Source organism: Hemiscyllium ocellatum, chromosome 4 (genome assembly GCF_020745735.1).
Source record: "Hemiscyllium ocellatum isolate sHemOce1 chromosome 4, sHemOce1.pat.X.cur, whole genome shotgun sequence".
Classification (NCBI taxonomy): domain Eukaryota; kingdom Metazoa; phylum Chordata; class Chondrichthyes; order Orectolobiformes; family Hemiscylliidae; genus Hemiscyllium; species Hemiscyllium ocellatum.
Genome location: NC_083404.1, coordinates 86,715,906 through 86,826,806, shown reverse-complemented (window position 1 = coordinate 86,826,806; position 110,901 = coordinate 86,715,906). Strand labels below are relative to the sequence as shown.

Here is a 110,901-nt window from a genome sequence, read left to right as displayed (position 1 = left end):
CCTTTTAAGTTGAAATTATTAACAAAATAATTTCACTTTTTGTCGCCACATATGTACATGTGCAGATATACACATGCATAGTTACAATTCATTCAGATTTTCATTCTAATTGTAGAGATGGGTAAATCAAATGCTGATGGCTCATCTCAGTGGCCGAATTAGAAGTCATTAATCTGACGTGGGGTAGCTTTCTTCCCCATTGGAATTTCCATTGAGGGGATGAGGTTACTGAAAGCATTTTTGCAATTTTAGCATAGTGGATCTTGATGTTTTCCAGACTTAACTTGAGACACGCCATCTGCTTCCAGTTTTGTTAGCTTTAGCTAGAATGTCGATGCAATCGATTCACAAGCTTTTGAAAATACAATTGTGATCAGGCTCGTCTGGTTTATCCAGCAAGATGGTCCATTTAAAAAATTTTAAAATGACATTTTAGTCGTATTTAGATGTATACTTGCAGTAGCAAAAAATACAAAACTGAGTCAAGTGCTGAAAAATGTGGTTTTGGTGGCTTTTGGTCAGCATGGATGTGATGGGCAGAAGAGCCGTGTTCTGTATATGTATGATTCTATACAAAATATGGAAAAGAATACCAGTTTCTTTGGGATTTAACTTGATGCTCTGTGTATAATAACTTTATGAACTCAAATTAAACTCCAAACCAAAATGTAGGATTGTTGATAGCAACTCAGTCAAATTCCAGCTGTAAGTTGAGCTCATGGGAATTATTGAATGATTGATTATTTATTTGCTTTTAGCCTAACAACATTATACTACTAATGCTGATTTCCTTCAGTTCCTCCTCACTAGACCTTATGCTCCAAGGTTTTTTGGAACATTTTTTAAATGTCTTCATAAAGGAACACACAAACAATGTCTAATAATACCATGAAACTGTTGTCAGGAAAAACCTGTCTGGTTCACTAATGTCTTCTAGGGAAAGAAACGGTCATCCTTAGGTGGATCTGGAGTCACATGTAAGCCAGACCAGCTCTGGGGAAATTAGGGATGGGTGTTAAATGCTGGCCTAATCAGAGACGTTCATAGCCTGTGAATAAATAAAGTAGGATCATCTAAAGAACATTCCTCTATTTAGAATTATATGGAAGCATGGGGAAGCCTTCAGTTTCTTGTCATTTTCTTCATGACAATGCCTGAGCTATAGTCAATCTGCTAAACAATCAGCAACTTTTCTCTTACAGTATAAGTTGTCATGATCATTTGAAACTCAAGATCCTTGCATTTGTCCTAATAAATGGAAGATGAATACCTTCAGCAATACAAGTTTTCAGCAGTATTTAGAAGGCATTTCAACTTGGAAAGAACAATAAGTGGATAAAGGAAGCAAAGAAAATGTGTTTGGATAATGGAGTTAAAAGATGGCATGACTGGGATAAAGATAAGAGAACAAGAGCTGATGAGTAGCTATAACAGGTGATTAATGTCATGGTCTTCTAATTGATGTTACAGCTAAAGTATTCGTACAGATAGACACTTACGTAAACCTGACTGTGATCTCAGTAAGGCAAAGGAAATAAATTTAGGACAAAATGGATCAGAAAGCATAGAAATAATTTAATATTTCTACAGTTATTTTCAGGATATTCCAAAACTTTAATTCTTTAACTATTTTTCTTTTGTGGTCACTTTGAAACTCTGTCAGCATAACAGTTAGGTCCCACCATGCTCATTAACCCCATTAATTTCCAAAACAAAACCAAATGATAAAACTGACCTATCTGCCATGAGTCAGCAATAGTTCATTAATTTTACTTTTACTTCTGCTAAAGCAATGATATAGTTGAGACCAAGATCATGAGATGTTTGGACAAGAAGAGAATCAGAAAATATGGATCTGGACTAGATCAACCATGATTTAATTGAATATAGAGCAGCAGTCTTGGCCTAGTTTTGTTTCTCTTTCTTACTAGAACAAAGCAGACTTATTAAAGCTAGAAGGTGATGTGCTTTCTTAAAAAGGAGCAAGAATTAGTCTCCTGCTTCCTGGAAAATATATATTTGGAAATTAAACTTCAGTTTAAATAAAATTTGCTTACAATTCAGTCAAATAGGAAATGCATCACTGCATTGCTAAGCACTTTTACCAGCATATGATTTCATATAATGGCTCTCAAAAGAGTAATCTTTGGTGAAATCTGGAAACAAAGCTACATGGAGAAAATGAATCAAGACACAGGTCGGCTATGTAAAGAAAGAACTTTCTACAAAGGAAGTAATTGAATGTGGAGCTTAGAATAAATAAAAGGCAAAATAACTTTTCTGAGCAACTCTCCATATGGTATGTTGATTATGGTTCCAGAACCAGATAAAATACTTTTTACACAACATAAATTTGATTGGAATCATTTATTAAACAATCACATGCAATCCAAAAATGTGTAGAAATTGTCAGTGTACTGACGCAACATGTTAAGTCAGGTTTCACATTTGCAATCTTAAAATGCTGGGATTCTCTCAGTTGTGGTGCCATGAAGAACACTAAAATACATGCGTCTATATAACAATGGAACAAGAGATGACAAAACAAAATCAGTCTACTAATGTGGTCTTTTTGGTAAGTTGTTAATGAATGGAACAGAATGACGTCATCTATCCCTTTTAGCTGGGAATGATGTATGGCATATAGAAACTCAAAACATTGGCATTAATGTAAGAAAACTAAGATGGTATTTCATAATAGTGAATGGAGGCCCAAGGAAAATTTGAAGAGCGAGAAAATTCAACAGTAGAGATTAAAAGTTGAATTTCTTCAAAAATTATAGCTTTTATAATTAAATTTCCAAACTGGACCAGTTTGGCTCAAAGTAACTTTTGTTCATAAATTGACAAAGATTGTTTGGCCTTATTTATGCATAAATATTGCAAGAATATTAAATGACTCCTATTTACATGCTGTTATTTCAACATTAGAGGGTAGTAACCACTGATCATGACATCTGCCCACTAATCAAATGTCTGGCAAATTTAGTTATTGAGGTTACACTAAAACATGGCAGTGAACCACTCTGAACTTTAATAAAGCAATCTCGTTATCAAAATCACCTATAATTGTAAGCATGATCACCATGCCAAGTTTTGATCATCAACATAAACCTCTTTTGTAAAATATATGGCTCGCAACTGCTGGAAGGAGAATAAACTAATATATCCCAATATCAAAAAATGGATTCATAAAAAAGTTATTGTAAAATTAACCACCTTTAAAGTAGGACAGTAAAATAAAAAAAAACTTGGTCAATTTGTACACTTTTTTTGTCCAGTAATTGATTAGCTTAGACTATCAGCCTCATTTGTCAGGATTTCTGCAAGTTCAGTTAAACCAGCATCAATCAATGCAGACAAAAAATTCTCCACTGTAGCTTGCAGTCCCTCCCGATCATGCCATGCAACCAACAGCAGTTTAGCACGCATCTTCACATCCTCACTATCAGATTCAATTCCACGGATGTCAGACTCCTTCATTTCAAAGTGTGGTGCCAATACTTTCCACTGTTCTCCAAGCTTGTTAGCGAGTATGTCTATCTGTTCACCTGTTACAAGCTTAGTCTGCATATCAGGGCCTGAAAAAAAATTATTAAATGTCAGTTTAATAATTTGCATCAAGCAAAGCACTTATCAAATACTATAGTTTATGCACAAGAACTAAAAACCACATCTACTGGTTAGATCTGAATAAACTTCAAAAGAAAACCACCATTAAAAATAAACACTTTGTTATTACCTTTACCCATTCCTTTGTTTGACAAACTGTTTTTGTCTGTCTAGGCTCCATCTCCACATCTTTATTGTATTCAGAACCCTTTTCTTAACTACCATCAATTCTAAAGAAGGGTCACCAGACGAGAAACACTAACTCTACTTTCTCTCCACAGATACTGCCAGAACTGCTGAGTTTTCACAGTGATTTGTTTTTGTTTCTGATAATATTCTACAACTACAATTATGCATGCAACCCAATTATACTTTTCATACTCCTGTGCGAAAAAAATTGTCTGGGCACCCTTTTAGAAATTTTGCCATTGAGGGAGAAAGGTCATTCATTGATTTTTTTTGTGTGGTCTATTTTCCTTTGTTAATTTGCCTTTATTACACACCCTCAATGCAAATCCAAAAACACTTTATTTCAGGATAGAATAAAATTAAAATGAACTTGTTAGACTCATTTTATCAGAATGGTTTACATAAAGAAAAGGTTTGCCCTTTAATTTCACAACATTGGGATACTCTAAAGTCCTTTACAGTCGATGAAGTACTTTTAAAATGCACTCTGTGAAATGCCTGAATTTTACTTCATCTAGCTTCAAGTTTTAAGAGTAAAACTTAATTCTGTTTGTCAATTTTGGCATTACATTAAAATGAAAAGAGTAAGCACAGTCAGTTTTAGATCATAATTTGGCAATTTTAACACCGGGCACAGTGGTTAGCACTGCTGTCTCACAGCGCCTGTAGACCCGGGTTCAATTCCCGACTCAGGCGACTGACTGTGTGGAGTTTGCACGTTCTCCCCGTGTCTGCGTGGGTTTCCTCCGGGTGCTCCGGTTTCCTCCCACAGTCACAAAGATGTGCGGGTCAGGTGAATTGGCCAAGCTAAATTGCCCGTAGTGTTAGGTAAGGGGTAAATGTAGGGGTATGGGTGGGTTGTGCTTCGGCGGGTCGGTGTGGACTTGTTGGGCCGAAGGGCCTGTTTCCACACTGTAAGTCTAATCTAATCTAACCTCTTGGATTGATCAGAAATTCAACACTTTATGCAAATGCATACTCAACCTTAGAAATTGCTGGATAAACTCAGTATGTTTAGCAGCTCTATGGAGAGAAAGTAGAGTTAATGTTTCGAGTCAGACCTGACAGCTAGGGAAAAGTGGTTTATGTGAAGTCTTTGGGGGGTTGGTTGTAAGCAATATGTAGAGATAGAGCCCAGAGGCAGAGATCTACGGTTAGACAAACAAAGTGATGGATAATAGTAAACTAGGGATAAAGAAAAGCTGTGCACAACCAATCAATCTTCACTCACTTATGGTCCCCAATATTGGCTTTTCGCTCACTCTCTCTTTCTGGGTTCCAACACCATCTATTGCTCACTCTTTTATCCTCCCACTCTTTGTCTTCAGCATATATACTGCTTTTTCCTGGTTACTTAGAGTTCTGAAGAAAGGTCACTGAACCCAAAACATTAACTCTACTTTCGCTCTATAAATGTTGCCAAACCTGCTGAGTTTCCCCAGCAAGTTTTGTTTTTGTTTCACGTTTTCAGCATCCACAATTCTTGTTGTGATTTCAGAAAGGATTTGTTTAGTGAACAGTTTTGAATAAAGACAATAACAGTATAATATCACACTACAATCAAAACTAGAAGGCAGACCTTGTAGTAATTTAAGCTAGGTCTCTACTGCTGCCCCTTTAACATTTATTGGTAAAATGTACAACCTAAGTTGCCCAGGCACCTTTTTTGTTAAGCACCTCCTGTCAGCTGGTTTTGCTGTGAATGGAAATTCAAGGTACAAAGCCGTGTGTTATAATTCTCTGGCAGCACAAGATGAAGCTGTGATGCATATGCTACCATGTTATCAGACAACACTGAATCTTACATAATGATAGAAATCTGATGAGAGATCAATGGTCTGAAAACTTAACCATTTCTCTCTATACAGATGCTGCCTGAACTACTGAGTATCTCCAGCATTTTCTATTTTCACTGGATTTCCAACATCAGCAAAGCAATGAATAGTGAGGTGGTAGCTAGGATGACAGTCATTCCACTGTCCTTACATATTTTTTGACTGACCTAAAGGAAGGACTTGATACACATTAACATAATGAACAGATTCACTAAAGAGATAACAGTTATTAGATTAGATTAGATTACTTACAGTGTGGAAACAGGCCCTTCGGCCCAACAAGTCCACACCGACCTGCCGAAGCGCAACCCACCCATACCCCTACATATACCCCATACCTAACACTACAGGCAATTTAGCATGGCCAATTCACCTGACCCGCACATCTTTGGACTGTGGGAGGAAATCGGAGCACCCAGAGGAAACCCACGCAGACACGGGGAGAATGTGCAAACTCCACACAGTCAGTCGCCTGAGGCAGGAATTGAACCCAGGTCCCTGGCGCTGTGAGGCAGCAGTGCTAACCACTATATCTACAGCTGCGTCTTAGCAACTGACAATTAAATGTTTCATAAATCCAAGTTTCACTAAGAGATTTTTCTCTCGGAGTCAATCAGTAGATATGATAAAGGTTGTCAATGATGCAAGCCAAATGGTGGTCTGAACATCAAGCTAAAGAGGATACCAAGACAAGAACTAGCAGCAGGACATACCATGTCCTCACCAATCCTCATCAGCTTTCAGAACATCTTTGCATCTGGATTTTGGCCACTTCCGACCTCCTTTCTGAACACCTTGCATTTCCATACACCCTACAAAATCATGACCAACCCCTATTCTATCATCATCCAGTCATGATAAAAATTCTCCTCCATCTCAAAGTAAAAGTGAACTTACATTTAAATAGCACCTTAAGTAACTTCAGAATATCCCAAATACTTCAGAACCAATAAAATGTAGTTAGTTATCTGTTATACTATGGGGAAATACAGCATAGAAGATTACAGCACAGTACAGACCCTTCCTTCAGCCCTCAATGTTGTGCCGCCCTGTGAAACCAATCTGAACCCCATCTAACTTGCACTATTCCATTCTCGTCCACATGTCTATCCAATGACCATTTAAATTCCCGTAAAGTTGGCAAGTCTACAACCCCAAGTTCCACGCCCCTACTATTCTCTAAGAAACTACCTCTGACATCTGTTCTATGTCTATCGCCCCTCAATTTGAAGCCATGCCCCCTCATGCCATCATCACCATCCTAGGAAAAAGGCACTCACTGTCCACCCAATCTAACCCTCTGATCATCTTATATGTCTCAATTAAGTCACCTCTCAACCTTCTAACAATAACAGCTTCAAGTGCCTCAACCTTTCCTCGTCAGACTTTCCCTCCATACCAGTCAACATCTTAGTAAATCTCCTCTGAACCCTTTCCAAAGCTTCCACATCCTTCCTATAATGTGGTGACCAGAACTGCACGCAATACTCCAACTGCGTTTTGTATAGCTGTAGCAACACACCGCATGCTTTCTTAACAGCCCTATGAACGTGGGTGGCAACTTTCAGGGATCAATGTACATGGACACAGATCTCTCTCTGTTCATCTACACTACCAAGAAACTTATAATTTGCCCAGTACTCTACATTCTTGTTACTCTTTCCAAAGTGAATCACCTCACATTTTTCTGCATTAAAGTCCATTTGCCACCTCTCAGTCCAGTTCTGCAGTTTATCTATGTCCCTCTGTAACCTATAACATCCTTCGGCACTATCAGCAACTGCAGCGACCTTAGTGTCATTCGTAAATTTACTAACCCATCCTTCTACGTCCTCATCCAGGTTGTTTATGAAAATGACAAACTGCAGTCGACTCATACCAGATCCTTGTGGTACACCACTAGTAACTGAACTCTAGAATGAACAGTTCTCATCAACCATCACCCTCTGTCTTCTTTCAGCTAACCAATTGCTGATCCAAACTGCTGAATCGTCCTCAATCCAATGCCTCCGTATTTTGTGCAGTAGCCTACCATGGGAAACCTTATCAAATGCCTTACTGAAATCCATACACACCACATCAACGGCCTTACCCTCATCCAACTGTTTGGTCACCTTCTCAAAGAACTCAATAAGGTTTGTGAGGCACGATATACCCTTCACAAGACTGTTGACTATCACTAATCAACTTATTCCTATCGCGATGATTATAAATCCTACCTCTTATAACCTTTTTCAACACTTTATCCACAACTGAAGTAAGGCTCACTGGTCTATAATTACCAGGGTTGTCTCTACTCCCCTTCTTGAACAAGGGAACATTTGCTATCCTACAGTCTTCTGGTATTATTCCTGTAGACAACGATGACATAAAAATCAAAGCCAAAGCCTCGACAATCTCTTCCCTGGCTTCCTAGAGAATCCAAGGGTAAATCCCATCCAGCCTGGGGGTTTATCTATTTTCACACTTTACTAGAATCTCTAACATCACCTCGTGAACCTCAATCCCATCTAGACTACTAGCTTGTTTCTCAGTATTCCCCTCGACAATAGTGCGAATACTGATGAAAAATATTCATTCAGCGTTTCCCCAGCTCCTCTGACTCCATGCAGAACTTCGCAATACTGTCCTTGATTGGCCCTAATCTTACACTAGTCATTCTTTTATCCCTTATATACCTATAAAAGGCTTTAGGATTTTCCCTGATTCTATCCGCCAACAACTACTCATGGCCCCTCCTTGCTCCTCTTAGCTCTCTCTTTAGGTCTTTCCTAGCTACCCTGTAATTCTCAATCACCCTAACTGAGCCATCACATCCTGTAACGTAAGCTGGCTTCTTCCTCTTGACAAGAGATTAAACTTCCTTAGTAAACCACGGTTCTTGTGCTCGACAACCTCTTCCCTGCTTGACAGGTACATACTTACCAAAGACACACAGTAGCTGTTCCTTGAATAAGCTCCACACTTCTTTAGTGCCTATCCCCTGCAATTTCCTTTCCCATCCTATGGGTCCTAAATCTTGTCTAATTGCCTTTCCCCCAGCTGTAGCTCTTGCCCTCCTATCACTTTCCATCGTTAAAGTAAACGTAACTCAATTGTGGTCACTATCACCAAAGTGCTCACCAACCTCCAATTTTAACACCTGGCACGGTTCATTACCCAGTACCAAATCTAATGTGGCCTCGCCCCTTATTGACCTGTCTGCATACTGTGTCAGAAAACCCTCCTACACAATGGATAAAAATGAATCCATCTAAAATACTTGAAATCTTGTATTCCCAATCAACATTTGGGAAATTGAAATCCCCCAACAACTACCCTCTCACTCCTATCGAGAATCATATTTGCTATCCTCTAAATCTCTGCAACGATTCGGAGGCCTACAGAAATCTCCCAACAGGGTGATCTCTCCTTTCCAGTTTCTAATCTCAGCCCATACTACCTCAGTTGACGTCCTCAAACATCCCTTCTGCAGCTGTAATACTGTCCTTGATGAACAATGCCACACTCCCACCTCTTTTCCCATCTTCTCTGTTCTAACTGAAACATCTAAATCCCCAAACCTGCAACAACCATTCCTGTCCCTGCTCTACCATGTCTCTGAAATGGCCACAACATTGAAATTACAGGTACCAACCCATGCTGCAAGTTCACCCACCTTATTCCGGATGCTCCTGACATAGAAATAGACATACTTCAAACCAACCTTTTGCTTGCCGGTGCCCTCTTGTAACCTTGAAACCTTATTTTGGGCCTCCCTATTCTTAATCTCCTCAATCAAATGATTAGGGGTTTAGATAGGGTTGACCATGAGAACCTTTTTCCACGTATGGAGTCAGATATTACGAGGGGACATAGCTTTAAATTAAGGGGTGATAGGTATAGGACTGATGTTAGGGGTAGATTCTTTACTCAGCAAGTCATGAGTTCATGGAATGCCCTGCCAATAACAGTGGTGGACTCTCCCTCTTTATGGGCATTTAAACGGGCATTGGATAGGCATATGGAGGAAAGTGGGCTAATGTAGGTTAGGTGGGCTTGGACCGACGCAACATCGAGGGTCGAAGGGCCTGTACTGCGCTGTATTTTTCTATGTTCTATGTTCTACACTCCAACTACAATTTAGGTTCCCATTCCCCTGCTGAATTAGTACAAACAGCATTAGCAAATATTCCCTCCCAGAGAGAGGTACCACCTACCACAGAAAAAGGCCCACTTATCTAGGAATCCAAAACCCTCCCTCCTGCACCAAACACTGTAGTCACGTGTTCAACTCCTCTCTCTCCCTATGTTCCAGCACATGGCACGGGCAATAAACCAGACATAACTACTCTTGTTTGTCCTAACTCTAAGCATCCACCCTAGCTCCCTGAATTTCTGCCTTAAGTCCCCAACTCTCTTCCTACCTAGTCATTGGTGCCTACATGGATCATGACTTGGGGCTGCTCCTCTTCCTCTGCAAGGATCCCAAAAACACGATCAGAGTCACAACAAACTCTGGCGCCTGGGAGGTAACGCACCAACCGCGAGTCTCCCTCGTTCCCACAGAACCTCCCGCCTGTCCTCCTAACTATGAAGTCCCTAATTCTGCTCCTCTTCCCCCTTCCCTTCTGAGCATCGGGATAGATCTCTGTCCCATTGCTTACCCCTGGAAAGTCGTTCCCCACCAACAGTATCCAAAACGGTATACTTGTTATGGAGGGGATTCCTGCACTGCCTGCCCCTTCCCTCTCCATCTCCCAATGGTAACCCATCTATCTTCTACCCAGCAGCCAGTTTGAACACAGGTCCCCCAAACAGCTATGAGATACGGGACTAGATAATTTTTGAGATGTTGATTGAAGGATAAATTATTCGTTTGGACACCAAGGAGAAAACTGGCCTGCATTTATTTTAGTTCCTTGGTATCTTTAGTGTCCACCTGCGAGAACAGATGGGGCCTTGGTTTAATGACTTGGACTGGCTTTGAACTCAAGATTGAGAGTGCTATCAGTGACTCAATACTGATGCCAAATTTGTATTAACTAAATTCTCTTGCTTTTCCCCTCAAACATTGATATATCTTTGCTGTTCTCAAAACATCAGTTACCCAGTCCTGTCTCACCTGGGTACAATGCAGTAGCCAGAACTGTGCAAAAATTATTATCCAGCTGATTATTAGTTCAGTCATTAAACAACATGTCTGATTTGTCAGTGTTCATTTCTATAACCAAAACCACCAAGACCAGAATCAATCGTTCTGCAACCTCTCTAAGATTAGTTGCCTCCTTCAATCTTTCTACTGTTGTCCTGCATTTCTATCTCAAAACAGGTCTTAACCTTGGAGAGAACGCATGGAGCTACCTTCTCTGATCTTCTTAACATCGAACCAGTCAGTTTCTTTCTAATTTTGTCATTTGCACTCATCAAGATTATCACTCTCATACTAACCCTCTTTTACCCCCTCAACTCAAAACCTATTGATTCCCATGTCCGTGTATATCAACGAGATAATTTCCTCAGGCACTCTGTCCCATCTGCCAAACTCAAATTAGTTCCACTTCCCAAAAACTTCAACTCAACCCAATCATTTTCCACAACTAACACATAATCTCAGCCTGCCTCTTCCTTTCCAAGGTTCTCACATTGTTGCCTTCCAGTGTGTTCCATCCACATCTCATGAACGTCTTTGAATCTTGATGATACTTTTGAAACAACTCGAAACAAAATAACAAATTATATCTTCAATGACCATGAAACATTATCCTGTTTCTGCACATTTGATAAAGTTTGGTCTGCCTTCCTCCCCAATCCTCTGTTTGCTATGCCTTGCTCTCAGCGAGATCCATGCAATTGCATGACATGGAGCCATTCCTTCTTACCTGAAAACAGTGGGTACATCTTCAGCAACAGACTTCTTCCCTTACAGCATACTATCATTTCCAGATCTATCTTTATACCACCTCTTCATTTTATACATATTGCCTTTCAGCATCATCATACACAAGGGTCAGCTTTCCCACGTGTATTGATAATGAGGAACTCTAATTGTATCCAAACGGCTTGTTTCAATCGACTGCCTCTCACTAGGAAATAAGGCAAATGGCCTCAGAAATGTCACAAATTTTCCCATTTCCTATCTACTGGCTCCAATTCCAGCCAGAAACTCTATTCCCTTATCACCTACTCAAATCTCATTCCCACTGACTACTTTCGCTGACAGAACATACCATTGGCATCCTATTCCTCTTTGAGCTGAACTTCAAAACCTACAAAATGAAAGACCCAATTACTACAGATGCTGGAACCCGAACTGAAAACAACGAATGCTGGAAATCACAACAGGTCAGACAGCATCCACAAAGAGAGAGCAAGTTAACATTCAAATCTAGATGACTCTTCGAAATGTTAGCCTGCTCTCCCCATGGATGCTGTCTGACCTGCTGTGATCACCAGCATTTATTGTTTTCAGTTCAAAATTTACTACCTATTTTGCAATGTCTATTGTCAGATTCTGCTCCATCTTCGCCTCTCCATTGGTGACAAAGCTTTCAGCTGTTCCAGTACTGTTGTGAAATTCTTTCCATAACCTGAAACATTAAGGGGGAGTAATTGAGTTACTCCTCCAAAACACAATTCTTCAAACAAGATTTCAAGCATGTACTTGGTCTCTAATCCAAACTTTTTTTTGAACACTGATTTGTGTTCCTGGTAGAAGGTTACCCAGGGCAATTCACTCTGACAATTATATTGATGGTCGTAAACATTGCTAAAAGGAGTCAAGTATTTGAAATGTTTTGTCTTGCACTCATCAGAACCATGATGCCAGAAACAGATCTGAACAAGGTAGGAGAAGAATGTGCAGATTGTTTGATTATTACATGTCAATTTTAATTCTCAGGTATATTCTTTCAATAATGCTAGCTTATTCGTCAACATACGTCAACATAGCACTTTAAAAAAGCCACTGACATTTGGACTCTACTATATCATGGCAATCCAGATATACCACCTGTGTCAGAACCTGTTCAATAAACTCAAACTTAGCAATTTATGCAGTTAAGTTTCAATGATTCTATATATCCTCAAATAGAAGGCGAACTCATTGTTAAGATCTTTTTTGGGTTCCCATGAGAAGCACATCTTCAATGAAAAGGCCACAAACCCCATATCCCTTGCCTATTTCTAAAATATAGGTAACGCATTTGTGATATTTGAATCTACAGCAGCAAAGAATTATTTTTTACACAGCTTAAGAAACTCTATCCTGCACTCAAATTTATTACTGAAATGGAGCAGTCAAATAGGTTCTCTTTCCTCAATGTATCAGTTGAGAACTCTTACAATGGGTTCTGAACTACTATCTAACAAAAGCTTACATTTAGTGGTCAACATACACATTGGGATTACTACACTCCCATGCAATACAAGGTCAATATTATTGGCAACATTGTGAATAGATCCTGGCCATCTGCTCACCACTGTCGTAGGGGGCATTTCAAAACCATCCTGCATAAATACTGGCACCTTGATCAAATCATTCACATATAACGTTAACTCAAGAAAATGCCTACACCCAGTACTTTTGGCCCTGAGCAATGCTCAGTCTACCTCAGATTATGCTGGAAGTGGAAAATGAATCAAAAATCTGAATAACAGGTAAAGCGAGCTGTCTCTCACTGCTACGATGCAATAATTGCAAGAGTGGTTCTCTCCACTAATGTTCAGCCAAAAAAGACATATTTGCCACACTAATGCGTCACACTGATTATGAGTTCAAATGCTGATGTGATATGCCCGGTATGAAAGGCAGATCTTACCAAATAACATGTTCTGTTGACCATCCGCAGTGGGCCGCATGCTCAACCAACACATGTTTACAAGTCTCAGAAAAGTATATCCGTCATTAGATATGATTCTGCTATTGGAAATCATTTATTCAATAATCCAGACTGTGTTAAAGAATACACAGGAAGCTAACTTAAGGTCATCAGTAGGCTCACAGTATAATGCACTAATACATGCTAAAGCTAAAGGTATAAGGACACAGAAATCTGCATCACATAGGCAGAAGTAGTTTGTACATGCATTGCACCTTTTAAAAAAAGGGACTTGTGGACAGCCAGTCTCTACTGCAACCCATGCCAACACCATGGCCAATCAGAATGTACCTTGCCCAGTCCAAAAATTAAGATTGACATTTAATTGTTCTTGCTGTATATCCATACCAATGACAGGACAACCAATCATCCTCCTCTTCTCATGCTGTATAAAATGGTGTCTCTTTATTCAATTCCGTTTCTTGGCACAGTAGTTCTGATAAGTGCAAGATGAGACAAAAGCTTCAACTTCTCGCCTTCTTTTAGCAATGTTTAAATTCTGTACTACCAAGCTATTATTTACAATTTTAGAATGGCTGGGGACAAGGTAGATGAAACTACATTGGAAGTCTTTCATTCTTCTGCGGCTAAATTCATCACCATTAAAAAAAGTGAACTATATGTTGATAGTTAGTACGTCATTTACAAAGCATGACTCCTGACAGCATATTCCTCCATTTCCATAGAAACAATTCATGATTAAACATCAGATTCAACATAAATTACATTGAAAGAAACTACCTACAGTAGTACTCGTGTCTTCTACTGCATTCACTAATATAAAGGAGCCAACTTTGGATATGCAATGATGCCTGAAATCTAAATTTTAACAAAACTTAGGAAATGCCATCAAAACTTTCCTTACAATTAAAGACATGAAGGAAGATTTCCTCCCATTTACCAACAGGATTTGCTAGTGTTCAGCTTCTAATGGGTTCTAAATAAATTGGGCAATGTGGCACATAAAGGTCACAGTCTCTATTTGAATGCAGTTTCCTGAGACCTCTATCTAACAATGTAAAAGTGCCTTCAAAGTGGATACTTCTACCTACCTGATAGCAACCATTAACTGCTTGGGAGAGGTCGTTAGCAGCCATTTGTCACCAGACGATGATGTCAGGTAGCCTGCTGTTGTTGGCTGAAATACATGGGAAACTAGAAATGTCAACATTGGAGGCTTTCTTCAAAAATTAAGATTTCATACTGTATTTTTATAGTTCTTATTAAATAGAAGAGGAATATCTGTTTCCATACATTTGCGATTTCAAGAATGAATGTCATGGATTTTTCCTAATGTTTCCTAGCCTTTAGTATGATTCTTGAATGAATCAGTGTAAATAACGTTCATCAAGCTGCTACTCCCTTCCTCAATCTCATTATTGCTATGAATGGATACGTGCTATTATCGTATTGCTCAGCATAAATTAAACCTACAGATGTCAAATGGAACCAAATCTTGTAAACATCAAACACTTTCTGGATTTTTCATAGTCAAATTTGATCTGAATATAACCAGAACATCTGTCCCAGTCCAGAACAAACATGTAACAATAGTTCGGAGCAACAATGGTTCTGAATTTGGTGCCAATGCTATGATGCCTTTAATCTGTGGCATTATATAAGACAAAATTGCAGCCAGTTCACATATTTTTCCTTCATAGGGAGCCTGTCAAAGCAAAAAATTCCTATAACTGTTCAACATCGAGATTTGCATATTTATTTTTATCTCAGCAGAGCCCAGAGCAGTCATTAATACACAGAAAACAGATCAGAAAAATGTATTTTCAAACTCTGCCAGTAGTGAGTTTTTTTTTTGCCTGGAATACACAGCAGGCTCCAGTTAGACTTGTCAATGGCAACAATTTTCCCACTGACGAATTAAATGGTGAGTATTTCACGATTCAGTAGTTGCCCTGGAGTTTACTGAGGGAATTAACATTGACAAAATCACTCAAATTTAGGTTCCCATGTATTTTTCAGCCAGTGGCAGAATACCTAACATTTGTCATCATGCAATGACAAACTTTTGCTAATAGTGTTCTCCAAGCAGTTAGTGGCTACTATGAAATTGACTGAAATATTTACAATTAAATAACCAATGCTTTCTTTGAATGCTTTCTAGAAACAAGCGTCATAGATGAAGGATGATGTTTTGAACTTGGAAGATTTCCATTAAAGTTCTGATTATTCTGATCTTTGAATACCACCCTAAAAAAACTAAGTCTTTTTTCCATCGATCAGTTTATTTTTTTCTGAACACAGTAATAGGAAAGACTGGCTTCTCATGCCTTTTCCTTGATGGAGGTATGGTGCTGGGTGGATTGGGAGAAAGTGAAGTTTGAAAATTATATCATTAGGTCACAGATCTGTTATCATTGTTGAGAAGTTAGGGGTTACAAGTAGGTAGCAAAGAATCTTCAATATATTTCACATAAAAACTGCATTTCAAACTTACTTTCATTGCTTTCCTTTAGCAATGCATCATCATTGTCTTCTTCTTCATCCTCATCCTCTGCTGTCTTTATCTCTTCAGAGGGCGGCTGCAAATAATGACAGAAGCGATGAATGATCTTGCAGCAAAACATCCCTTTAACACAACCAGATTAACTATTACATTTTATTTATCATACCTAGCTAATTGCAACCACGATAGTCACATGCCTGGAGTGGAAATTTTAAAAAAAGAAAAAAAATTGGACCATTTAAATTTCACATAAGGTGAGAAGAAAATCAACACCCATAATGAGAGTAAAGTTTTGTATTTTCTGTGGACTAGACACTGCATATGAAATGACTTTAGAAAAAGAATAAGAGTTATTCTAGGATGGTATGATCGGAATCTATCAAAACTATACAGCCCTGCTTACCCAAAAAAGACGCCGAGAAGGAAAACTTTGTAGTTGGGAATGGGAAAAAATATGTATTTAAAAACCTCCTGTCCTGTCATCATTACCAAGAAAATAGAATTTCGGGAAAAGTGACATGCAGCTGTTCGACAGTGGGGAGGGTGACTGTGCATAAACTTCAGAGGAATTGTTATAATATTTTATGGTAATTTCAGATGCATTTGTGACATCAGAAATAATAAGCAAGTTGATAGTCTTGCGACTATTTTATTCCATAATCTGTATATATGAGGGATTCTTAGGTTGGATAGCAGTAAAACTAAGTAATTTGAAAACACCTGAATGAGAACTTGATAAACAGCAATAAACTAGCTGATATGCAAATAAATTCGGGGTATGTAAATTGTCTATTAAATAAGATTACAATTAAATGTGAAATAATTTCAAAGCGAATGGCCCATTTTTGAGCTTTTGAGATGACAAAGTTTACAGCTATTGAAATGAGAAATAGATTATTCATGCAGATTCAAAAGAAATTAGAAGCACCCTTTTTAAACTATGAAACCAGGAGTTCTCCTGATAGCTGTTAATGCTATTTGAAATATAATTTATTTATGGCTTCCAGAATTAAAGAGGCTATTTTGAAGATAACGAACAGTAAGTTTACATTCCAGTTGGAACATTCAAAGTGTGCCATATTGCCAGGCAAATAGGCAATGGAAGGTTAGGAAAGTTTTCCCTGTCTTTCCATGGTTTTGTTCATTGAAAGAAAAGGACAAATCAAAACTGGCCAATTGCCACACAGCCTTTGATCATCAGCAAAGTGATGGTAAGACCGGTTGACAGTACTGTCAAATGACACTTACTCAGAAGTACCCTGTTCACTATTGTTCAGTTTGGGTTCTGCAGGTCCTCTTATTCCCATCATTACAGTCTTGCTCCAAACAAAGACAAAAGAACTGATCTCCAGAGACAAGGCAAGAGTGATTACCCTTGACATTAAGGGAACATTTGTCGGAGGATAACATCAAGGTATGCAAGCAAAACTGGAGTCAATGGGAATCGAAAGGAAAGCTATCCACTGGTTGAAGTTATACCTGGCACAAAGGATGATGATGTGGCTGTTGGAGGTTAATCATTTCAGTCCAAGGGCACCACTGGAGGACTTCCTCAAATCAGCATCCAAGGTCCAAAAATCTTCAGCTGCTTCATCATTGACTTTCTCGCCATCATAAAATCAGAAGTGCGGATGTTCACTGATAACTGCACAATATTCAGCACCATTCACAACTCAAATACAGAAGATGTGTCCATATGCAGCAGGACTTGGATAACACCAAAGCTGGGGCTGATAAGTGGCAAGGATCATTTATGCCACGTAAATGCTAGGCAATTGCTATAGCCAATAAGAGAGAATCTAATCATCCCCCCCATGACATCCAGTGGGATTATCACCATAAAGTATACCTTCAACAATATCCTGACCAGATATTGTACTAGAATATAAACAGTGTGGCTGACACCAGGCCAGAGGCTAGGAATTATGTGGCCAGTAACTCACCACATGGCTCCCCAACGCCTGTCCACAATCCACAAGGCATAAGAGGAGTGTGAAGGGAATAGTCTCCACCTGCTTGGATGAATTAGGTGCCAAAAACATTCAAGAAACACAACAACATCTCAGATAAAACAGCTTGCTTAATTGGCACCACACCCAACACCTTCTTCCACTAACAAACAATGGCAATACAAAACACACTGCAGAAAATCATCACAGTTCTGTGAAACTGCAACCTCTACCACATAGAAGGACAAGAGTAGATATATGAGACTACTGCCATTTGCACGCTTCTCTTCAAGCTATATAATACCCTGACATGGAAATATATCACTGCTGTTTCATTGCTGCTGGGTCAAAATCCTTGAACTTCCTTCCCAACAGCACTACAAGTGTATCTATCAATTGAGCCTCCATCCATCTAGTTGCACAGCTTCCCTACTGGAACAGGTGAAGATAACTCACCATTATCTTCTCAAGGACAATTAACGATAAGTAATATAAGTTGGCTTAGCCCATGATGGCTACAGCACATGATCAACTTTTTAAAAAATAAAACAGCAGTTGACTTTAAAATCAAAGACAGCTAAATCTCTGCATTTCAAGGGAGCAAGAGAGATAAATGTTTGCCAGGCCTCTAGTTGAAGCAGTGAAAACACTAACCTTAATGCAGTTTTAAGACAGAACTGAAGGAGGAATGAAAGACAGGGGGAATATGGCTAACTTGGAGATAGGAGAAAGTGAGGACTGCAGATACTGGAGATCAGAGCTGAAACAGGTGCTGCTGGAAGAGCGCAGGAAGAAGGGCTTATGCCCGAAACGCGATTCTCCTGCTCCTTGGATGCTGCCTGACCCGCTGCGCTTTTCCAGCAACATATCTTTTAACTTGGAGATGGAGGGACAAATGTGTAATAACCATGAGAGTGACAAGCTGCTGAGGAAACAAGGGGCGGGGGGGGAGGGGGAGAGAGAGAGAGAGAGAAACAGGGGCAGGTAAGAACGAGGGATATTTCTGAGGTTGAGCCATTAAAGGAAGTGAGTGCAATGATGTCCAAGCTTGAACTGGTGGCTAGTCATAAGGTGCTTAAGAAGCAGAGAAGCTTACTTAGCTGAAGACCATTGGAAGGACAGCAAATACATTTAGGAGGATCCAAATGAAATTGACAGCTGCAGCAGTTTGAGATGATCTCACAAAGTGAAGGAACCTTCAAAAGTCCAATAAGTGGCCAATGGTTTCACGTGAATGGGGAGGTCAAAGTGGGGTTCAGTTGAGGATGCCCCCAGTTTTAAAGTGTAAGCGATTGTAGTTTTTTTTATTCTACGGAATAATTTATATTCTAAATTAGTTTAATTAGTAGTGTTTGTTAGTAAAGTAAAATTATTTGTTTAATCTGTATAATCCTATTGCTTCATTCTCTCAGTAAATAATGAGGAATTTTTGAATTTGTCTTCAATGTTGACAGTCTCAATGGAGATCATTATGCTGGGGTTAATTTTTTATAGACTCTCCTAGTCCATAATCTAAACTTTATATCTCTCTCTTCTATCTTGCTCCAATGCTGTTAGTACAGATGCAGCAGGCAACTGACCTATTGTAATATTAATTGAGATGTCAATGGATATGTTTTTTAATCAAATTTTCTCACTACTCCATGATCATTTTGAAGGGTAAAGGCATCACATTTTTGTTCTTAAAGATTCCTTCACTGACTCTGTTCCTCTCAAGAACACGAAATTCAGGATTACATAAGACATTTTGCCTGTCCATAATTGCAACCATACATTCAATTCCTCAGCTGTCTTCTCCATTTTATTCCATCCAACAACTATCTCCACACTCTTGCTTCTACTCTACATTACTTTTTTCTCCCTCATTGCCTCCAAGCACATAATGAGATCATGCGACATCATTTTGCTCTTTTTTGACACATTACTGCAATCTCCATCACTGGATAACTTCACTCTATCCACCCAGCTCACTATTATTAAACATTTGTCTCAAAAACCTTTCATCTTTCATTCTAAAAATACTCTTTAAATTCTCTGAACAAGCTACTGAGATCCAGTTCTATTTTAGCACGGCAGCATAGTGGTTAGCACTGCTGCCTCACAGTGCCAGAGACCCGGGTTCAATTCCCACCTCAGACGACTGTGTGGAGTTTGCACTTTCTTCCTGTCTGCTTGGGTTTCCTCCAGGTGCTCCGGTTTCCTCCCACAGTCCAAACATGTGCAGGTTAGGTGAATTAGCCATTCTAAATTGCCTGTAGCGTTAGGTGAAGGGTAAATGTAGGGGAGGGCTGGAGCAATCTATAGTGGGCATTGTGGGCAGCACGGTGGCACAGTGGTTAGCACTGCTGACTCACAGCACCAGAGACCTGGGTTCAACTCCCACCTCAGGCGACTGTCTGTGAGGAGTTTGCACTTTCTCCCCGTGTCTGCGTGGGTTTCCTCCGGGTGCTTCGGTTTCCTCCCACAGTCCAAAAACGTGCAGGTTAGGTGAATTGGCCGTGCTAAATTGCTGAAAATGTGTTGCTGGTCAAAGCACAGCAGGCCAGGCAGCATCTCAGGAATAGGAAATTCGACGTTTCGAGCATGAGCCTTCCTGATGAAGGGCTCATGCTCGAAACGTCGAATTTCCTATTCCTGAGATGCTGCCTGGCCTGCTGTGCTTTGACCAGCAACACATCTTCAGCTGTGATCTCCAGCATCTGCAGACCTTATTTTTTACATGCTAAATTGCCCATAGTGTTAGGTTAAGGGGTAAATGTAGGGGAATGGGTCTGGGTGGGTTGCGCTTCTGAGGTTCGGTGCGGACTTGTTGATATGTAGAAAAAGCCTGTTTCCACACTGTAAGTAATGTAATGTAAATGTAAATCAAAGCATAAAAGCAAATTATTGCGGATGCTGGAATCTGAAACCAAAAGAGAAAATGCTGGAAAATCTCAGCAGGTCTGGCAGCATCTGTAAGGAGAGAAAGAGCTGACGTTTCAAGTCTAACTGACCCTTGTGAAAGCGAAAAAAAAGGAGAAATAACTAGGCTGAGAGAAGGCGAGTCATGGCTCCAGAAGCAAAGGTAGCAATAAAGAGGTGATAATGACAGTACATAGAGAGATTATAGGGAGATTAGGAGCTGGGAATGACCAAGGCTGAAGCCAGTACTATGTGACAAAATATGTGGGGATGGGTGAAGCAGAGGCTAAATGGAAAACAGGTGAGAAGGGTAGCAAAGGGGGGAAGAGGAGAGAAAAAGGTGATGAGAGAGTGGGGAGCGAGAGAAAGAGAGACAATCAAGAAATAAGAGGTACAGAACAGTGAAAAAAGATATTTAAATAAAATAAATAAAATTATGGAGCAGAATGAAAACAGAGAGGTCGAGATAGGATAAAGTTGTTGAATTATCCCATCTCGATCCCTCTTTTTTCATTCTTCATAGTTACATCCTCAAACATTTCCAGAAGATTAGTCAAGCACAATTTCCCCTTCATAAATCCATGCCGCATCTGCCCTATCCTGTTACTGCTATCCAAATGAGTCATAATTTCATCTTTTATAATTGACTCCAGCATCTTTCCCACCACTGACATCAGGCTAACCAATCTATATTCCCTGTTTTCTCTCTCCTTCCCTTCTTGAAAAGTGGGACAACCTTAGCCACCCTCCAATCCGCAGGAACTGATCCTGAATCTATAGAACATAGGAAAATGATCACCAATGCGTCCACAGTTTCTAGAGCCACCTCCTTAAGTACCCTGGGATGCAGACCATCAGGTCCCGGGAATTTATCAGCCTTCATACTTCACAGTCTAACACTATTACTTGCTGAATATAAATTCCCTTCAGTTCATCCATTACCCTAGGTCCTTCAGCCACTATTACATCTGGGAGATTGCTTGTGTCTTCTCCAGTGAAGACAGATCCAAAGTACCTATTAACTCTTCTGCCATTTCCTTGTTCTCCGTAATAAATTCACCCGTTTCTGTTTTCAAGGGCCCAATTTTAGTCTTAACCACTTTTTTTCTTTTCACATACCTAAAAAAGCTTTGATTATCCTCCTTTTGATTGCCAGTTTTGGCCAGATAGTGGTAACATATAGATTATCAATTTTCAACTTCATCTGATTTTTAATACCTAGGACGTATCATGAACTAAAAAGTTCAAAAAAGCCAAATATTGACCTAAAATGGCCACTATGATCTCATTAGCATGAACTGAGATAAGTACAGGAAGCCAATATAGAATAAACAAAACTGTTTGAACTACAATTACCATTTTACTTTGAAGAGTTACCATGTCTGGCTTCAAGAAATTAACACCACCTGTTTCAATTTTCACATGCCTGATAAGGGGCATACACTGGACATGGAATGTTGCCTACAGAAAACATGTTCCTACAGCTTTGAGGAACAATGAGACTAAATTTGGATAAACATAATGAACACTATTTTAGCAGCTGCCTCTGAGCAGAAAAGACAAAGAACTATGGATTGATAGCAACAAGAATTCAAGACCTCTCTTTTTCTCTTCCCTCCCTCGTTTGCCTCAGCATGTCAGAAGACAATACTTCATGAAAAAGCAAATTGGGAAACCACCATTCATCGAAATCACAAAGGTATTTTCTAATTTTGCCACTGTTGAGGATACAATTCTCAGGTTAAAAATCTAACACCTCACAAACCATAAGGACTTTTGGTATTACGCCTGTGCTGACAGTTGATAGCTTCAGGCTCAAACTAAAAATAATTCGTTGTGATCAATTGGGCGAGGGTGGGGGGTTTAAAAATGCTGATTCATCCTTTCTCATTATGATATGCTGTACTAACTAGCCTGTTTTGACCGTCCTGTGGCATTTAACTACTCCTTCTTTCTTCACTTTGTTGCATGGCATGGTTTCACGCCCCCTCCTCCCCCCACCTTAACACAGCCAGAACATGAGGTAGACATCATATTCTTTGCAAGTTTAGTTCCAAAAGATGCATTCACAGTTGTTTCTTGTCAGTATTCAGTGCCTTGAGAATATTACTCATAAGCATGGGGTCAACATTTACATGTATAATGGCAAAGCCCAATTTAATCCGTTTTGATGCCATTCTTGTCTTCTCCTCCCAATAGAAGTATGGCTGATCTAATCATGGCTTCAACTTCATTTTGCTGCCTGCCCCTGTAACTGTCAACTTCTTTTTAGATTTTTCCAACTATATATTCTGGTCATCATGAAGACCTCAAATTTCCACCTCCCTAATGTTACTAGTTTCTTGCCAAAGTCCTGAGTACTTACATCCTTCAGAATACACAACTCATCCAAAACAGTTTTAGCTGCATACACTATTAAAAAGTGCCTTGATTTCTACATTTCCCAATTAATTGAATTTCTATCCAATTGTACATTAATTTCCCACATTTTTGGATATTTGCCTGTAAATCTATTCTTTACCTCGCTCCTCCCTATTTCAACAATTATGTTCATTCCGATGGGAAAGTCTGCATAGTGGTACTGTTACAGAACTCATAATTCAAAGGACCACACTAATCCTTCCACAACATTGTCATCACTGCTGACGAGTGATGTCTAATTTCTCTTGAAAAGCTGAGTTGCCTCACTGAACTTCTGCCGTCCATGCAGTGGGCTTTGTAGATATGAGCTCAAATTATATCATGGCAGCATCAATTCCATTTAAAAATCTAGAATAGAATGTTAGCTGCTTTAATTATGATGAAGAAACTTCTGGATCGTAGTTCACAAATAACCTTTAGAGGATGATTTGATCATCTTTACAAGTTCTACAGAAATCAGAAGAAAGTGATGACTGTAGATGCTGGAAATCAGAATCAAAAAGTGTGGCATTGGAAAAGCCCAGCAGGTCAGGCAGCATTCAAGGAGAGTCAGTCTACATGTGACTCCAGATCCAGAGCAATGGATCTCTGCCTCTGAAATAGCAGCAAGCTAATTGTTTGTATAAAATCATTACAGAAAATAAAATAGCACTGTGGGTGCACCTGCACTACACAGCAAGTTTAAGAAGGTGCCACACTGCCACCTTTTCAAGGACAATTAGGGATAGGTAACGTTTGATTGTCTTGCCAAAATGGTCAAATTAAAGGAACAAATTAAAAATAGTGCTCCTGACTCCACCTCTGCTCTTCCGATTGTAATCCAATTTGAATTCTTTTCAGCAGTGTTTCTAGTGGTTTTGAACATTCTTCAAAGACTCCTCTGCCTTAAAATATCAGCACATCCTCACACTCTTTTCAATTTACTGCCTCTTCTAAACCTACTTGCTAGATTTCATGGTTTGGTTTGTGAAAATCTTTGGTACATTTTTGTTATGGGTTTCATATTAAAGTCAGTTTTTCTCACAATCTGCGATGAATCATACAATTGAGATATAGTGAGCTCAGGCTTGTCATTCTGCCTGTTTTAATACAACTAAACAGTGTTCAGTGGTAGCTATAACGTAGACTCTTGCTCTTTACAGTTATGGTACACAAGCAAGTCAGGATATCACAATAGATATTTCATAAGATGGCACTGCACTTTTATGCTTCATGAACACAAAATTTGAAAGATACTCACAGGTAGTTCCTTGGCCAATTTGATAACCATGTTGTCTAGGTACTCAGGCAAGCTTTTGAACTGCTGATTAGTTGGTTGAAAGAAATGTGGGCTTCGTCGTGCCAGCAGCCTCAAGGCCCTCCAGCCATAATTGGAATTGTTAACCACTCTGTGAAGTAAAAAGTGCTGTCAGAATATGAACAGATTATAATAATACTTTGTAGGAAAGTTAACAGATTTACACCTTTAAGTTTGTGAACTAGCAACAACTTACTTGTACTCTTCTTCAACCATGTTTTCTGGATCAGCTTGCTCAATAGCTTCTTCAAAAAACTCTTCCAAAGTGGGCATAAATTCCCTGCAAAACAGATAACTCACATCAAGGTAAAGATAAAAACATGGTAGTGTAATGCAAAATAGCCTTTGCAAAACCTAACAGCCTTATCAAGGAACATACTTGATGCCTGAACCCCAGTAACCTACTAAATGTAAGGTAAACATAGTTAAATTGCAACCAATTAGACATTTGCAGATCATCTGATATTTCTGATCTACCTAGAAGCTAGTCAGACCAGATGTTGGAGCTCCACAGAAAGCTCACAGCTGTCACGAGTAGGCAATGAAGTTCAAGGATGTACTTTATTAAAATTAGAAAATATAGTCAGGCTGAAAAACATGGTGGTGGCAATGAAGGTGCTACTGACTGGGATACAGAGGGATGAAATTAGGAAAAGTTAGAGTGAACATTCTCAACACAAAGCCTAGATAATTCATTAAGCAGCTTTTTACGACCAAAGGCAAACAATTTTGTGGAGCTGTTAACGGAGTTGCTTAAAGTTACCTTTCAAAAACTAGTTTATCACTTTAAACCAAGTATTTTTCATATTAGGTCATTAGTGTCAAATTCTGACCACAAGGACAGATAAAATGCAATTTCAGCATACTGAGATAATGTTAATTTCAGAATGCATCAAGGAGTGATGTCAATATCCTTGTTCAACTTTCAACATGATCATTCGTATTTCACATTTTCCAATTTGAATTGGACATTCATTCAGCAGGAAATTTCAAATTCAGGATAGATTTTCAATGCTTCATGTGGCAATACATAAATGCATTAACACCTTTACCACTGATTCACAAAGACTCAATGTCAAGATACATCTCTTACCTGCTTTCAGATTTACAGGCTTCCATGTTATCAGGGCACAGATTCCAAAGCCGTGTCAATTCTTCACTGCAGGAAACCAAAAATGATTTTAGTTATATGCAGTATGATAATACAAAGATTTACACAAAGCTGTCTTAATTTTATAAGTTTAAGTACCACTAAAACAGATTAATTCTTTAAACTGGTGTCACAACCAGTTAGCTAATCAAACTATTACACAGATTATGCAGGCAGTGAGATGCAAAACATGTTGACTTCATTAATACATGTGTAAAACCTGGAAGTTATGAAAATCTTGATGAAGTTGTGAGCCTTAATGTAGATTTGACAGTATTTAACTCAATTTTTTTTAAAAGAATTGTCTTTAAAACAGCAAAATTAAACTTCTAATATAGCATTGAAGAGTTACAGTCACATTGTTCAAAATTATGGATATTTTAGAAATTTCAAGAAGTGAATTATATGGCACAGAAAGCCATCAACTATTTATCCATCACTTGAACCTAAGCAGAATCTGATTTGGAATAAAAGGTTGGATGGTCTTAGTCTGTCAGCTATAAAAGGTCCTACATTAAGTGTGTTTGGACATATTCAAATCAATCCTGAATGTGCATGACTAAAAGGACTAGAAGATTCTTTCTGGCTTTCTACTTCAGAAAAGCTTTGAGTGTCTGCTGTGGAGAGTGGAGCATTGCACACCAGTCTAGCAGATAAGTTGAGGCTCATTGTGGGGTCAGAGTGTTTGGCAATAGGCCTGAGTGCTAAAAATGGATAACCTGGAGTCCCAAGCTCAATGACTAGTACCAAATAGAATACAATATATTTATACGGGAAGAGAACACCAGTTAGATGATGCCAAACAGTTGACTACAAGTTTTATTTAAATTTAAAACCTGACTCCAATTGATCAAATCAGTGCCTTGAGAAGTGAAGGAGAGAAGGGTTAGTTTACATTTCTTGAGATGAAATAGATGCAATGTGTGCATAAGTTCTTTCTGTCCACAAAGAACAGAGCTCATGTTCTGAGTATGTGTAGCTCAGTACAAGTGACACAAGTGCACCATTACTAAAAGCCCTCACACTACAGGGCACAAAAGGTATTTCAAATATTTTAAAATGTAATTTATTGAAAAAGAGGCAGGAATGTTTTAAAGATGTATTACGATATTTTGTTTCATTGGTTTAGTCTATTAACAGTGTCCTTCACCACTGAGGGATCAAAGATGAAATCAAGAGGTTAAAAATTAAACTACCCCTTTCCTTGAATACCCATCTCTGACATACTGCTCTGAGATAACTGTCGAACTGTCTGAAGTTCGTTTTGAGGTTTGTGACTAAAATTAGATATCATCTAGAAATTGGAGTATCAAACATGCAAGAAAAGGAAGGAGCTAAAAAAAGGTGAAGAGAAAGACTTACTTTCCCATCAAGACCTTCTTGCCTGGCCCTTTTCCAAAGAAATCCTCAGGAGCAGGTCGTTTTTTTGCAGGCTTTGGAAATTTGGATTCAAGTGATCTTTAAAAAACCAAACATAATTGACCAAAGGGAATTTATGATTTTCAGTGCATCTGTGCATGTGGAGATGAGATTTCACACACATGTGCCAGTGGATTTGTCTGGGGTATTCATACTATACCTGCCATGTATGTCATATAGTGTCCATGGTATATGAGAGATATAGTGTATGGGAGAGATCTGGTGTGACAAGTGCACTGTGTACACGTGTATGACATGTGCATATGGTGTGAGGAGAGGCAGAGATGGGGGGAGGGGAAGCGAGGGAGGGGGGGGAGAGAGAGAGAGAGAGAGAGAAAGCGCGTGCAGAGTAGAGAAAGGGGGGCAACAGAGAAGAAAGATGGAGGGGGAAGGGGAGAGAAAGAAAGGGGAAAGAGAGCAAGAAACAGAGTTGTGTTGAGAGAGATGTGGCGCACGCAGGCATGAGAGAGGAGTTGTGCGCATGGGTGACGTGTGTTACAGGAATGCATACTCATGAGGCATGATGACTGTGTATAATGTGGGTGAGGGAGATGTAATGTATGTGCAAACTGTATGCTGGATGTGTGCATGAGTGCCAGTAGAGTGTGGTGTCTGGTTGTCTGCTGGTGCTTGGTTGTGGAAGGACGAATTGAATGTGTAGGTGTACAGGCTTGATGGGCAGAGGTGAATGACGTATAGTGTCTTTTAGTCTGGAAGAAGCATGCGCAGGGGCCTGATGGTTGTGGCAGGGGGTGAACACAGTATGGGCCTAGTCAGCAGAGGGCAAGTGCTTGCTTGCACGCACAAGCCTACTGGAGAGGGAGAAGTACATGCACAGACCTATGCATGAGTGCGTGAACATATATATTGTGTGTGAGAGTGAGTAATAAAGTGTAAAGTGCGCACATGCGTGGCATGTAGAAGTATGTACCTGTAAATGCCAGTGAGAGTGTGTGCAACTGTCTGTATGAGCCTGATGTGCATATGTTCACATACCTGTACACGCCTGACATACCTATGCCCTTAATGTGGGGGAATACGCGCACATGGTGGAAATATCCATGTATATTGGGGAGGTGTCTGCATAGGCACATGGTGGGAGAGTATGCATGCATTCACTGTTTGATAACGTCTACACATGCGTGATGAGAATACAAGTTTTCATGGGCAAATACTGAGCTTGTGTCTTTCTTCATGCACCTGGTGGGAGTGCATGTGCACGCACATGTATGTACATGCCAAACTTGGTGGAAATATACATATATACATATTTAGACACACCTTGTATTGGGCAATGCACCCAACTTCCATGTGGGTAGCTGGATGCACGTGCCTCATGAGGGTGTGTGTGTGTTGCACATACCTAGTGTGTACATGTAAGAGTCTTGTGCGAATGACTGTGCAAATTTGTGAAAATGTGTGCGCTAAGCATTCATGTGAGAAGGGTAGTGTGTGTCTACATCTGCACTTGTGCGCACATGCACATTCCAAGTGTGTGTCTCCACGTGAGCACGTGCTTCCACATGCATCATGTCTGGGGAGGGAACAATGCATGCTCATAGCATGTGATGAGAGCAACACACACATTTGCATGCGTACGTGTATGGTGTTAGGACTGCATGTGCGCATGCATGTGTGGTGGGAGAATGAGGCAGTACTACACTTGTGTGGCATGGGAACTGGCTGTCTGACAGAAGGCAGAGAGAGACTTGGAATAAAAGGTTCTTTTTTGGAATGGCAGCCAGTGGCAAGTGGTGTCCTGCAGGGCTCAGTACTGGGGCCACAGCTGTTCACTTTATATATGAATGATCTGGATGAAAGGACTGGGAACATTCTAGCGAAGTTTGCTGATGATATGAAGTTAGTGGGCAGGTAGGTAGTACTGAGGAGGTGGGGAGGCTGCAGAAAGATTTAGACAGTTTAGAAAAGTGGTCCAGGAAATGGCTGATGAAATTCAACATGAGCAAATGTGAAGTCTTGCACTTTGAAAAAAATAGAATACAGGCTTGGACTATTTTCTAAACAGTGAGAAAATTCATAAAGCCAAAGTACAAAGGGAAAGAGTTTACGTGTGCACAGCATGCAGCAGTCTGATGAATGTGTATAAATAGAGCTGGTGGGTGTGCCTGGTATGAACATACTTCCATTTGCTTTGTGGTTGTACATATGGGCCTAGTGGGAAGGACTGCATGCATGCACTGGGATGTATGTGATTGGTGGAAGAATGTGCTCACGTACATACTGAGATTGAGAGTACGTATGTATATCACGTGCACACTTCTGGTGAGAGAATATGTGTGTGCCTGCCCATGTATATGTGATAATAAAGCCAATTCAATTTAATTCAGCTTAACATGTTTGGTGGGATAACGTGTACGCTCGTTCAAGCATTGGCTGATATGTGCATGTGCATATATATGTTGGGAATAGGCATGTGCACGTGTGGTGGGAGGTGTGTCTGTAGTTTGTGCAACGGTGTAGGAGGACGTGAGAGAAAAAAAACACTCGTCATTTCAAACATACAGCAACTTTCCAGACTTCCATTTTTGACATTTGATTTAACACTGCAATCCATCAATGATCAAGCCAGAAATCACCCCTCAATTTTCTACACTCCAGGGTAAAAAGTCCCAGCCTATCCCGACAGCTCAAACACTTTAATACACCACTATCCTACTGTCATTATATACTACCATTGCATCAAACTCCTGAAACTTCCAGATTGACAGAGACTGGGGAGCAGTTTCACCGGATGGACTGCAGCGGCTAATAAAGAATGCCCACCATCTTTGTGGGGGCAAATATGGTCTATAATTGCAAGCCTCACTAATCACAGAGAGATCCCAAGAATAAATTGAAAATGTCTCGCGTTTAATTTGTGCATAGGAACAGGTTTACATTATATCAATGTAATTTGACACATTTTTCAACATAATACAAATGCAACCTTGCATGAAACCAGAAAATAACAGTTACTTTATTTGTACTGCATTATTTGATAAGAATTGCCTGCTTGAAATTTCTTCAATTAAAATCAAATCTTCATGACAAGACAAATTGCAATCTTATAAGAATAAAATAGAAGAAATCTGACAGAAGTCAGCTGGCATAGCATATTGGTTTACCGGTTATGCTATGGAATATTACGAAGAAAGTGAGTCGCACTGGACAGATGCCTGTTCATCCTTAAAGTATATACATGGTTGAAGAGAAAAGAATGCTAAAAATAATATTAAGTTTTAAAAGATATACCTCTCTTTAACAAAGCTTGGACAACCTTCATTTTTCCATGCAATCCAATTTTCCTCACTGTGTAGTATATGCTGCAATCAAATAAAAATGAATTAATTCTTACTTCATGTTAAAACAAATCAGTGTGCTTTCACCTCTTCATAAATTTGCTGCATCAGCAATTTAGTGAGTAAATGCAATTGATATATTAATGAGTTGTGCTGAAATGGAACAAAATCTTCTTCAATTTACAGTTCTTTCTGACAAGGTCATATTTAAATTCATAAATACAGAAACAGACCCTTTGGTCCAATGCATCTATGCCAATCAGGTTTCCCAAACTAGCCCCCTTTGCCTGCATTAGACCCATATCCTTCTAAATCTTTTCTATTCATGTGTCAAATACTTTTAAATGTTATAATTGTACCTGCATCAACCACTTCCACTGGCAGTTCATTCCATACATGGTCCATCTTCTGTATTAAAATGTTGCTCCTCAGATCCATTTTAAATCTTTCCCCTCTCACCTTAAACCTCTGCCCTCTTGTTTTGGGCTCCACTAACATGGGGAATAGATATATCCTCTCATAATGTTATAAACCTCTATAAAGGTCAGCCCTCAACTTTCTACGCACCAGGGAAAAAAGTCCCAGCCTATAGCTCAAACATTCTAGTTCATCACTGTCCTACTGTCATTATGTACTACCATTGCATCAAAATCCTGAAACTTCCAGATTGACAGAGACTGGGGAGCAGTTTCACCAGATGGACTGCAATGGTTAAAAAAGAATGCCCACCATCTTTGTGGGGCAATTATGGCCCATAACTGCTAACCTCACTAACCACAGAGAGATCCAAAGAATAAATTGAAAATGTCTCATGTTCAGTTTGTATCTAGGAACAGATGTAGGCCAGTCAGCCCCTTGCTATCTTGACAGATTTGTGGCCTAATTCTGCATACCTGGCCCATATCCCTTAATACCTTTCCTTAATGTATCTGTCTCAGATTTAAATCTAACAACTGGTGTAGCATCAGTTGCTATTTGTGGGAATCTTAAGATCCCTTTGGTGCCAACATCTCTCCTGAACAATCTGTTCCTAACTTCAAATTGTTACCTCATTCTAAAATCCCCAAACAATGGAAATAGTTTATCTTTATCTACCCTATCTTTTTATATCAATATCTTGAAGACCACTTAAAACTTTCTAAATTTTAGAGAAAACAGGCCTAATAATCTGTCTTCCTAGCTTAACCCCTAAAACACATGCATCATTCTTGTAAACTTATGTTGTACTCCCTTCAGGGTCAATATAACCTTCCTAAGGTTTACTGTTATTCGTTGACTTTGGCTACAGAAGGAACATGGTATTACAATTGCTCGAAACGTCGAATTCTCTATTCCTGAGATGCTGCCTAACCTGCTGTGCTTTGACCAGCAACACATTTGCAGCTGTGATCTCCAGCATCTGCAGACCTCATTTTTTACTCACTGGCCTTGGACAAGGTAAGGAGCAAAGAAGGGTCAAAGTGAGGAAAATAAGTTAGCTAAAAGCAATCTTGATCACTGATCACTATGCTTTCAGAAAAACATGCGTGCACTCAAGTATTTTTAGTTTTCCTTTTGTCAATTAACTCCTAACTGAAATCAATAGATTGAATTCAGAAATTCAAAATCATTTGACATACCTCTACCATGCTAGAAAACTTTTCTCCATCAGGTGGTGTCTCTTTGAATAACTAGAAAAGTTATCAAGGAACCAAAGTGTTAGTGACATTTATGTTGACATAATTCTATGATTTGGATGACAATTGATTAATCTAATTAATCTAATATGGATAAACATAGCATTTCCATTGAAATAACCTGAACATGAAATTAACTTTTACAAGAACAGACTACAATTTAGTTTAGTTAAATAGTCACGTCAGTGTTTCAGTTCAAACTCTACCTGGGAACAATCAAAAATAGTATTCATTGCTGTGTACATGTAAACAACAAAATTCAGGTTAATACTGCAGCATATTTTCTCAACGTTCTATGTTTTTATGAAGGATACATGACACAGAAATAGGCCATTCTGTCCAAATGATCTACTTTCGTAATCTTTTATCTCCTATTCCATCATATGCTTATTCAGCTTTCCAAGTTCATTTAAATAATTTATTCCACACACTTACAGTGGTAGCTTGCTCTACATTTTCACCACTTTGGTTCAATAAGCTTCTTTTGAATTCCTGATAGAATTTCTTAGTCACCAGCTTATATCGATGACCTCTACTTTTGCTCTTCCTTACCAAAAGAAATATTACCTCAGTATTCACCGTATCATAAGTCTTTAAAAGAAAAGTTAAGTCACCGCTTATGTTTTCTCTCTCATATTTCTGGTTCATGCTTGAAAATTGTTACGACATGGGGTAAAGCCCTCTGCTAATTTAAACCCGACACACAGAGAAACTCAACTCGTGCAATAAGCTGTTAAAATTTGAGGGGCAAAAAACTATCCCAAAGGTCACTATTTGAAGTAAATATTAACAACTTTATCCTTTAAGTCCAACAGAGAATATTAAAATCAACAACTACTTACACTCCTTTCTCTTAAACTATCTTTTACCTCCCACTCTACAATACTAGTCCAATAATCCCGATTAAGATTTACAAAAAAAAAATCACATTTCAAAACCAGTCAGATATGCCGATTCTCCTTTGTATGTTTTCCTTTGTAGATTCTCTCCAGGTCAGCCTCGAAATTCTGCTGTGCAAATTCTCCACAGACAGGTATCTTTCAGAGAGCTCTTCAGCTCCCAGTCAACATTAGTTGGTCTTTGGCAGTTCTCCCCCAACTGTTCAAAATGTCTGGTTTTATACCCAAAACATCAGATTGTTTCATTGGTTTTAATATTATCAGAATACTAAATTACAATTTGATTGGATTTTGGTATCTTGGGCACAATTTAAACTGTCTGGCTGATTTTGAGTTTAGTTTTGTTTCATGGCAACCCAGTTGCTACTATTTGTTTTGACCAAATGTTACATTGTTACCCTGTTCAGGGCTCTGTGCCTCGTCAGTCCTTGCTAACTTTTCAACTCTATTAAAAGGTACAGTTCAGTACTATACCTTCATAACATAGTCTTCTCTGCATCTCTCCAACATTTCTTTTTGAAAAATATGGCAAATCAGAATGTATTCAGTACTCTAAGTGTGATCTAACTTAGATCTGATACAGGTTTATCATACTTAACCTTATTCTGATTTTATAGTTACACGACCAACTCATACAGGAACAGGGTTAGACTAAGGACCTCCTTGGGCCTGTGCAGCCATTCAATGAAATTTTGCTTGATCTGCAACCCAAGACTGTATATTTATCATGAATCATATCCATTAATATCTCTGGATAGCAAAAATATATCAAGGAAATTTAAAACTGATAACTGATTCAGTCTCAAATTGTTAGGAACATTATGAACCCCACAATCTGAGAAAGTTTGGTTCAGTATTGTCAGGTCTGGCTGTCAGACTCTAATACCATCCACAACAAACAGATTAGCAGAAGTCATACATCCAGCTGCAACAAAGTGACATGGTGCCCTCCCCACTGGTACGTATTATTATCAGAAGTTGTAAAGCAAAAACGCAGTTATTGCTGGGATAATACACTACATTTGCATTCTTTTTCATTATCAGGACGACAATTTCAATTTGAAGAAACTCTTCCTCAGTTCCTTGTGGAATACTAGCCTGTAATGTTACGCAGCTTTTTAAATTAATTTATAATTATACATCAATATGAAAGTACTTGTAATTACCATTTATTAAGACCTAATAAACTCAATATGTACTTCAATAATATGGAGCTTCCAAGAGAGGTATGAAAAAGTAATTTCTGGATCACTCCAGTAAGTACAGAAATAGGAAGACAAGACAAATGAATACGTAGTTGGAAAGTTGGTGTCGGAGAAAAGTTGATATAGGCTTTAGACTCTTGGATCAGATTAGACCTATAAACACTAGATGGTTCAGACTGAGTTTCATGCAGGATGTCTGACCACTGCTAAAAATCTGAAGATGCTGCAATCCAAAGCAGACAAGCAGAAGTGTTATACCCGAAATGTCAACTTCTCCACCTTCTGATGCTGCCTGGCTTGCGATGTTCTTTCAGCCTTCTGCTTGTCTACTGACCATTACTATTGGCAAAGGTTTAAGGTAATGCAACAGGAGTGTGCAAAAGGAAAGAACAATAAGAGGAGTGCAAAGGTGTAAAGAATACTGGGATAGATAGACAGCACTAGAATTGAGAATAATAAATTACCAGGTTGAGTCAGAATAATGGAGAAAGTAATAAAATCCACATCAGAGTTCCTATGCATGTATATAAATGCACAAACTATAAAAAGGATAATTGGTGAGTTGCACTTGTAGGTTTCCAAGTGGAAGTATCATACTGTGGCTATAACTGAGATCTGGTTCAAGGAAGGGCAGGCCTAAGGGTTAAATACTCTTGAATATCCTTTAAATCTTTGAGAGGTCTGAACAGAGCCACAGTGAGGCAGTCCCGTGAGTGAAAGGACTGAGAACAAGAGAGCACAAATTTAAATTAATTAGTAAATTTCACACAGTGAGTGGTTAAGGTCCAGAAAGCACTGCTTGAAAATGGGGATTAAGCAATCAAAAGGAAATTAGACAGTTCTTTGAAAATCAATGTACAGGATAACAGGGACAAGGGAGAAGAAATAGCACGAATAACTAGCAGGCATGCAATGGACCGATGGCCTCCTTCTGAGCTGTAACAAATCTGTGATGCTGTAGTATGTCTAGATTTCTTAGTATGACTCTGCTGGGAGAAGTGCATTTTGATTTAATTGGAAACTCCACAGTATAAGACTACCTTAAAACTTTTAAATCGATATAAAACAGAGAAACCATAAGTGTACTTTTTACTTGCTTCTTCTCTAAATTTCCCAAGCTCCAAAAGTACATTCAGGACAGGAAGACACTAGTTACCTGGAATAAAACTACAACTTGGGACAAGTGAATATCTTTCAATGTTGTAGTGGATAACAACTTAATTTCAAGGTTAAATGTACAGTGGAACTATTTACAGGTAGTGTCTTGCTTTCAAACGTTTTACTTATGAACAAGATCCCATAGTACTATTAATTTTAAGGATGTGACATGCGAACGTTCAGGTCAGATTTACAAATGGATATTTTACATTGTACTGTATTATAATGTGGCTTGTGTAGAAATCGACTTACTTAGGACACAGGAATAGAACTGATTCGTAACCCAGGAACTGTCTGTATAATTAATGGATGGGGAACTTCAATGGATAGCTAACATTTATGGATAATTAAATTGCACTTCAACGGCATCAGGGGTATGGGATTAAAATCTAACTGCAGCAACTAGTCTAGCATTTAAACATCCAGAGAAAGTAACCATCCAATCTTACTTTTCTAATCAACCTGCTCAGAAATGTTATTACACATCTATGGAGCAGGTGGGACTTGAACAAAGAGCTCCTAGCCCAAAGACAGGGATAACACCATTGCACCACAACAGTACTCAACCACCCACTCTGAATCCCTGGTTGGAATTGTTATCCAGGTGAAAGCGTAACAAATGATATAGTATACCCAATCCACAATTTCAGCTCAGCACCCCTAAGCTCTGTCTACCACCTGCCTGGTTTGATATAATTGGAGCTGAACTGTGGTACTAATCAGGTGTTTCATTCTTGGAGAACAGACATTAATATAGGTATGAGACCAGGGTAAAAGACACCAAAGGAAAGAGTTCCAATATGGTGGACTTACATTGCACAGAAACATCTTTTCCAATTCTCTATTAGACTGCATTATCTCAGCAATTCATGCAAAGACTAATGAAAACATATATCGGCGAGTATTTTTTTTTGAAAATCACAACTTGTGAAGAAAGAGAAAAAAAAAATTCGATGTTATGGTACAACTTAGCAATTAATTCCTTTATACCAACCTGATAAACTGCTTTGGTGGTATCTTCAATCCAGAGAGATTGTTCATCAGTCAGCACACAAGAGGAACTGTGAAGTAGAATTATACCAAATTCACATGTCATTTACAATGGTTTTTAACAGATGCAGACAGTGGTATTCACATATTCAAGTAATACTCACTATTTCACAAACACCACCATCCTATATAATAGGACTAAACATCTTCCTCACCAATGTAAGACTAATTTAACTTCCCATTGCATAAGTCAGTCTAAGATGCTTGAGTTACATATTCTGAATACATCTTGGAAAGTGGATAAGATGTTGGTCACATTTTAGCCTTATCATGGCCTAGACAATTATTAGAGAGGGATGGGAGGGATGATGCACCACACTCTGCAGTTTCTAGGTCATAAATGACATCTCTCAATCATTTGCGTACTATCCATGAGTTTATAAAGCAAAAACGACCCTCAATTTTATTTTCAGAATTGTGTCTTTTTCTTTAATCGCACATTTACTTCCAACAGTTGTAGTAAAATAGTGTGATAATTAGAAGCAGTAGTAGGGATTTTTTTTAAATCTAGGCAAAACATTTTCCACTTTTCAGCAAGGGAATTCATATTCAATTATCTGATCTGGTTACAAGTAGCTCTGGTATACATTACCTGAGACTTACGTTTACTTAAATAAATAAACTTTAAAGTTATTCCCCTCAAGGAAAAAACTGATTCATCTCAGCCAGTAATGTCCTTACTAATGAAATACTCATTTTTGCACATCAAGAAGTTGTTCAGAAATGCAGGATTTTCAAATTAAGACCAGAACGTAATGTTTCATCAACAGGTTGTCTTTTTTGTCTCATCTACCCTCTATCTCATGACTTATATCTTTGTTATGTTGATTTTCTTATTGATTTCTTGTTGATATCCTACAAACAAGTTTACTTGGAAGAATTTGGAAATGTTTTCAAATGCAGCACCAAACTTAATAACTGTGCAGTAGTGCCTCAGCTGTACATTCATATTTTCAGAAAAAGTTACCTTTTAAATTTGACTTGACCCTTCAGGTATTGAAACAATATTAAATACTGTAATAGGATATGCCGTCTAAAATTGCTGTCGTTCAGCTGTAGGTCCATCAACTAGCAAAACAGAAATTAAAGTCAGTAAATTTGCAAGTGAAACTTTATGAATTCAAGCAAGCAACTGTGTTGCAGCAAATTTTCCATGCAATCATCTCACAAAATGATTGTGGAAAATATGAGGAAGATGGCTGAAAGGTTGATGGCATCCATTGGTATAGCACATTATTGCTATAACTGAGAATAACCTGCTGCTCAAAGAAGGTTTTTATTCCTAGTATGAAACATTTTTCATAATTTGAAACTCAAAAGATATATTTTAACTTTTATACCATTCTTAGAGGTAAATATTTAGAAACTTGACACTATTTTCCATAAATGCAGAGATATAATGATGCAATCTCATTCATCAACAGCCAAAGAGATTTAACTCCCAGGCTACATTCGCCATTCTCAAAAAAAGTCAGCTGTAATAACAGGTAGACTTATTTACCTTCGCTCACAATTCTGAAACACCTGGAATTAAAATGGAAGCTGCCTTTTATTCTCAAAGAAAACAATGAAGTCAGAAGTGACTCAGAAATAGAACCAAGCTAGAATGATTGATTGTGAAAGATATTGGGGGCCTTGTTCTGGGTGCTAACTAAATAAAAGTTTTGATGAGTACTTACAAACAACAATACCAGGAAAACAACTCATAACCATTTTATTTAATTTTACACCTTTATGTCTTCAATTTGTAAATGACTACTGAGACTGAAATCACAAGTTTGTGCATTTGCGATACACTAAACAGATTTTAGGTTGTGACGTTTGCTGCAAATTTGAATCGCATGAGCACAAGTCTGAACTGCTCAGCAGTACACTGTGCATGATGACAAAATTGCCTGTTATTCAATGGTTCGTGAAATGTGTTTGCTTCTGAAGTTTAGGTTAACAGATAAATAAATGTGACAAAGTCATGTTTACTTATTTGCGTTGAATTATCCATTTTTGAGAAACAGAATGTGTTTGCAATCGAAGAAATTTCTTTCATATTACATACATTGTAATTGGCTAGCTTAATAATGTTGCGCATCTACTACACAATATGTTAAGTAGAAAATTGAGTTTGATTATGGGATCTACAAAAAAAGTCATTAATAAAAGCAATCACTTGTACGTTCAAGCAACAGTAAAACCAAAGACACTGAAAAATTCTCAATAAAAATACCTTTTCACTCGTCAAAAATTTTGCAAAGTAAACATGTTCCTCCCCTGGAGGTTTTAATTCTTCATGCTTTTTCTTTGAAGCCTGCATATCATCCAGTTTGTAGCTTCTGAAAACATCCAACACCTCATCCGAATGCTATAAGGTAAATTGACATAAGTAGGTTAGTTATTGCTGGAAAAAGACACCCATCAAACTGTATTACTTGTATGCATCAAGGTTAACGTATAGATTATTCAATTATACAGAATCAAATATTTTACAGAGATATTCTTCTTGTATCACAGATTCTTCACAGATTGCATCCTGAAATTAACTGAATTGACAGAACACAATGAAAGACAATATAAACTGCACATAATTAAATAATTAGTTATGATGTTCAGTAAATCATTACACAATTTATGATTATTTATTTTTCATCTGCACCAAGCTGAGTACAGGTCGTTCCGCTATAAGGCATGCTTTGTTAACGCAAATTCGCTATAACACACTTGACAAATTGGGGACATGTTTCTAAAGAGCAAACGTTTTAAAACGTATTGGCTGTAAGGCAAATACATCGCCAACATTTTAAGCACGGTTTCTACAGCATGATCTTTCTATAACACAGGGTTGCACAAGATTGCAACCATAATGTTACAAAAGAACTACCTTTATGTTTGGTCAAAGAGCGGTCACTCTTTAATTCTAAATGTACATATCAGAATTCAGTACCGTGTGAGGTTCATGTAATTTTATCAGATGTCCAATTACTGAAATATTCCCAGCCTGGCTACAATATGTAGTAACATGAAGTGGGGAGATATTAAAACTTTTCGGGTGGTTGTGTGGCTAGTTCACAACAGCAATACCATTGGTTGTTCATTTACAGATCAACCATCATCATCAAACACAGCTGCTTTTCTATTAGGGCACTTGCCCCAATACTCTCAAATACAAATGTTGTATGCAACCAGTAGCAGCACCAAGTTGATATGCAAGATTTCACCAGATTTTGTAGATAACTATCAAAGAAAAATCAGCATGCTTATCGTAGCTGGTAAATGTGTGAAACCCAACTCTTGAAGGCATTGGCTGTCGAGGTTACTGTGGCAGCTGATTGTAAAAAGATAAAATCACATTAAGAAAAAAGACTCACTCAACTCATTCCTGGGATAAAAGGTCTATGTTACAATGCGTGAACAGGTTGGACTTGTACCTATTAAAAATTTAGAACAATGAGAAGTGATCTTATTGAAAATATCCTGAAGGCACTTGACAATATAGATTCTGAGAGCGTCCTTCCTCTTTTAGCAACATTAAAAACTAAGGAACACAGCTGAGGTTTGAGAGATTTGACCCAGTGACAGTGAAGAATAGGTGATATATTTCTAAGCTAGGATAGTGAGTTGCTTGGAGACAAATATGCAGGTAGTGCTGTTCCAGCTGGTACTGTCAAAGCAGCCTTGGTGAATTTCTGCAGTGCATACAGAAGATGGTACACACTACTTTTATTGTATGGCACTGGAGAACAAAGTCAAGCTGCTTTGTTTTTTTTTATTCATTTGTGGATGTAGGCGTCACTGGCTTGCCATCCTTATTTGCCCTTGAGAAAGAGATAGTAAGCTGCCTTCTTGAACTGTTGTAGTCCACCTGCTGCGTGTTGACCCACAGTGCCATTAGGGAGGGAATTCCAGGATTTTGACCCAGCAACAGTGAAAGAACTGCAATATATTTCAAAGTCAGGATGGTGAGTGGCTTAGAGGGAAAGTTGCAGGTGGTGGTGTTCCCATATATCTGCTGCCCTCATCCTTCTAGATAGAAGTAATCATGGGTTTGGAAGATGCTGTCTGAGGATCCTTTGCGAATTTCTGCAGTGCATCTTGCAGATATTACACACTGCTGCTACTGAGCATCAATGCTGAAGGGAATAGATGCTTATGAATGTGGTGCTAATCAAGTGGGCTGCTTTGAGCTGGATGGTATTAAGCTTCTTGAGTTTTGTTGGGGTTGCACTTATCCTGGCAAGTGGAGAGGATTCCATCACACTCCTGACTTGTGCCTTGTTGATGGTAGACAGGCTTTGGAGAATCAGGAGGCAAGTTACTTGCTGCAATATTCTTAGCCTCTGACCTGATCTTGTAGCCACAGTGTTTATGTGTTGAGTCCAGTTGAGTTTCCGGTCCATGATAACACCCTGGATGTTGACAGCGGGAGATTCAGTGATGGTCACACCACTGAATGTCAAGGGACAGTGGTTAGAGTGTCTCTTATTGGTGATGGTCATAGCTGGCATTTGTGTGTTACAAAATCACTTGTCAATTGTCAGCCCAAGCCTGGATATTGTCTGGATCTTGTTGCATTTGAACATGGAATGCTTCAGTGTCCGAGGGGTCATGAATAATGCTGAACACTGCGCAATCAGCGAACATCCCTACTTCTGACCTTATGATGGAGGAAGGTCATTGATGAAACATCTTAAGATGGTTGGGCCGAGGACTCTACCATGAGGAACTCCTGCAGAGATGTCCTGAAATTACTGACGGCCAACAGCCACAACTAACTGCCTACTGTCAGGTATGACTCCAGCCACCGGAGAGTTTTGACCCCGATACATATTGATTCCAGTATTGTCAGGGCTCCTTGATACCAAACTTGATTGAATGCAGCCTTGATGTCAAGGGCTGTCACTCTCACCTCACCTCTGGAAATCAGCTCTATCGTGTATGTTTGAACCAAGGCTATAATGAGACCAATACCAATGTGTACAAAATGCCAGATTTGGTCTCACCACTGCCCTGTATAACTGAGCATAATCTCCCTATTTCTGTATTCAAATCCCCTTGCAATATCCTATTGGTGTTCCTAATAATGCTCTGCATCTGAACACTATCATTTTGAGATTTATGCACAAGGATATACGCGTGAGGATTATTTCAGCTCCACAGTCCGATGGGTGATAGATTAGGCACCACTACTCTCGAGTAATAAACAATGCAAAATACTGGTTCAATATGTCTGCCATTTTCTTACTTTTCACTAGCAATTTCCTAGACCCACTCTCTTCCTCTGTGACATCCTGGTCTTCTACTTTGTCACTCCCAATATTCCTACTGCTGATTTCCACGCCAGCAGAAGATAAGCAAAAGGGAGGTAAAGACATTGTGACGATGTCAATGGATTATTAATCCAGAGACGAAGCTTAATGATCTAGGGACAATAGTTTAAATTTCATCACGGCAGCTGGTGGAATTTGAATTCAACAAAAAAAAATTGAAGAAAAAGATGGCAAATTCAAATTCGTGTCAGTAACAGTCATGAAACTAAACATTCGTAAAACCCCAGCTGGTTCACTAATATCCTTTAGGAAAGGGAATCTACATTCCTTCCCTGACTGGCCTACATGATTCTAGACATAAAGCAATGTGACTCATTATTAACTGCTTTCTGAAATTGCCTATCAAACATTTAGTTCAAAGTAAATAGGGGATGGACAACAAAAGCTGGCATTACCATTGATACCCGCATCCTATTGAAGAAATTTTAAAAGTGCATTTTTACAACTCACTCCTCACTGACCACAGATCCAAACGCTCCTTCCAGGTGATTTACAGATACTTATTTCAGTGGTATATTTTATTACTTCAGTGTGGTTTGTTTAACATTAGGGAAACCAAAAACCAGTTTTGGTAGCCATCTTGCACAATACCACATCCAATCACTAAGAATGACCCAAAAGCCTCTAGCAGCCCATAATTTTAATTCTCCTCCTTTTGCTCATGTTGACATCTCTAGCCTTGGTACTACAGAGCTTCAACGAAGCTCAATGCAAGCTCGAGAAACTATACTTCATCATTCCATTCAACACTTCAAGCCTTCTGAACTTGACATCGAGTTCAACAATTAAAAAGCATAATCTTTACCCTGACCTTTAATTTCTTCCTTTACATTTCACATTGTTTTGTTTTCACTCATGGACTGCCATTCATCTTTGGGAAATTATTTTATTTCTTTGCCTGTCTCATTACTACTAAATTGTTTGTTATCTAATGAGTGCTGTCTTGTGTAGTACCACAGACAGTCCCTTGCATTCTTTTCCTTACCCTCCCTCCATTTCACCTCCTTAATATTTCTAACATTCCCCAGTTCTATTAAAAGTTATCGACAGGAAACATTCACTCTGCACAGATTGTCAGACCAACTGAAGTTTGAAAAATTCCAAGATTCAGACACAGGTATTACAAATACATTACATCCTCCAAATTGCCAGGGCCTCTCAGAATTATACCAATCTAACACCATCATCCAATGAGCAGAAGTTTTGTTTTCAAAGAACACAAGCAGAACAAAAGGAGTACTTTTTAAAAGAGACAGGGTTGCATCTTGTTCATGAACAGATTTTACCTTTAGAAATGTCTTCCAAGAAATTTTTTCATAACACTGCAGTGGATTTCTGAAAAAATCTTGAAGTGACCAAAACTTCCGGTATAAGTTATAATCAATTGGAACAGAGCTAGTTAAAACAAAAATGTAAGTGTTAACACTCATTAAAGCAACAACCTGAAACAATTAAATCAGAGCTCTCTAACTGGCAAAAGCAGAACAATATTTAGGATGCAAGCCCTGGAGAAGCAATGAACAAAAATTTGATCGCCTGGTTCAAATCTAACACCCAGTAGACAATTTGAAATAGGATTGTAAAAAAATTTTAAAATACATATATCAACAAAGAATGAAACATCACAGCTTATAAGGGCAATACACAAGAAGACTAAACTGACTTTTACACATTAAAAATAATTTATGTAACCCTAAGAGAATCCCGGCTGTGGGATAGAGAACCAGGTCATAGTCTAATTGTGTAGCATTTACTTTTGCTGGAAGAGTCCAACAACACAACATTATTAGCCATTTTAGGCATGAAACAACTTAGTCTAATCTTGCTGCCTATAGAGTTAAGATTTCCATAATAAAGCTCCTGCTCCTTCTTGAAGCTTAACAGAAGAAAACTGGTGACAAGAATGCAATAAAAAGTGCTTTAAAAAAAGACTCCACTCCAAAGAAGAGGTGAACAATGGAGAAGTAGCTCGCCACATGCTCCATCCTGTGGAGGAATACTGTAACAAGTACTCTACACAAGGGAAATGTTTTGAGCCAGGGATGTAAACTCGAAAAGGAGCATAGAGCCTTAGGAATATCTTGTTTAAATGGAAAGAAGCAATATCGTACAAACACTTTCATCGTACAGAACAACCTCAATCATCCAAATGAGACAGGCGATGATTATTCTGTTTGGATAACTGATTGTTCGGACAACATTTTTACGTGATCTTGAGATCTTATTCACATAGTTTGAAATTCAGAAAAATGACGTTCGGATAATAGAGACTGTCCTGTACACCGTGACACAGAGGCTCTTCCCATTTGAAGAAACTATGACAGAAAGTTTGGCTCTAATGATGAAAACATAGACAGTTGGAACTCCTGAACAGAAACATTATTTAGGTCAAGCTAACAAAATAGAAGCATGATTTGGAGATGCTGGTGTTGGACTGGGGTGTACAAAGTTAAAAATCAGACAACACCAGGTTATAGTCCCAACAGGTTTAATTGGAAGCACACTAGCTTTCGGAGCGACGCTCCTTCATCCTGATGAAGGAAAGTCATTCCGAAAGCTAGTGTTCTTCCAATTAAACCTGTTGGACTATAACCTGGTGTTGTCTGATTTTTAAAATAGAAGCAGATATACATGTCCTTGCATTTCTGACTGTTATTACTGAGGGAAGATGTTTGGGGAGGGTATTATTTTATGAATGGTATTATTTCTTATGAGGAAATAATAGGAGTTCTATAGAACCATTTTTCACAAAAAAACTAGTGACTTCTGAACAGATTCCACAAATCCAACCAAGCTTTGATGTGGTGGTACCAGAGGTGGACTAGGGTTGATGAAGTCAGAAGTCATATGACACTAGGTTATAGTCTAACAGGTTTATTTTAAATGGCAAGCTTTCGAAGTGCTGCTTCTTCAACAGGTGACTTAACCTGATGAAGGAGCAGCACTTTGAAAGCTTGGCATTTCAAGTAAACCTGTTGGACTATAACCTGGTGTCATGTGACTTTTGACTTTGGCAACCAACCTCGACAGTGAAGTTATCTCCCAGTTTGCTGCAATTTTAAAGAAATTCTGAAAATTCTGTGTCTTAAATGATGCTATCAGAGACACTGGCGTGTGGTTTAAGATGTGAAGAATTCCAGAAGAGATTACTAACAGAAAGGAATATAGACTTAAAAAGAAGCACTGGATATATCAGTCTTGTTGGAACAAGCATCCAAGGGAACTCAACAGTTAAGCTCGAGCATGAGAGTTCACAAAAAGGCAGCTAAGTGATGATCACCAATGCACACTCAAAACCGCTGTCAGTGCAGTAAAACAAGTCATGCAGCAGTAAACTGCTGATATAAAGGAGTACATGCAGAAGTTGCAGTACAGAAGGGCATACTGAAAGGGTGTGTTTGAGGAAGAAATATAAACAACATCCGGTGAAAATACAGAAATCAAAGAGATGGAAGAAAATCTTCATGGTACATAAAGGGATTGAGAAAAGCCCAGACATTCAATCTAAAGAGGATCTATTATTAAACACATTGGCTATTGCTGGTGACAGCAATCAATACTGGGACACTCCCTTACTGGATGTCAAATTAGTATGAATGGCAGTAGACAGCAGAGTGACTGTTTCATTGATACCTGAAAAAGTATATCAGAAACATCTGAACCACATTGTGCTTCAAAACTGCACCAAGAACATATGCAAGCGAAGTGGTATCTTTAAGGGGTTGTATCATTTCGGTTGTTCAGTTACATGGTCAGACTGAACATCTATCCAGAAACATTACCAAAGGAAATTTTGCAAAATTATTGAGAAGAACATAGTTGGAGAAAATCAAACTCAGTTGCGCTGAACCAAACAGCTTGTCAGATTATGAGAATCTGAGACCGATATATTGCAAAATTCTAAAGAAATATGCCATTGTTTTCCACAGGGATCTGGAAAGCATGGAAAAGATCTCAGACAAATTGAAAATCAAGAATGAGAATCAAGCAAAATATTTCAAGGCTAAATCAGTGTCTTCTGCAATCAGACAAAGGTTAAGGCAAAATGAGAGATGCTGGTCAAGACAGCAGTCCTTGAATTCAAAATGAGTGTGACTGGGCCACACTTATACCACTGATGAAGAAAGATGGATCAGTACACATCTGTGTGATTTTAAAGTCAGTACTAATCTGGTACTAAGTGCTGAGCAGTATCTTCCACCTTGCAATCAAACGGGATCAATGTGGATTTCACCAGCTTCCTAATTTCCCCTCCGCCTTACATTATCCTAGTCCCAAGCCTCCAACTCAGCACTGCCCTCTTGACATGTTCATTTTCCTTCTGACCTGTCTGCTCCGCTCTCCTTTCCAATCTATGCACCTTCATCTACCTATCATATTCCCAACTATTGTCCCCCCAGCCCCAGCCCCCCAACCCCAATTTATCTCAGCCCCCCAGCCCACAAGCCTCGTTCTTGATGCCCAAAACGTCGATTTTCCTGCTCCTTGAATGCTGCCTGACCTGCTGTGCTTTTCAAGCACAATACTCGCGACTGCCAAGCAGTATCCTTTGCTTTTAATCAATTACCTACATGCTGGACAAGTTGAATGTCACGTTTTCAGTTAGGCAAACCTACCTCCAGATGCATGTAGATCCTGGGTCAAAAAAGTACCTGGTAATTGTTACACATTGGACTATTCAGATTCAAGTTGCTATAACCCTTGCTGTTTTTCTTTTTTTTAATCATTTTTGGATGAAACAGAGCTGAGAGTTGAAGGTGACTGTTGGATAGTAAGAAGCAGTTTGCTTTTCAAAAAAAAGAACAAAATGGATTCATTTATAGACTGTTCAAAGAACACTCTAGATGTTTCGATTCTGGAGAGAAATGACACTCAAGTGCTGAAAGAACACAGGAATCAACATCCTCCAGAGTGTATTACCTGGTTTTGCACATATGATTGTAGGCATTGTTTAGTTTGCAGGGACCTCTGACGTAAAAGAGGATGAATATTGCATATTTGTGCAAGTATAGTGGACTTTCACTTTTAGCATCTAATCATATTAACAATGACGACAAAATTGGCCAACTTGGAGGGGAAACTGCTGTCTTCATGGTAAACACCTTCAGAATAAAGTTCCTGCTGTAAAAGGTCTTGGTCCTTCTTGGATCTTAACAAGTTTCAAAATAAAAGATACGCCATACAGAACTAAGAGGAGGAGGAACTTTTCCAACAGAGAGTGGTAGATTTTTGGAAATCTCTCCTTGAAAGCTGTGAAGGTCAGTTCTTCACTAAGTCCAAAGAAGGCATTGATATCTAAATACTAACGACAGCAACTGATCTGGAAAAGCCTAAGAATATGGTTTTGAGATAGATGATCAACCATGGCACTGCAGGTTCGTAGGGTTGAATGGCCTACTCCAGTTCCTAACTGTTGACTTTACAGAATCAAAAACCGTGAGTGCAAAGAAGGTCTGCACTGCACTGCCTCCTTACACTGATTCTTCAAATGAGCTTTATACCTTTGTGCTTTTCTTCTACTTTTGCTTCATGGGCCCATACATGTAATTTAAAATTTATTAATTTATAATTAAACATGAAAATTAAAGACATCATTGCTGTTTAGTTGGAACTTAGTTGGGAGAAATGATTGGAAGAATATGCAGATGAATTATATGTCATAAGAACAGAAGAGGTAGGCACAGAGCACCAACAGCACCAGTTGAGCCAAACAGAAATCTCAGTGCAGCACCAGTCAATGTTCTCAACAACATTTATATAAATTAAGTTTAAATACACATGCATTGATTATAGCTAAGCATTTCTGAACTCCTCCAAGGCTAATGAAAAGATCTTCACCAAGTTGTAGTTGGCTCCTCGTCGCCTGTTTCTCCTTCTTCAACTTCCATTCCATCCTCTCTATCTTCAGTGTGCTGAAAATTCTCAAAATACATGAAAATTATTAATCATACAAAAAAACAAAAATATTTAGTGGTATATAGCTCAATATGACTTTCGCACTTGTAGTAAACTCCAATAAACTCACCTTCAGCCCCAGTGTACTATCCTGTTCGTTAGTGTTAAACACAGTGACATTTTCCAGGTTAAACTGACTTTGCAAATTAAGCCCTGAAATAAAATAAACACATTACAGAATTACAGTTAGTTAGATCCACACTTCTAAACCTGTGATCATTGCAGCAAGTTCTATGGTATAGCTATAAAAATCTTTTTCTTTGCATGTTGATTGTTGGAGACAAATCTGATAAAGTTCCCGGTCTGGAGAGTTTACTGAGCAGAGAGATTCGCACCATGTCTAGCCTTCATTCTCAGGTCAAAAGAACTTGGTATTGTTTCCTTTTACCATCCAAACTTCTGATATCAAAATATCAAGGTTTATGCTGTTGGAGGAGCTGCCATGAAGTCAGCAGCACCAAGGGCAGGCTAAAAGTACAAGAAGCAACACTATGGTCTAAGCAGAAAGATATCAAAACAAACAGGACTTAAATACAGGAACATGCTCAAGTTCAAACAAAGAATGAACCAGAGATGAGTGAGTGTGAAAATTCAAAGAGCTAAATTAAAAGTCAAAGAAATGGAAGATTTTTTTTGAAAAAACAAATCACAAGGTAAAAGAAATAAGCAAGCTGAGTTCTTTGAAAGTTGCATCACAGTAGACAGGGTGGTTAAAAAGGTGTTTGGCATGCTTGCTTTCATTGTTCAGGCCACTGGGTATTGGAGTTGGGTTGTCACGTTGAGGTTATACAGGATGTTAGAGAGGCCACTTTTGGAGTACTATGGACAGTTCTGGTCACCCTACTATTGGAAGATTATTATTAAATTGGAGAGGATTTAGGAAAAATTTGCCAGGATATTGCTGGGACTGGAGAGTTTGAGTGATAGGGAGAGACTGGATCATCTGGAATTTTTTTTCCCCCACTGGAGAGGTGGTTGAGGGGTGACCTTATACAGGTTTGTAAAATCATGAAGTGTATAGATAAGGTGAGCAGCAAAGGTCTTTGACCTAGGGTGGGGGAGTTCAAAACAAGGGGCATTTTTTTAAGGTAAGAGGAGAAAGATTAAAAGGGATCTGAGGTCCAACTTTTTAACAGAGGGTGGTTCATATATAGAATGAACTGCCAGTGAAAGTGTAGATGCAAGTACAGTTACAACTTTTAAAACACATTTTGAACGTGAATAGGAAAGGTGTGGAGGGATACTGGCCAAATGCAGGCAAGTGGTACTAGGTTAGTTTAGAAAACTTGGTCAGCACAGATGAATTAGCCGAAGGGTCTACTTTTGTGCTGTATGACTCTATGAGAAGAGAAATCAAAAATGTTTATATATGAAACATGATGAGCATAGGGAAGAGAAAGCAGGCAATAGGAATCCACGAACAAAAAAAAGCCTAAGACCACCCACAAAAAATCAAACCAGATGCTTTTGTGGGCGGCACAGTGGCACAGTGGTTAGCACTGCTGCCTCACAGCGCCTGTAGACCCGGGTTCAATTCCCGACTCAGGCGACTGACTGTGTGGAGTTTGCACGTTCTCCCCGTGTCTGCGTGGGTTTCCTCCGGGTGCTCCGGTTTCCTCCCACAGTCACAAAGATGTGCGGGTCAGGTGAATTGGCCAAGCTAAATTGCCCATAGTGTTAGGTAAGGGGTAAATGTAGGGGTATGGGTGGGTTGCGCTTCGGCGGGTCAGTGTGGACTTGTTGGGCCGAAGGGCCTGTTTCCACACTAAGTCTAATCTAAAAAAAAACTGCTCACAGCTGACAACAGAGGAACTATGATAACCACAGAGGCAAATTGTACCACCTTAACACAAAAGCAATCGCCACATGTATGTATGTATATTTGCGTGTGTGTTTGTGTATGTTATATATATGCACAGAGAGTAAGAAACATATTACATAAAATTGTAGACTTTGACAGCTAACTTTGAGAATGAAGCAGTGAACTTATTTGAAAGAAGAGAGCAAGTTTGAACTCCTGGAGTAGGAAGGGACGCAGGTAGAATATACTGCATAAGGCACCAAAAATCATTACTTCACTATAGTTTTGAAGATAATTTTTGAGATGCACGCTCTACTGAAAAATATTTCATAAGGAATGCAAAACAAATAAGAATGGATCCTCCAAGATTAACGTTCTTTATAAATTGGAGGAAAATTTATTGACTGAAACCAAATTTTTAAAAAAATCCTATCACTCTCAGCAGAAATCAACTGAATAAATTAGAGAAAGATGGCTACAAAATAAAAATAGGTAAATTATTATTTTCTCTTCGTTGAGTTTAAATTTTCAGCTTGGATCTATTGGTGGCACTCCCTCACTTCCGAAGTTAAAAGACTCATGCAGTTTGAGCGATTTAGAACATTGGTTCAACCTCAATCTGGATACTGTGTCCTGTTCTGGACATTGAACTTTATGAAGGGTTTTGAGACTGCACAGAAAATCACAGGAATGATTCCAGGGATAAGGAGTTTAGTCACATGGACAACCTGGAGAAACAGGGTTGTTCTCCTTGGAGAAATGATAATTAAACTGCAGATTTGATAATTACAAAAAGTTTGGACAAAGTAGTCAAAGAGAAACTGCTCCTGTTGGCAGGATTGACAACTTGTATCAAGCATTCATGCTCATTTTTATAAGGAGCAACAACTACATGAGAAAATACTTTTATATCCATGAGTAGCTGGCCCTGGAAGGTGTTGCTTGAGTGTGGTTGAGGCAGATTCAATCGATCCCTTTAAAACTGGACTGGAGTGATAAATGCGCAGAGCTATGAGGAAAACTCCATGGAATGGGACTGAGTGAGTTGCTCTTCCAGAGAACCAAAAAGGATTTGTGGGGAAAATGGTCTCATCCTGTGCTGTAACCATTCTTTGTTTTCCATGATTAGATACCGATCCACTTGACAACCTGTAGATATTGCAGTACAGAAGTACTGCATTCATGACATCCCAATCTTCAGATGACAGATTAAAATGAAAGCCTGCCTGCCAAAGATCCCACAGCACTTGCCCCTGGCCAATAATGCTCCTCTATTAATTACCCCATAAACATCTTTTGTCATTTATGGTTCCTGGTTATGTACAACACGGCTGACACATGTACATGCATAATAAGTAATTGTAATCCAAAAGGAATTAGTCTAAGAGCTTACATTGTTCTCTGGACATCAAATTGAGCGTATAAATCTAGGTTTCTTCAATGATACAACTGTGAACCTTCCATTCGATAGCTCGGCTCATGGCAGCCATTCTGCTTTATAATTAGTGGAACATTATACAAATGGAAACCTTGCTGTTTAGTTAGTCATGAAGTGCACACATGGTTCCCTTTAAGGCTACAAAGTGAGTTGCTCAGGTTGCAGATGGGATAGCTTGCACAGTGTCTGCATGGGTTTCCTCCAGGTGCTCCATTTTCCTCCCACAATCCAAGATGTGCAGGTTAGGTGAATGGCCTTGCTAAATTGCCCATAGTGTTCAGGGTTGTGGGGGTTAGGTGCATAAGTCAGGGGTAAATATGGAATAATAGGGTAGGAGAAATGGCTCGGTGTGAACTTGTTGGGCCAAATGGCCTGTTTCCATATTATAAGGGTTCTATGGTTTGTACAGGCTGCTTGTGGGAAGGTTGAAGATGATGTAGATATTTTCTTTCTTATTTTCATTAAACAATCACAACCATCACTATTAAAAGGAACATTTTAATAAAAGACACAATGTGCATCACAAATGCGAGCAAGGGAAATAGACGCCATGCCAAGAGGAGAGACTGGAACGGGTGACAAGACATTTAACTGTAATAGTGCTTTTTGAGGAAATTTCTAATGGTGGCAGGGAATGAAGGGGAGGGACAAGAAAGGGGATTGTGAGAGAGAGAGACAGATAGACATTGGGGACAGGGTGGGATAAAGGGCAAGGCCAGGCAGTGAGTTGGGTTGTAAAGGTAGCGGGGGGAGAAAAAGGGAACAGTGAGACAGTGAGGAATTGAGTTCAAAACATGACTGACTGTGAGAATTCTTTAATATGATTGGGTACTTGATCTTTTTGAAGGCACCACTGCTACGAGAAGTTGGAGATCCTTCCTAGCTGGATTCAGAATGAAATTAATGACGGAAAATGTGAAAACTACTCCATTGAGATTGCAGGCTCTTTTTTTTGAGGTCAGCATTGAGTGTCCTCTCTTCACCACCAATCAGAAAACCTTGATCCTGGTCATAGTTTTGTTGAGAGACATGTAATGAGAAACAACTCCAGAACTTCTTTTATGGAACTCTAGATGGTGTATAGATAGACGGCCAACACATGAAGAAACTCGACCTAACAGTCGCCACATCAAAAGTGAATGAGTAGCAATAGAATTTCCTTGAAATTATTTTAATTTCTTACCTGATTTTTCGGATAAAGGAAACAATCTGGCCAAGAATAACTGAATTCTTCCACAGAAAACAGTGTTTTGTGATTTGGAAAGTCTTCGCAGCAAATCTGCAAAATTATTTAGATTTAGTGGAAAACATAAAAAAAAGCATGACAACAGAAAAAAACAGTTGGAACTCTAGCATGTAATATTATGAAATAGAGATGAAGCCATGCACTCTCAACTTCATTATGTGACTTGTCATTATGACAGCAAAAGGCATCAAGTGAAAAGACAGCAGTTACAAAGATGGTCTTGAAAATCCTGCAACTGGTAGAAGTTCAGAATCTCCAGAAAGTTGGGGTGGGGATTTAATTCTGTGTATGAATCAATGTCACAAGTTTGTTTAACATTCATCATTCAATAATAGAGTTGAGAGAGTTCGCAATTATTCTAGCCACCAATAACAAGAAACATCATGTTGGAGTAGCAGAAGTCAAGGGACACAATTAAGGTAGGAAAGGTATCAGCAATGTGCATTTAACCCATGCTTCTACTACCAATCTGCATTTGATGAGTATGGACCAATTTAATTATACCTGCATCAGAAAAGATTGTGACAATTTCTAGTTGCCAAAGAATTACATTTGAAAAAGGGGAGTTCAAATAGCAAATAGCACAATACAATTAACCTAATGCTCCTGACTCTAAAATACTATAAGAGAGTAGCATGTTGTAAATAGGGCACAAAGAATGCATAAAATTATAGATTTCAATTGTGCCATATGGAGGTCAAAATAATCTGGAGGAGGCCACATCAATAGTCAGAGGCCAAAGAAGAGAATATTGGAAAAAGTAAGCTAGCAGAAGAAGTAAACATAGATGCACTGAATAGGGTGCAGAGAAAATTTGCAAACATGACACCACAAATCAGTGGGTATATCTATTGACTAAAGACTGGCAAGTTGGATCACTTTTGTCTTGAAAAAAGGCTGAAGTACAAAAGTATGAAAAATTACAAAGCTTTTGACAGTGCGAGTATAGAGAGAAAATTACCTTTTTTACAAAAAGCATAACTAGAGGACATGAATATCAAACATTCACCAAGAAATAAGAAATTCAGAAGAATAATGTGGCACGGGAAATATTGGACATTCATTTAAGGTGAAGCTCAACAAGTATGAGAGAGAGGGAATAGTTCACTCAGAGGAGAAAAAATGGGGAGAGGCTTGAGTGAAGTATAAACAGGACATAGACTTGTCAGTTGTTTCTGTGCTACATATGGCATATAAATTCCAATACTGTGCTTAATGAATTGTGGGTTTCCATGGCTAAAGGAATCTGAAATTCATACTTAGGTTCTGCAGCTAAGTTTCACGCAACCGACAATGCTTCTGTGTACTATACCCTTATGTATACCAATGCAGCCAATTAATTACGGAAAAAGACAGGCTTGAAAGCATTTTTCAGATGGCCGGTTATAAGATTAAAAATGATCCTTAATTCTGGTACACACTTGAGACTGCAGAAATATAACATATGAAATTAAAATAATCTGAGGTTTTAAAGAACTATGTAGTTTTACCCATTATATTGAGGAATAGGCAAATGCAACCATCTCGGACTGAGGGTGTAGTGCATACACGATGCAATAAATAAACAAAATGTATGTTCCCTAATGAAAACCCTCCTTGGACATGGTAGTTAAGTGGGGTCTCATGACAACTGAGTTCGTTACATAATGGTGTTGGAGACTTAGAAAACAGAGCAAGAAAATAGAGATTTATATTTTACAGGGATAAATTATTTTAAAAGCTCGAACCACTGATTTTGCAAAATCCACAGTTAACCCAAAACCACTTTAAATCAAGTCCTAGAATTCATTTACTTATTACAGTAGAGATTTACACATTCAAGTACTTATGAATCCACAATTTTGAGGAAAAAAATTCCTCACATCTACAGTGTCCAAAGGAATTAAAAAAAACAAAATTTGAGATATTCATAATTTTAACTAGGTTTAAAGTTGTGAAAATATTTCATTTTAATTTTGTGAAGTCTCCTGCTACTCAGTTTAAATACATTTGATTCATGGTTTACTTAGATATAGAATTATTCAGTCTCACTTACTTAAATTCAGAGCTGTGGAGAATGTAATAGCCTTCCACTATTTGAATGAATTTACAGCAGGATAAATGATAAGGCAGAAGTTATTACTTGTGTTCGGCACGAGAAAAGTTATGTGGACAGCCCACTAATTGTAATCAGCTGTCACTGCATCTTCTATATGTTCTTGTAAAATAAATTATCTGTTAGTTTTAGTCTTAACACAACTGCCAGACAGTCTTTTAGTGACTGGCATCTCATTTACTGCCTTGTGCAAGATATCATAGTTCAAGAATAAGCATTAGCTTTGAGGCACACTATCCCATTTACACATATTTGAAGGTAAAGGCTTAGTTGAAATGGCTGCTGCATTTAGAAAATTGCCTTTCTGTAGAAGGACAAAGTATTTGTTTTAAGAAGTTCTTTCAACAATGCCTGAAGATAACACCAAGTAGATCTTATTTATACAAGAATTTAACTGTAAAATAGCAGAGTCAAGTTTAGAATGGCTGATCAATAACGACTTACCATTGCACATTCTCAACAAGTAGTTTTTTCCAGCAGAGTAAAATGTTGCCTAAAAGCAAAACACAATTATTACCACGACTGCTTTACATAGATTTATCCTTGACTGTTGAAAGCGTGCTATTACCTGACTTTTCTGACCCCCAATCTAACTTATATTAGAAACTTACAGGTGTCATATTTTCTGAGGTCTATGCCTTTGTTGCCTTTCAACCAAACACAGGAAGATACTTAAAATGGTCCTAAAGCTATGCCACTTCATTTATCCTCTCTGGAAAAACATCCGACCTTCACTTGATGCCTAAAAAAAGATTGCTTTTGAACATGGAGAATATGAAAGACACATGCTTCAACAAGTACCTTGCTTCCATCATAAGATCAGAAACAGTAACATGTCCTGATGACCGTGCATGTGATATGGTGATATGGTGTCTCAGTGGTTAACACTACTGCATCACAGCACTGGGGACCTGGGTTCGATTCCAGCCTCAGGTAACTGTGGAGTTTATGTGTTCTTCCTGTGTCTGTGTGCTCTGGTTTCCTTCCTCCTATCATGTCCATAGATTTGATTTATTGCAGTCACATGTACCTAAGTACAGAGAAAATTTTTTGGGTGGCACAGTGGTTAGCACTGCTGCCTCACAGCGCCAGAGACCCGGGTTCACCCGGGTGCTCCGGTTTCCTCCCACAGTCCAAAGATGTGCAGATTCGGTGAATTGATCATGCTAAATTGCCCATAGTGTTAGGTGAGGGGGGGGGTGAGGGGGGGTGGTGGGAGTGGGACCCAGGGAGATAGTGAGGAATAAGATCAATCTGAGACTGGGACAGTTGAGAACAGAAGCGAGTCAAACAGTCAGGGACAAGATAGGACTAATAAATTAAACTGCATTTATTTCAATGCAAGGTAAAATGTAGGGGAATGGGTCTGGGTGGGTTGTTCTTCAGAGGGACAGTGTGGACTTGTTAGGCCAAAGGGCCTGTTTCCACACTGTAAGTAATCTAATCTAATCTAATGTTCAGTTTCACTTGCAACTTGCCACTTGCCAGACACGGACAAGATTCAAGTTTGGGCTAAAACATACAAAATAAGTTTTATATCAAACAGATCTTCAGTGATGAGCAACTCCAACAAAAAGAGATTCTGATTAACTTCACTTGAGATCACTGCACTCCCCAGAATCACTATTCACTACAAACTTAGCTGGACCTGCCACGTAAGTAATTGCCATTAATGCTGTTGGCTGCGAATCTTATCAGATCGAATGGAGCGGTTTGGAGAGACAGTTAGAAACAATGAGGAATTTGCAACAGCAAGAGTATGTTATAGGATGGCAGTTATAGGAAGGGGGTAAAGTCTCAGGTACAGTCACAAAGATGGGTTAACTCTCGGAAAGGTTGGCAGCTAGTGCAAGAGTCTTTTGTGGATATACCCATTTCAGGTATGCTGTTTTGGAAAATGTAGAGGGTGATGGATTCTCAGGGGAATGTAGCATGAACAGCCAAGTTTCTGATGTTGAGACTGGCTCTAATGCAACGAGGGGTACGTCGGGTTCCGAGAAATCAATTGTGTTAGGGGATTCTGTAGTCAGAGGTACAGACAGACGTTCCCGTGGCCAGCAGAGAAAAATCAGAACTGTGTGTTGTTTTCCTGGTGCCAAGATCAAGGATGTCGCAGAGAGGGTGCAGAATGTTCTCACGGAGGGGGAGAGGGGCCAGCAAGAGGTCATTGTCCACATTGGAATCAACGACATAGGAAGGGAAGAGGTTGAGTTTCTGAAGGGAGATTACAGAGAATTAGGCAGAAATTTAAAAAGGAAGTCCTCGAGAGTAGTAGTATCTAGATTACTCCCGGTGCTACGAGCTTGTGATTGCAGGAACAGGAGGATAGAGCTGAAGAATGCATGGCTGAGGAGCTAGTGTATGGGAGAAGGATTCACATTTATGGATTATTGGAATCTCCTTTGGGGTAGAAGTGACCTGTACAAGGAGGACGGATTGCATCTAAATTGGAAGAGGACTAACATACTGGCAGGGAAATTTGCTGGAGTTGCTTGGGAGGATTTAAAATAGTAAGGTGGGGCAGTGGGACCCAGGGAGATAGTGAGGAAAAAGATCAATCTGAGACTGGGACAGTTGAGAACAGAAGCGAGTCAAACAGTCAGGGACAAGATAGGACTAATAAATTAAACTGCATTTATTTCAATGCAAGGGGCATAACAGGGAAGGCAGATGAACTTAGTCCCATGTTCCTAACCATGCCCTGAGATATCATAGCAATTACAGAAACATGGCTCATGTATGGGCAGGACTGGCAGCTTAACGTTCCAGGATACAAATGCTACATGAAGGATAGAAAGGGAGGCGAGAGAGGATGGGGAGTGGCATTTTTGATAAGGGATAGCATTACAGCTGTGCTGAGGGAGGATATTCCCGGAAATACATCCAGGGAAGTTATTTGGGTGGAAATGAGAAATAAGAAAGGAATGATCACCTTATTGGGATTGTATTATGGACCCCCTAAGAGTCAGAGGGAAATTGAGAAACAAACTTGCAAGGATATCTCAGCTATCTGTAAGAATAATAGGATGGTTATGGTAGGGGATTTTAACTTTCCAAACATAAACTGGGACTGCCATAGTGTTAAAGGTTTAGATGGAGAGGAATTTATTAAGTGGGTACAAGACAATTTTCTGATTCAGTATGTGGATGTGCCTACTCTTGGGAAATAAGGCAGGGCAGGTGACTGAGGTGTCAATGGGGGAGCACTTTGGGGCCAGCGACCCTAATTCCATTACATTTAAAATAGTGATGGAAAAGGATAGACCAGATCTAAACATTGAAGTCCTAAATTGAAGAAAAGGCCAATTTTGACGGTATTAGGCAAGAACTTTCGAAAGCTGAGTGGGGACAGATATTCACAGGTAAAGGGATGGCTAGAAAATGGGAAGCCTTCAGAAATTAGATAACAAGACTCTAGAGAAAGCATATTCCTGTTAGGGTGAAAGGAAAGGCTGGTAGGTATAGGGAATGCTAGATGACTAAAGAAATTGAGGGTTTGTTTAAGAAAATGAAGGAAGCACATGTAAGGTACAGACAGGATAGATCGAGTGAATCCTTAGAAGAGTACAAAGGAAGTAGGAGTATACTTAAGAGGGAAATCAGGAGTGCAAAAAGGGGACATGAGATCGCTTAGGCAAACAGAATTAAGGTGAATCCAAAGAGTTTTTACAAATACATTAAGGACAAAAGGGTAACTAGGGCAAGGCGACCTTGGTGTGGAGCCACAGAAAATGGGGGAGATACTAAATGAGTAGTTTGCATCAGTATTTACTGTGGAAAAGGATATGGAAGACATAAACTGTAGGGAAATAGATGGTGATATCTTGCAAAAGGTCCATATCACACAGGAGGAAGTGCTGGTTGTCTTGAAACGGGTAAAGCTGGATAAATCCCCAGGACCTGATCAGGTGTACCCTAGACCTCTGTGGGAAGCTAGAGAAGTGATTACTGGGACTCTTGCTGAGATATTTCTATCATCGATAGTCATAGGTGAGGTGCTGGGAGACTGGAGATTGGCTAATGTGGTGCCGTTTATGAAGGGTCGTAAGGACGCCAGGGGACTATAGACCAGTGAGCCTGACGTCGGTGGTGGGCAACTTGTTGGAGGGAATCCTGAGGGACAGGATGTACATGTATTTGGAAAGGCAAGGACTGATTAGGGATAGTCAACATAGCTTTGTGCATGGGAAATCATGTCTCACAAACTTGATTGAGTTTTTTGAGGAAGTAACAAAGAGGATTGATGAGGGCAGAGCAGTAGATGTGATCTATATGGACTTCAGTAAGGCATTTGACAATGTTCCCCATGGGAGACTGGTGAGCAAGGTAAGATCTCATGGAATACAGGGAGAACTAGCCATTTGGATACAGAACTGGCTCAAAGGTGGAAGACAAAGGGTGGTGGTGGAGGGTTGTTTTTCAGACTGGAGGCCTGTGACCAGTGGACTGCCACAAAGATCAGTGCTGGGTCCTCTACTTTTTATCTTTTAAATAAATGATTTGGATGCGAGCATAAGAGGAACAGTTAGTAATTTTGCAGATGACACCAAAATTGGAGTTATAATGGACTGCGAAGAGGGTTACCTCAGATTACAACAGGATCTTGACCAAATGGGCCAATGAGCTGAGAAGTGGCAGATGGAGTTTAATTCAGATAAATGCGAGGTGCTGTATTTTGGGAAAGCAAATCTTAGCAGGACTTATACACTTAATGGTAAGGGCCTAGGGAGTGTTGCTGAACAAAGAGACCTTGGAGTGCAGGTTCATAGTTCCTTGAAAGTGGAGTCGCAGGTAGATAGGATAATGAAGGCAGCATTTTGTATGCTTTCCTTTATTGGTCAGCGTATTGTATACAGGAGTTGGGAGGTCATGTTACGGCTGTACAGGATGTTAGATAGGCCACTGTTGGAATATTGCATGCAATTCTGATCTCCTTCCGATTGGAAAGATGTCGTGAAACTTGACAGGGTTCAGAAAAGATTTACAAGGATGTTGCCAGGGTTGGAGGATTTGAGCTATAGGGAGAGGCTGAACAGGCTGTGTCTGTTTTCCCTGGAGCGTCAGAGGCTGAAGGGTGACCTTAAAGAGGTTTACAAAATCATGAGGGGCATGGATTGGGTAAATAGGCAAAGTCTTTTCCCTGGAGTCGGGGAGTCCAGAACTAGAGGACATAGATTTAGGGTGAGAGGGGAAAGGTAAAAGAGAGACCTAAGGGGCAACATTTTCACACAGAGGGCGGTACGTGTATGGTATGAGCTGCAAGAGGAAGTGTTGGAGGCTGGTACAATGGGAACATCTTAAGAGGCATTTGGATGGGTACATGAATAGGGAGGGCTTGGAGGGATATGGGCTAAGTGCTGACAGGTGGGACTAGATTGGGTTGGGATATCCGGTCGGCATGGACGGGTTGGACCAAAGGGTCTGTTTCCATGCTGTGCATCTCTATGACTCTTAGTACTATGAAGTGGGCTGTAGCACTTAGGCACAGTTGACTCTTCAAGCTGACTCCACAATTTACTGATATCATGGCTGATCTGGTTGTCATCTCATCTTTACATTTCTATCTGCACCCTCTAACACTTGGCTCCAAGACTACAAGAGCAGGGCACAGGCTGGACATTATGTGCTAAATCACCTTGGGAGTCCCCAATGCCTATCTAAAAGCAAAATGGCGAAAAATCAGAAGTGTAATCAAATGCTCTCTACAGGTCTGCATAAATGCAGTTCCAACAACACTCAAGGAGCTTGATATCATTCAAAACAACACAACCCAGTTTATTGTTCCCATACCCACCACCTTTGTACACTCCTTCCACCACCAATGCCATGCGGCTGCAGTGCATACCATCTACCAGATACAGTGAAAGAACTTGTTAATGCTGCCTTGACAGCCTCTGTCACAACCGTGATCTTGAGCATTGGGAAGCACAGCAAAGCAGGCATAAAGGAACACTATCACTTGCATATTCCCATCAAACCACACACTATCCTAAATAAAATTTTGTTCCTGTCCATCCCTATGTCAAAATCCTCAGACTTCATCTCTAACAAAACTGCAGTCATACCTCTACTATACCAACTGGAGCACTTTAAGAAGGTATCTCATTACCAATTTCTCAATGGCAACTGGGAGAAAATAATACATGCTGATCTTGTCAACAATACATACATTCATCCCAGTAACATATGTTAAAACAATTAAATTTCCTTTTCTTTTTACTACAGCAGTTTTGCTAATTATAATTGAAAACAGTTGTAGAAATTAAAGGTAGGCCAAGCACCAAAAAAGTATCTGGTGGGAAACCATTAAAAATATAACTTGCCCAATGTAATGTGAGACAATAACTGAATTCAAAAATTTATCAGCATTCGATTTTGAATATAATGAAAATATTTTAAGTTCAAAATTAGTTACATAAAACTTTTAGAAATAATATTTCGGGATAAAGCTACCATCGCTTGGACAAGTGCAGATTAATTAGGTAAAACTACAACAAATTTGTTAAAAGCAAATTACATTCAAACAAACTGATTTGACTTTTTTTGATGAGAAGTGATTGATGAGGATATTGTGTGTGATATGCTGAGTACAGGTATCCAAAAGGTATTTATTGAAATGCCACATATTAGATACGCCAGCAAAGTTGAACCCATGAAATAAATGAAAAGTGACAACATGGATACAAAGTTGTTGGGTCACATACTGTGAATGGTTGTTTTTCAGACTGGAGCAATGCAAAAAGCTTCAGCAACCTGCCTCTTCATTTCTTCAGCAATACTCAAGCATGTACAACCAAGTGACTATTTGAAGTATATTAATGACTCTGACTTTGATGTGTATGTTACAATTTCATAATTTTCACTGCCACAAAATTCAAAAGTATTGTACTGAAAGATAGTAACAGACTTCTGGAAGACACGAGCAAACTGATGGAATGAATGCACATGTGGTAAATTAAGTTTAATGCAAAAATATGTGAAGCTATATGTGTTGGGAAGAACAAAGAAGAGACATGCCACACATTAAAGGGCACAATTCTGTACTGGATGCAGGAATAGAGGGGTGTGGAATATGTAACCATAAAAATTGTTGAAGTTAGCAGGGCAAGTTTGGAAAGCAATAACAGCATGGAAGCCATGGAGAGCTGCTAAGAAGCTATGTTTGGCCTCATCTGAAGTGCTGCTTCCAATTATGTACACATTCATTATGGAAGAGTATCAAAGCAGAGAGGAAGCAGAATAGATTTACAAATTAGCTTTCGGGATGCCAATTACATCAGTAGAATGGAAGAGTTGGGGTTGTCCTCCTCAAAAAAAATTGCGGAGGAGATTTGACAGAAGTGATCAAAATTATGAAGATTTAGACATCATATACAGAGAAATGTAGCCATTATGGAGAAGGGTCAATAGCAATGGACCACATTTTAAGAGGCAAAAGAATCAGCTGCAACGTGTGAAAATGTTTTTTAATGTAGAAAGTGATTAGGATCTGGGAGCACTACTTGAGATTGCTGAAGAGATAAGTAAAATCAGGACTTTTAACATCAACCGAGTTAAACATATGAAGGATTACAGGGCTTCCAGTTCCACTATATACTAGTCTTCAACAAGATGGGCCAGAATCAGCATGTTTTGTACATTTTTAATACTTTTTTGCTATGGTCCCAACTTAGACTTTAATGGTTCATTTGCTTCCAATGGCTTTTAGCGAATTTTACAGTTATTATTGTTTAATAAATGCAATGTAACTAGATTGCTTTTAAAAAAAATTGACTTTTTCTGAATTTTATATTTCTATTTAGAATGTTTGATTACAGAATATCTAATCGAATATAACATACTAAAGGAAGTCTCTCAATATAATATAAATCATATAAATGATAAATGTTTGCCAATGGTACACTGATACAGTAAGAAAATATACTTTCTCTTCACACATAAATTACCCAATTTCAGCAAGAATTGAAAGCTAGCAGAATTTCATGTAGTACTAACTATGGTTAAAAGCAGCCAGCATTCTCAAACAATATCCATTTGTTTCATATGGTAAAAGGTGTACACATGGGTAGCAGAGAATTAAACTGAACTTTGAATCCAAAATTCTGCAACACTTATCACCGAGTCACCGAGACACACGTAAAGAAAGGCCAAATTATTAATGTACCATGGAAATGTAACAAACATGAACTACAATTCTGTGAAGAAAATGAGGAGGCAGTGAGATGCCTGTAACATCTATTACTTTTAACTGCAGATTATCTTGATTGATAATTAGACAGACTTCAGACCCTTATTACCAGGACACTAAATTTTAACATTTCCTCCACCATCTTTACAGATTATATTCCAATTGTTGAACAAGGGCTGATCACACATACAAACAGCAAGCTTGTAAACTGAAGTTACTCTAGTTTCAGCCACTAGTTTGGGCTGACTTGAACCAGACCAGCTTGGAGGATGATATAAAGTGCAAGTCCTTATTTGAAGGAAGAATAATAAGGTAATCCAAAAGGTGTCTTTGGAGTGAGTCTATAGTGGAAAGACACTAACTCTCAGATGAGCTAAGGACCATCAAGAACACGATACTACTGTTCAGGAAGATAAGCAAAAAAAAGGATAAAAATGAAGGATTTCGCTGTGCCATCAGCGAAAACTTTGGACAGCAACTGTCACAGAGTTGCGGACCCCAATCCTGGAAGATCCCAAGACCTGAAAGAAACTGTCCGGCCAGCATGAGCTTGAAATCTTGGTTATTAGGCTTTTTTTTTTACGTTGACTGTTCAGGGAACATTATTAGAAAACTTACTGTGTGCGCGCTTGGATTTTAGCCTTGTATGAATTGCATGCCTCCTATTAACCTTTTCCTAGCCAAATGGTGTGAATTGTATGTCTGTTTTAACTAAACAAATAAAGTTAGTGCTTAGTTGATACAGACTTGACTCTTGCCTTCTTTGTGCCAAACTAATAACTATTGTCAAGGGCACTAACTGGGTAATACTGTCATTAACCAAGACACAACAGCAAACAATCTACTCTCGGGGCTCCACTGATCCAAAATTGAAAGAACTGTAGGGTGTTTTTCATTGGTGTTATTTGACTAGATTCCAAATGAATCAACAATTTTATTTTTAATCATTAAAAATGATCAATAAATTAATATCAGGAAATGTGAATAAAAGTAAAGAGTCAAATTATTTCACCTGCATCTTTTGACAATCTATTTTCCATCAAATGGCTTACTTACAGATTTCCAAGTTCCTACATTTTTCTCAACGAAAGTAAATATTCTGTCACACTGGTCAAGAGGAAGGCAATCGAGCACATCACCAAGCAGTAGAAAGGGTGTTGTTGCGGAACAGATACCTGCATAAGCACAAAATAAGCAATCAAGTTATTACAGCTTAAGATGCTTGTTTGTTTAATAAAGAATGCTATTGAACCCTAGTGCTCAACGTTCTTTCACTGATAGATTAAAACATTTGTTTTGGGTATCTTAATTTGGCTGAAGAGGGAAACAAAATTTTACAATTCTAAAACCAACACATCGAAGTCTGTACCAAAGGTTTCGTGATGGGCAGCAACTAAGATGAGAGATAGTTTATCATTGTTAACATCAACAATTCTTCTGATCAATGAATTAAAACACATTTTTGGTTATGTTTACCTACAAAACCAGTCATAGAGTTTTGTTAATAATTTCATATAATTAGTTAAGTTTCCATTAAATATTTCTAAATTATGAATTTTAAAAAGTGAGAGATTAGGAAGTATTGGCATACAGACATCCTCAGAGCTATTGTACTGAAATCATAGAAAGCAATAGGGTGACTCAGTGGTTAGCACTGCTGCCTCACAGCGTCAGGGACTCGGGCTCGATTCCAGCCTCAGGCGGCTGTCTGTGTTGTGTTGGCACATTCTCCCTGTGTCTGCATGAGTTTCCTCAGAGTCCTCCGGTTTCCTCCCACAATCCAAAGTTGTGGCGGTTAGATGAAATGGCTATGCTAAATTGCTCAGAGTGTTCAGGAATGTGTAGGTGAGGTGCATTAGTCGGGTAAATGTAGAGTAGTAGTGTAGGGGAATGGGTTTGGGTGGGTTAATCTTCGGAGGGTCGGTGTGGACTTGTTGGGCTGAATGCCCTGTTTTCACACTGTGGGATTCTATGATTCAACTACCACATACAGAAAATAATTAGGAAAGCAAATGACACATTAGTCTTTGTATTAAACAGATTGATGTACAAGAGGAAGTAAGTTTTTTTTAAACCAATTAGATAGCGTCTTAACAAGGCCACATTTGAAGTACTGTGCAGTTTCTGTTTCTTTAACTAAGAAAGGATAGACTTGCCTCAAGGGTTTGAGATATAGGTTAACTAGATTGATTTCTGGGACAAGAAGCATTTATCCTGAGAGGTTTAAAATTTTTCAGAAAATAGGTAATTTGAATTTCTCTTTAGCAATTATTGGTTTCTACACAAATTGTAGAATAATTGGAGGCGCTTTGTGGGATCTGGAATCCTAGGCTGAGACAAGTATACTTAATTTTGCCAAAACTTTAAATAAATGAAATTTCATAGTGACTGTTGCTGTGTGTGTTGAAAAGTTAAAAATGGCTATACCTATTCCTTCAGGTTTCCTCAACAACAGGATTTGACTGAGTTGGAGATAGTAAGGACTGCAAATGCTGGAAGCCAGAGTCAATAGATGTGAAGCTGGAAAAGCACAGCAGGTCAGACAGCAACTGAGGAGCAGAAAAGTCAACGTTTTGGGTTTCAATGAAGGGTCTCAACGAAGGGTCTCAACCCACAACATTGACTTTCCTGCTCCACAGATGGTATCTGACCTGCTATGCTTTTCCAGGTTCACAGCATTTGATTGAGTACCTTGCAACAAATAACAATTGCTAACTTAAAACAAGTGACAGGTTACTTATATATAGAATGGCAAGGAGATATTACAAAACAAATAGTCTAAGGTCTTAAGCTCAACATTTAAACCTGGAGGAAGGAAATAGTAATCTAGATAAACTGCAGCTTAAATTGGCTAGGACAGCTGCAAATGAGACAGTTTGAAATTGAATAAGAAAATTAATAAATCTGAACTGAAAAGGGAAGCAAAAGAGAAATAAAGAGAAAAAAGAAAGGAACAGCAAAACTTTAATTAAAGTTCAGGGAGCACTAGAAAGCAAGCTTTAAATTTCATAGAAAAAAAATCAGTAAGTTTGAATTGGACAGAGAAAGGCTCTTACTGCATGAACAGAGAAGTAATAGATAGATTTGAATTGACTCAAGTTTAACTTTTCATGTTCATTCTCAGATGCAGGAATCGTTGGCTAGGCCAGCACTTATTGTCCATCTCTAAATTCCCCTGTGAAGATGGAGGTGATGAGCTGCCCTCTTGAACCACTGAAGACCTTGATATGGAGTCCATCACAGTATTGTTAGAAAGGGGTTCCAGGTTACTAACTCAATAACAGTGAAGGAGTGGTGACATAGTTCCAAGTCAGGATGGTGTTTGGCTTGGAGAACCTGGTAATGCTCCCATGCATCTATTTCCCTTGTCCTTAGATAGAAATTGTAGGCTTGGAAGCTGCTTTGGAAGGAGATTTGTGGCAATGCATTTTGCACATAGTATACATTGTTATCCTGTGTATTAGTTATGGAGGGAATGGATATTAAGGTAGTGGATGTGATGCCAATCAAGTGGGCTGCTTTGTCTTGAAAAAGGGTGAACCTTCTTGAGTGTTAAACATAGAACACAGAAATGGCCCACGATGTTGTGCTGAGATTTAATCCTAATGTAAAATATAGTAACAATCGACACACCCCTCAACTCACTGCTATCCATGTGATGTCTAGCAGTCGCTTAAATGTCCCCAATGACTCTGCTTCCACCACCACGGGTAACACATTCCAGGCATTCACAAGTCTCTGTGTAAAAAACCTACCTCTGACGTCTCCTTTATACCTTCCTCCTAATATCTTCAAACTATGACTTCTCATACCAGTCAATCCTGCCCTGAGGAAAAGTCTTTGGCTATTGACTCTATCTATTCCTCTCATTATTTTGTATACCTCTATCAGGTCTCCTCTCTTCCTCCTTCGCTCCAGAGAGAGAAGTCCGAGCCTATTCAATCTTTCTTCATGAGACAAGCCCTCCAGACCAGGCAGCATCCTGGTAAACCTTTTTGCACCCTCTCCAAGGCCTCTGTATCTTCCCTATGGTAGGGCGACCAGACCTGGACACAATATTCCAAGTGTGGCCTCACCAGGGACTTGTAGAGCTGCAGCAAAACCTCACGGCTCTTAAACTCTATCCCCCTGTTGATGAAAGCCAAAACACCATATGCTTTCTTAACAACCCTATCCACTTGGGTGGCAACTTTGAGGGATCTATGTACTTGCACACCCAGATCCCTCTGTTCCTCCACACTGCCAAGAATCCTGTCTTTAATCCTATATTCAGCATTCGAGTTTGACCTTCCAAAATGCATCACTTCGTTTTTATCCAGGTTGAACTCCATCTGCCATTTCTCAGCCCAGCTCTGCATTCTTTCTATGTCACGCTGCAGCTTGCAGTAGCCCTCTATACTATTGACGACACCTCCAACCTTTGTGTCGTCTGCAAATTTACTAACACACCCCTCAACCTCCTCATCCAAATTATTTATAAAAACTACAAAGAGCAGAGGCCTAAGTACAGAGTCCTGGGGGACTCCACTCAACACTGTCCTCCAAGGCAGAATATTTTCCATCTACAAGCATTCTCTGCCTTCTGTCAGCTGGCCAATTCTGAATCCAGATAGCCACATCTCTCTGTATCCCATACTTCCTGACTGTATGAATGAGCCTACCATGGGGAACCCTATCAAATGCCTTGCTGAAATCCATATACACCACATCCACTGCTCGACCATCGTTGATCTGTATTGACACCTCCTCAAAGAACTCAATAAGATGTGTGAGGCATGACCTGCCCCTCACAAAGCCATGCTGACTGTCTTTAATCACACTATGCTTTGCCAAATTGTCATATATCCTATCCCTCAGATTTCTTTCCAAAACTTTGCCGACCACAGACATAACACTGACTGGTCTGTAATTGCTAGCGATTTCCCTATTACCCTTCTTGAAAAGAGGAACATTTGCCTCCTTCCAATCCTCCGGTATGACTCTCCTGGAGAGTGAGGAGGCAAATATCCTCGCCAGCAACCACCTTTTTCACTTCCCAGTGCAGCCTAGGATAAATCTGGTCTGGCCCTGGGGACTTCTCAATCTTAATGTTTACCAAACTTTCTAGCACATCAACTCCATCAATCTTGACCTGGTCAAGACTGTATCCCAGCTCTTCTAAGTTTTCATTTATAACAAGTTCCCTTTCCATGGTGAAAACCGAAACAAAAAACTCATTTAGGGCTTCCCCTACCTGCTCAGACTCCACGCACAAGTTCCCTCCGCTATCCCTGATCGGCCCTACCTTTTCCCTGATCATTCTCTCATTCCTCACATTTGAGCAAAATGACTTTGGGTTCTCCCTAATCCTTCTTGCCAAGCCGTTTTTGTGCCCCCTCCTGACTCTCCTCAGTCCATTTCTGAGTTCCTTTCTAGGAAGCCTGTCATCCTCTAAAGCTGTGCTAGATCCTTACTTTCTCCACCTTATATAAGCTGCCTTCTTCCTTTTGATAAGAAGTAGCTCTGTTCTCGTCATCCAAGGTTCCTTAATCTTACCTCTTCTTACCTGCCTCAGAGGAACACATTTGTGCATCACTCACAACAACTGCTCCTTAAATAGTCTCCACATGTCTGCTGTGCCCTTTCTGTGTAATAATTGCTCCCAGTCTATACTTCCCAACTCCTGTCTGATAGCGTCATAATTTCCTTTTCCCAATTGAATACCTTCCCTCAGTAATTGCTCCTTTCGCTTTCCAAGTGCTCTTCCACTGCGAGATCTGACACCTGTCCTGGCTCATTGCCGAGCACCAAATCTAAAATGGCCTCTCCCCTCGTCAATCAGTTGACATACTGAGTAAGGAAACCCTCCTGAACACACCTGACAAAATTGGCTCCATCTAAACCATCTACACGTAGAAGGTTCCAGTCGATATTGGGAAAGTTGAAATCACCCATAACAACGACCCTGCTACTTGTGCAGTTTTCCAGAATCTGCCCGCCTATGAGATCTTCAATCTCTCTACTGCTATTAGATGGTCTGTAGAAAACCCCCCAATGCAGTGGCTGTTCCCTTGCTGTTCCTAACTTCCACCTATACTGACTCAGTAGACAAATCTTCCTCAACAACCTTCGTTTCTATAGCTGAAATGCTCTTGATTAGCAATGCTACACCCCTTCCTCTTTTGCCACCCTCCCTGTTCTTTTTAAATGTTCTAAAACCTGGAAGATCAAGCAACCATTCCTGCCCCAGTGAAACCCACGTCTCCGTTATGGCCACAACATCATAGTCCCAAGGACTGATCCATGCTCTAAGTTAGTCACTCTTATTTCTTGTTGTTGGAGTTGCACACATTTAGACAGTTGGAGATTATTACAGACTTTCATCTTGAAGAAAGTGGACAGAATTAACCATGTCAAAGATGAATCAGATGTTTTCCTGTGATACAAATTTTAAAAATCTACAGCTATGAAAGAGAATCAAAATCAGAAGATGATATATGAACTGGATGATCCACAAACTGAATTAAAGTTCAACAACAAGGTCAGTCCTAAGAGTCAAACAACATGCTGAGTCTGGAATGTAAACAGCATTCTAAAACAAAACTACTTCTGCAGTTTTCAACTGCTCATGTTCCAAAATCAGAGGGACCATTTAGCAGTCAGCAATGAACAAACGTTCCCAACAAAAATCAGCTATGCAAGGTTTTAACCACGGACAGGACAATAAAAATGACTTAAAGTATCTGGGTACATATAGGTTAAACATTTTGATGCTGCCAAGATGGATTGTTTAAAGAATAACTGACAACATGGGGAAACAATGTTACTTGTACTGTATGTCTAAGCTATTAACGACTAACTAATAATGTGCAAATAACACTATGAACTGATATATTTCTTGTACTACTTCTGCAAACACTACAATGATAATGACGTGGTTTCCTCTCTTCGGAGTAGGTTATTACAAGCATAATGTTTGCAAACACCTTTTAGGACTGTATCTGTTGGTGTATCAGATTACCTTTAAATGCTGGTTTTACGAATGGTGTCATGGGACCAATGCTGGTGTAAGTTAGTAACTACAAGACACAATGGAGGAGCTAGCCAGAGTTGATTGAAAGGGCAGCAGCAATGGCAGAAATTTTCTGGTGGTAATTCAGGAGGCACAGAATAAATTCATCCCAAGGAAGAAGAAACACACAAAGGGAAGGACAACATAAGCGTGGCTGCCAAGGGAAGTCAGGGACAGCAGAAAAGCAAAACAAAGAGCATACAACACGGTGAAGATTCGTGGGGAAAGCAGGGGACTGGGAAGCCTTTAAAGACCAACAGAAAAAAACTTGAACAGCAATGATGATGTTTGAGAGTAAGTTAGCTAGTAGCAGAAAACAAAATTGTAATAGTTTTGTTTAGATATAAAAAAAGATAAAAGAGAGGCAAAAGTGGACATTAGATTGCTTGAAAATTAGGATGTAGTAGTAGTAATGGAGAACAAAGAAATGGCAGAGGAACTGAATAGATAATTTGCATCGATGCTCATGGTGAAAGACACCAGTAATGTACCAAAACTTCAAGAGAGTCTAGGGCAGAGGTGAGTGTAGTGGCCATCACTAAGGAGAAGTGCTCAGGAAGCTGAAAGGTCTGACAGTTAATAAATCACATCAACCAAACTGACTAAACTCTACAGTTAAAGAAGATAGTTGAGGAAATTGTGGAGGCATTAGTGGCGATCTTTCAGGAATCACTGGAGTCAGGAAGGTTGCAGAAAATGGCTGTTCAAAAAAGGAGGGAGGCAGAAGATGGGAAATTATAGGCCAGTTAGTCTGATAAGGTAAGGTTTTAAAAGTCCAATATTATGGATGAGCCTGCAAAGTACTCGGAAGGAAATGGTAAAACAGGGCTGAGTTAGCACGGCTTTGCTGAGGAGAGGTCATGTTTGACAAATCTTAGATTTCTTTGAGGAGATAACAAGCAAGATAGACAAAGGAAAACCAGTGGATGTGATCCAGAAGGCCTTTGGCAAGGTGCCACTCAGGACACAGTTTCGTAACATGCCATGATGTTAGAGCAAGGTGCTAGCATAAACATAGAATTGCCTGACTGAAAGAAGGCAAAGAGTGGAGAGAATTGGATCTTTTTTCAGATTGGTAGCCAGTGACTAGAGGAGTTCTGCAGGGGCCACAACTAATCATGTTATAAGTTAACAATCTTGAGGGAGGAACTGAGAGCATTATTGCTCTGATTGCAGATAATGTGAACACAGGTGCAGAAGGATCTGGATAGACTAGGAGAGTGGACAAGAAGTGGCATATTAAATATAATGTGGGAAAGTGAGAGGTTGTGCATTCTGGAGGAAGAATAGAGGCAGAGACTATTTTCTAAATGGGGAAAGATTTCAGAAATCTGAAACACAAATGGGACTCAGAAGTCCTCCTTCAGGATTCTCTTAAGTTAATGTACAGGAACAGTTAGCAATTAGAAAGACAAATGCAATGTTACAGCATTCATTTCAAGAGGGACAGAAGGCAAATAGAAGATTTACTGCTGAGGGTCTAAGGCCCTGGTCAGACCTATGGTCTATGATCTTAGTAAATTTTGCTGGCTTAACTGTTAAAGTATAAATGGAATACTCAGGTTGTGTTATTCAAAGGGGCTATATCCAATTTTTACACTTGGGAATAATGGTAGCTATTTCTAAAGTCCATAATGAGAAGATCCGTATTCTCTTAGGAACCAGAGAGGTGTTACCAATATGAAGTTGTGTAAGAATCAGTCCCTTTGTTTCCAAGAGCAAAGAGCAATTATCAACAGAGATAATTGATGACCATTCCCACTTGAATATAAAGCCAATATTTTTCCTGTTAGAGAGTGGACTGAGGAAGCCACTTTTAGATCAGGTTACAAATTTCTATATAAAGGAGAAATATCACAGAGAGGGAATTATAGTTTATTTTTTGTGCGGCCTGCAGCCAACCAAGAGCAAGAAAGCTAAACAAGATGGAATTTGTCAGGTTTATACCTTAATCAGAAGAAATGCTGATTCTATCATATTCCATGCAAAGCAGATGGGAGCTGACATTCAGTTTGACGGCTGAGTTCATGGGCAAGCTAAAACAGGCGTTTGCTGAGCTGGATCTGGAGGGGGAATCCCTTGAAAAACTCTTTATGTGCAAGGTCTTATTGAGAAAGGAAAAGAACAGAATGAAAGCTTGGAATGATGTGAATCACTTGGAATTGGTCCCAGCAGAATTGAATGTTTACTTAAGAGACTGAGTAATGTAATAAATTGATTTTGTTTGGTCATCATTAAACAAAAAGTGTATTTTCTGTTTGGTCATTCAAAGTGTATGTTGCCGACAAATCTACGAGTGTTCTTATTTAGCCATTTGATACAGTAAATATTTTATGATATTACATCTTGTCTTACATCCTTCTTTTAGTTCACAACCAGAGGTTGCAATTTCTTTTTAAAAGGTTAATAGTCTCTATCAATACCATAATGGGACTGAATTAACTGGGCTTGTATTCTCTAGAGTATAGAAGCATTATGCTTTTTGTGGCATACATAAAATACTTAGCTTTGATTGCCATGGTCATGACTTCATAGTTTATGGATGATATGAAAATTAACTGTGGGGTCGAAAGTAAATAAGAATTATGTACATTGTGGAAAGTACCAATCATAGAATCGCTACAGTGTGTACACAGGCCCTTTAGCCCAACAAGTCCACACTGACTCTCCAAAGAGTAACCCACCCAGACCCATTCATCTAAACTATTATCCTGTATTTACTCTTGACTAATGCACCTAACCTACACATCCCTGAGCACTGCGGATAATTTAGCATGGCTAATTCACCTAACCTGCACATTCTTGGATTGTGGGAGGAAATCTGAGCACCCGGAGGAAACTCATGCAGACACAGGGAGAATGTGCAAACACCACACAGACAGTCGCCCGAGGCCGAAATCAAACCCGGGTCCTTGGCACTGTGAGGCAGCAGTGCTATTGACTAAGCCACCATGCTGCCCAATGGATTGATTAGGTAGACAGAAAAATAGCAACTGCAATTTACTGTTGTGGACTGTTGTCTTTGAATCAGAGATAATTGAAGAGAGATTTAAATGAAGGCGATAAAATAATGAAAGAACTAGACAAGAATAAGTAAGAAGATCCATTTCTTTTAGCAAATAGGTAAGGAATCAGGACATTGATATAAATTAATTGATTGAAGCACGACAGAAGAATTGAGGAAACTGTTTTTCAAAGAGTATGTGCTGGAGCTTTTCACTGCCAGAAAAGGTAATAAAAGAATTTGATAAAACTTGATAAATTTTACATTTTTAAAAAACTTGGACATGCACAAATAGTATTGTAATCTGAAAGGTTAGGGACCGAGAGCCAGTAAGTGGGATCAGGCTGGATAGCTCTTTTTCAGTTGGCACAGACACAAAGTGAACATTCTAAAAAATGAAAACACTGGACACCCTGCATGTAGGTGCTGACAGCTGGGCAAACATTTATTGCCATTACCTAGTTACCCTTGAGAAGGTGATGGTGAGTGGCCTTGTTGAACTGCTACGTACTGTTGGTCAACTGTCAATTCTGTTTGTGAGAGATTTCCAGGATTTTGATCCAGAAATAGTGATATATTTCAAAGTCAGGTCTGTGAGCCTTTTGGCAGGAAACTTGGAGATAGTGGTATTCCCCTATTTCAGCTGGCCCAGTCCTTCCAGATGGAAGTGAAGATGAGTTTGGAAGGTGTATGATTCTTTAGGAAGGCTTGGTGGATATCTGTATGGCATCTTGCAGAAAGAACACAACTGCTGCGAATGAGTGTCAGTGATTGGGGGGGAAAGAGAGTGGATATTTGTGGATGCTGTGCCAGTCAGTTGGGCTGCTTTGACCTGAATACTACCAAGTTTCTCGAGTGTTGATGGAACTACATTCCTCCAAACAAAGTATTCTTCATGCTGCTAATTTGTGCCATATAGATGGCTCTGCATTGTCAAGAGGCAAGTCATTCACTACAGGATTCCTAAACTCTAACCTGCTCTTGTAGCTCAGTATTTGTTGATATTTTCAAACCAACATGTTCAGAGGTGGTATTTCACACCTCTGGAGCAGGTGAGACCTGAACCCAGATCTCCTGGCTCAGAAGTTGGGACTCTACCATTGCACTACATGCACCCTACACAGTATTTATATCATAGAATCCCTGCAGTGTGGAAACAGGCCATTTGGCCCAACATGAAAGTGAAGTCGCAGGTAGATAGGATAGTGAAGGAGGAGTTTGGTATGCTTCCCTTTATTGGTCAGAGTATTGAGTACAGGGGCTGGGAGGTTATGTTGCGGCTGTACAGGGTGTTAGTTAGGCCACTGTTGGAATATTGCATGCAATTTTGGCCTCCTTCCTATCGGAAAGATGTTGTGAAACTTGAAAGGGTTCAGAAAAGATTTACAAGGATATTGCTAGGGTTGGAGGATTTGAGCTACAGGGAGAGGCTGAACAAGCTGTGGCTGTTCTCCCTGGAGCGTCAGAGGTTGAGGGGTGACCTTATAGAGGTTTACCAAATTATGAGGGGCATGGATAGGAAAAATAGGCAAAGTCTTTTCCCTGGAGTTGGGGAGTCCTGAACTAGAGGGCATAGGTTTAGGGTGAGAGCGGAAAGATATAAAAGAGGCCTAAGGGGCAACGTTTTCACACAGAGGTGGTACATGTATGGAATGAGCTGCCAGAGGATGTGGAGGCGGCTGGTACAATTGCAACATTTAAGAGGCATTTGGATCGGTATATGAATAGGAAGGTGGGATATTTGGACAGCATGGACGGGTTGGACCGAAGGGTCTGTTTCCATGCTGTACATCTCTGTGAGGGTGAAATGTGAGGAGGATGTTAGGAGATTACAGGGTGACCTGGATAGGTTAGGTGAGTGGTTAAATGCATGGCAGATGCAGTTTAATGTGGATAAATGTATGGTATCCACTTTGTTGGCAAGAACAGGAAGGCAGATTACTACCTAAATAGAATCAATTTAGGTAAAGAGGCAGTACAAAGAGATCTGGGTGTTCTTGTACACCAGTCAATGAAGGTAAGCATGCAGGTATAGCAGGTAGTGAAGAAGGCTAATAGCATGCTGGCCTTCATAACAAGAGCGATTGAGTATAGAAGCAAAGAGGTTCTTCTGCAGCTGTACAGGGCCCTAGTGAGACAAAACCTGGAGTATTGTGTGCAGTTCTGGTCTCCAAATTTGAGGAAAGACATTCTGGCTATTGGGGGAGTGCAATGTAGGTTCACGAGGTCAATTCCTGGAATGGCGGGACTACCTTACGCTGAAAGACTGGAGCAACTGGGCTTGTATACCCTTGAGTTTAGAAGACTGAGAGGGGAATCTGATTGAGACATATAAGATTATTAAAGGATTGGACACTCTGGAGGCAGGAAACATGTTTCCGCTGATGGGTGAGTGCCGAACCAGAGGACATAGCTTAAAAATACAGGGTAGACCATTTAGGACAGAGATGAGGAGAAACCTCTTCACCCAGAGAGTGGTGGCTGTGTGGAATGCTCTGCCCCAGAGGGCAGTGGAGGCCCAGTCTCTGGATTCATTTAAGAAAGAGTTGGATAGAGCTCTCAAGGATAGTGGAATCAAGGGTTATGGAGATAAGGCAGGAACAGGATACTGATTATGATGATCAGCCGTGATCATATTGAATGGTACTGCAGGCTCGAAGGGCAGAATGGCCTACTCCTGTATCTATTGTCTACTGAATCTATGTCTACACTAACCCTTCAAAGTGTAACCCACCCAGACCCATTCACCTATTGTGTTACCTTAAATTTACCCCTAACTAATGCATTTTGTCCTGAACACATGGGCAATTTAGCATGGCCAATTTACCTAATCTACATGTCTTTGGATTGTGGGAGGAAACCTACGCAGTCACAGGGAAAATGCGCACATTTCACTCATGCTTCATCCAGTTCAGTTCCTGGCCAATAGTAATCCCAGGATGTTGATTAGTAGATTTGGTGATGGCAATTCTACTAAATGTCAAGGGACAATAGTTAGATTCCCTTGTTAGAGATGCATTGTGAATCATCTTATATCTTTCGGGTTTTATTGTTTAGTTTAATGAAATTTTAACTTTCTTCGCGGGCTTACAGAGTAGATTCTGAGAAGGATGTTTTCCTTGGCTGATAGAAGGATAGATCTATAGCTCACAGTTTCATCATAACAGGCTGTCCTTAAAACTGAGACAGGCATAGAGGTATACAGCACGAAAACAGACCTTCAGTTCACCTCATCCATTCCAATCAGATATCCCAAATAGATCTAATCCCATTTGCCAGCATTTGGCCCATATCCCTTTAAACGCTTCCTATTCATACCCACATCCAGGTGCCTTTTAAATGCAAGGTTTGTAGCTCAGGTTGAGGTTTAGGGTGTAAGTTTGCTCGCTGAGCTGCAGGTTTGATATCCAGACGTTTCATTACCTGGCTAGGTAACATCATCAGTGGCGACCTCCAAGTGACGCAAATCTGTTGTCTCCTGCTTTCTATTTATATGTTTGACCTGGATGGGGTTCCTGGGGTTTGTGATGATGTCATTTCCTGTTCGTTTACTGAGGGGCTGATAGATGGTATCTAGATCTATGTGTTTTTTATGGCGTTGTGGTTGGAGTGCCAGACCTCTAGGAATTCTCTGGCATGTCTTTGCTTAGCCTGTCCCAGGATAGATGTGTTGTCCCAGTCGAAACGGTGGGTTTTTTTCATCCGTGTGTAGGGCTATGAGGGAAAGAGGGTCGTGTCTTTTTGTGACTAGCTGGTGTTCGTGTATCCTGGTGGCTAACTTTCTTCCTGTTTGTCCTACGTAGTGTTTGTGGCAGTCCTTGCATGGAATTTTGTAAATGACGTTGGTTTTGTCCATGGGTTGTACAGGGTTTTTTAAGTTTGTTAGTTTTTGTCTGAGAGTGTTGGTGGGTTTGTGTGCTACTAGGATTCCAAGGGGTCTTAGTAGTCTGGCTGTCAATCCTGGAACTTCTTCACTGTTTTATCTACCTATGGGTCTACTTTCAAGAAACTATGAACACGCACTCCAAGGTCTCTTTGTTCAGCAACACTCCCCAGACCTTACCTTCAAGTATATAAGTCATGTCCTGACTCGCCTTCCCAAAATGTAACACCTTACATTTACCTAAATTAAACTGTCTGCCACTCCTCGATGCATAAACCCATCTGATCAAGATCTGGTTGTATTCTGAGGTAACCTTCTTTGCTGTCCACTGCACTTCCAATTTTGGTGTCATCTGCAAAATTACTAACCAGATGTTAATTTTCAAATGACAAAAAGCGTCAGACCCAGCACTGATCACAGGCCTCCAGTCTGAAAAGCAAACCTTCACCACCATCCACTTGTCGTGTACCTTCGAGTCAGTTCTGTATTTAATAAAATTAAATATGAAATGTTCTACTCCAATGAATATACACACATATTGAATGAGTATATTCAGGACAGATATCGGTTCATTTTAGAACAGAATGGAATCTGGAATATTGGTTAATGAAAAAACAATGGCAGAATGGAAGAAACTCCAAACTCCAAATGGTGGAGCAAATTCAAAGGGTGACGTGGTTTACTCCTGCTTCTATTTGTTACATTTTACTGTTGTATGGAATAAATTGGCAATGTCACATAATGGTATATCATCTACACGAAGGAGCAATATGTACTTGATTATATGCAAATATCTTGACATCGGAAAATATTCAAAAACTGAATAAAGGGTCTCATTTTGGATAAATACTTATTCGAGACAACATTTTCATGACACTATTACCTTCTGTGACTCCATTAATGCTGAGGGAGATTATAGCCAAGAAATCTTCACATTCTCCTTGTTCTAACTAGAAAAAAAAAGTATAAAGCTAGTAAAACATATATGCTCAACAATGTTCATGGTTTATATGAAGTCCTAATATTTTGAACCCTGTTCAATTACTCACCATTAAATTTAACATCAAAAAGATGATAATACCATGAACAATAACAAGGTAAAACTATCCAAATTACCAGACCTGGAATTCTGAAACTGATTTAATGGAAAACATTTTTTTAAACTTTGCTTTCTAAATTAAATTACCTTCCAGAAGACTTTGATTGGAATTCTTTAAATTCAAGAATTCAATGTCAAGAACAAGAAGGTGACAAGTAGGCAACTGTGTAACAAAAATGGTCAACTGTAATTGGCTTCATCACCAGGTCAAAATCTTGAAATTCCTCATACAATGTTGTGGGAGTCACTTTACAATACTGCTGTGATTCAAGGAGGTCACACACCTCTACTTTCTGGAGAACAATGAGGAACGATAAAGTGGTAATAATATCCACATCCAAAATGCTTGTTGGATTTCAAAAGGTCAATATAGAAGAACGCAAATATATTTCTAAAAATGAAGTATTTCTTTAATCATTGTTTATCTATTAAAGTTTGATTGTAAACAGGTTTCACTTATCAAGCAGTTAGGTAGATAGTATATAGATACTTGATTGAAGGTCCCATATGTTACAGTGATAGTAACCCTTTCTCTGAGTCAGTAGATGCAGGTTGAAGTCCCACCTGCTCCAGTATTGTGTCATAACATGCCTGAACAAACTGATTAAAAATATCCACAGCTACTTGATTCCAGTTAGAGAGAATTCAAAAGCACACAGGAATCATTGATAGCAATTTCTGCATTTCCATGGTTAACTGCACAATGCATTCTTCAGAAACTGTTGTGATTTTGTGCTTTCCTATGCACTTTTGAATTCTCCCTAACTGAACTAAGTAGCTTTAAAAATCACACAACACCAAATTATAGTCCAACAGGTTTAATTGGAAGCACTAGCTTTCAGAGCGCCGCTTCTTCGTCAGGCAGTTGTGAAGGAGTGGAGGACACAATTGTAAGACACAGAATTTATAGCAAAAGTTTACAGTGTATACATTGAAAAATACTTTGATTGTTTGTTGAGTCTTTCATCTGTTCGAATCCCATGATAGTTTCACTTCTTTCATATGTAAATCACAAAACTTTTTTTAAAAAAAGTTACATTCTCAGGTTAACTGTAACAATTGGTGTTAGCCAGGGAATATGTTGAAGGTGTTAGCCCCCTGTGTTCCCTGTCTGTGCCATAATGTTTAGACTGATTCTAATCTTAAAAAGTGAGTTAACAGAGTCTTCCATGAATTCATGAAGTTTTTGAGCTCTGAAAGCTAGTGCTTCCAATTAAACCAGTTGGACTATAACCTGGTGTTGTGTGATTTTTAACTGTGTACACCCCAATCTAACAGCAGCATATCCAAATCATAAGTAGCTTTAAATAAACTTGTTAAGCAGCTTTCCTTGTGGGGCAACAAAGAATCATGGACAGTCAGTTCTGAAGATTGCACGCGCAGTTAATCATGGAAATCCTAAAACTGATGTTTGTGATTCTATGCTGCCCTATAAGGAAAGATGCTGATGTACTTCCAGATGAGAATCAAGTAGAATTCATTAAACTAATGAGAAATTCCCCTGCATTTTTTAAAACAGATGTACTATCACACACAACAAAATAATTCATGCTGTTAAAAACAACAGAAAAAGTTGAATGAAGTGTAATTGGGTTTCTATTAGGGCACTAGGTTCATAACTACCGTGTAAGCTATACTGATCCTAAAAAAAACCTAAAGCTTTATGATTAATAAATACCTGTTTTCCTACTATAGTAAAATTTAAATAATTTATCTTTTTAAAAACATGTACTATTTACTCTACCACTTTAAATCAATGCGTATGTCACAATAATTTATACTGTCACTGGGAAAATGTTCACTTGTAATGAAGATCTCAATGCACTTTACTTCTTAAGGCATTGTCTGGGAATACTTCAACGTTGTTGGCTAGGTACCCTGCTTGATGATAGCACTTTTACTGTACATCACCAGCAATACTTGGTGCCAGATTTATTCAAGGTTGGTGGACGGCATGGTGGCTCACCATGCCAGGGACCTGGGTTTGCTTCCATTATCAGACTACTGTCTGTGTGGAGTTTGCACATTCTCCCTGTGTCAGTGTAGGTTTCCTTTGGGTGGTCCGGTTTCCTTCCACAATCCAAGATGTGCAGGTTAGGTGGATTGGCCATACTAAATTGCCCACAGTGCTCACATGTGTAGGTTCGATACATTTATTAGTAAATATAGAGTAATATGGTAGGGGAAATGGGTTTGGGTGGAATACTCTTCGGAGGGTCAGTGTGGACTCGTTGGGCTGAGAGGCCTGTTTCCACACTACAGGGATTCTATGCATCTATGATTTTTGGGAGAAAAATCCACAGCTCGCTGTTATTGAGTACCAGTGCAGGGAATTTATGAGTGTGTGTCAATCAAGAAGGTTGTTTTATCTTGAATGGCAAAAAAGCTTTATCACTGTTGTTGCATCTGCATTCATCCAACAAAAGGCAGAATATCCATTACATTCCCAACTTGGGCCTTGTTTGTGGTGAGCAGACTTATGGAAGTTACAAGTCTTAATGGGTTTGTACGTGAAGTGCTTCAGCACCTGAAGAGTTGCAAATGGTTCTGAAGAATGCGCAAACATCAGTTAACATGCCCATTTCTGACCTCCTCAAGGAGAGAAGGTCATTGATGAAGCAGCTGAAGTTGTGTGGAAAATAGACAAAGAAAAGGAAATTTTGAAGATCAAAGGTCCAGATCAAAAAGGTAATTTGAATTGTCTCCCATAGTTCTTATTAATTTCAGCAATGTCAGTAGGCTGTCTGTAAAACAATGATCGTTCAACGTTTTGGTAGCTGAACTGGTAGCCTTCGGTCTTTCCTTGTATTGGAATTCCTTCTAAGTTTTGGTTTTTCTGTCTTCTCACTACAGTAGGTGATGGGAGAAAAAGATGCTTTCTGTTTGCCAGTTCTGGAGGTCTCCAGCTGCTCTGCACTCCGAGGTCTGTAACAAATTACAGCTTGACCAGAGGTTTTTAATCAGGCAGTGTTCCCTTAAATGAAGGGCACCTGTTACTGCTTTGTTTCAAAGTAACTATCTCACTGCTTTTAAAAACAATATTGCCTTGCACAGCTAAAAATATGCATCACTTGATTCTCTCTACGCCCATCCAAAGTTAAAATTTCTCATGGTATCTCAGCTTTGTAGCAGTCTAACTTCCAATCCAGTTTACAGCCCAAAGGGGAACAAATATGGTCCCTTCCACTTGTACGTCATGAACAGTAATAACTATGTCTGAGTCAGATAAATATACTGCATAATATTCACAAATGTACGTATTTCCATCAATCATTATCACTACATGTAGCACCTAAAAAGTACCTCACATTATCACATACAAATCGATTCGACTGAGACTTACAATTTTTTCTTCCAGAACACCTCTAAATGCTTGATCCAATGTTGTTTTCTTTTCTGTTTCACTGTATAGAGACAAAGGAAATCCATAAACAAACATTCCGTTCTTTGATAATCACAAAAGCCAGATTTGTTCAACAACAAGTTCTGAGTGGGCAATAAAAATATTAATTCACTCACCCTCCACTCAATTGGCTGAAGATAAGAATTAGTGGCTTGACATTCTTGATGTTCAAAGCTTCTTTTGTATAAATCTAGTGACAAAAATAAATTGCGACAATGTTCCATAATCAAGCATGAAATTAATGTATAAGTGTTGCTATATTTACTCAAAGTTAATTTGTTGACTGTGTGAATAAGCCTCCTAAAACAAATTTGGACCAGTTGACAATTTCCAATGATCTGAAGCTTAAACCAATATGCTGTGTAGAGTGTGGCACACAAGTCAATGAAATACATTCAAAATTGATTTGTAGATGCCGGTGTACACCCCAGTCCAACACCGGCACCTCCAAATTATATAAAAGTATAAATGACATAGATGAAGTCAACAGAATAGCTTGTTTCTTTGCTATATATTCTATGTAGAGCACTACAACCTAGACACTTATCTTGATGCTGGGGACCAATCTTGTGGCTTTTGCATCACTGACTTGAATATTTTTCCCATGTCTCAATCACTAGAGTTTAGGCATATGATTCAAGGTCTGCACAAAGAATTGTACCATTGATCCTGACTTGTGTCATATTATTCTGATTATGTTAACTTAAAATCTATTAATTTTTCTTAATACTTCTGTATTCCATTGAACGTGAGCATGCATTTGCAACCATAATAATACTCTTCATAAAATACTTGTCTCTGTTTCTCTTTCCTGTATGTAATAGTTTATGCTTCTCTGTATTAAGTTTAATTTGTCATTGCACTGCCCACTTACTTACAACTTAGTCTTTGAGCTGTCTCCGTTAATTCCAGTCTGACCTGATGTTACCATAGAATGAATTCCCAGTGTGGGAACAGGCCCTTTGGCCCAAAAACTCCACACTGATCCCCCGAAGAGTAATTCGCCCAGACCCATTCTCCTACTTCCTACATTTACCCCTGACGAATGCACCTAATCTACACATCCCGGAACACTATGGGCGATTTACCATGGCCAATTCACCTAACCTGCACACCTTTGGATTGTGGGAGGAAACTGGAGCATATAAGACAAATTGGACAGTTTGCATCAAGTTTTACTGGGTTTTAATGTTGGGAAGTATGGTGCTGAAAAAGCACAGCTGGTTAAGCAGCGTCCAGGCAGCAGGAGGGTCAACGTTTTGAGCATTAGCCCTTCATCAGGAATGCTGCCTGACTAGCTGTACTTTTCCAGCACCTCACTTTTCGAGTCTGATCACCAGCATCTGCAGTTATCACTTTGTCCTGGTTTTTAATGTTGCAAATTATAACTGATACAACATTGTTGTCTAAAAATGCTGCTTTTGAATTGTGTAACACTAGAAACAGCCATGCCTTATAAACAATTTTCTGGCCTGCAATGTTACTTTTGGTGATTTCTTCATTTCTGTCAATAAACTTGATTCTTCAATCTCATTCAATTTATTTTCTAATGATGTTTCGTTTTTCCTGACCTAAGTACATACACTGCATATTTATCTAGTGGTTTGTTTACAACTTAACTTCACAGTCAGCAAGGTCTCTAATGTCTGCTTGAATTTTGTTGCATTTTTCCTCATTTGAAAACAAAAGACCTGAAATATTTATTTAATACTTTGCCATTTCTGTCATTGCCAGAACTTACCTTAATCATTGTTTAGTAGCCCAATCACTACTTAAGTTCTCCTTTGATGTGTGTCAATAGAACAAATTTAATTTATATTCCTTACTAATTTCAGTACAAAATTTATCCTTGCCTTACTGATTTATTTTTCCCTTATATTTATTCTCTTTGGTTCAGCCTATACCCTATTGCCAGCTTCTCAGATGGTATTTTAGCAATTCTTGCCTGTCTTTTTCTTGAGATTCAATTTTTCCTTTGTATCTACATCATAAGACCATAAGACACAGGAGCAGAAATTAAGCCAGTGAGTCTGCTCTGCCATTAAATCATGGTTGATAAGTTTCTCAACCCATACTCTTGCTTTCTTCCTGGAACCCTTGGCCCCCTTTACAGTCAAGAAGCTATCTATCTCCATCTTAAATATATTCAATGACCTGGTCTCCACAGCCTTCTCTGGTAGTGAATTCCATAGATTCGTTACTTTCTGGCTGAAGACGTTTCTCCTTATCTACACTCTAAAAGGTCTTCCCTTTACTCTAAGGCTGTGCCCTCAGGTCCTACCAATGGAAATATCTTCCCAACACCCACACAGTCCAGGCCATTCAGTATTCTGTAAGTTTCAATTAGATACCCCCTCATCCTTCTGAACTCCATCAAGTATAGACCTAGAGTTCTCAAACTTTCCTCACGTTAACCTTTTCATTCCTGGGACCATTGTCGTGAACCTCCTCTGAACACGCTCCAAAGCCAGTGCATTCTTCCTGAGATATGGGGCCCAAAACTGTGCACAATACTTCAAATGTGGTCTAACCAGAACCCCTTATACAGTGTCAGAAGTACATCCCTACTTTTATATTCAAGCACTTTCAAAATAAACACCAACATTGCATTTGCCTTACTGACTACTGATTCAACCTACAAGTTTGCCTAGTGAGAATCCTGGACTAAAACTACCAAGCCTCTTTGCACTTCAGACTTCTGAATTTTCTCCCCACTTAAAAAAATAGTCCATGCTTCTATTCCTCTTACCAGAGTGCATGACGTCACACCTTCTTGAAGTCCAGGTAGATAACAGCCATTGGCCCTCCTTGGTCTAACCTTCTCATTACTTCTTCAAAGACTTCGAGCTAATTTGTCAGACATCGCCTTCCCTTGATGAAATCGTGCTGATTCTGCCTTATTTTACCATACCGTTCCAAGCATTCACAAATCTTATTCTTCACAATGGACTCCAAAACCTTGCCCAAACCGAGGCTAGGCTAATCAGCCTGTAATTTTCTGTCTTTTGCCTTACTCCCTTCTTAATCAGGGGTGTCACGTTAGCGATTTTCAGTTATCTAGCACCTTCCCTGACTCTAGCGATTCCTGAAAGGTACCATTAACACCTCCACTATCTCTTCAGTTGTTTCATTTAGAACTCTGGGGTTAGCGAGTTTTGAAAAGATTTGTAGCTCAGGTTGAGTTTCTGGATGTAGGTTTGCTCGCTGAGCTGGAAGGTTCAGTTTCAGATGTTTCATCACCATACTAGATAACATCATCAGTGAGCCTCCGGATGAAGCAATGGTGTTACGGCCTGCTTTATATTTGTGTTTCGGTTTCATTGGGTTTGGTGACTTCATTTTCTGTGGCAATGCCATTTCCTGTTCTTTTTCTCAGAGGGTGGTAAATGAGATCCAAGTCAATGTGTTTGTTGATAGAGCTCCACTTGGAATGCCATGCTTCTAGGAATTGTCTCGCATGTCTCTGTTTGGCTTGTCCTAGATAGATGTATTGTCCTTCTTCATCTGTATGTAAAGATACTAGTGAGTGGGTGATGTCTTTTTGTGTTGTTCATGCAGATGATGTTCATGTATCCTGGTGGCTAGTTTTCTGCCTGTTTATCCAATGTAGTGTTTTGCAAAACTAATGTCATTTACAAAATACCTTGCAAGAATTGTATCAAACACTACATTGGACAAACAGGCACTAGCCACCAGGATACATGAACATCATCTAGTCACAAAATGACATGACTGAAAATGTGTTGCTGGTTAAAGCACAGCAGGTTAGGCAGCATCCAAGGAATAGGAAATTCGACGTTTCGGGCATAAGCCCTTCATCAGGAATGCCTGATGAAGGGCTTATGCCCAAAACGTCCAATTTCCTATTCCTTGGATGCTGCCTAACCTGCTGTGCTTTAACCAGCAACACATTTTCAGCTGTGATCTCCAGCATCTGCAGACCTCATTTTTTAACCACAAAATGACATGACCCACTCTCACTAGTATCTTTACATAAAGATGAGGAAGGACACCACTTCGTGTGGGACAACACATCCATCCTAGGACAAGCCAAACACGTGCAAGAATTCCTAAAAGCATGGCATTCCGACTGGAACTCTATCAACAAACATATTGACTTGGATCCCATTTACCACCCCTGAGAAAAAGAACAGGAAATGACACTACTGCTGGAAATGACTTCACCACCCCCAAGGAAACCTAAAAACAAATTAAAAACGGGCCATACCACCAGTGCTTCATCCAGAGGCTTACTGGTGATGTTACCCAGTATGGTGACAAAATGAGCAAACCTACATCCAGAACTTCAGCGTAGTCAATTTGGTCCAGGTGATTTATCCACCTTCAGGCCATTCAATTTTTCTCGTACCTTCTCCTTGTTAGTTAATGGCCTCCATACTCAGGCCTACCCCTAACTCTCTTGAATTTTTGGGCCATTGCTCATATCTTCTACTGTGAAGACAGACATGAAGTAACTATTGGGTTCCTCAGCTATTTCCTTGTTCCCCATTACTATCTCTCAAACATCCTTTTTCCAGTGGTCCAATTTTCACTCTTGCCTCTCTTTTGCCCATTATATATCTAAAGAAACTCTTACAGTCTGCCTTTATATTACTGGCTAGCCTACCCTCACGTTTAAACTTCTCTTTCTTTTGTCTCTCTTTTGCTTTTTAAATATTTAAAAGACACTCCCAGAAGTGGACATCTTGTTTTTTAAAGTTTTTTTCCCAGTTTTAGATCCATTTTGTGTCCTCTGATTTTGCATTTTCCAGTCTATTTACTTTTTTCCTCCAAAAGTCTCACCCAATTCAAATACTGAACAATACTATGTTGTAATTACAAACAAAAACAGAAATTGCTGGATGAACTCAGCAGGTATGGCAGCATCTGTGGAGAGAGATCAGAGTTAATGCTTTGGGTCAGGTGACCGTTCCTTGGAACTATATTGTAATTAATCAATTATGAACTCCAAAACCCTTTGATCTGCCTTCTGCTCTGAATCATAACTACAAAAATATCAGATAGTGATTCTTACGTTGGACTTCCAGCACAGAGAAAGAAAGGATTCCTGTAAACACTAAAATTTCAATGTCTTTTTGTTACTTCATCCAGCCAGTTTAGTTGAAGGTAATCTAAATATTTAATGCATTTGACTCGCTGCCTGCTATTCAGCTCATAATTATTTTTTCCAATTCCCTTTTAAGTATCTAGTCCTTTAGTGTACTATAGACATGTTGACAGATCCCTCGTATTTTAACGCAAATCCTGTACCTATCCTTTTACTGGTTAAGAATCCTTGATTAACTGATCACTCTTCAAAGCTGCAGGTTTCAATCGAGCTCCAAAGACTTGAGCGCACAATCAAAACTGACATTTTCATGTTGTACTAAAACAGCTTAATACAGTCAGGATGATCTTTCAGCCAAGACTTCAAATGAAAAAGCCCCATTAGATGTACACTGTACAATCTGAAAAACGGAGGTTTGCTTGGTGATCTGACCAGTAACTAGCTAACAATTAATATCAATAATCAATAGCTTTTAAAAAGCAGGAAGTGAATATGCGATAAATTAGTGAACATATCAGTTTAATTCAGCACGCAAGTCGACTACATTGGGTGCAAATAATGCGGAATTTTATAAAATTAGTGCCGCACCACATTTCCAGATTAGTGTTGACTGTCGCTTTTGACGGCAGCTTGCTCCCTCCCTGCCCATTTAATGGGAACTACCTACACCATCTGCTTTATACGCAGCAACAATGGGAAATGATCGAATATTATCGGAAACAATTCCTTACACTGAATTTCTGTCGAGCCTCATTAAACTGGAACAAACCAGGAGACATGTTGACCGGAAGTCCTGAGCGCGATGCAAGCCGGGAAGCAGAATCTTGACATAATGGCGCCCCCTCAGTTCGGATGGATTGTTGACAAAATATGACAGTTGGGGGGAGGTGGGAGAAAGACCAAGGTCATGTGGGATATTATGCAGAAGCGAATATTATGGTGTGAAACGTTGTACTTATTAAATCAAGTACGTAGATTCAAGGATTTGTGATAAAGAGATGAGGGGAAATGTGAGGACAATTCTTTCGGTAATGACCAGGATCTTGCAGTAGGCAGTGCCAGTCGAGACAACAATTCTAAAAGGAAATTGCTTGGGCGTAGGAAGGGACAACTAAACTGCATGACACAGAGCAGGCATTGACTTAGTGGGCCCCAATGACATTGTTACATGTTGTAAATTGTTCCATAACAGTATGCAGAATGACCTGATGAAGGAGCAATGCTCCAAAAGCTAGTGTTTCCAAATAAATCTGTTGCACTATAACCTGATGCGGTGTGATTTTTAACATTGTCCACCCCTGTCTAACTCCAGCACCTCCAAGTCACAGAGCCCAATACTGTAGTTTGTGTGAGAAACTAAGCTCACTCACTTCAATAATTTCAGTCCGAGACAAAATCTGAATCAGTAGTATCCTTTATTTTACTCTTGCAAGAGGGTGTGATGTCCACTGTCTGTTTACAAGGCAATGGGCTCACACACCGAATTCAACAAATACTCGATATTTATATAATTTGGTTCCTATATTTTTTTTATTTCATTGCTCCTCCCCTGTTTACATCCCCTCATTATTTAGCCGATAAAGTTCCTCTGCCTGATTCCCTTTTAGGGGCATCTGTTTCATTAAGGCTGTCTCAATCAGTCTTTGGGTGAGCCCTCGTATACAGGGTATGATACAACAGCCATTGGCCACCAATACCCCATCTACTACTATCAGGGAAGTAAGGATGGAAACCACCACCCCCTTCCATCTTCCAAACCATGATTCAAGCCATCCCGTGAGAGATGTGTCTACTCCTGAATTCTCAGCTAGTTCCTCTGCTATGGTAGTCAATCCCTTTAAGGCCCGAGTAATTGAACCATCAGGTGCAGTGTTATTAGGAATAAAGGTACAAGTTTCCTCCTAACATCACACACACACTCCCGTCTTCTGCTAAAATCATATCAAGGGCCATTCTGTTCTCCCATGCCATCGTACTTGGTGCATCAAGCTGTTCTGATATTCCTTTAACCGCATCTCTTATATAATTTATAAATCGCTGTTGATTATAGAAAATGTAATTTATCCATTCTACATTTTTATTAATTGTTACCCACCAAAAGAGAGCTGACTCAAAGCCTGCTGCAATCTGGTTAAGAGCCTTGAATTCATTTATAGGGACTCCTATAGAATCGAGATAAATCCTGTCATCGAAAGAAGTGTCTAACAGTGATCTCTTACCCCTTCCCTTTTTCCCTACTATCTTTTCCTTCTCAAATGCCAAGGTAAATGGAATTGCCAATTGTACAATTGCACATATCCCTCTCCAATCCGGAGGCAGGGTGGGTCTCAATATTTTGCCTCCACAGTACCACCACAGATCCGCTCGGGGAACCTTTAGTGCTGAGTAGTTCACTCCCCTCTCCGTTTCGGTAATATTTTTAATCTCTGTACATAATTTCAGCTCCCCCAAATCTCTAGACTGACTTGTACCTCGTCTACGCACACATAACGTGTAATTTCCAACTGCGGGTGAAAATGTGGGGGGAACTTTTGCATCTTTCTTTTCCAAGGGAGGGAACATCAGAGATAGGGAGGTACAATTCCTATCATTCCATGCAGTCTTATCCTGATACAGGGCTATCATACATTTCATGCCCTTCCTGTCTTGCTTCCACCCGAGTGGAAAGGGAACCACCTGGGCCACTGGCCTACCGGAGGCACATGCATCGCAATTGCTTTTGTTCAGACTTTTTACAGTATACTTTACCCATTCAACCCAGGCATTTGCATCCCCGTACCCAGTTTCTATTTCGATAACCTATTTCAAGTCCTTTACCTCCATAATTTTTACTACTTTAGGATCAGCGGGAAGGGTGAAAGGTTGTATCTTATTATCCAGTAGTACTGCCCGTTTTCCCTGTCCTATGCTAATTCAAAAACAACAGCCCGAGAAATCATTCCCGTTTGCTTTCATTTCTATCCCAAATGTTTCATTTAATTGTATCTCATAGGTGCCCCCCCGCCCAGAATTGCTTCGTGCTATGTGGTTTTCTTTATTGTCAGGTATATTGGGTTACACTTTTTATCGGGACAATCGCGAGCTGGTCGGAAGGGGGTCCGGTGTACTGTGACGAGACCATTATACCAAGTACCATCCCCGAGGCCATCCCCATAGGACTTAAGATGTATCTCAGAGCTGCGGTACTGTCTCTGATTATCTACATCCCCACAATTTACTAAGCTGCATGCATCAGCGTCTATTACTTGTGGATTATAAGACTCAGGAACCGTTAATAATACATACGAAAATGATATTTGACAAAATCCCAATACTAAGAGGGCTAGCATCATAACTCTAAGCATTCTCAGTATTCTAAAAATCATGCTGAATCACAAAAAGACTTAATATACAATCCTACAGAAATAATGCCGCGCTCGCGTCACCACTGTGTAATCAGTTACTCAAAGTCTCTTTAATCTGAGTTTCAGTGGGTCTTGCGTTGATTCAGCTGTCCAGACTTCTTCCTCAACTGGAGAGTCCACTGGCCCTTTGATCCGAGTGTAGTGAGTCCAGCCTTTCTCCGCCGTCCTTATTGCCGTTTCGGTAGTCAAAAGAGCCTGGTACGGCCCTTCCCAGTCCGGCTGCAATTTAGTCTCTGTCCATAATTTTATTAAGACCCAATCTCCCGACTGGATGGGATGAACGGTCAATTCAAGGGGGGGGAGTCTGTGCCAATAAACCCTGTTTCCTGAGGAAAGACAAAGAGGAGGACAAGCCCAGTATATACTTCTTTAAGAACAAATCTTTAGTTTCGGGAATTGGCAATTCTCCATTCGTTCCCAGATAAGGTCATCCAAATAAGATTTCATAGGGGGATAGTCCCAAACCTTTCCTTGAGCTGTTCGTACTCGCAAGAGAGCTGTAGGTAAACATTTGGTCCAAGGAAGTCTGGTTTCTATTATCAATTTAGAGAGCTGTCGTTTGAGTGTTTGGTTCATTCTCTCCACCCTTCCTGATGATGGCGGGTGCCAAGGAGTATGGAATTCCCAGGAAATTCCCAACCCTTTCATTACCCCCTGTAATACTTTAGAGGTAAAATGAGTTCCTTTGTTGGAATCTATACGGTTTACTAGCCCATATCGGGGAATTATGTGCTCCAATATTGTTTTAGACACCCCACTCGCAGTGGCAGTCACAGCCTGCACACACTCAGGCCATACCCGGGATATTGGATTCAATAGCTTCGAAAGATATGCTACTGGCTGTTTCATTCCTCCCCACCTCTGGGTTAATACTCCCAAAGCCGCTCCCTTCTCTACAGTCGGAAAGAGGTGGAAAGGTTTATCTAGGGAAGGTAAGGCTAACACAGGGGCATGGATCAGATCTCTTTTGAGTTCCTCAACTAGTTCTTTTTTCTCATCATCCCAGCTTAGACATTTTGGTTCCTCCTCTAATAGTTTGAGATATAATTTCTTAGTCTTTTGAGCATAGGAATCAATCCACAATCTGCAATACCCCATTAGACCCAAATATTTATGTAACTCCCGTTTAGTCCTGGGCAGCAGCATCCCCACTATTCCCTCTATCCATTCCGGGCTTATCTTTTGCTTTCCCTCACTAACTAAATGTCCCAAGTATTTTACTTCTCACCCCACATATTGTAATTTGTTTTTAGATACTCGCAGGCCCTGCTGGCCCAGGAAATTCAATAATTTGTTAGTGGCTTCTACTACTCTTTCTCTTCTTTTTCCTGTTACTCAGAGGTCGTCTACATACTGCAACAGGGTAGTCCCCTTGGGGCTGCTAAGTTTCTCCAATATTTGTTCTAACATCTGTCCAAATAAATTCAAGGATTCCGTGAACCCCTAGGGGAGCACAATCCACCGGTATTGTTGTTTCCGTCCTGTCTTGGGGTCTTCCCATTCAAAGGCGAACAAATTCCTACTTTCCTCCACCAAGGGACAAGCCCAAAAGGCATCCTTTAAATCTTTCACACTAAACCATTTGTGGTCATGAGGGATCTTACTTAATAACATATAGGGGTTTGGCACCACTGGGTGTCTGATCTGTACTATTCGATTTAATGTTCTCAAATCCTGCACCAATTGATAAGTTCCATCAGATTTCCGCACAGGTAGAATTGGGGTATTATAAGGAGACATACACGGCTCCAACAATCCATCTCTAATCAGTCCCTCGATTACTGGCTGCAGTCCTCGTTTACCTTCTATGGAAATGGGATATTGTCGCTCACAGACAACCTCCCCTTTCCTTTTTAGATTTATTTCAAGGAGATGGATCTGTAGTCCTACACGATTCCCTTCCCTAGCCCGTACAATAGGGTCTATCTCTCTCTTCACACCCTCTGTCAACATCGCCATTTGTACAACTTATCCTTTTTCCTGAATTCCAATCTCCAGTCCTAAGAGGATAATTAAGTCTCTCCCTAGTAAGTTACTTCCTATATCAGGGATATACAACAGTCCCCCTGTGACCCTATCCTTAGGACCTTCTATCATCATAGGTTCAAATACTGAAACAGTAAATCCTTCCCCTTTTACCCCAGAAACAGTAATCGACCGTGTCGACATTTCTACTTTCTTTGGTTTAAAATTCAGCGATGACCGTGCTGCCCCTGTATCTACTAGGAAGACTACCTCTTTCCTATAGGGTCCCACATTCAAGTTTATCAAGGGTTCCTGGTGGGTCCCTGAAGGCAGAAACCCCTATTCTTCATCAAAATTCATAAGCGGAATTGCCCTTTCTTCCCTTTGTAGATCAGGACACTCCCGCCAAAAATGCCCTATCTTTCCACAATAATAGCATCCTTCCTGTGGAGACCTCCACCTCTGCTCCTGTCGCTCGAACCCTCTATCAAATGCTCCCCCTTGTCCTCTCCCTCTCCCCCTTCCTCTCTGTCCTACATGCTGCCACCCACCGCTCCGGTTGCTCAATATTGGTTCCATTCTTTTCTTAATTACCTCATCAACCGGAGCTACCATCATTTTCACCTTCTGTTTTTGTCTTTCATCCTCTCTCTTTACAAACACTTTCTGTGCCTCTCTTAACCATTCATCTAATGGTTTTTCACTCCACCTTTCTATCTTCTGTATCTTTCTCTGTATGTCTGGCCATGCCTTTGTCACAAAATGTACTTTCAAAAGACACTGTGCCACTGGGTCCTCGGAGTTCATTCCAGACTATTTCCGCATTGAGTCTCTTAATCTTTGCAAGAAAGCTGAGGGAGTCTCATTTTTCTCTTGTCTAACTTCAAAGGCTTTATTCAAATTCTGCGACTTTAGAACTGCCTCTCTTATTTCTTTTAGAATCAGGTCTTTCAATTCCCTAATTTCTTCTCTATGCTCCAGGTTTTGATTTTCCCACTGGGGGTCTCTGAGGGGAAACTTCATCTCACCCTGTCCAGCATCCCCATCTCCAATCGGGTGTTCCCCGTCCCATATTTTAACGGCTGCTCCTCATATAAGTTCCCTTTCTTCCCCAGTAAATAGTATATTCAAAATAGACATTAACTCAGCCCACGTATACAGACTGGGCCCCAAAAATTGATCAATTTGTTCAGACAACCCTACTGGATCCTTAACTAGGACCTTCATTTCCTTTTTAAATGTTCTGACCTCCCCACTGGTGAGAGGGGCACTTACAAACCCAATCTCTCTGTCCCCTATTGGTACTTCCCGAAGGGGATAAGTCGTTACGTTCTTCCCTTTTTCTTTTTAAGAAATATTGCAATATTTCTAGCTACCCATAACTCCAAATACCAATTCATCAATTCATGCTTGACTAACTTTAAATAGGGGTAAAAAATGAGGTCTGCAGATACTGGAGATCACAGTTGAAAATGTGTTGCTGGTTAAAGCACAGCAGGTTAGGCAGCATCCAAGGAATAGGAAATTCGACGTTTCGGGCATAAGCCCTTCATCAGGAATGAAGGGCTTATGCCCGAAACGTCGAATTTCCTATTCCTTGGATGCTGCCTGACTAACTTTAAAGCCTGTTCCCAACTTGTAAATATATTTATATATTTACATTCATTTATTCAGTATTTAATATTTAAAATGTAAAATGCATACAGTTCCCAAATTTGAAATCCACTACAATCACTCAGTTTTAGTCCCTTAATTTAAATCCAAAATTAGTTTTCTTAAGTAGTCCTGACCAATCATTGCTCAATTACAATACTATATGTCGTGAAATAATCAGAGCTGCCTTAAAGAATTTGTCTATTCAAGTTAAAAAAAACTTCTAATGCATGAACAATGGCCAAATCCAAGGTCATAAATATTAACCATAGGATTTTGTTTTTACTACAATCTAATGTTGAACTGAAACTTCAACTGTCCTCCATAAATCGGTTTTATGTAAGATAAAAGAGATTAGTTAGAAACTGATAGTAAGGCAGTCATGACCTGTAAAAAGAATAGAAGTTATTTTTTTTTCATAATCTCTATAGAATCCTTAACCTTAAAAGACATCACGTTAAGTTTCCATAATAAAAATCAGATTCAAAGCAGTCCTGGAACTCAAGTTCCAGGGAATAAAGCACAAACATTCAATCACCCACAAACAAATGTGCATTCAAACCAAATCACAACGGGTTAAACTTTCTACCAGCTGTACAGCTCTTTTCATTCTCTCGCTCTCACATATTGGCATATAAATTTTGATATTTACAAACCCAGCCTTCGTCCGACCTGTACTTTGGCCAGAAGAAGGCGGGACAAAGAATGGATTCCTTAGTCCATATAAAGCAACAATATTTAATCATCTTTTTCCCTTGTACAAGTATTATATTTCCAGTTGCACAACATCCTGCTGAACGGACTTTCTGGAGGTATGTTGTAAGGGACCCCGCCTCCACTTCCATTGCCTTTTCCTTCTTTTGTTCACCCGGAGACTTTTTTCCTTACCCTGGCATAACCCATATTGAGTTCCTTCGTTAGTCCCTTATTAACTATTAAATCTCAAACCCAGCCATCAAGGCAGTACTTAAAAGTCAATTTTCTTACCTTGGTCTGTGCACAGAGTTGCCTGGCCCCTTGTCACCGTATTTTCTATCGACCTCCAGTCACTGTCTGATTCAGATGTCTCTCTTGTGGAATTCGTACCAGTTGCCCAAGGGAGCAGACCAAACCGGGACACAAGACTGCTCCTCAATTGGGAACGGGACGAGTCTTCCCAGTGTCCAAGGCTACCCACTCCCCACGGCAATGGAAGAATATCCCAGACGAGCCCCCAATTGTGAGAAACTAAGCTCACTCACTTCAATAATTTCAGTCCGAGACAAAATCTGAATCAGTAGTGTCCTTTATTTTACTCTTGCAAGAGGGTGTGATGTCCACTGTCTGTTTACAAGGCAAGGGACTCACACACCGAATTCAACGAATACTCGATATTTATATAATTTGGTTCCTATATTTTTTTAATTTCATTGCTCCTCCCCTGTTTACATCCTCCACTTCTCTAAGACCGGTACCCATTACTCCTGTTTTATGTCTTGCCTTATCCGGCCTTATCTGTGACAAAATGCTTATTTCTGGCCTCACAAGGCCGTTTGACCTCATCCTGCTGTGGATCATTGTTAGGCATATCATTTCCTCACCATTATCTACTCCCTCCATCTGTTCCTCCCCTCACAGCATCTTATCATTAAGACCGTTTTAATTGGGGTTTGTTCCTGTGTTTCTGTAAAAGTGGGAAACAGATGTTTATACCTATTGTTTGTACAGGCGTATCTAGCTTAACTGCCTCTCCTTACAGCACTTTATCTAGTTGCCTGTATTTCTACCATTGTTTTGCAGTCCCATTTCTTTCTTGCATGCATTTTTAGCTTATACAAAAAAACGATTATGCATTTCCTCCACATAGTTTCCATTCTTGTTGACTCAGCTCTTGGCTGAAACAATTACACACTGGTGTGAGTTCATTTACTTTGTATAAGTAATTATAAATGCAGAAGTAATACTACTTTACCTATATCCCACATTTGCAACATTAAAAACCAGTAAAACTTGTTGCGTACCGGTCCAATTTGTCTTAGATACCAGAAAATAGATCTCCAGTGTAACCTGTATGTTTTTTTTCCAGGTTTTACTGTTTATTTACATTTTCGTCTGGCTGGGAGGAAGCCCAATAGTCTGCAACATAACGCAGACTATTTTTGTCTATACTTTTGCATGGAGGCCAACATCACAAAGGGCACAATATAGTATTTAACAGTTTTCTGAAGAACCCAAAGTTACACTTTGAAAAATTACAGAGACAACATGACTTGATTATCGATTGATTTATTGTTGGCACACATACCAAGATACAGTGAAAAGTGTTATGTTGTATACTGTACAGGCAGATTGTACCATGCAAAGTGCATTAGGATAGCAGAACAGAGTGCAGAATACAATGTTTCAGCTGCAGAGAACGTGCAGAGAAAATCAGAAGTAACATTTGAGAGGTCATTCAAAACTCTGATAACAACAGGGAAGAAGCTGATCTTGAATCTATTGGCATATGTATTCAAACTTTTATACCTTTCAACTAATGAAAAAGAGCAAAAGTATAACCAGAGGGGCAGGGGACTTTGTTGATAATGGTTGCTTTCCCGAAGCAGCGGGAAGTATAGATGGGATTGATGGATGGAAGGCTGGTTTGCGTGTTGAATTGGACTGTTGGTTTTTGAGGTCTTGGGAAGAGCAGTTTGGCAACTGTTCATAGTATTGCATCCAGATAGGATGCTTTCAATGGTGCATCTATAAAAGTTGATAAGTCCTTGTGGACATTACGAATTGTTTTAGCCTCTTGAGGAAGTAGAGACATTATTGTGCTTTCTTGACTGTCACATCGACGTGGGTGGACCAGAACAGATCGTTGGTGATCATCACTCCTAGTAACTTGACAGTCTTGACCATCTCCATCTCAGCATACAGGGACGTGTCCTCCAGTCAGCTTCTTGGAAGTCAAGCACATAAAATGCTGGAAATATCCAATCGATCTTGGAAGCATCTGCTAAAAGAAAGTAATGTTGATGTTTTGTTACCTGTCATGATTAGATAAGATTAGATTCCCTACAGTGTGGAAACAGGCCATTCAGCCCAACCAGTCTATACTGACCCTCCGAAGAGTAATCCACCCAGACCTATTTCCCTCTGATTAAGGTACCAAACACTGGGCAATTCAGCATGACCAATTCACCTAACCTGCACATCTTTGGACTGTGGGAGCTTCTCAATCCTGGAACAATCTTACAAGCTGGGTGGCATGGTGGCTCAGTGGTTACCACTGCTGCCTCACAGCACCAGGGACATGGGTTCAATTCCAGTATCAGGTGACTTTGTGGAGTTTGCACATTTTCCCCATGTCTGTGAGGGTTTCCTCCCACAAAGATGTGCAGGTTAGGTGAATTGGCGGTGTTAAATTACCCATTATATTCAGGGATGTGTAGACGAGGTGCCTTAGTTAGGGGTAAATATTGGGGAATGGGTTTGGGTGGGTTACTCTTCAGAGGGTTGGTGGGGACTTGTTGGGTCGAAGGGCCTGTTTCCATAGTGTAAGGATTCTATAAAATTATGTCACAGAGCTACACATGACTGAGTGTAAATAGAACAGTGGGCAGACTTTGAACTGTCTCACATGAGTGCATAGACATCAATACACAAAGAAAATAAATTAGTCTTTTTTGAATGAACCTATAAGTCAGAACCTGGGATATCTATGATTATCATGTATCACAGTATTCCGTTTGAATGTATGATTATAAATAGTTTTACTTTGAAGTCTTAAGCCTGAAGATAGTTCATGTCTTTGCCTTTTCCTTGACAGTGTGAATGCAAACTCATAGTGTGGCATCAAACTGCATCATAAAAGGTGGTGGCAGCCACAGGATTCTCTGCCTTAAAAATCATGGGGTGGCAGGTGTAACAATCAAGAAACTGACCTAATAACCTGTGGAAGATAGAAGAATTTTAAAAAATTCATTTCAAGCATTTGCATCATAGCTTTAAGATCAGCGAGGAGCCACAAAAGCTCCTTGAACAAAGAATGTCTTCAGATAACACCAGAGCACAACATTTCAAAATGCTTTTTAAATTCAGGAGTAGTGGAAAGACACATTTAAATAAACTGTGAGAGCAGTAAAAGCCCATAAGCAGTTTAGGAAGAAATCTGAACCTAAAATTGTGAAAAGAGTCTGATCACTGGATAACATAGAACATAGAAAAATACAGTGCAGTACAGGCCCTTCGGCCCTCGATGTTGCGCCGATCCAAGCCCACCTAACCTACACTAGCTCACTATCCTCCATATGCCTATCCAATGCCCGTTTAAATGCCCAGAAAGAGGGAGAGTCCACCATTGTTACTGGCAGGGCATTCCATGAACTCACGACTCGCTGAGTAAAGAATCTACCCCTAACATCAGTCCTCTACCTACCACCCCTTAATTTAAAGCTATTCCCCCTTGTAATATCTGACTCCATACGTGGAAAAAGTTTCTCATGGTCAACCCTATCTAAACTCCTAATCATCTTGTACACCTCTATCAAGTCACCCCTAAACCTTCTTTTCTCCAATGAAAACAGTCCCAAGTGCCTCAGCCTTTCCTCATATAATCTTCCTACCACACCAGGCAACATCCTGGTAAACCTCCTCTGCACCCGTTCCAGTGCCTCCACGTCCTTTCTATAGTGCGGCGACCAAAACTGCACACAATACTCCAGATGCGGCCGCACCAGAGTCTTATAGAACTGCAACATGACCTCAGGACTCCGGAACTCAATTCCTCTACCAATAAAAGCCAGTACGCCATAAGCCTTCTTCACAGCACTATTTACTTGGGTGGCAACTTTCAGAGATCTGTGTACATGGACACCAAGATCCCTCTGCTCATCCACACTACCAAGTATCCGACCGTTAGCCCATTACTCCATCTTCTTGTTACTCTTACTAAAGTGAATCACTTCACACCTTGCTACATTGAACTTCATTTGCCGCCTTTCTGCCCAGCTCTGCAGCTTATCTATATCCCGCTGTAACCTGCCACATTCTTCCTTACTGTCAACAACTCCACTGACTTTTGCATCATCCGCAAACTTGCTCACCCAACCTTCTAGCCCCTCCTCCAGGTCATTTATAAAAATGACAAACAGCAATGGTCCTAAAACAGATCCTTGCGGAACACTGTTGGTAACTGCACTCCAAGATGAACCTTTACCATCAACTACTACCCTCTGTCTTCTTCCAGCCAGCAAATTCCTATTCCAAACCTCCAACTCACCTACAATGCCATACCTCCATATTTTTTGCAGTAGCCTACCTCGGGGAACCTTATCAAATGCCTTACTAAAATCCATATACACCACATCTACCGCTTTACCCTCATCCACCTCCTTAGTCACCTTCTCAAAGAATTCAATAAGGTTTGTGAGGCACGACCTGCCCTTCACAAAACCATGCTGACTATCTTTGATCACATTATTCCTATCCAGATGTTCATATATCTTAGCCCTTACAATTCTCTCTAAGACTTTGCCCACAACAGAGGTAAGACTCACCGGCCTATAGTTACTAGGGTTATCCCTACTCCCCTTCGTGAACAAGGGAACCACATTTGCTATCCTCCAGTCTTCTGGCACTATTCCTGTAGACAACGAGGACATAAAAATCAAGGCCAATGGCTCTGCAATCTCCTCCCTTGCTTCCCAGAGAATCCTAGGATAAATGCCATCAGGCCCAGAGGACTTATCTATATTCACTCTTTCCAGAATTTCCAACACCTCTTCCCGACATATCTCAAAGCCATCCATTCTAATTAATTGTGACTCAATATTCACATTGACAACAATTTCCTGTTCCTGAGTGAATACTGATGAAAAGTATTCATTCAGTGTCTCCCCAATTTCTTCAGCCTCCACACACAACCTCAAACTACTATCCTTGACTGGACTTATTCCTACCCGAGCCATTCTTCTATTCGTGGCATACCTATAGAAAGCCTTTGGGTTTTCCCTGATTCTACCAACCATGGACTTTTCATGTCCCCTCCTTGCTGCTCTTAGCTCTCTCTTTAGATTCTTCCTGGCTACCTTATAACTCTCAATCACCCCAATTGAACCTTCACGCCTCATCTTTACATAGGCTGCCCTCTTCCCTTTAACAAGGGATTCAAATTCCTTATTAAATCACGGCTCCCTCACACGACCCTTTCCTCCCTGCCTGACAGGTACATACCAACAAGGACACTCAGTAGTTGCTCCTTGAACAAGCTCCACATATCGATTGCACACTTCCCTTGAAGCCTATTTTTCTAAGCCACACATCCTAAGTCATGCCTCACCGTATCATAATTTCCTTGCCCCCAGCTATAACTCTTGCCCTGTAGTGCACACTTATCCCTCTCCATCACTAGAGTAAAAGTCACCGAATTGTGGTCACTGTCCCCAAAGTGCTCACCTACCTCCAATTCTACCACCTGACCTGGTTCGTTACCCAGAACCAAATCCAGTATAGCCTCACCTCTTGTTGGCCTATCTACATATTGTGTCAGGAAACCCTCCTGCACACATTGGACAAACACCGACCCATCTAACGTACTCGAGCTATAGCTTTCCCAGTCAATATCTGGAAAGTTAAAGTCCCCCATAACAACCACCCTATTACTTTCACTCTTCTCCTGAATCATCCTCGCAATCCTTTCTTCTACGTCTCTAGGGCTATTAGGAGGCCTGTAGAAAACTCCTAACAGGGTGACCTCACCTTTCCTATTTCTAACCTCAGCCCAAACTACCTCAGATGGCGAGTCTTCATCCATCGTCCTTTCCACTGCTGTAATACTATCTTTGACAAGCAATGCCACACCTCCCCCTCTTTTACCCCCACCTCTGACCTTACTAAAACATTTAAACCCTGGAACCTGCAACAGCCAATCCTATCCCTGTTCTACCCATGTCTCTGTAATAGCCATAACATCGAACTCCCAGGTACCAACCCACGCTGCAAGTTCACCTACCTTATTTCGTATACTTCTCGCATTGAAGTATACACACTTCAAGCCACTTTCCTGTTTACAGGCACCCTCCTTTGAGGTTGATGCCATGTTCCTAACCTCCCTACAAGCCAGATCCTGCACCCTAAAACTACAGCCTAGGTTCCCATGCCCCTGCAGAGTTAGTTTAAACCCCTGAAAGAGCACTAGCAAACCTCCCCCCCATGGCAGAGTTTGTCTGCCCTGATAAGCTCAGGCCAAACCTCAAGGTTTTTCTTTAAACTGCATCTATTTATACTACGTAAATGAGAGACATTGCAATAGAAATATCTGTCCTTAGCCACTCATGCTTCTGGCAGGGTGTCTCCCACATGACCACTGAGACATTACAGGACACCTCAGGCTCATCTACATATCCCTTAAATACAAATTCTATCTATTCCATTATCTGGATGGAAACAAACATTTTTCAGGAATTGTGCTATTAATGTTGGTGACCTCCATATATCTAGAATTGTATTCCATAATAACAAAGGAAAAGTTCCCTTTAAAATCAAAAGGTTTGAGATCCAAGATGGAGGTAACCCAGTAGGTCTGAGTCTGCAGTTCTCTGCCTAAGACTTGGGCAAAGTGGGGCGCCCACCTTCACCTCCCCTTTTAAATTATTCAGGATAGCTTTTGCCCAGCATACTTAGTCATTTCATATCAAACTTTAACAGTCTGATGCTTTTTTAAAAATGACTAAGGGCAAAAACACCCACAGCTCACAACAGGCAGGGACCCCTCCCCCACCCCTCCCGCAGCAGCAGGGATGTCCACGGCCGCCTCGGGGGACTTACCTGCGGAGGCGAGCCTGATCTCTGAGATCGTCAAACTCAGGAGAAGATCAACACGTCCATCGAGGAGTCCCAGTCCAGAAGCATGACCAAGAAATCGAAAAACTCGAGCAGCGCATTGGAGGGGCGGAGCAATGGGCCTTGGAGACTGCTGCTGAGTCATGTGTGGGTCAGGTCTAGGCTCTGATGCAGCGAGTCGGGACCCTGGAGGAGCACATCAATGACCTCGATTCTTGAGGTCATCGGAAAAATATTCAGTTCTTGGGTTTTCCTGAACGGGAAGAAGAAGGCCAGCTTGTGGATTTCTTGGAGCGATGGCTCCCACATTTATTGAAGTTGGAGTTAGAGCTGGGCCGGGTGTGGGTGGAGCAGGCCCGCCGGGTTGCTGTGCGCAGGCTCGGGTCGGACCAGTGCCCCTGCCCGGTTCTAGTTCGACTTCAATGTTATAAAGAAAACCAAATGCTCCTAGAGGCCACCAGTGTCCTGTGGAAGGATCCCTAGGCCATGATGTACAAGGTCTCCAAGATAATGCTCTTTCAGAACTTCTCTCCAGTCGTGGTCCGCAAGAGGAGGGCATTCGATGAGGCGAAGAAGTGTCTGAGAGACGTAAATATTCAATACTCCATGCGATATCCGGCAATGCTGCGTTTCAGCCATGGAGGATCCATATGTAATTTTGGATGACCAGAGAAAGTAAAAGAATTCTTGAACTCTCTCAAATAGACTGTGGGACTTGAACTGTATGGATAACGACTTTATTTTGCACACACACCCCTTTGTTTACTCTTGTTTCTTTCTCCATTTTTCTTGTACTCATCTTTTCCGGGGTGGGGGGTGCTTGTTCTCTACTCTTTCTTTGGTCTCCTTTTTATAGCTCGTGCAGTTTATTTGATTTGTGGGGGCGGTTTTTTTCTAGAGCGGGGTTTCCTTTTTTCTTATTATTTAGTTGCAAGATACTTGCTGGGATTGTAATTTTGTAAATTTATATATTTCTTTTTTGTATTGTTTTTATTAAATGTACCCAGGTGTTGGTGTCGGGGGAGGGGTAGGTCACTCACTTTTAACTTCTGTTTTATAAGACACTTGAATTTATTCACTCCATTTTGTAATGCCTGGGCCGAGGGCAGGACCCTAGCTGGTAGAGGTTATGGTGGGTTTATTGAGAGGGAAAGTCTCCTTTCAAATATGTTTTCCATTATTTTTATTTAGGAGCACTTCTTAATTGTGTTGATTTAAAAGTTTTAAAGAGTTTTTTTTATTTTGTGAATTTTCTATGGTCTTTATTCAATGTTCTTTGGGTGGGATTCTTCCTCCTGGGGGGTCTTGGGCTTGCCTGGATGATCATGGCTAGCCATTCACGTAGGTGGTGCACCTGGAATGTCAAGGGGAGCCATTCGCCAATCAAAAGGAAAAAGATATTATCAAGTCTCAAAAAAGAAAGGGTTGATATAGCTCTCTTACAGGAGACACATCTACTTGATAAAGAACATTCAAAGCTACAACAGGGTGAGTTTGGTCAGGCGTTCTTTTCGTCTTTCAGCACAAAAGGTAGGGGAGTAAGCATTCTTATTCAGAAAAATCTTCCTTTCCAAATGTTAAGCCAGATAAAAGGTAAGTCTGGACAGTATATATTGATCAAATACACGGAGAGGAATACGGAATTTTGAATCTTTATTGTCCCCCAGCACACACTTTTAAATTTGTAACAGAAGTGTTCTCTAAGTTAATTGCTTACGGGGTCCACCATATAATTAAAGGAGGAGATTTTAACTGTATTATTGACCCAGAGACACATAGGATACCTCGGAGCAGTGCGGGTATATCTCTGAGATCTAGACAATTGGCAGATCTGAACAAGGAGCTAGAACTAGTAGATGTGTGCATGTGTATTCATCCCCAGGGTAGAGACTTTACTTTCTACTCTAATCCATACAAGTGCCATACCAGAATTAATATGTTTTTTGCCGCCTCGACCCTTTTCAATTTGATACTGTCTTGTAAAATAGGTAATATAGCTATTTCTGATCATGCCGCAGTATATATGGAAGTTAAGGCTAGGGATAATGGGTTAGGGCCCCGACATTGGCGTATGGATCCTTTCTTATTGAAGGATAGCAAACTTATAAAATATTTTTTGCAGGAATTCAAAACCTTCTGGGATAGTAACTCAGGTACGGCTAGTAACCCTTTGATGATGTGGGAGACCAGTAAGGCATATGCTCGAGGCTTGGTTATCTCATATTCTGCAACCCGGAAAAGATAAAAGGGAGAGCAACAGTGCCTGCTCGAGGCTCGCTTGAAGGCAGCTAAAATAGTGTATGTTGATAGGCCCTCCATTACTAAGCTACAAAGGATCACAGCCCTTAGGGCAGCCTTGAATACCACACTTACCCAAACAGAAAAGAGGGAAATATTATTCGCAGAACAGAGATTATTTGAATATGGCAACAAGCCTGGCAGATATCTAGCGTACCTTGCCAAAATGAAAAAGGCGCCCCAAGCCATTATGTTCATTAGAGAAAGTGCTGGTACCCTGACTTGTGATCGTAAAAAGATCAATACAGCCTTTAGAAAGTTCTATTCTGAATTGTATAAGTTGCAGGACTGTGAGGATAGAACTGGGAAGATGGAGTCCTTCTTTAAAAATTTGGCCCTTCCGGGCCTAACCTTGGAGCAGGTGTTGATCTTGAATGCCCCCTTGACAACCCAGGAAGTACAGGACGCAGTTAGGCAGCTTCAGAGTGGCAAAGCACCAGGGCCAGATGGATTCCAGGTTGAATTCTATAAAGAATTTACAGGGGAACTGGCCGGGCCACTCATAAATATGTACAATTACTCACACAGTCAGGGCCGTCTCCCACCTTCATTGAGAGAAGCAAATATTTCTCTCATTCTTAAGAAGGGAAAGGCCCCAGAAGATTGCTCTCCATATAAACCCATATCCTTGTTAAATGTGGATTTTAAAATTCTTTCAAAACTGTTAGCACTCAGACTGGAGAGGGTTTTACCATTCATTATAAAAGAGGATCAGATGGGGTTTATAAAGGGTCGCAGGTCAACTAATAACATTAGAAGGGTCTTAAATATGATACAAGCCTGTCAACAGGGAACAATAGCGGGTTTAGTTGTCTCCCTAGATGCAGAGAAGGCATTTGATCGGGTAGAATGGCCATATTTTTTTTATACATTGGAAAGGTTCGGTGTTGGAGAGGTCTTTACTAAATGGAGTTCAGTATTATATAATGATCCCAAAGCAGCAGTAATCACCAATGGTTTAAGTTCGGATAGCTTTAGCATTGGCAGGGGCTGTCGTCAGGGATGTCTTGTTTCACCATTACTATTTACGCTAAGGATTGAACCGCTAGCGGAACCTATACAAACTGACCCTAACATAACGGCTCCAAAGGTTGGATTGGGCAAGCACAAAATTCCTCTCCATGCAGATGATGTCCTCCTTTTCTTAAGTGATCCTTTAACATTCGTGCCCCGCTGAATTCAAGTGGTCAATTTATTCGGTATATTCTTAGGTTACAAAATCAATTTTATGGAATCGGAGGCCATGCCAGTGGGACGCCTTGCCAGTATATCTAATTTACCGGACGGATCTTGCTTTCCCTTTCGGTGGTCACTAGAAGGTTTTCTGTACTTAGGTATTTTTAATCACTCCAGTATTTGGTCAGCTGTATAAAGCCAATTATGTCCACTTAGTCGAGAAAATAAGGCAGGACCTTCAACACTGGGAGATCTCCCAATATCCTGGCTAGGCAGAGTGGCCTTAGTTAAGATGAATATCCTACGTCGTCTTCTATATCCTTTGAAAATGTGCCCCTTGATGCTGCCGAGACAGGCGTTGTGTAAGGTTTACGGCTGGCTTGGCTCCTTTATTTGGAATCATAGATGGCCCCTTATCATATTAGAAAAGCTGCAGCTCGCACAAGCAAGGGGAGGACTGGACTTTCCAGATTTCAGGAGGTACCTTATTATTTTATGTAGCTGATTGGGTCTCTTGTGACCCACAATCAATCTGTTTAGATATTGAGACTTCCCAAGCAAAATGTCCCCTCATCAATCTATTATTTATGGACAAGATGAGAGCTATTACGGACTATCGCGAAAATCCTATTGTACTAAGTACAGTTAAAGCCTGGAGAACAATGCGACAAGATGAGGGTAATCTGCAAAAATCCTCCCCTTATACCCCTAATGTTGAAGCACCGGGATTTCAGTCAGGGTTGACAGATGCTACATTTAAGACTTGGGAATCCAGATGGGGAGGTTATGGTGTCCTTTGAGCAGCTGCACCAGAAGTTTGGACTGCCTAATTTGGACCTCTTTCGTATTTTCAAATACGAGACTTTATACAAAAGAAGACCACACTGATCGTCAATTCTTACAAATCGGATAGGGAAAGGAGAGTGCTATGGCCGCCCTCGGTCAGTATACTCTACCACTCACGATGCAATAAGGTCTTGAAGGACATGGAACGATTATATAAAACCTGGAATCAAGAATTAGGGTTGGAAATCTCTTTTAGAAATGTGGGAGGACATCTGGGTAAATGCCAGAAAGATCTCTATCTGTTACAGAACTCGGGCTATTCAATTAAAGATACTTCACAGAGCTCACATGGCATCTAAACGACTCACAAAATTCAAGGCAGGAGCATCCCCAATGTCTCCTAAATATAAAAAAGAAGTTGGCGCTCTCACGCATTGTCTACGTACATGCCATAAGATCCGTAGGTATTGGGATAAAGTAGCGAATGCCTTGACAGAGATTTTCGGTACAGAGATTAGATCAGATTCAATCCCTCCTTGGATGTATATGGGAGGAAATTATTTTCACTCCTTTCCTTCTATGTGAGGAAAAATATTTTAGTGAATTGGATATCCGAAGGCCTCCCAGGACTTTCAAACTGGCACACGATAATCATGGAACATATCCCCTTTGACTTCCTCACGAACATGATGCACCAAAAAATGGAATTATTTTACAAAACATGGCAGCCCTTTTTGAACTATATCGACACAGATATTTCAGCCATATTGTCCTTGGTTTTTGTTCTGCTATGGAAATGGTTCTGGCTGGTTCGGGGACCAGCGCGAGGAGGAAACCTGTATAAATATGCGTTCTACTGTGACTTGATGTAAATCTAATTTGAGCATGTGTCTATTTATTTAATTTCATTGTTGTTTATTGTTAGTAATGTTGATATCCTATTTTATGTTTTGGTTGTTTGCAGAATAGATGAGTAATTAGTTGGGTTTTTTTTAGTTACTTAATTTTACATTGGTGCTGTTGTCATATTGTAAAGTGGGATTCTCTTGTATGTATTATTTCTGTAATTTTGCAACAAAAACTTTAAAATTTTCTTTTTTCAATAAAAATACCTATTAAAAAAATCAAAAGGTTCAACTCTAAGTATTGCCATAGCAGTTTTGGGAAGGTGAATGGCAATCATGGTACAAAGTACAACAGGAGGAAATGAAGTCCTCAATGGATTTGAAGATGATGGACCTCCATCCAGATTTATTTTTGTTGTTCTTTCACGGGATGTGGCCATTACTAGTGAGACCAGCATTAGGTTTGTTTTTATTCATTCACAGGATGAGGGCATCGTTGGCCAAACCAGCATTTATTGCCCATCCCTAATAGCCCAGAGGGCAGTTAAGAGTCAACCACATTACTGTGGGTCTGAAGTCACACATAGGCAAGACCAGGTAAGGGTGGCAGCTTCCTTCCCTACAGGACTTGAGTGAACCAGATGGGTCTTTCCAACATTCGACAATGGATTCACCGTCATCATTAGACTCTTACTTCCAGATTTTACTGAGTTCAAATTACACCAGCTGCTGGTGGAATTCAAACCCTGGTCGCCAGAGCATTACCTGGGTGTGTGGATTAACAATCCAGCGATAATCCACATGGAGTCAATGGCGTTGCCAGTTGTAAATGGCAATTGAGCATCAACCACTTTGCTCCGGCTTGGAGCCACATGTAGGCCGGACCAGGTAAGGATGGCAGATTTTCCTCCACAAAAGACATTTGCGAACCTGATGGGTTTTTACAATTGATGATAATTTCACAGTCACCATTATTAAGACTAGATGGCAATTCCAGATTTTAGTAATTAAATTTAAATTCAATCGGCTATTATGGCACAATTTTAACCTACATTTCCAGTGCATTAGGTTGCACCTTTAGATCACTTATACATTGACATTGCCACAATGCCACTGCCACAAGGGGATGTAAAGAGTCAGAGAAGAGAAAATCAAGAACAAAAGACAGAAAAGGAAATAAAGAAAGTGATAGACAGAGAAATCAAGGCTAGTGACCAAACAGGGCCAAGTGAAAAATAATGGGAATGTAACAGTAATGTTAAAAAGATAAGCCTTAAGGCTTTGTGCCTTAATGCGCAGAGCATTTGTGATAAAGTGAGTGAAATAACCATGCAAAGAGATGAACAGCTGTGACACAGTTAGGATTATGGCAACATGGCTATAAGGTGATAAGGAATGAGAACTGAATATTCAGGGGTATTCAGTATTTAAGAACAACATAGCAAAAGGAAGAGGCAATGGAGTTGCATTTTTGGTTAAAAAGGAAATTGACACAATAGTGAGCCATAAGACCATAAGACATAGGAGTGGAAGTAAGGCCATTCAGCCCATTGAGTCCACTCCGCCATTCAATCATGGCTGATGGGCATTTCAACTCTACTTACCAGCATTTTCCCTGTAGCCCTTAATTCCTTGTGACATCAAGAATTTATCAATCTCTGCCTTGAAGACATTTAGCGTTCTGGCCTCCACTGCACTCTGTGGCAATGAATTCCACAAGCCTACAAATTGAGAAAAGGAATGTGCAATGACACTTGGGTGTCCTTGTCGACCAGTTACTGAAGGTAAGCATACAGGCAGTTTACAAGGCAAATGGTATGTTGATTTTCATAGTAAGACAGTTTGAGAACAGGAACAAAGATGTCTTGCTGCAATTGTACAGAGCCTTGGTGAGACCATACCTGGAAAATTGTGTGTAGTTTTGGTTGCCTTATCAGAGACAGAATATTCTTGCTATAGAGGGAGTCCAATAAAGGTTTACCAGGCTGATTCCTTGGATGACAAGACTGACAGATGAGGAGAAGGTGAACCGATTAGGATTATGTTCGTTTGTTTTCAGAAGAATGATTGGGGTATTGAGTTGGATGATCAGCCATGATCATAATGAATGATGGAGCAGGCTTGAATAGCCAAATGGCCTACTTCCGCTCCTGTTTTCTATGATTCTACATGAGATTGTGAGATACCCTTTGTTGGGATCCATTATTAAGGTTAGGTAGTGTAAGAAACTTTATTGTTAGGTAGTGCTCACGTAAGGTAGTATTAGCAAGTCTGGAACTTGTTAGCTTCACTAGACAACAGTAAGCCATTATGTTACACTAAGAACAGACTGAAAAGCTGATGGCATAGCCTGAAGAGGCCCCAGGGAGGGTGAGAGATAACAGGACATTGGAGCCGTGTCTGGACGCACGTAGCTCAAACTGAGGTAATAGAACGTTATCAGGTGAGAACCAATAACATATGAAAATTCTGCATTTTACCAAATAAGGATGTAACTTTGGAATGTGAGAGAACAAAAGGAAAGACAAATTAAAAAACAGTCAGAACGCGTCTTCTCCAGTGAGCTAGACACCTCACTGTACTGTGTACGATTCTCTCTCATTAAACCTGTTTATACTTTTAATCAGACCCGGTGTCTCTCTCCTCCAAATGAACACGGGGACAAAGGATCTGTCCCAACACCTTATACATTCAATCAATATACAATTTAAGTGACAAATGTGTAGAAGAATGTAACTACTTACAAAACTAACTAATTTTAAATACATTTATCAATGTAAGTAATTATTTTTCTAAATAAAACATTACAAAGGGGGAATTTCAATACATGTGAAAGAGAAGGAAATTCTCCTTGATGTGACTCCTGTAAAGGTGTATTGTTGCAATTAATGGGACAGTACTTTACCATGTGTTTTAAAGTCTTTAAGTTTATTTTAAATGTAAAAAGATTGTCTTTATTTCCATAATCAACTTCTGATTTATTTTTAAACCTGAATCTGCGGCGGTGAACATTTCTCAGTGAAAAGTGTTTTTCAGTGCTGTGGCAGCACCAGGGACACAGGTCTGATTCTGCACTCAACTGACTGTCTGTGCAGAGTTTTCGCGTTCTCCCCATGCCTGTATGGGTTTTCTCCCACATTCCAATGATGTGCAGATTAGGTGGATTGGCTATACTAAATTACCCACAGTGCCCAGGAATGTGAAGGGTAGGTGGATTGGGGTTATAATGTAGGGGGTCAGTGTGGATGGGATCCTTTTTGGAGGGTTGGTGTGGACTTCCACACTGTAGGAATTCTGTGAAAGACCATTTTGTAACATCTTAAAATCTAAACATGATTATCATGGTAAATCTCATCTGTGTTCTAACGTTTCCAGTAATAACATCAACTGGGATCAAGTCAATAAGCATCAGGTTTCAGTAACCAATTTGTGTGTCAAGTTTGAAGGTGAAGGTCAGAGTGTTAGAGCTGAAAGTCAGAGATTAGCACACCACAGCGTTAGAAAAAACAAAATGCCAAGTGTCATTTGTGCCCAAGAAAATGACCTGTGTTTTGCCTGTAAAGTCACCACCTAACATTGCTAGGTCACGCCTTTATAGCTTAACAAATGTTTCCAGAGATACATCACTAGACTTGAATGTTCAAAGTTTCAAGTGAACAAATTAGCATTGTAAGTGCAGATTCATAGAAATCGGGTTAAAAAAAATTCACATCAGAGAGAATAGAGAGCCTTGGAGAGAATACAATGTAGGTTTACAAGAATGATACCTAGAATTTAGGGATTAAGTTATGAGGAGAAGTTACACAAGTTAGGCCTGTTTTTCTCAAGAACTTAGAAGGTTGAAGCGTGATCTGATCAAATTCTTCAAGATAATAACAGGAGAAGACAGAATAGGTAAGATAAATTATTTACACCAGAGACAGGTTGTAGAACTAGGGGACATAGTCTAAAAATTAGGACAAGAGTATTCAGGACAAATGTTCAGAAGGACTATTATGCACAAAGGGTGGTAGAAGATTGTACCTTTCTTCCAGAAATAGCAGTTGATGGTAGATCAGTTGTTAATTTTAAATCTGGGATAGTTAAATGTTTGTTACAAATTTAAAAATCACACAACACCAGATTATAGTCCAACAGGTTTATTTGGAAGCACTAGCTTTGCTATAAATTCTGCTAAAAAGCTTTGTTATAAATTCTGTGTCTTTACAGTCTTATTCTCCACAATTACCTGATGAAGGAGCTGTGCTCAGAAAGCTAGTGCTTCCAAATAAACTTGTTGGACTATAACCTGGTGTTGTGTGATTTTTAACTTTATACACTTCAGTCCAACACTGGTATCTCCTAATCAAATGTTTGTTAAGCAAAGATGTTAAAGAATAGGGGCCAAAAACAAGTACATGGAGTTATGTCACAGATTAGCCATGTTCACATTATATGGTGGAACAAGTTTGAGGGAATGAGTGGCCTACTCCCTATTTCCTATATTCCTATGAAAGTTTCACCCCTAAATAGCTTATTCTATATTTTAAGTTAATACTTTTTTTTTGTTTTCTCTTCCACTATAACTAACCCATTGAATTAATTTGAAGTCTTTGATTTGTTTAAAGATGCCTGGCTCAAAGATTGGTGTGGGATAAATTGGTTTGAAATTGTGGAACACTGGCACCAGTACTATGAAAGAAGGAAGCTCTTCCAATGAGATGGGCTGCACCTGAATAATACTGAGACCAGAGTCCTGGCAAATTATATAACTGGGACTTTGAACTAAAATGTGTGCGAGTGTGCTGGGGTGAGGTGAGTGGGAGGAGATTCAGTTTCATGGAAAATTAGGAAATTGAAGTTAAAGGAGAAGGTGGGATTGCAAGTTAGTGATGAGTCTGATTGTTGCCAGAAAATAAAAAATAGGGACAGAATGTGTGGAAGTCACATTGCACCAAGGAAATGGAGAAGAGTCAAGAAATTTGATGATGGAACAAACTTAAAGGTTTGTATCTGAATCCATGCAACTTTTGGCATAAAATTAATGAGTTACTCAA

General features: G+C 39.8%; 1 protein-coding gene across 3 annotated transcripts; it reads right to left on the bottom strand.

The window, feature by feature from the left end:
- Positions 1 to 2,352: 2,352 nt before the first annotated feature.
- On the bottom strand, positions 2,353 to 86,726 carry thoc1 (THO complex 1). Of its 3 annotated transcripts, XM_060824374.1 has the most exons (22): positions 86,664 to 86,726; positions 80,981 to 81,054; positions 80,805 to 80,865; positions 77,246 to 77,312; positions 63,481 to 63,599; positions 54,681 to 54,729; positions 52,079 to 52,174; positions 47,727 to 47,809; positions 47,540 to 47,622; positions 42,988 to 43,096; positions 38,605 to 38,739; positions 37,351 to 37,451; positions 36,328 to 36,394; positions 32,015 to 32,065; positions 30,349 to 30,419; positions 27,040 to 27,135; positions 25,621 to 25,686; positions 24,724 to 24,807; positions 24,471 to 24,618; positions 15,951 to 16,035; positions 14,548 to 14,633; positions 3,496 to 3,581 (listed from the first exon to the last, which is right to left on the bottom strand). In XM_060824374.1, the coding sequence occupies exons 1-21, from the start codon at positions 86,709 to 86,711 to the stop codon at positions 14,596 to 14,598; spliced, it is 1,731 nt and encodes a 576-aa protein (XP_060680357.1). In that variant the 5' UTR covers positions 86,712 to 86,726; the 3' UTR covers positions 3,496 to 3,581; positions 14,548 to 14,595. The 3 variants fall into 3 exon arrangements, with proteins under 3 accessions (XP_060680355.1, XP_060680356.1, XP_060680357.1); XM_060824372.1 differs by lacking the exon at positions 14,548 to 14,633 and having other exon boundaries at positions 2,353 to 3,581; XM_060824373.1 differs by lacking the exon at positions 14,548 to 14,633 and having other exon boundaries at positions 2,353 to 3,581; positions 47,540 to 47,613.
- Positions 86,727 to 110,901: the final 24,175 nt, after the last annotated feature.

Coding starts and splice junctions, on each gene's coding strand:
- thoc1 (XM_060824372.1), bottom strand. CDS start 86,711: ATGTCTCCTGGTTTGTTCCAGTTTAATGAGGCTCGACAGAAATTCAGT. Junction 81,055..86,663: donor AGGCTCGACAGAAATTCAGT/GTAAGGAATTGT, acceptor TTTTGTCACTAG/ATTTATACAAAAGAAGCTTT. Junction 47,810..52,078: donor TCCTTTATCCGAAAAATCAG/GTAAGAAATTAA, acceptor ATTTTATTTCAG/GGCTTAATTTGCAAAGTCAG.